Source organism: Suillus discolor, assembly GCF_016758755.1.
Source record: "Suillus discolor strain FC423 chromosome Unknown F5147scaffold_46, whole genome shotgun sequence".
Lineage (NCBI taxonomy): Eukaryota > Fungi > Basidiomycota > Agaricomycetes > Boletales > Suillaceae > Suillus > Suillus discolor.
The window spans coordinates 1-135,246 of record NW_024541293.1 but is presented as its reverse complement, the minus strand read 5'-3'; the positions used below and the strand labels follow the sequence as shown (position 1 = coordinate 135,246).

General features: G+C 46.7%; 35 protein-coding genes and 1 non-coding gene across 36 annotated transcripts in view; 18 read left to right on the top strand and 18 right to left on the bottom strand.

The window, feature by feature from the left end:
* The window catches only part of F5147DRAFT_615845 (uncharacterized protein), a 1,385-nt gene extending 139 nt beyond the window's left edge, over window positions 1-1,246 (bottom strand). Inside the window, exons 1-7 of the mRNA XM_041432530.1 lie at window positions 1,109-1,246; window positions 1,021-1,053; window positions 798-970; window positions 670-752; window positions 403-612; window positions 210-345; window positions 79-160 (exon numbers count right to left, since the gene is read on the bottom strand). Of these exons, the coding sequence (XP_041290294.1) occupies window positions 79-160; window positions 210-345; window positions 403-612; window positions 670-752; window positions 798-970; window positions 1,021-1,053; window positions 1,109-1,228 (837 nt within the window). The 5' untranslated portion in view covers window positions 1,229-1,246. The remainder of the gene's footprint in view (window positions 1-78; window positions 161-209; window positions 346-402; window positions 613-669; window positions 753-797; window positions 971-1,020; window positions 1,054-1,108) is intronic.
* A 1,263-nt stretch (window positions 1,247-2,509) lies between these two features.
* On the bottom strand, window positions 2,510-4,172 carry F5147DRAFT_762434 (uncharacterized protein; the record flags this gene model as incomplete). The annotated part of the gene is made up of 5 exons (XM_041440587.1): window positions 2,510-2,674; window positions 2,972-3,064; window positions 3,414-3,510; window positions 3,553-3,663; window positions 4,021-4,172. 5 exons carry the CDS (start codon window positions 4,170-4,172, stop codon window positions 2,510-2,512), a joined length of 618 nt encoding a protein of 205 aa, XP_041290293.1.
* Window positions 4,173-4,266: 94 nt separating this feature from the next.
* On the top strand, window positions 4,267-5,105 carry F5147DRAFT_286566 (uncharacterized protein; the record flags this gene model as incomplete). Its single annotated transcript, XM_041429040.1, has 2 exons — window positions 4,267-4,762; window positions 4,820-5,105. Coding segments are annotated over exons 1-2 (689 nt in total), but the record flags the coding sequence as incomplete, so codon positions are not given.
* Window positions 5,106-7,692: 2,587 nt separating this feature from the next.
* Window positions 7,693-10,980, top strand: F5147DRAFT_654907 (uncharacterized protein; the record flags this gene model as incomplete). Its single annotated transcript, XM_041433917.1, has 14 exons — window positions 7,693-7,728; window positions 7,987-8,059; window positions 8,495-8,657; window positions 8,708-8,899; window positions 9,192-9,267; window positions 9,348-9,514; window positions 9,624-9,669; window positions 9,720-9,784; window positions 9,851-9,936; window positions 9,987-10,074; window positions 10,265-10,330; window positions 10,614-10,650; window positions 10,697-10,897; window positions 10,951-10,980. The coding sequence occupies 14 exons, from the start codon at window positions 7,693-7,695 to the stop codon at window positions 10,978-10,980; spliced, it is 1,326 nt and encodes a 441-aa protein (XP_041290291.1).
* A 1,238-nt stretch (window positions 10,981-12,218) lies between these two features.
* Window positions 12,219-13,799, bottom strand: F5147DRAFT_776178 (uncharacterized protein; the record flags this gene model as incomplete). The annotated part of the gene is made up of 7 exons (XM_041441822.1): window positions 12,219-12,284; window positions 12,340-12,752; window positions 13,059-13,148; window positions 13,204-13,292; window positions 13,349-13,373; window positions 13,425-13,683; window positions 13,734-13,799. 7 exons carry the CDS (start codon window positions 13,797-13,799, stop codon window positions 12,219-12,221), a joined length of 1,008 nt encoding a protein of 335 aa, XP_041290290.1.
* Window positions 13,800-18,097: 4,298 nt separating this feature from the next.
* On the bottom strand, window positions 18,098-20,325 carry F5147DRAFT_776177 (uncharacterized protein; the record flags this gene model as incomplete). The annotated part of the gene is made up of 10 exons (XM_041441821.1): window positions 18,098-18,184; window positions 18,235-18,669; window positions 18,716-18,976; window positions 19,028-19,255; window positions 19,316-19,387; window positions 19,439-19,633; window positions 19,703-19,755; window positions 19,804-19,861; window positions 19,909-20,025; window positions 20,080-20,325. The coding sequence occupies 10 exons, from the start codon at window positions 20,323-20,325 to the stop codon at window positions 18,098-18,100; spliced, it is 1,752 nt and encodes a 583-aa protein (XP_041290289.1).
* Window positions 20,326-21,106: 781 nt separating this feature from the next.
* F5147DRAFT_776176 (uncharacterized protein) lies at window positions 21,107-22,065 on the top strand (the record flags this gene model as incomplete). The annotated part of the gene is made up of 5 exons (XM_041441820.1): window positions 21,107-21,142; window positions 21,223-21,327; window positions 21,381-21,473; window positions 21,523-21,591; window positions 21,640-22,065. 5 exons carry the CDS (start codon window positions 21,107-21,109, stop codon window positions 22,063-22,065), a joined length of 729 nt encoding a protein of 242 aa, XP_041290288.1.
* Window positions 22,066-30,473: 8,408 nt separating this feature from the next.
* On the top strand, window positions 30,474-31,356 carry F5147DRAFT_706878 (Pex19 protein; the record flags this gene model as incomplete). The annotated part of the gene is made up of 2 exons (XM_041438031.1): window positions 30,474-30,908; window positions 30,971-31,356. 2 exons carry the CDS (start codon window positions 30,474-30,476, stop codon window positions 31,145-31,147), a joined length of 612 nt encoding a protein of 203 aa, XP_041290287.1. The 3' UTR covers window positions 31,148-31,356.
* A 938-nt stretch (window positions 31,357-32,294) lies between these two features.
* F5147DRAFT_654902 (uncharacterized protein) lies at window positions 32,295-33,506 on the top strand (the record flags this gene model as incomplete). The annotated part of the gene is made up of 5 exons (XM_041433916.1): window positions 32,295-32,423; window positions 32,474-32,599; window positions 32,650-32,961; window positions 33,012-33,138; window positions 33,274-33,506. The coding sequence occupies 5 exons, from the start codon at window positions 32,295-32,297 to the stop codon at window positions 33,504-33,506; spliced, it is 927 nt and encodes a 308-aa protein (XP_041290286.1).
* Window positions 33,507-34,470: 964 nt separating this feature from the next.
* On the bottom strand, window positions 34,471-35,353 carry F5147DRAFT_706877 (Pex19 protein; the record flags this gene model as incomplete). The annotated part of the gene is made up of 2 exons (XM_041438030.1): window positions 34,471-34,856; window positions 34,919-35,353. The coding sequence occupies 2 exons, from the start codon at window positions 35,351-35,353 to the stop codon at window positions 34,680-34,682; spliced, it is 612 nt and encodes a 203-aa protein (XP_041290285.1). The 3' UTR covers window positions 34,471-34,679.
* Window positions 35,354-43,049: 7,696 nt separating this feature from the next.
* Window positions 43,050-44,261, bottom strand: F5147DRAFT_809867 (uncharacterized protein; the record flags this gene model as incomplete). Its single annotated transcript, XM_041443431.1, has 1 exon — window positions 43,050-44,261. The coding sequence occupies one exon, from the start codon at window positions 44,259-44,261 to the stop codon at window positions 43,170-43,172; it is 1,092 nt and encodes a 363-aa protein (XP_041290284.1). The 3' UTR covers window positions 43,050-43,169.
* Window positions 44,262-46,027: 1,766 nt separating this feature from the next.
* F5147DRAFT_286471 (uncharacterized protein) lies at window positions 46,028-47,360 on the top strand. The gene is made up of 2 exons (XM_041429039.1): window positions 46,028-46,511; window positions 46,569-47,360. The coding sequence occupies exons 1-2, from the start codon at window positions 46,181-46,183 to the stop codon at window positions 47,258-47,260; spliced, it is 1,023 nt and encodes a 340-aa protein (XP_041290283.1). The 5' UTR covers window positions 46,028-46,180; the 3' UTR covers window positions 47,261-47,360.
* A 1,450-nt stretch (window positions 47,361-48,810) lies between these two features.
* F5147DRAFT_776167 (uncharacterized protein) lies at window positions 48,811-49,820 on the bottom strand (the record flags this gene model as incomplete). Its single annotated transcript, XM_041441819.1, has 4 exons — window positions 48,811-48,968; window positions 49,134-49,255; window positions 49,312-49,350; window positions 49,399-49,820. The coding sequence occupies 4 exons, from the start codon at window positions 49,818-49,820 to the stop codon at window positions 48,811-48,813; spliced, it is 741 nt and encodes a 246-aa protein (XP_041290282.1).
* Window positions 49,821-50,693: 873 nt separating this feature from the next.
* Window positions 50,694-51,913, top strand: F5147DRAFT_286391 (uncharacterized protein). The gene is made up of 2 exons (XM_041429038.1): window positions 50,694-50,774; window positions 50,831-51,913. Exon 2 carries the CDS (start codon window positions 50,886-50,888, stop codon window positions 51,672-51,674), a length of 789 nt encoding a protein of 262 aa, XP_041290281.1. The 5' UTR covers window positions 50,694-50,774; window positions 50,831-50,885; the 3' UTR covers window positions 51,675-51,913.
* Window positions 51,914-56,295: 4,382 nt separating this feature from the next.
* On the top strand, window positions 56,296-56,854 carry F5147DRAFT_639062 (uncharacterized protein; the record flags this gene model as incomplete). The annotated part of the gene is made up of 2 exons (XM_041432993.1): window positions 56,296-56,389; window positions 56,442-56,854. The coding sequence occupies 2 exons, from the start codon at window positions 56,296-56,298 to the stop codon at window positions 56,594-56,596; spliced, it is 249 nt and encodes an 82-aa protein (XP_041290280.1). The 3' UTR covers window positions 56,597-56,854.
* Window positions 56,855-58,703: 1,849 nt separating this feature from the next.
* F5147DRAFT_654896 (uncharacterized protein) lies at window positions 58,704-59,835 on the top strand (the record flags this gene model as incomplete). Its single annotated transcript, XM_041433915.1, has 6 exons — window positions 58,704-58,797; window positions 58,851-58,961; window positions 59,246-59,286; window positions 59,390-59,483; window positions 59,629-59,664; window positions 59,720-59,835. The coding sequence occupies 6 exons, from the start codon at window positions 58,704-58,706 to the stop codon at window positions 59,833-59,835; spliced, it is 492 nt and encodes a 163-aa protein (XP_041290279.1).
* Window positions 59,836-60,861: 1,026 nt separating this feature from the next.
* F5147DRAFT_706829 (uncharacterized protein) lies at window positions 60,862-61,340 on the top strand. The gene is made up of 2 exons (XM_041438029.1): window positions 60,862-60,971; window positions 61,024-61,340. The coding sequence occupies exons 1-2, from the start codon at window positions 60,878-60,880 to the stop codon at window positions 61,176-61,178; spliced, it is 249 nt and encodes an 82-aa protein (XP_041290278.1). The 5' UTR covers window positions 60,862-60,877; the 3' UTR covers window positions 61,179-61,340.
* A 1,317-nt stretch (window positions 61,341-62,657) lies between these two features.
* F5147DRAFT_776163 (uncharacterized protein) lies at window positions 62,658-62,960 on the top strand (the record flags this gene model as incomplete). The annotated part of the gene is made up of 2 exons (XM_041441818.1): window positions 62,658-62,751; window positions 62,806-62,960. The coding sequence occupies 2 exons, from the start codon at window positions 62,658-62,660 to the stop codon at window positions 62,958-62,960; spliced, it is 249 nt and encodes an 82-aa protein (XP_041290277.1).
* Window positions 62,961-64,400: 1,440 nt separating this feature from the next.
* F5147DRAFT_706820 (Neutral/alkaline nonlysosomal ceramidase) lies at window positions 64,401-68,344 on the bottom strand. The gene is made up of 20 exons (XM_041438028.1): window positions 68,244-68,344; window positions 67,969-68,184; window positions 67,897-67,915; window positions 67,816-67,840; window positions 67,650-67,764; window positions 67,142-67,593; window positions 67,034-67,088; window positions 66,928-66,987; window positions 66,848-66,875; window positions 66,560-66,661; window positions 66,133-66,276; window positions 66,018-66,079; window positions 65,940-65,964; window positions 65,615-65,890; window positions 65,403-65,560; window positions 65,215-65,339; window positions 65,031-65,156; window positions 64,846-64,965; window positions 64,759-64,790; window positions 64,401-64,702 (listed from the first exon to the last, which is right to left on the bottom strand). The coding sequence occupies exons 2-20, from the start codon at window positions 68,138-68,140 to the stop codon at window positions 64,582-64,584; spliced, it is 2,217 nt and encodes a 738-aa protein (XP_041290276.1). The 5' UTR covers window positions 68,141-68,184; window positions 68,244-68,344; the 3' UTR covers window positions 64,401-64,581.
* Window positions 68,345-68,520: 176 nt separating this feature from the next.
* On the bottom strand, window positions 68,521-70,562 carry F5147DRAFT_706816 (DUF1479-domain-containing protein). The gene is made up of 8 exons (XM_041438027.1): window positions 70,092-70,562; window positions 69,932-70,042; window positions 69,826-69,883; window positions 69,410-69,776; window positions 69,056-69,357; window positions 68,906-69,002; window positions 68,798-68,851; window positions 68,521-68,744 (listed from the first exon to the last, which is right to left on the bottom strand). The coding sequence occupies exons 1-8, from the start codon at window positions 70,404-70,406 to the stop codon at window positions 68,579-68,581; spliced, it is 1,470 nt and encodes a 489-aa protein (XP_041290275.1). The 5' UTR covers window positions 70,407-70,562; the 3' UTR covers window positions 68,521-68,578.
* Window positions 70,563-71,473: 911 nt separating this feature from the next.
* Window positions 71,474-72,719, top strand: F5147DRAFT_654894 (uncharacterized protein; the record flags this gene model as incomplete). The annotated part of the gene is made up of 7 exons (XM_041433914.1): window positions 71,474-71,540; window positions 71,596-71,656; window positions 71,691-71,765; window positions 71,974-72,012; window positions 72,055-72,082; window positions 72,208-72,370; window positions 72,517-72,719. 7 exons carry the CDS (start codon window positions 71,474-71,476, stop codon window positions 72,717-72,719), a joined length of 636 nt encoding a protein of 211 aa, XP_041290274.1.
* A 1,573-nt stretch (window positions 72,720-74,292) lies between these two features.
* On the bottom strand, window positions 74,293-74,940 carry F5147DRAFT_534213 (uncharacterized protein; the record flags this gene model as incomplete). The annotated part of the gene is made up of 1 exon (XM_041430131.1): window positions 74,293-74,940. A coding segment is annotated over one exon (648 nt), but the record flags the coding sequence as incomplete, so codon positions are not given.
* Window positions 74,941-76,470: 1,530 nt separating this feature from the next.
* On the bottom strand, window positions 76,471-77,298 carry F5147DRAFT_706797 (uncharacterized protein). Its single transcript, XM_041438026.1, has 3 exons — window positions 76,915-77,298; window positions 76,717-76,854; window positions 76,471-76,650 (listed from the first exon to the last, which is right to left on the bottom strand). The coding sequence occupies exons 1-2, from the start codon at window positions 77,230-77,232 to the stop codon at window positions 76,837-76,839; spliced, it is 336 nt and encodes a 111-aa protein (XP_041290272.1). The 5' UTR covers window positions 77,233-77,298; the 3' UTR covers window positions 76,471-76,650; window positions 76,717-76,836.
* Window positions 77,299-78,396: 1,098 nt separating this feature from the next.
* Window positions 78,397-79,547, bottom strand: F5147DRAFT_809836 (uncharacterized protein; the record flags this gene model as incomplete). The annotated part of the gene is made up of 1 exon (XM_041443430.1): window positions 78,397-79,547. The coding sequence occupies one exon, from the start codon at window positions 79,545-79,547 to the stop codon at window positions 78,468-78,470; it is 1,080 nt and encodes a 359-aa protein (XP_041290271.1). The 3' UTR covers window positions 78,397-78,467.
* A 2,512-nt stretch (window positions 79,548-82,059) lies between these two features.
* Window positions 82,060-84,767, top strand: F5147DRAFT_580859 (P-loop containing nucleoside triphosphate hydrolase protein; the record flags this gene model as incomplete). The annotated part of the gene is made up of 9 exons (XM_041431572.1): window positions 82,060-82,191; window positions 82,250-82,365; window positions 82,417-82,862; window positions 82,916-82,984; window positions 83,041-83,329; window positions 83,379-83,789; window positions 83,839-84,036; window positions 84,092-84,471; window positions 84,523-84,767. 9 exons carry the CDS (start codon window positions 82,060-82,062, stop codon window positions 84,765-84,767), a joined length of 2,286 nt encoding a protein of 761 aa, XP_041290270.1.
* Window positions 84,768-84,913: 146 nt separating this feature from the next.
* F5147DRAFT_639044 (uncharacterized protein) lies at window positions 84,914-88,440 on the top strand. The gene is made up of 4 exons (XM_041432992.1): window positions 84,914-85,166; window positions 85,229-85,392; window positions 85,445-87,423; window positions 87,476-88,440. The coding sequence occupies exons 1-4, from the start codon at window positions 84,994-84,996 to the stop codon at window positions 88,268-88,270; spliced, it is 3,111 nt and encodes a 1,036-aa protein (XP_041290269.1). The 5' UTR covers window positions 84,914-84,993; the 3' UTR covers window positions 88,271-88,440.
* Window positions 88,441-88,448: 8 nt separating this feature from the next.
* F5147DRAFT_t98 lies at window positions 88,449-88,520 on the bottom strand. Its single transcript has one exon. It is a non-coding gene; the product is annotated as a tRNA-Thr (tRNA).
* Window positions 88,521-88,626: 106 nt separating this feature from the next.
* Window positions 88,627-89,730, top strand: F5147DRAFT_706780 (RBP11-like subunits of RNA polymerase). The gene is made up of 5 exons (XM_041438025.1): window positions 88,627-88,649; window positions 88,706-88,803; window positions 88,857-88,883; window positions 89,073-89,122; window positions 89,186-89,730. The coding sequence occupies exons 2-5, from the start codon at window positions 88,706-88,708 to the stop codon at window positions 89,314-89,316; spliced, it is 306 nt and encodes a 101-aa protein (XP_041290268.1). The 5' UTR covers window positions 88,627-88,649; the 3' UTR covers window positions 89,317-89,730.
* A 45-nt stretch (window positions 89,731-89,775) lies between these two features.
* On the top strand, window positions 89,776-91,685 carry F5147DRAFT_776155 (uncharacterized protein; the record flags this gene model as incomplete). Its single annotated transcript, XM_041441817.1, has 3 exons — window positions 89,776-90,649; window positions 90,698-90,850; window positions 90,952-91,685. 3 exons carry the CDS (start codon window positions 89,776-89,778, stop codon window positions 91,683-91,685), a joined length of 1,761 nt encoding a protein of 586 aa, XP_041290267.1.
* A 5,180-nt stretch (window positions 91,686-96,865) lies between these two features.
* On the bottom strand, window positions 96,866-100,065 carry F5147DRAFT_776153 (uncharacterized protein; the record flags this gene model as incomplete). The annotated part of the gene is made up of 11 exons (XM_041441816.1): window positions 96,866-97,219; window positions 97,273-97,421; window positions 97,469-97,762; window positions 97,809-98,144; window positions 98,196-98,323; window positions 98,371-98,552; window positions 98,602-98,771; window positions 98,825-99,517; window positions 99,578-99,667; window positions 99,725-99,890; window positions 99,952-100,065. The coding sequence occupies 11 exons, from the start codon at window positions 100,063-100,065 to the stop codon at window positions 96,866-96,868; spliced, it is 2,676 nt and encodes an 891-aa protein (XP_041290266.1).
* Window positions 100,066-100,919: 854 nt separating this feature from the next.
* Window positions 100,920-101,120, bottom strand: F5147DRAFT_809804 (uncharacterized protein; the record flags this gene model as incomplete). The annotated part of the gene is made up of 1 exon (XM_041443429.1): window positions 100,920-101,120. A coding segment is annotated over one exon (201 nt), but the record flags the coding sequence as incomplete, so codon positions are not given.
* An 8,050-nt stretch (window positions 101,121-109,170) lies between these two features.
* On the top strand, window positions 109,171-111,007 carry F5147DRAFT_776147 (uncharacterized protein; the record flags this gene model as incomplete). Its single annotated transcript, XM_041441815.1, has 3 exons — window positions 109,171-109,467; window positions 109,534-109,996; window positions 110,049-111,007. 3 exons carry the CDS (start codon window positions 109,171-109,173, stop codon window positions 111,005-111,007), a joined length of 1,719 nt encoding a protein of 572 aa, XP_041290264.1.
* Window positions 111,008-111,742: 735 nt separating this feature from the next.
* On the top strand, window positions 111,743-114,612 carry F5147DRAFT_746779 (uncharacterized protein; the record flags this gene model as incomplete). The annotated part of the gene is made up of 8 exons (XM_041439881.1): window positions 111,743-111,755; window positions 111,788-112,086; window positions 112,137-112,354; window positions 112,401-113,106; window positions 113,153-113,366; window positions 113,416-113,787; window positions 113,840-114,238; window positions 114,287-114,612. The coding sequence occupies 8 exons, from the start codon at window positions 111,743-111,745 to the stop codon at window positions 114,610-114,612; spliced, it is 2,547 nt and encodes an 848-aa protein (XP_041290263.1).
* Window positions 114,613-118,392: 3,780 nt separating this feature from the next.
* F5147DRAFT_580831 (uncharacterized protein) lies at window positions 118,393-118,581 on the bottom strand (the record flags this gene model as incomplete). Its single annotated transcript, XM_041431569.1, has 1 exon — window positions 118,393-118,581. A coding segment is annotated over one exon (189 nt), but the record flags the coding sequence as incomplete, so codon positions are not given.
* Window positions 118,582-125,949: 7,368 nt separating this feature from the next.
* Window positions 125,950-126,667, bottom strand: F5147DRAFT_654886 (uncharacterized protein; the record flags this gene model as incomplete). The annotated part of the gene is made up of 2 exons (XM_041433913.1): window positions 125,950-125,993; window positions 126,043-126,667. The coding sequence occupies 2 exons, from the start codon at window positions 126,665-126,667 to the stop codon at window positions 125,950-125,952; spliced, it is 669 nt and encodes a 222-aa protein (XP_041290261.1).
* A 4,605-nt stretch (window positions 126,668-131,272) lies between these two features.
* On the bottom strand, window positions 131,273-132,226 carry F5147DRAFT_776143 (uncharacterized protein; the record flags this gene model as incomplete). The annotated part of the gene is made up of 2 exons (XM_041441814.1): window positions 131,273-131,877; window positions 131,929-132,226. 2 exons carry the CDS (start codon window positions 132,224-132,226, stop codon window positions 131,273-131,275), a joined length of 903 nt encoding a protein of 300 aa, XP_041290260.1.
* Between the last annotated feature and the right edge of the window lie 3,020 nt (window positions 132,227-135,246).

Below are 135,246 nucleotides of genomic sequence, written 5' to 3'. Positions count from 1 at the left end.
CAGTTTCACTGTTTCGATATTTACCATCGTGAGCACCATTACCAGGGAATATTCAGATTGAATCAATCTTTGTCTCACTTTGAGATGTGGAAACCACTTAGCAATGCTATACTGATAGCCTTCATAATCAATTTGCTTATGTGCACTATAAACGAGTGTTCTAGGTGATGTTGAAATAAAAATACATGACTTGCAAATATGAGACTCACACGATAGCGCACTTGATGCAAAGCTCCAGGTTTGATTTTTGTGTCGACACCAAGCACAACCGTAATTCTTCGTTGTCCAGTGCGAGAGTGGTGCTTTCCAGTAGAGTGTCGCAGTTTGTACTCTGTTTGTTCATATCTAGGACAATTGCTAATGTCAACTTTGACATGGGACAAATCGATTTGAACCACTTACTTTGCAAGCGTACATAGGACTTGGGACGCGCACGGTTTTCGGGGTTATACAACCGATCCAAGACACCTGTGCTACTGAACAGTTCCTCGACGCGCTCAGCAATCCTCTTTGAGCGCTCTTCGCCCGATGCCCCTTGTAGTTGCTTCTTGATTTCACCATACGCGACTGGACGCAGAGCTTCGAACTTGGTGAACACTGCGACCACAGGAGCTGAAGATCGATCATTCAGTCCCAGCATGGCAACTGACGATGAAGTTGCAAGCTCACCATGCCCGGTGTCACACTCCTGGAAAAACTTCTCTTCTGACCGCTGAAATGTTCGACAATGTTCGTCCATCGGAATACAATACCTAAAGGCAATCAAAAGTGCAGAACGTCGAAAGGGGGCTACTTACCAGATAGCATGAATTCGGTCCTCTAATTCTGTCGCATGTGCACGTTCTGAGATAAATTTCTTCATGTCTTCGAATTCTTCTTCAGACCCCGCTTCGAAACCACACGAGTCATGAAAGACAAAAGTGGGATTACTTTTGAACACCATTTCGTTCATGATGTTGTGATTTCCACGCTGAGCATGCGTCAGCAGATGGATGCCCACAGGGCAAATGATACACCCACCTTGATCGACGATTCCACGATGGCAGCATCGATCTACCCGCGATTGATCAGCGATGGACGCGTGTATGGCATAGATCATCACCCGCACCTCGTTTCCTTCTGTATCGTAAATTTCTGGTTGATCCGTGGTGTTGCAGACCTTTTGAAGGATGGTCGTTTTGCCTGCGTTTGCTCTCCCCATGATCAGAACTCGAAAGCGGCTTATCATCCTTCTGAGGTCCTGGGCTTCGATGGTTGCCATTGGGAGATCTTGATATGCGTTCTGAAGTAGAGGTGATTTGGTTTATCGTGAAAGCTGTACTGTGCTACATAACGAGGTCGTGGCGGCGAGATATGGCTTGTGGCACAACAGCTACACACGGCGTCTATCTCTTATCTATCTCCCTGCATCAGATCACTGATTATATCCTCAATAGACACGAAGTTGCAGCTGTTAAATCGTTCGTACGATAAGTTGAAAGCACGAGGATTACACAACAAATGACGCCAAATAATGAGAACATTGATAGGGATATGAACTATGATGAATGATCAGAATACGACGGACATGACAGAATTTCGCTCTTCCCTATACCCATCTCGCTGAGAGCATTGATATCAGAAATCTTAGTAGGTGAGCTCGATCTTCTACATGGTTGATCCCTGAAATGTCTGAGAGCAAACGAGAGCATGTCGGTATGTGAGACGGCCCCTGGAATGTGTGACATCCCGGGCTGCTCGACAGGGTCTGCAGATACGGAGTTTTCCCAGAAGATGGTGGTTCTGGGTATGAACTGAGGGACAATTAGGTGCCGTGTGTTGGCTAAACTCGAATGTCGATCACGCTCGTTGGTACTGAAGGAAAGGCAGACGTAGCGGGTCACAGGAGCTTGGGGCAGGTTTGATACACGTTCGCGAATGAGTTCGACTGTTTATCATACTTTATAAATTGGCGCATATATTGTCAGGTATCAAAGCAGACGTACCGGTCAACATACGCAAATATTCTCAGGGCTGGCGTACGTCTCACTGGATTACGATGAAATCCGCCCCAAAAACCCTTGGATATCCGCTCATGAGCACAATATTAATGGACAAACTTCTTGCAGCCTCAAGAGTCGCAGTATGTGCCACCGTTTGACCCAGCCCTCCTTCGACTCTTCCCCCCATTGCTGGTTCCTACGGTGATGAGTGATATCGTTTAGGCTGGCTCCTTATCGGTTCATAGTGAACTCCCTGGTGTTTTTTAATGGTATCGAGATCGCATTGAGATCATATAGCTTCAACCGTCGAGATGTAAGTGATGAAGTACATGACCCTGCGCCTCGAACATACAAAACAGCATGCTTTGGCAAGAACACGATCAGTATAAGGACTCGCGGTGCAAGCCAAGACTCACTAGTTTGAAAGATGTGTGACTGTATGCCTTGGATCCAGCTATTTCGAAAGGCGTCGACAACATTGCGAGACATAGCGTTGAATGCCAGCACATGGCCGTAAAGCTCTATGATTATATTGCGCATCCTTTTCTAGAGCTGGACGTGAAAGGTAGAGCTCGACAGCGGGGAATGTGGATACCCTGAAGCGAAGGTGTAAACTGCAGTGGGAATCTGGGTTGTGTGACTGCTTCTGTGCTGAGCCCGGTGTCTTCGTCATCTAGACCGGCTGTTTGCATCTACAAGACAAACGTAAGGGAGTGACGAAGATCATTACGCTTCACGTGCGTAAACAATCCTCCGTAAGGGCACGCTCATCCACATGTAGGGATGCGAGAACACCGCTGTCATTAGGGTGTGGTAGCGGTGGATTTGGGGACGGAAATCATTGTAGAATCACATGTTGAGGAAGTGAGATGAGATGGCGGACCATCTATCGCTGTGCAGGGAATGTCTCCAGAGGCATCGTAATCTGTAAAATGGTTCTCCTGTACGGATAAATTGAAATCATAAGCACAAGAAACAGCAAAACGAACCTCTATACCAGGATCATGATCCGGGGTACTTAGTGCAGCTGGCTCTTGCACAATCTCTCGCAGTCGCAGGGATTTTTTTTGGTGTTGCTGAATCTGTAAAAGAGTGTGGAGTCATGGTGTGTCGACGAAGGTATGTCTTGCCGACACGAGACGCTGACACAACGCAGGTCACAGATAACTGAGATAAGTTCTATGCAACATGTGCTCTACCTGCGTTTCGTGTGTTGGAGTAATCGGATAGAGACGAACGATAAACGCAAAGGCAAAATTCAAACATTGAGTCACATGACCTGCAGGTATTCGTTCGTGGTATCGTCGAAAGATACAGGTTCGGATCAGCACCACTACGTTGCATATATAGAGCCAATCTCAGATCTTATCATCAGTTTCCCAAACAATTATTAGACCCGTTCATCCCGACACACCTCGACCAGTAACAAACGAGCACAGCCACAGCAACCCCATCGAAGCAGGCCGCATCATTCAATGGCACCATGCGGCTGATGTTTTGATCGTACAAGTACTCTGGTTTGCCAGGCCTGGAAGACGGGTTACACATCCGATCGACCCCAAAACCACACCTGACAGGCTGCATATCATGATAGCGGTGCTTGTGTTCTAGCTGCACATTCGCTTCGAGCATATAGCCAGAGCATGGACACATGGAATCCGGTGCAGTAGCATACAGCAAGCTGATGGTAATTGGATGATAGGAGAGTCAATTTCGTACCCAATTCTTATTTCATAAAGTTACTGACATGACCTAGAGATTATGTCAGCTGCAAAATGGTTCCCTTTTGTGATGTGGGTGACGTCGGAGCATGAACTCCTCCTAGAGGTATCAACTTCACAATACTGTCTTTGCATCTAGCATCCCTATCGTCAACGTGATCGCATCATCTATTATTCACACACAATATTCTTCGCTTACGATCAAGTGTAAGTCTCTCTGAAACGCGTGAATGCAGCCGAACGCCTACAAATCAGACACAATGCAGACTCGATGTGGCGCGAGATCCGTGTCAATGTGTCGGTCGTTTGTTACTGACCTCTCGCAAAGCTCATTGGTACTCATGTCCATGGGGAAGTGCTGAGCCCTGGTAGAATCTTCTGCTGAATCTCGAAAGGCTGGGCGGGTTGTAGCATGACGGAACTTGAAAGAGTCCGTATGCGCGTCATCAAGTCTGGTCGGAAGGTACATTCTACGGTTCGTGCCACATTCGCATCATGACTATGATGGTCTTTGAGGATTCCAAATAGGATTCTCCGCAGGACAAGAGTACGTTGAATTTCTGCGACCTACTAGTAGAAGGAATAATAAGTAGCTGTGATATGGGCCATCGGTCACAACTTGTAGTCCCACACAATTATCTCTTGTTGTGGGTGCAATGTCACAATTGATGAGGCAAGTATTAAAGACAGGACTCGTTCTAACCAGGTTAGCATCTTGCACTCCCATCATGGAACCTGCTATCCGTTTTACAATTAGCGACCTTCCCATTGAGATTGCCCTCATCGTCTTGACATATGCGGCCAAGCCGACATTTTCCCAAGAAGAGAAATATGATGATAAAAATCCCTATTCCACTGCCGTCTCCCTATGTCTCGTCTCTCGACTTGTGAGACGCACCATCCTCCCCGAATTCCTGCACACGATCTTGCTTCGCCGACCCAACAGCGTGAATATGTTTGAAAATGCTCTGCGTGTGCAGAAGGCGTATGCTGAGAAAGAAAGCGATCTCGTCTTTGACTATATCTCCGCTATAAAGAGGCTTTGGATTGATGACTCGTGTAACTATCCCGTTGATGTACAGTCACAGACGATGTAGACTAACGACTTCTATATAGCGTATCTTCGAAATTTTCCGTTTGATCAGGACATGGGCGTGCTGGTTCCAGTGATACTTGCTACGCTGGCACTTGCAATTAACTCCTACCAATTATTGTGTGTTATGGATAGGGTGCAAAATGCATGGGATTTCCATACAGGTCCCAATGCCAGCGGACACTCCCCCTTTCCTGGGAAACCCAAAAGTCTGACATTAACGCGTCTCAATGTCAACGCCAAGGTCTTCCACAACATTTTGAGAGGATTAATTTTCCCTACATGGGTCACCCATATAACTTGCCTCGCCAATTTGCAGGGGGCTTCAAACAGTTTTTGTAACACCCGCAGGGGCCTACTATCTCCAGAACATCCGCTACGTATTTGGATACGCGCCATTCCGTGGGCTTGGATGAAAGACCTTGAAACCTTTTCAATAGTTTACCCGCATCTGACTGCCCACTACGATAACGACTCATATATCGATCGCACAAGGGAAGTAGATGTGCATGTGGAGCGATTCACAGTGCCTGCTGCCCCGTACAAGCAGGACCCCCCTAACTCTTGCTCGTGGATGGCAGTGCTGGATTCTGTGATGGATAAGAAGAAAGTATTAGATGGTCTTTCCTTCAAGGTTACGCCTGATCAGACGCACTTGACACAGGTTTTACCCTCGTGGGATAAAGCTTGGGCCTCCGGGTTAATCGACGGATGAGGGGTTTCCATCTTACGGTACTCTTACTATAGTTTTCTCATACCAAATACATAGGATGCAGGCTGTACTACATATGATCCATGAGCGCAACATGATCTAGGCTCAAGATCGTAGAGAGCGACAGGAAACCAACGACAGCAGGTGCACGATGAACGTTAACGATCACATGCCTTGTCGAGTGAAACTGCACGAGACTCCCTCTACAAGGAGGCGAAATTTTTTAGAGGTTGTGTTCACGATGCACGCAAGTTGAGTAGCCTGAGGGCAGTCCAGCTTGGTCGCTTCGCAGGTTAGTGGGTGCACTTGCAGGACATTTTGATAATTGTGAAGGGGTTGTTTGCCACGCACGAGTCGAGTGCATGAACTGACGAAGAGCGACTCATTTCATCACAACGATCGAGTTTTGCAGCCTGAACATTCTGTTGTGTTTGCGAAATGCGTCAATTACCAAGTAGCTTTGCGTATATTATAAGAACCCGACAAGATATGCCAACTCCAAATCTGAAGCTTGAAGCTTGATTGTGTGCAATCGCGATCTCGTACTCGTAGATTCAGGTCACTTGGATTAGTGTACACACGATAATGATTCCGAGCCGAAACGGCTGTAGCATACGCAAACAGCAGCTGGACCCTGCATGTAGCTTGACATCGCTTTACAATTGAAGCTTTGAAAATAAATGTTGAGTATATTCAAAATAATGGATCAATGATGACGCGTTCGGAGCTGTGCAGTTCTCAGTCTGGTCAGACTCCAACTAGTAACTCCTTCCAAGATTCGGGGGAAGACCCCACCAGGGCTCGGCACTTCCCGTATCGATATGAACCAGCTGCCGAGACCGACGCGTTGACACGGATTTCGCACCGCATCTGTATCGCGTCTGATTAGTAGGCACTCGACCGCATCTTATAATCTCTGTGAGACTTCCAGCTGGTCTTAAGAATCTCGTGCGTGAATAATAGATGATAGGATCATGTTGACGGCAGGGATGGTAGATGCACCGCTGATTTGTGAAGTTGCATACCCAGGAACGTTCATGCACATGAAGACCTCGCGCAAATATAGCATGCTGGTATCGTGTTGCAGCTAACAAAATCAAATTGAAGTAGCACAATCTAGAAGATGCTATCAGTAACTTTAGTATGAAGTACGAAATTGAACTCACTGTCTTATCGACCAATTATAACCATCTGCCAGAATTGTGCTGTACGTCCCAGCACCGCTATGTGCTTGAAGCGAACGCAAGAACCAGCATCATGTTACACTGGCTCTGGGGTAACGTTCTCGTAAACTACCCCATCGGAAGGCCACCGTGATCTAGACTTGGCATAAGCTGATCAGATGGGACGCGGGCCATTGCCTTCCCAGTAGATATGATAGACACTGAGAGTCTTAAACAGTATTGAAAAGGTCCATAAGATGTTCGTCTTCCCAGCGGTGTTTAGACCGCTGCAGGCCTAGCAAATTTCAGAACACTAAAAGGAGACTGTTGACTTCAGCTGCAGGGCACCAATGATACGGGCTACCCCAGCGGCTTGGACGAAGCTCGTTTGCTGTTCACAACCAGTGCCAGTGACTACTGGGAGTCGAAGTATCATGATATGGTGGTGAACTTACCGAGGACAAAAACTTGGGGTAAGTAGTAAGCGCGGGACCAAGACTGTGCCATGCTCTGTGTGCTCTTTCTCTCATAATCAACATCAACAAAAGTGTCACTCGCGTGTACGGCTGGTTACTACCTTATTTACTGCCTCAACGCACTCGAGAAATCTCGAAAAACCCAAAATACTTGCGTAGAACGCAGGATGACACCACAGACGTCCCGTCGTCGCGGAGTTTTTGATCCGAGACAACAAGAGAAGCTGGAGGAAGCCACGATGAAGATGACGATGTTAATGAACTAGATGCCATGAAGTCAAAAAAATGTGGATGGAGACGAAAAAGTAGAAGGATGAGTACGGATGACTAAGACATCCGGAGCCGGGATTAAAACCGGCCGGGCCTGTGTGATCGGCACATTGGGGTTATCAATATTTAGGAGAGGTTTATATGTAGTATTAAATGCAAAGAGAATATTTAAAAATTAAGATAACATAAAGATAGATGCGTAACTTCAAAATTTGGCGGTGTTTCGTACGGAATCCAAAACATCAAATATCCGCAACCATATTCCCATCAACAACATGTCAACGACAATAAGAAATATAATCATATCCTATGTGTGTGCTTAAATTTGAAGTTTCATTCTCACATAAAATGTGAGACAAATTTTGAAAATTAGGATATGATCACATGTTTGCTAATATTCTAAGTTGTGTTTAACAATTAGACGCCCTGCAAAATTTGAAGATTCCACCAGCAACAAAATGTGATGCTGAAACTAGAAGTTTCGTGAATAAACAAAATACATCGCCCGCCCATCGCCCACCCATCGCCCGCTTATTTAAACGACCCTCACAACCTCACAACTGTTACAGGGATCTGTAACACCTACTAGAGCCCCAGCTCTCCCTACACCTGCCCCCGCTCTGCTAGACTCCCCGCGCGGCGGTGCGCCGCCTACGCCTAGAAAGACAGCGGTCTGGACCGCTATGACCCCGCCTCATGGCACTATGACCCCGCCTGATGCTATGACCCCGCCCCTGGCCTAGACGGCCTTGTACCTGATCCATGGAGGCTGTACGCCTCATGGACACCCTAGATCAGCGCATGTATACAGCATGTCGCTTCATGAAGATCCGGAGCGCCCTTGGCGCCTCATGTAGGAAACCTGGAGCGCTTCCACGCGCCTCCTGTTGATTGCGCAGTCGCACTTGGCGCTGCATGTATGATCAGAGGCTAAGCCTCATGTACTCTATCTAACCTCATGTCTAGCTATCTTAGATTAGCGATATACTATAGATTATAGACTGAGCTTGAACACCTACATACCTTATGTATAAGTAGGCACATTGTTGTAGATTGAACTTCACTTTAATCTACTAGGTTCTACCAAGAACTTGCTCATCTTAGCTCTAAACAAGCTTCCTTGTGTGAGACCGCACTTCAGAGTCGTCCCCATACAACTCTGCACGTATCCGCTAGCCCTGCATCTCGACGAGCGCCGTCTTACCGAGATCGCCGGAGGAACCTTTGACGTTCCGTCAAAGTCAGACCACGCTCAGCTTCAGTAGAGTCACTCGACTCGTCGCTGAGAAGACCTATCCTAGTTCGCACACGCCGACCTACAGTCGACGTAACACACAACAAGAAGCTAGAACTCGGCCTTAGCATTGATCTCCTTCTCTGCAAAACTTGTAAAGATTTCGACGAGGGCGATGCATGGTACCTGCTAATGAACCACCTTGGTTTGGGGGTTGGAAGTGATGGTGGCCATGCGTGTCATCTTTGGTGAGTGATTGCATGAACCGAGTGGCGGAAGATGAGGAGGATAAGGAAGCGGTATGTTGGAGAAGTTCTCTTGTATGACAAAATACTCATCACCTTTTTTATTTCCAGACTTACTAGATGCTCTCGACAATAAGGTGATCTCACATTCACTGGCCGACTTCTCATTTGCCAAAGACAGTAACCCTCTCTTTACTGTGATGACCCCGGCGAGAGAAGAAGGAATTTAAGATTGGCTTCCTGACGCCCGCTGAAAAAAACATCAAGACAATTTTAAATGAAATATTTGCGAAAGTCACCCGGGGGGTGATATCACTTTGCCCAACTACGGAGGCTCACTGCAGGACGTGCTGCGGCTGAAAATGATGAAGGTAAGAATACCGTGTACTCATGCTTTAAATTCATTGCTCCGCAAGCTGGCGATGGACTAAATATACCCTTCAGTGACCAGTTCTTCGACTATGACTACGACTATGACAATGACCCGGGCTTTGATAACGATTTTGATGGCGACGATGCAGCGCTGCAGGATGCTAGAGAGCATAATCTCTTAGCTGCCACGCAAAGACGTGGCGGGTTCGACCAGAATTTGTCAATTGTGCCAAGCATGTCAGATGGGTAGATGCAAGGAAGCTGAAAGAACATATTTGGAAAGGCTTGTACAGAAGACGACAATATGGTTTGTCTCTTCCGAATCGCCCCTTCTTTTCTGCTCGCCCACTTATAGGATGTTGCAGATGCGTCTTTTACTAAACAAGAAGTTCCCTTGGGAAGTGAGTATGTTATCTTTCTCTTTCTCTATCAGTACTAAGTGTTTCTCTAGGGCATGGACGAACATGGTGTTTATTATATTGTTGGTATTATATTGTTGGAGCAAAGCGCCAAGGGGTGGATTATCTCCTTGCAGTCCAATCATCGTGCCTACTGACGAAACATCTAGATCATCTATCACAGGCTTGCGGAAACAGAAATCATCGACCTCCTCGAGTGGATGTTCCCTCATGATCCTAATGATCGCCCAACCATGTCTGAAGTCGTCAGTGCGTCGTCCCACTCTTGATCGAATATGGACCTGAAACTTTCGATGTAGTTCTGCGGAGACTTTTACACTTCGCGCGGAACTGCACCATGAATTGCATCGAGCAGGATGGTCTTCTTTATCAATTTTCAACATGCATGTCGTTCATCACACTCACTTCAACGCTTTTCAGTGTTTTTCTCGCTGCGATCAGCTAATCTCCCTATCTGAACATTGAATCTCACAATGCCTGTTGAGATTTTTCTCTACCCCGACCAGGCAAGTTTTCCTTTTACGCCCATTTCTGATCTTGAATAGATCGCACATAATTTGGCATCCTCAACTCTCAGACAATCTTCCCTGCGCAAGTTTGAACATTTTTCTTGCGCGCCGAATCTCGCGACGACCTTCTCTGTGTAAGTCTCAACACTTTCAAACATTACACGCTGAATCTCGCAGCGCTCATTCAGCTGTTCTCCCCGCTGTAATCATGCAACCATCTTGACATTTTCAAGACCCATTCAGAGGCAAGTCGTTCTTGCGCAAGTCTGGATGTTCTTACCCACAACAATGCTTTTCTAGCTTTTCCCCCACTGTCATCAAGCAAATTTTGTGTCAGTCTGGATATTCTTCTTATGCGCTAAAATGTTACAATCCTTCTGATTTTAAATAGATGGCACATAGTCTTTTTTCATACAGCATCGGTACGCAAAAGAGACAAGGAGATCGACTTATGGTAAGTTTGCGTCATATGCTCAGTATGTACACTGCTTTTTGACAAGCCAAAGCACCAGCGCGATGGCTTTGAGGGCATCGAAAACACTCAACTTCCGTCAGCTGTCAAGACAAACCTTCCACCCGATACACTATCATCTACGAGTCGTGGACCTGACCACCTGAGAAGCTGTGCTCGGTCGTCTTGGCACAAAATACGAGGCGGATGCATGCATGTCGCCAGGAGTGCAAGGTTGACAAGCTGTTGGGTGAGTCTGTTTTGATTTAATGATGTTTGACATTTTTCAATATTTATTTGCAGCCAAAAACGCGTGCGCTTTACAGTACATAAATTTCATCATTGACTCTAGCTCTGTCTACCTGTACAACCACACCGGGGCTTGTGCCTTGTGTTTAGTTTTACCATTGTACTATATAATTAGGACACCACCCCCCACTTCTTGTCTGTTGCATCTCAATTGTGTCGATCGTTGGTAGAAACGATGATGACTTGCTCTCCCTGATTCCTATCATGTCTCTGTGGAAAAGATACACGAGACATTCATGACCAACTTCATGATTCATTGTTTTTAACACTGTGCCTAAATCGCATGACAATAATAAGTGGGTCTCTGTGGTCAAACCTAGCAGATTGCATTGCGAGAGTGATACTGGAGCAAATGTTTCAAATGAATGGCAGCTGAACAAGGAGAAGGTGCTGCTGGTGCTTGTGGCAAATGTGACGATTTCTACTGCAACTTAGCATTATGACCTCAAATGATTAGCCTACTCATGTATCGTACATTTGTAGTTTATGAAGCTGTCGTCCGCCATGAGATTGAAGTGAAGTCACAGCTTACAACCAAGATAGCAATGTTCGTCGATTATATTGACCTTACTGGTTTTTGCGAGCTCGTCCATATTACAGATGCCCAATCCATTTCCGCTACGCATTTGTATAACGTTCTGCGCAAAAGGATAAGTTGGTCAGAGAAGGTACCTGACCATGACCAGAGAAAATGATTTCAAGTTTGACGTTTTATATCACATAGCTAGCGGTCTGCAATACTGAACGAATGATAACCCCCCCTTTGTTTTATGTGTAATAGTAAGTCTTCGCCGCAGCGCGGATGTTGAAGCGATTTTTCAATGAGAGCGGGGGAGGACTTGGGCTCACTAATCATATCCTCTTAGCTTCAATCACAACTGACGGTCATTAATATTATCGCCAAGGTCTGTCTAAATCAACCAGCAGCACATTTGCAAGAGGTGCAAGAGGTCTGCAGTAAGTATACAGACATTTGCGACATCATCGTCCTGATCATAATCGTGTTCTCCTACAAGTGATGTGGCATATTGGTATTTAGTATATCTCGTCCTCATCTCGGATGCTGATAGAATATGATGGCTGACGACCAGAACAGGAAACCTCCTAGGATGGCGACGGCTATCGTGCATAAAACTATTGTCGTTAAAGAATGGCCTGGGATTGTGAATATTCCTGCGAGAAAGCCTAAAGTAGAGAAAGCCACACTGTCGGCTTATGATTAGCGCATCTTGTGCCTTATAATATGTTAATTACCTGGTGGTTCATAATAGAGCAGGAGCGCTGTAGATGACCGCAACCCTGGTACGATTGTCATTGAGATGCTGAGACTACATGAATGCAGTATCAGATCAGATAGAGACAATCGTAGTAGATAACACATACAGCAAAATCCAGAGACTTCATCTTTTCACTGAAGTGTCGAGCAACGATACCTGCGAATATGCAATGGACACTGAAAATAAGGGAAAGAGAACATAGGGTCCTTGCTATCGCTTGAGATCCAATATCTGGAATAGCGAGTATGCTAGCATCTACCGCCATGATAACACCCACCTCGATAATGGAAGACATAAATTTGGACATCTTTCCGATTTCAATATGGGAAAATGCACATACCAAAGTGCTGTATTTCACATTATCGTTGTTGAAATGGTCAATGAACTGCCTGATATCGAGCAAGTTGATGATACCGTCTACATGGATATTTTCTATATGGTCCAACACAAGTGCTGGCATTCCAAACATTGCAGCAGTTGCCAATAAAAGGGGAAGTGTTCGCTTTTGCTTGATGCCCTCTACAGAATGAGACCACATCAACCGAGCTTCCGGTAAACTGTAGTAGTTTAAAAATTGATGGTGGCCTTATTTTATAAGTTAATGCAAAAACTTAGCTGTGTCAGCCACAAAAAACCTACGTAAGATGCTCCATATCCTTCCTATCAATTTTGAGGTGGGTTTCCGCTTATTTCATCGTATAACTGGACAAAGCAGACGTACCACAAAATGCTACTCCTTGCTCTGTCATGAAATCATTGGATGAAAGATGACTCTCTGCACAATTCCGTCCGAAAATAAAGTGCTATCATAATTGAGTGACGTACCGAATCGAACAATATGAGATATTATCTTCTCCGTTTGCTCGTTATTGCGAAACAACGAAGCTGCAGTCGATTGTTCCAAGGTCAGTCCTTCTATAATGCGCGTTTAATTCAGTTATATCTGCATGAGGATGTCTTAGACTCTTACCTGCTAAAAACCATTCTAAGTGAGCTTGTAGCTCCTTCGCATCAGAAGGCCTCATTTCGTAATGATGTGGAAAGAAATCGACATGCTTCCTAATATATATGCATATCAGTATCCAAGTGTTATTTCATCGACTAATATTTATCACCAAAATTGTGCCTCAAGCTCAAGACCTATGTATTTGAGTCAGACAGCACATCATGTTGGCAAGAGTTGAAACTTACGTTTATGGTTCCACTCCCGTGCGAACGTGCACTCCTGAAAAAGTAGACTTGCGTCAAACGCATTAAACCAAGCAATAACGTGCTGCTTTGTGTCTGCACAGTAGTATTCATAGTAATCGCCGTCCTGCTTTGAAACGGGCTCGACCACCAGGAGCCAGGTATCTTCCTGCAGTCTTCTGCATGCTGCATCTATCCAGTTATCTAGGCTACGTAGTCGATCGTGCGGGTATCTCTTTATATCGGTTCCCGTATATGTCTTCTGTGCGATTGTAAGACACACTGAGTTAAACACAATTATGATTTCCTCACCGTTTTGTCGGAAAAATAGTACATGACACCGGATGGGTGCACGATCCCCTCCCAATCGCCGTACATTTCATCCCTATTCAAGTTGATACTCAGTTTCAGTCAGTCTCAATCGAGTAACTAATCCCAGACTGGGATGCATTGACTTGTTTGGACTGAACGGTATAATCGGCGCCCAATGAGGGATTGCTAGGAAGGTGGGTTAGCGAACGTGTTTCAGAAGTCGGTAGAAAGAGCTGACTGCATTATGGCTTTTGAATACCATTGCCACTCCGATGGCCACGAAGGTATGCTGCAACTTAGTTTATACTGATCAGTGTTTGTCTGAAGGTTTTGGACCATTTCTCTATCTCACTGACAGCAATTGCAACATATCACAACCGTGACAATGGTAATAATTTGATCTCCAGATATATTCTCCGCATCACCAGAGTTTCTATGCCACTGACCATTTTTCTCAATACTCTACTGCTTGACTTTAGCTCAATCATAGTTTCATCTCATATTTGAGCAATGCTGGAATGCTCGGTGTTGATTGAAGGTGTGTCAAGAGCACCAGCCTAACCTAATAACTTCACTTATCTCTCTATATGATGTCAAATGTAATGCATTCACTGTTCACTGGTGGCGAACTTCTTTGCGATGGACTAACGTGAACGGTTGGCTGAGTCCTTCTGTCATTTTCCCCATCCAACGAGTGCTAAATTAGCTTGATGCACAACACTCATGAAGATACTGCCAGAGTTCCTTAGGATGCGTCAACATCTTCGCCATCGGTCTAGGTGCGTTCCTCCTCAGTGCTTCTCTGGGTGACTCTAACCAAGCCCTACTAGTCCTTTGAATCATGCCAAGTTCTCAGTACCTTCAAACACTCAAATTCCCTGCCCCCCCTTATTCTTGCTCATGAGATAATAGAACACAAATGAACGCATGTACCTACTTAATTTAAATCTGTCCCTCGTCGCTGGGGTCTTTCCTGGAGGAAGGAACATGTGCTGTCATGTAAGGTGATCTGTTAATCGATCCTGTAATTTCACTGAAACATTTCATTTCAGTGCATATTGACCATGAATTTATCGGGTGAGTTCGATCCATCTTTCTGTGCAATCAGTTGGTGCGGCAGGATGCCGTTGGAATCCCGTGAGTTCATCATTCTTCTCTAGGCTATTTGAACATGCTGTTACGCTGACCGTCGGTCGGCGTGTGCGAACTTGGATAGGTCTTTCTAGCGACGGCTCGAGTGAGCCTGACCAAAGCTAAGGGTAGTTCTCAGCTTGACGGAACGTCAAGGGTTCCTCCGGTTATCTCGGTAAGACGGCGCTCGTCGAGATACAGGGCTAGCAGATACGGCTAAGGCGCGGGGAGCGACTTAGAAGTGCGGTCTAGACAACTAAGCTGGAAGACTTAGTTGAACAGGTTTCTGGGTTGGACCAAGTAGATTAAAGTAAAGATCACAGTACAATAATCTGTCTACTTATATGTGCTACATGTAAGTGTTCAAGCTCAGTCTGTATCTATAGTATATCTGTGGATCTATGTCTATCAAAGATGAGAGTACATGAGGGCGGTCATGAGTACAGATAAGATACATGAGGCTTAACCTCTGATCAAGCATGCAGCGCCAAGTGCGACTGCGCAGATACATGAGGCGCCGAGAGGCGCTCCAGATCTTCATGAAGCGACATGTGGTATGCATGCGCTGATCTAGGGTGACCATGAGGCGTACAGCCTCCATGGATCAGGCACAAGGCCGTCTAGGCCAGGGGCGGTGTCACAGCGGTCCAGACCGCTGTCTTTCTAAGTGCGGGCGGCACGCCACCGCGTAGGGAGTCTAGCAGAGCGGGGGCTGGTGTAGGTGTTACGGATGACTGTAACACATGCCGCTATACCAACACTTCAGATATATGAATCGACGTGGCGTCTGATGATGATCATTTGGATGGTCTTTACCGCACTGACGGTGTACCTTCGCGTGTTGCTGACTACATGTACATTGAGGATAAGATGAGGCTCTGTGAATGCCTAAGACCAACGTCTCTTACCGGCTGACACTATGACAGGATGTAAATCGCGGACATGAGATGATGAGAAAGAACTCATTTCCAGTGGCTGCAATGGATAACGAACCAACTAGCTCTGGTCACATTGTCAGGGTGATAATTCATTCCTTCGTACCTTAGCTTCTTCAGCCCGCTGACAAACTTTATATCAATAGCATTGCGAGTCTATGGTTTGTTAACCATGATTCTATATTATGCCAGTGCATGGTAACTACTGGGCCACCTGGCAACGGTGCAGTGCTGCAGGATGCTGGAGAGCAGAATCTCTTAGCTGACACGCAAGGTCAGATGCAGCGGGTTCGACCGGAAATTGTCAATTGTGCTAAGCGTGTTGTGTAGGGGATTTCTAAGAAACCTATCTCGAGCAGGTAGCATCAGTGCCTGTAGACTAACAAATGGTCAGTTTGGGGCGAATTGAAGGACAATGTAGCAGGGGGGTCTGGGGCTGTCGCAGGAGTCTTGGTAAGTCCAGAGAGAGGCAGATTGCAACTTAGACCAGGTGAGCATCCACTGATATGCAGGGCTGCTCGAAGTCCAACTAAAAATGCATCAGCACAGGGAGGTATTATCATAGAGACAGCACAGGGATAAACAAGTCTAAGGGAGAATGAAATTGATATGACAAGTATGATACTAGTGGTACTCACAGAATGAGTGGGCGACTGGCACATGGTTAGTTACTATCTTACTATCATTAGTAACTTGATCAACAGTTCCAAACTGTTATAGATATCTCGCATCCGTCCAAGTTGGCTCACACAACATTCCCAAATTCCAGGCAAAAGTATATTCTGCTCTCCTCACTATCGCATTCGCAGTTCATCTCACTCTTTCTACCTATTCTAATTATCATGGTCCTCGTCTCCTCGCTTTCCCGCTGTAGGGATTCATTTCTGGCTGGGCTTGCAGAGACTGTTTTTACCTTAGTGTTATGTTTGCACTTTTGTAGCTTACATAATCAAGTTACCTTTTCACCAGTTACCAGTATGAGTCTGAGTTTTTAGCAAGTTTTTATGACATTTCCTCTCCTCTGAGCCTTGAGCCTGGTCCAGAAACCCTTTAGGGTCGAATAGCAGCTAGGTTCTGCAAGACCCAACATTGTTCAGACTCACTATCTGAATTGTTGTACCTTCACCGCGTCCTTTCTACAGCCTCAGGCGTATACTGTTCCTCTTTGATGGTTCACACTATACTGGCTCGTCCTTGCAGGCACAGCATTCCATCTGACTGTGTACATATTTTATGCCACTACTACTTTCATCCATTTAAATGTTTCATTCGTCATTTCCAGCCTCTCAACCTCACGCTCAGTAAGACCAGCAAGCCATTTGCTGTCATAGAGGATCTCAGGTAATCCTACGGTCGGTTTTCGTGTTGTCCTCGGATTACCGGGTGCGTGAATTCTTTTCAGTGGTTTTGAACCCTGAGGTGCGAAAATATTATTGTCCAATAACCTTTGATGATCCACGATATTGAGCTCTTGTTCTATCCCGCGATGCCACTCCATGTTCTTGACGCAGAGCACACATTCGAACTTGTTCTCCACATCGCTCTCTTCTGAGCTCATTCCACCGTCTCCAAGAGTCTTCACTAGTCTTTGAAGCCACTGCCAGGCCTGGTGTTACAGGCATCCGTAACACCTACAGGAGCCCCAGCTCTGCCTACGCCAGCCCCCGCTCTGCTAGACTCCCCATGCGGCGCTGCGCCGCCTGCACTTAGAAAGACAGTGGTCTGGACTGCTGTGACCCTGCCCCTGGCCTAGACGGCCTTGTACCTGATCCATGGAGGCTGTATGCCTCATGGTCACCCTAGATCAAGTGCATGTATACAGCATGTCGCTTCATGAAGATCCGGAGCGCTCTTGGCGCTTCCTGTACCTACGCGCAGTCGCACTTGGCGCTGCATGCTTGATCAGAGGTTAAGCCTCATGTATCTTATCTGACCTCATGTCTTGTTATCATAGATCCTAGATATACTATAGATTACAGACTGAGCTTGAACACTTATAGTTAGACCCTATAAGTAGACAGATTATTGTACTTAGACTTTACTTTTATCTACTAGGTTCATCCCAGAACTTGTTCAACTAAGCCTACCAGCTTCCTTGCGCAAGACCGCACTTCTAAGTCGCCCCCTAACGACTTAGCATGTATCCGCTAGCCCTGCATCTCGACGAGCGCCGTCTTACCGAGATCGCCAGAGGAACCCTTGATGTTCCGTCAAGCCGAGAACCACCCTCAGCTTCAGTAGACTCACTTGAGTCGTCGCTGAGAAGACCTATCCTAGTTCGCACACGCCAACCGACGGTCAGCGTAACACCTGGAGGTCCTCATCCTTTTGGTCGTTCTTCAGGTCGATGAGATGTTTGAGAACTGTCGTTCTTCGGATATATTTCTAGTAAGGAGGTGTTGGGTATCTGAGCGTACTTGAGACTGTGGGCTTACATTTCGCCTACGAGTTGATTGACGAACTGTCTTAAGAGTTTCGTCTTTCTTTGTATTCAACCTATCCTCCACCTCCACAGCAGTCTCCAGTACCCCCCTTTCTGTTACCTTTGGTTGCACTGCTTTCCACACAGTCCGCAACTGCTTGTAGCGTTCCTCTATGATCGCTTTGTAGTACCTATCCGATCTCTGGAAAGGCCACCCCTCTTGTACACACCTTTCTTGCAATTCCCTAAGCAGGAGATCAAGAACTTTAGCATTCCAGAGGGTTTTCGATCTGTTTGCAAGATCAAATGCAAGTTTTTTTGGGTCGGGGCCCAGTCCATCTTCATGTTCGTACGAGTACACATCTTCACGAATAGCTGGTTGGTGGACTATAAAATCACTGTCTTGAGAGATTTCGAAATGGTCCTTGAAGACACGCCGGACTTCAGCCTGCTTCTTCTCAGTTAGAAAACTTCAATGTGGAGTTTTGGCTTACGAGGAGGAAGTCTCTTTCGTGGTTCAGTTCTGCAGCCTGTTCCGTCTGGAGTTCTTGATCCTCCAACTTTTTCCTTCGGGGACTACGCTTCATGGCCAATGGGAATTCTCTATCGATGAATATTCGTCTCAATGCTGCTTCTACGCATTTGGAGACTGAACTCTCCATAATGGACATAGGGAAAGCATCATCCAGTTGTGACTGCAGTATCTCTCGTTCAATGGTAGGTGTCTCTTCTGTACGTCCTTCCATAGGGTCATCCTATGTGTTCCATGTTAAAAACCAGTTCGAGTCGCTGTATATGTTACTTACGTCTGCTACCAGTGACACTAGGCACGTCCTGTGCGATGTTCCACGTGTCTTCTTGATCCTTTTGATTGAGTCGAGGCATGGTGTTCTAGGCAAGAATTTTTGCGGCATCTTGGGTTGCTGTTGAGCGCTCCTAGGGGCGGGATCCGCGTTCATTTCCGCGTCTCCTTGTTGTCGACCACGTCTTGCAAATCGTCTCTCCATGTTGGCAAGTTTGCTCTCTTTTTCTGCCTAAAGTGTTTTTCAGCATTTATGTTATGACTCACGAGGTTCATGTGATCAAATTCTCACCTTGAATTTTCTTAATTCCAATTGTAGCCTTTGTTCCATGTGGTCAATCATGCATTTCTCGCGTTCTTCAAACTATTTGATGTTATCAGCAATTTCCTGTGGCAGTCATTCTCCCTTCATCACCTCTTTGTCTTTCCTTGCGTTTAGCTCTGCTTCGCGTCGCGCCAACTCCAAGGTGACTTCTGCTTCCCACTGCTCGAGTTGCTGTGCATATCTTTGGTGAGTATCCTGCAGCATCGTCTGTATGTCAACTTCCGTCTGCTTATGATTGTTTAGGCCGAGTGCTTCACTACTTTGTTTGATTTGATTATTGTGCTCCTGTTGTCATGCACGGGATTCCTGTTGCTTTGGTTAGCCCACATCTGGCTAAACTGGTCTACAAGTTACCTCGAGTTCTTTATAAACTTTGCTCAGTCGCGTGTCTCGCTCTGTCAGGGCCGCTTTTCATTGTTGAATCGTCTTGTTGACATCATGGGTGAGGCGTGCACGATCTTCTTCAGCAAGACATTGTTGTTCCTGGATCTCGAGCTGAACTTGCTCGTACAACTGTCACTAATCAGCAGCAATACTCCTGTCGAGCCTTTAGTACGTACTACTTTGTTGTCACACAATTTACGCTTCATTTTGTTGACCCGTTCTTCTTGTTCATACACTGTTTTACGCAGCATCTTTGAATAATCGACTTCTTGATACCGACGCTTCCCGGAGGGCTGTGTGAACTCTATGAGCCTGTCAACAAACTTGATTTGTACGATAAAACATACCACTTGCTCTTCCTGTGCATCGTTTATTTCCCTCTTGTTGACTCGTATCACGCTATCTGAGGGTCGAACAACACTGTTCTCCTGTACATGGTCAAAATTTTCTGCATCATTGACTTGTATTGGATTGGCTGAGGGTTGATTGAGACCAGCATCCATAAAATTCTCGGTACTGCTCATATTGCTGTCTGTTTCTTCTTGGTCAAACAAATCTCCCTCACAGGCGGTTTGTATGTCTTCTGGCTCCATATGTGGTCCGTGGTGGCAGGTGGTAAGGGTTTTATCTTGACGCTATCCAAGCTGTCGGATTCAGGAAATAGTTTGGACGAACGAGGATGCTGATACCAGGTAGGTTTCAATCGTTGTGAACATTGGATTTTTGATCATCTTAAATTACACAGCTACGTCATCTTGAGTATGAACACAAGAAGTTTGGTCGGCACAATTGTTGCCCTACCTATCCGGTCAAACAAATACTAGGTAGACCCATCTGACTTGCTGAATTGCTCACTTTGTTCTTTGCCTGGAAACCACCCAAGAGCACTCAACAATTGTTTTCATGAAACACAATACAATATGAAGGACGGCGAACTGTGACGGGCAATGAGTACTAGTGAGTCACTCTATAAAGATGATACAATACGGTGTCATTAGTAGGCTTAGCTACCGAGGTCCGAATTCGCTTCTTGTGGAGATTAGACTCAATGGCGTGGCCAAACGAGGAATGCCTGGCAATTATTCCGCGAATTCGCAACTGTTGGCTTGTCTTCTATTGTTCCGATCTAGGCTCATATTCGAAATTTCATTTTCCCTGATTCATTCAGACAAACTTTAGTGTTCAATTGCCCCGCCCCGGGATCAGACGTTAGGCTTTATTGTTCGTTCTTCGCTGATGAAAACAATTACTCAGAGCGAGTTAAAGCGAATGCTTTTGCGGTTTGTTGAGTCCAAACTTTCAAGCCTTTCTATTACCGTAACGTGATGGGAAACATGATAAGCTATATTTCTAGTCAACAAAGTTTCTGCTCAGATGTTCATCGGCGCGTATGCTTATTTCCTCTCATTCGTTTGTTATTACTCAACTATTTTTTGATTCAATCGTGTTTACACGAAAACCAACCTCTTTTCTCAACTTCTGCTCTGCAGGATATTAGCCCCTCAGCTCGATTTCAAGAGGATACTGCCACTCGAGACAGCAAGGCACTTGCATCACTCGTTCTGCCGCCTGGGCGCAATGAGCACCCTGTCAAGGTAACTGCGTGTGCTTTATATTTGACTCAGACGTGTACTAAATCTCAATCAAGCGCAAAATTGAATTTTCTGACCCGGAAACCCCTCGGAAGCAACAAATACTTGAATCATTTTCCACAGACGGTGTGCGTCTGGTTGTTGCCACGGTAAATGCTTATTTCAAGTATTGACTTATCAGCACTAACGAAGTTGTAGCCCACAAAAACGATTCGTCACAACACGGATCTTACTAGCCCTACTGTAAAGTGCTTGTATAGGGAGGCAGTAAGCCAAAACAAAAACATTGATTATCTCCACTAATCCACAGGATAGTCAGACATTTTTTTGAAGCGTAAAGCAGATGCTCAACTAGACCCCTTTACGATCAAATGCGCAAAATTTTGTGAGCTGCCGCCTAATGCAAGAACTTTCATCTGGTCACTACCCGTGGAAATCCTCAGCTCTATCGCCAGTCTACTAGGAGTGCGAGATCTACACACTCTTACCCAAGTTTCTTCTCTGCTGAGGGAGGTCTCCGGCCCTCCATTCTTCGCCAACAGAAACTTTTCAACCTCCCCACAGGACACATGTTACTTGCGTGTCGACTCGCCTAATTTTGATGTGTTGATGACTTGGAGGCGAATGTATAATTTTCGTTCACCATGTATGCTCTTGTGCTGGATTGAGGCTGATGTGCAACCTGCACAACTTTCTACATTTTTGCACTTCCTGCAATCCGTCCCTCGGAAATCCATATGATTTATCACGCTTTTCTGGAGTTTCGACATTCTCGCCTCCCCCATTTTTCCCCAGATAACCAATTTTTTTGAGAATGTTCGTGCTTCAGGCTGCAAAGAGCTCACCTGCATGGCATTCTGCCTTGAAACGGGCTCATCATCCATTAGTGGGTTCACTAAAATTGCTGCGCACCCATGTTCAAATGGCCTGAAATGTTTTGATGCATCATCGTGAGCATTCTTTTCCCCTCAGCTCCTTCCTTTCACGATGCAGACAATTCATTCATCCTCATTGGAGAAGCTAGCATTACGTCGCGTGGGTCTCAGCCCTGCGCACTGGGACAAACTCCTGTGGTATTTATCTATGCCGATGCTCATCGAATTACAAGTCGATGCTGATTGTGCACCGGTGTAGAGACTCATGCTTCTCATTGTGCAATATGGCAGTTTTCACTGGGGAGTACATGGCACGAACTTGTAGCATCACTCTGTGTGCTACCTGCAGCTATCTCTATATGAGGCGCAGCTTTCCCGCGCAACGCGCGCCATGCGCGCGTACCTTTCCCGCGCTTCACGATGTATATGCGCGCGCGCTTTCCCGCGCTGTAGCGCCCTATAGCGCCAGCCATCCGGAAGCATCCATCCACTGTCCACCAAGTTCCCTAGTGCGTATATTTCCATTTCTCACATTTGCTGATCATTCCATCTTTATTTTTATCATGGACCCTTACTTACATATATCTTTACATACCTTACTCGGTAGCGCTTCGGCTCCGCATGACAGCGCTTAGGCGCCATACTTAAGCGCCAGCAGTACATACTTACTTACTCACTTACTCTCCCACCAGAACGACAGAGGACTTACTGGTTACTACCCACTATTTACCTAGCAGAACATAGTAGAAATCTATTTGTTTACACCTTGCATCTCCCTTCTCTTGTCTTACATCATATCATCACCTAAGCAAACTCACTCTTACTCTCTCTTGTTTCCGCATACACGCGCGCGCATTCCCGCGCTTCGCGCATTCTCGCGCTTCGCATTGGCCAACCAGTAGCGCTTTCAGCGCATACCTCTAGATCCTTGCTGCACTCGCTTCCCCTTTAGGGTCGAATGCACTTGTCGTCTCAAGTATAGCAGACTAGGCAACACACGACCTTACAACAATTATAGATACAGTCAGGAGCATTGTTCGTGCCTCGCTGTATCGTTGAACCTTCACCGGGCACATTGATTCGTTTTCTGGCCAGCCATCCTAGCGTAAAAACTCTGCGTATTATTCCACAACCTGCCGTGTCTTGGAGGATGCCTCGGGTCACCGCTCCTATCATCCCTACTATGTCTGTGTTGGGTGGACCTCTGACTCACGTCCTTCCTATCCTTCGACAGCATCGTAAATCACTGTCCCTCGAGTGCCTCGATATCTCGTTGCAGTCTGACGACGCGTCGCCCGATTATATGACTACCATTTTGCGATGCCTTGAGCATTGCAACAGTGTCGGATATCTCGCAATTCAATTACCCGTGCAGGGTCATTATCAGTCGACAATGATATGTCATCCAGGAACTCATTGTGCGGTCCCAATCGGACAATTAGAAATATTGTACCACTCACCAGGAGCTTCAGCCTGGTCGGGTGCTAGTTCGGAAGGGGATCCGCTGGTGATTAATATTTGTTTAAAGTGACCTTCCATACTCATCGTAGCTCCAGGAATTATCTGCGTCCTGGATTGGGGCCTTTTCTGAAATCAAGCGCGTCAGTATGCAAGGCGAATCAAGCAGGACTACAAAAAATCTTGTTCACTCTATATGCAGTTTTGTTGCAGATGATGTTCAAGTGTGTGTGCACCTGCAGAACTACCCTGGGTGAGCAACGGAGCTCGCAAACTAGCAGGAGAAACAAATAGAGTGTAAATCGAAACATATACACTACGATGGCTGCGGTCCATCAGCACCAGTAAATATTGTACTTAGCGAAACAGCAATTATGGATTACACCTCAAGTAGGGTTGGCTTGAGCCTCTAAATATCATAACAAAGTATAGGGCTGCTGCATGCTGGAGAACTACAGCATGCATAACTTCGTGAATATAATACAGAGACAGCTTCATACAAGTAGGGGAGGAATTATACATGATGTTGGGTACATAAACCACATTAATTAGTAGGGTGGGGTGAATGCCAATGTTTAACAGAACTGATCAGCACGTCACATTCTATGCAAATCACTGCTCAAAATTGAATATTGAAGCTAAGCTTTGAACCACGGCTGCAAATGAATATTGAAAAGCGTCAACCATCACTCAATCAAAACAGACTCACCCAACAGCCCGTCAACCTTGCACTCCTGGCGACATGCATGCATCTGCCTCGTATTTTGTACCAAGACGACTGAGCACAACTTCTCAGGTGGTTAGGTCCACGACTCGTAGACGATGGCATATCGTCGGAAAAGTTTAACTTGACAGCGGACGGAAGTTGAGTGTTTTTGATGCCCTCAAAGCCATCACGCCGGTGCTTTGGCTTGTTGGAAAGCAATGTACATGCTGAGCATATGACGCAAACTTACCATAAGTCGATCTCCTTGTCTCTTTTGCGTACCGATGCTGTATGAAAAAAAGACTATGTGCCATCTATTTAGAATCAGAAGGATCGTAACATTTCAGCGTGTAAGAAGAATGTCCAGACTGACATAAAATTTGCTTGATGACAATGGGGGAAAGGCTAGAAAAGCTAGAAAAGCATCGTTGTGGGTAAGAATGTCCAGATTTGCGCAAGAACGACTTGCCTCTGAATGAGTCTCGAAAATGTCGAGATGGTTGCACGATTACAGCGGGGAGAACAGCTGAACGAGCACTGCGAGATTCAGCGTGTAAGGCTTGAAAGTGTTGAGACTTACACAGAGAAGGGTCGTTGCGCAAGAAAAACGTTCAGACTCGCACAGGGAAGATTGTCTGAGAGTTGAGGATGCTGAATTATGTGCGATCTATTCAATATCAGAAATGGGCATAAAAGGAAAACTTGCCTGGTCGGGGTAGAGAAAAATCTCAACAGGCGTTGTGAGGTTCAATGTTCAGATTTCCACGAGAAAGATTAGCTGATCACAAAAATGCTGAAAAGCATCTTACGCGATTGAATTCAGTGTGATTAACGACACGCATGTTGAACAGCGATTAAATTAGAATCTCCTTTTGCTCTGAATGTAAGAGATAAATGGAAATGAATTGCATCGTTCCAATGAAACAAGCGTACAGACTGCCAAATAATTATTCCTTGATGAGTAGGCTGATGCAGGGAAGTACATTAACATCCTGCTCGATAGATGATCTAGATGTCTCGTCAGTAGGTGCGGTGATCAGACTGCAAGGAGATAATTCACCCCTTGGCGTTTTGCTCCAACAATGTAACAAATACCATGTTCGTCCATGCCCTCGAGAAATACTTAGTACTGATAAAGGAAGAGAATGATAACATACTCACTTCCAAAGCGAACTTCTTGTTTTGTAGGTGCCATCAAGACATTTCCCAATTCACTGTGACGAAAAGACATCATCCTGGAGGAGTGTTGCTTGGCTGCAGCTGTTGGTCTGGATAATCGAAGAGTCTCATGAATCCGAATGAATACTAGGCGTCATTGGACAAGAGCGAGTTCGAGCGACCCTCTTTGGTATGAAGAGGGAGAGCAATTAGAAGGCTTGTGCGACCGCTTTGCTATTTTGAACTCTGGGTAAGTGGTGCGGGTAGTGGCCTTACGACAGAAATAATAATTTCTTTGGCAATAATGGGCGATGGATCAGGCTGCCGAGCGCTCGAGTTGGTCTGTAAGTATTAGGGGGAGCAGTAGTGAAGCACCAGACTGCTCTTGGTCACAGAAAGGGGGAACAGTTGTGAAAGTGTTACATATGATACACGATGTAAACGGAAAATGATTTATGGTATTGAACCCTGAACTGCTGCCTCAGCTGCAGCCATATTGGGTGAAAACAATTATCACTTATTATTTACGTACTACACGCAATACAAAATGTATTTTAGAGAAAAACCGGATCTTGAATTGGAAGTGGTTATCGAGGCTCTTTGTGTCGAGTTAGGTGATCGAAGGATGATTGTGTTTGAATGCAACCAACCAGAATGGTAGATATAATGCTTATCATGCCGTCATTAGGGTGCCCACATGACCATGAGCAGTTCGGGACATAAGTCGGAAAAAAACGACAAGCTCACATTCACTTTGAATCAATGCAGACAAGGTTTTATTCGCTTCACCAACAAATACCGTCCCGGATCCGATCGTTTAATAATGAGTTCGCCGTGTCGCATTTGAGACCGTCGAACAATGAATACAATTACCAAGAGTATGGATAAAAAAGACAATGAACAACCATACTGCGATCGTGCATATTAAAAGACAAAGAATAAGAAGAAGCCAATAAAGACACTGTAAGTGGGCGACGACAGTGTCTCACATTACACTCAACATGTCTTCCTTTACTAAATGGATCAGGGCAAAATCAAATCAGTGCTATACGCTTCTTACTCGTCTGACTGCCTTCAGCGGGTCTGTCCACACGCTCGCAATTTCTAATGATGGGCAAGTGCTGGCATGTGGCGGTAAGTAACATCATGAATCACTCCGGAGGGGAGGGGCAGCACTGACAAATAACCAGGCACTGAGGGCGTCAAACTTTAAAATATCAATGCTCAGAAAGAACTCACCTGTTCGTCTCATCACCACGAGTCACGAGGGACCGTAAGCTGTGCGACTTGGACCTTAACTAGGCCAGCCGCCATGGAGACTCTTTGTTACGGAACTGGGCTAGGCTATGTCATGTTTTTGCGTCAAAGTGTCATGGATGTAAGTTTAGTCGGGCTTGGTTGAACCTTCCATTGACAGCTCAACAGAAACTCATTTGGCGTGTCCAAAAGTGTGGAACGAGGTCAATATCAGGAGGAACACATCTCGTCCATTTATGTGATCATATCGATAATATTGAGAAGTTGACCGCAGACCAAGAACTGCATGGGTCTGCAGCCAAGCAGCGGGGACAGCATCTGGGTACCTGAATATCTATGGGCGCAAAGGGTCAGTGACGATCGATGAAAAAAGCAGTGGGCGCACTTTTAAACTCCATATATCCCCCAAATTGTCTCTGTCTTCAGCTCCTCCTGGTCTAGCTGGCTGTCGAAGAAAGTTTGTACTTCGGTCCCTGCTCGTTAGCAAGGTGTAGTAGTATATGAAGCAGAAGCTCGTGCTGATATCGTCCATTTTGTCCTTCAGATAAGATTTCTGTAATCTGGAAATTACCGAGCTAAAAACCCATTGATGAGCTTCTCGAAGCCAGTGCGACCCAAAGAAGTATATCGCCTTTAAAAAAAGTAGTTAGTCTTGCTCTTCTAGAGCTTCTCAACATGCACTCGCTTCACACAGACCTCGTGCTCAGTGATTTTCCTGCCTGCACCATAAGTATGGCTTAGCTGCGTGGACCGCGTGAGCCACAGCTCGTCTTCCTTTGCAATGATACTGTGCTCTGCATAATGCTAATGCATGGTTGTCTGGGGTGTCTCACGTACATGGAGATGGAAAACATTGTTATAGGTATATGCACAGCCTTCATCTATTTGAAACCAGAAGGGTTGTGAGATTTCAGCGCATACGAATGATGTTCAGACTTGCAGATGACTTACCCGATTACGCTAAACAAGTCTTGAGAGTACTGAGATTTGTAATAATAAATTCGCCCGTTTACAGCGATGAAGGCAGCTGGACTGGATAGGTGATCAAAGTAACTTTCCTTTCACTTTCAATTTTGTGTGCCAGAGATAAATGGAAAAGGAAGACCCACCCCGTACCAATAGAACAACTGCCAGTGGAATTCCGTGTCTAGTGCGCAGATCTCAGTAGAGCCTTGTAAAGTTTTATGTCGATACGAAGACTCGGTTCGATGGTCATTTTGACTCTGTGTAGGAAGTAGAAAGGCGGGGCACGAAGGAAAGTAGGTCGTGACCGGGTATTCACATGCAGGACTACTCAGGGTTCAGCTAAAGTTGCACCGACACTGAGAGCTACAGAGCCAGTGTATATTGCACGTGGGCGTGGTAAAGGGCACTGAAGTCTAAAGATCCAGTCTGTTGAAGAAATTAGGTGCAAGTCCGAATGAGAATGGGATAGGATCAGTTTTGGTCATTTCAGCCATCACTGTTGAACTCACCGCAGGCTGGTCTTCTGGTTTTGATACACCCGTGGGCGATCCGAGCGACCGTAGTGCTCACAGTCGATTATGAGTGGGCGACGATGAACATGGTTTGGTTGATGGTTGGAAAAGTCTTGGCGACCAAAACATCGGGTAACATTATTGATAACCCACAATGAGTCAATAGTACAATAGCTTACATGAATAAAAATAATCACAAACAATTTTGGGATCGGACTTTACTAGTACACGAGGTTGATCTGATCAGGTTAAAACCTTTAGTCGCACCACGCACCCAAATAGACTACTGCTACCGTATGTGTTGATTTGCTGCATGTTCGTTGCGCTCACTGGTCTTCGTGGCCAATGCTGCCATCCTGAAAGGCTGACCCTAGCTCGATTCCGGAATCCAGATTCGACCTTTGCGTTCTTCTCTAGGTAAAACAATGTTATCGTCTTTGCCCTTGGCAACTAATATTGTTGCAGTTGCAGTTGCTCCTTGCAAACCTTTATGTTTGGAAGTTTGGGCTACTCGCTGTACGTTGCAACGGTGCACACCATTAAAGAACGCCGCTGGCGTGTGGACTATAGCCTTGCCCAAAAATGAACAATGCTAGCTGTTCCATTTCGCACAAAAGACATGCCTTTGTTGCGGGCAGAGTTTGGCCATCTGGACATTGCTGTCACCCTCACATGCCTATTTGAGGCAGGTTATTCTTAGATTTATACTAAAACCTGGCTTCTCTACTCAAGTGCTGTCGGAATGAATAGTGGGACTAGCGAGAAAATATCCTCGCAAAATAAGACTATCGTCGCAGAGGAGCTCAAGGACATTGAGCAGGACATTGAGCTCTGAAAAGAAGGGATTCTGAAGTGCGTTCGTCTTTCACAGAGCTGCGTAGAACCAACTGAGATTCTACGTGACAAGGCTGCAGGCAGCTGCAGAAGATCACCGACATGTACTTTCCAAAAAGAAGGAATCAACCGTTATACAAGAGACAGATAAACTCATGCCACTGGATGCATTGGGAATCATAATGGTATCACATGGGGAAGAATTTGGAGATGAATCTGCTTTCGGTACGCCAACACTCATTTGTCGATTTAGTTTCCTTTAGTTGATATATTCAGGGACATCACTGGTGAAGTTGGATAAAGCCCATTGCAAGGTTGCCACTCTGCAGGAGGTGTTCTCCCTTACTTTTCAGGATACCTTCATCACCTCCTGCCAGAACTTCGTTCAAGACATAAAGGACTATGAACACCAGCGGAAGAAGCTGGAGAGTAGGAGGTAAGATAAGCTAGTGTTCCTGCCGTCTTGAAGGTGCTTGCTCTGTGTTCAACAGGCTGAGCTATGACGCCGCTATGGCGTGCTAATTTGTAGAAGTTTTTCGGGAACATGAGTTGAGTTCTTCAGCTCATTTAGATATGCTATGTTAGTGACGTTAGAAGCGTGATGGACATGCTCTTCCTGATGACATGCACTTCTCAAGCAGGCAACTTGTTACCCTTTTCTTAAAACTGAAACTCTCAGTATGTGCGATCATTTTCGTGAGGACATGAATTGACATATGTAATACCCCCAGTTGAAGATGCATGGACAACCTGTCAGGTTGAATGAGAACGGTGACAGAGAGGTCGACGAGCGATTTTGGGCACAGGCTGCGGCAAACCAAGCTGCAGGACGTGCTGCTGCTGAAAATGATGAAAGTAAGAATACTGTGCACTCACGCTTTGCTCCGCAAGCTGGTGATGGACTAAATATACCCTTCAGTGACCGGTTCTTCAACTATGACGACGACCCGGGCTCTGATAATGATTTTGATGGCGACGGTGCAGCGCTACAGGATGTTGGAGAGCAGAATCTCTTAGCTGGCATGCAAGGTCGGACGCGGCGGGTTCGACCAGAATTTGTCAATTGTGCCAAGCGTGTCAGACGAGGAAGCTGAAAGAACATATTTGAAAAGGCTTGGACACCAAGGTCAGGAAGCCGGAGGAAGACGAAGAAGAGAAGACGATGATATGGTTTGTCTCTTTCAAATTGCCCCTCCTTTTCTGCTCACCTGCTTATAGGATGTTGGCGACACATCTCTTACTAACCCCAAAGAACTTACGTTTAGTTCATCTCAACCATCGACGTCATCACCTGCTGTGAATGAACCAACCTCGTCCAAACAAAATACATCTTCATCAAATGCTGACTTTGAAGCTGACTTTGCGAAATCTCTCGCTGAAGACATGGAGGCTCTTTGGCGCAGTTTTGCGCAACAAGGAGTGAATGAAGGTTTAACCAATGAAGACAAGACTGCAGAACAACGAGAAGAGCGGGAGCGCACGCTCGCAGCAGCTTGGGAAGCCATGCTGATAGAAGGGATGGATGGCGCGACCGACCCAGCGCTCACACAGGGAGCACCTATTGCCCCGAAAACTGGTGAAAAGGACAACTTCCAATCACGCATCTGGAACACTATGAACAAGCTCAAGGAGAGCGAGTCAGGCTTGAAGTCATCGGATCCAAGCAGTTCTGCTACTAGTGCTGATTCACTCGAGGCACTTCTATCTCAATTCAGAGACGATGATGAAGAAGAGATGCAGGGTGTCCTAGAATCCATGATAGGCCAGCTTATGGGCAAGGACGTCCTGTACGAACCCTTGAAAGAACTCTTGGATAAGGTAGGCCTGTTCTTGACATAACGAAATCTCTGATTTTTTTTTTCCCTTCGTCATATATGCAGTTCCTGGTCTACCTCAAGGCCAACGCAACTACATCAACGTCCGATGATAAGTCACGCTACGATGCGCAGATCATCTGCATGAAGCAACTCCTCAAAATTTTTGAATCGAAAGATTATGCTGATGACAATGACAAGACAAGAATGAAAATCGTCGACCTCATGGGCGAGGTGCGTTAGCTCCAAATCTACTAAACTTGACATAGCATTGACATCGCCGGTACAATCACAGCTTTAAAAACACGGGTCTCCCCCAGAGGAAATCATGGGCCCTTTACCCCCTGCATTGAACATGGGCATTGATGGTATGCCAAATATGCCAGATAACTGTGTTATCAGTTGAATGCATATCAGCCGAGGGAATGATAACTTTAAGGGAATACCTGAGCTTGTAGGCTACATCAACATCGTATACTTATGAAAGCAATGTTCTGATTTTGGTTCATGTCAGTTCGATCTCTGGGGACCGGTGGACCCTTCGCCCTGTGATGCTACTACATTGATGGCTTAGCGACTTGGGGTTTGAATCGTGCTCTAGAGTTCTTCCGGACGACTGGGAACTCATTTATCACGCACATGATGAAGTCGGTGCCGAAGGACAAGATGGAAGATATCAACACGAGCTTCTGTTTCATATGCCTACTACACCTTGCTGATGAGCAGGGACTGAAGCTACAAACTTCTCTCGACAACCAGCTAGACCAGAAGGAGAATGAAGTTATGAACTCTGAAGACAGAGACAAAGTGGGGGATATAAGTGTGCCCGCTGCTTTTTTCATTGATCATCACTGACCCTTTGCGCCCTATGATAGGTATTCCACTGCTCGGTTTGGACTGCGGTCGACTTTTTCTATTTCCATATGCTACTGTGTCGTTATTGCTTTTTCTTATTCCACTACCGCCAAATTGAAAAGATATCTTAAAGTTCTATCAATGATTTGTCTTTTACTGTTTGCGATCACCACAGTACACTTGTTCATTGTCTTTTCACACGTGCTCTTGGTATCATAATTATTGTTGCCCTCGAAACGCGGCGAGCATATACAGACAAAGTTCAATATTAATCATTGGTTATGATCGGGGAAGAACAAATGATTCAATCTGGAGCTTCAAGTCATCTAAGCATAGTTTTTGGATTAGCACGTATCGGTCGTCAACTGCGATGATGCGCCTGCGACGAACAATTGAAGGCGACATTTAGAGCAAAACAGCACTGACTCAAGCTGCGATTTATAAAAATGACAAGTCAGTTCGGTGGCTCGATTGTATTGTTGATCGATCCATGGAGTCGAAAACACTTTCTCCGAGTCGCCGGAAGACTAGCGCAATGCATACGAAACGCTTCGAGCCATACCATCGACCTTCAAAACATATCAGGGCATCGGAAAACTCATCCACAGCACCTCTAGCGAAGACAATGGCTGTATATTTTGACGAGTCTGAGGCCCCACATCTTGTGAGTGAAGGCTGTTCATTCACGACTCTGACTTAACGCTACACTCACAGTCGATTGTGGGAAATGATGTCTGGATGGGATCCGCAATGTGTATTGATTCGCCTAACAATCATTCAACTGCCGGGATGTCAGAATGCCAGTGTGCGCTAAACATGAACGTTGGCACTGCAGATGAGGTGAGTTGTCAATGTTAAACCGTGCCTACATTATCTTATGCTTCTGTGAGGTTCCAACCCTCGCTGTCATGCTACCAGCAGACATCTCGATGATCGGTGTCACCGATGACGTCACCAAAAATCGGGCCACAAAGGACCAGTCATCAAGTAAAAGAAAAGTTACTCAGCACTTGCACAAGACAGTACAGAACTGTATCAAGTGTCACTGTAAGATAGGGCATCCCACTACTGATTACTTGCGCATGTGCATTGATACGGCGCTCCAAGCTGCGTTGGAGAGTGTAGATATCGAAGATATTATGCTCGGTTGTGATTTGAAAGCTGCTAATCTCATGAAAAAAAATGCCGAAGGGAAACAAGATGTAAGTCGGAGAATTGTCTTCAGGGAAATATCTGGGTGACAGTCAATTAGAGCCTTATAACCACGGATCATGCACCTGCTGTAACGCACATCTTCAATAGTGTGAAATGCAGATTGCTGTGCCTCGGAACAGCATCAAACCCGACATCTGAGGCTTCAGGGATGATGTACCGGGCAGGTGCGTTGAAGACATGTTTAAGAAAGAAGCGACTGCTGATAAACATGAGCTAGGATTCCCTCTAGGAATGCCAGGGGCATATCCAACTGTATCGGAGACGGTGAACAAAAGTCATTACTGATACAAATGAACTAGGACCTCCTGGCAGCATGCGGGTCTCGATAATACAAAATGTTGAGCCGCACAAACATGGAATTTTCAAACAGATAGTCTATTCCAAATGCAAAGAAGAACAAGCTAAGTCTGTCCCTCATCCCTGGGCTATCCTGGAGGAAGGGACGTGTGTTGTCAATCTCCATACTTCACCGCTGCCAATTATGAACCATGGAACAGTTGCCATCGCTGTTGTGCAACACTGCTCAGAATAAGTTTCTTAGAAGTCCCTTATATGCATTGCGCTAGTCTTCCGGCGACTCGGAGAAAGTGTTTTCGACTCCATGGATCGATCAACAATACAATCGAGCCACCGAACTGACTTGTCATTTTTATAAATCGCAGCTTGAGTCAGTGCTGTTTTGCTCTAAATGTCGCCTTCAATTGTTCGTCGCAGGCGCATCATCGCAGTTGACGACCGATACGTGCTAATCCAAAAACTATGCTTAGATGACTTGAAGCTCCAGATTGAATCATTTGTTCTTCCCCGATCATAACCAATGATTAATATTGAACTTTGTCTGTATATGCTCGCCGCGTTTCGAGGGCAACAATAATTATGATACCAAGAGCACGTGTGAAAAGACAATGAACAAGTGTACTGTGGTGATCGCAAACAGTAAAAGACAAATCATTGATAGAACTTTAAGATATCTTTTCAATTTGGCGGTAGTGGAATAAGAAAAAGCAATAACGACACAGTAGCATATGGAAATAGAAAAAGTCGACCGCAGTCCAAACCGAGCAGTGGAATACCTATCATAGGGCGCAAAGGGTCAGTGATGATCAATGAAAAAAGCAGCGGGCACACTTATATCCCCCACTTTGTCTCTGTCTTCAGAGTTCATAACTTCATTCTCCTTCTGGTCTAGCTGGTTGTCGAGAGAAGTTTGTAGCTTCAGTCCCTGCTCATCAGCAAGGTGTAGTAGGCATATGAAACAGAAGCTCGTGTTGATATCTTCCATCTTGTCCTTCGGCACCGACTTCATCATGTGCGTGATAAATGAGTTCCCAGTCGTCCGGAAGAACTCTAGAGCACGATTCAAACCCCAAGTCGCTAAGCCATCAATGTAGTAGCATCACAGGGCGAAGGGTCCACCGGTCCCCAGAGATCGAACTGACATGAACCAAAATCAGAACATTGCTTTCATAAGTATACGATGTTGATGTAGCCTACAAGCTCAGGTATTCCCTTAAAGTTATCATTCCCTCGGCTGATATGCATTCAACTGATAACACAGTTATCTGGCATATTTGGCATACCATCAATGCCCATGTTCAATGCAGGGGGTAAAGGGCCCATGATTTCCTCTGGGGGAGACCCGTGTTTTTAAAGCTGTGATTGTACCGGCGATGTCAATGCTATGTCAAGTTTAGTAGATTTGGAGCTAACGCACCTCGCCCATGAGGTCGACGATTTTCATTCTTGTCTTGTCATTGTCATCAGCATAATCTTTCGATTCAAAAATTTTGAGGAGTTGCTTCATGCAGATGATCTGCGCATCGTAGCGTGACTTATCATCGGACGTTGATGTAGTTGCGTTGGCCTTGAGGTAGACCAGGAACTGCATATATGACGAAGGGAAAAAAAAAATCAGAGATTTCGTTATGTCAAGAACAGGCCTACCTTATCCAAGAGTTCTTTCAAGGGTTCGTACAGGACGTCCTTGCCCATAAGCTGGCCTATCATGGATTCTAGGACACCCTGCATCTCTTCTTCATCATCGTCTCTGAATTGAGATAGAAGTGCCTCGAGTGAATCAGCACTAGTAGCAGAACTGCTTGGATCCGATGACTTCAAGCCTGACTCGCTCTCCTTGAGCTTGTTCATAGTGTTCCAGATGCGTGATTGGAAGTTGTCCTTTTCACCAGTTTTCGGGGCAATAGGTGCTCCCTGTGTGAGCGCTGGGTCGGTCGCGCCATCCATCCCTTCTATCAGCATGGCTTCCCAAGCTGCTGCGAGCGTGCGCTCCCGCTCTTCTCGTTGTTCTGCAGTCTTGTCTTCATTGGTTAAACCTTCATTCACTCCTTGTTGCGCAAAACTGCGCCAAAGAGCCTCCATGTCTTCAGCGAGAGATTTCGCAAAGTCAGCTTCAAAGTCAGCATTTGATGAAGATGTATTTTGTTTGGACGAGGTTGGTTCATTCACAGCAGGTGATGACGTCGATGGTTGAGATGAACTAAACGTAAGTTCTTTGGGGTTAGTAAGAGATGTGTCGCCAACATCCTATAAGCAGGTGAGCAGAAAAGGAGGGGCAATTTGAAAGAGACAAACCATATCATCGTCTTCTCTTCTTCGTCTTCCTCCGGCTTCCTGACCTTGGTGTCCAAGCCTTTTCAAATATGTTCTTTCAGCTTCCTCGTCTGACACGCTTGGCACAATTGACAAATTCTGGTCGAACCCGCCGCGTCCGACCTTGCATGCCAGCTAAGAGATTCTGCTCTCCAACATCCTGTAGCGCTGCACCGTCGCCATCAAAATCATTATCAGAGCCCGGGTCGTCGTCATAGTTGAAGAACCGGTCACTGAAGGGTATATTTAGTCCATCACCAGCTTGCGGAGCAAAGCGTGAGTGCACAGTATTCTTACTTTCATCATTTTCAGCAGCAGCACGTCCTGCAGCTTGGTTTGCCGCAGCCTGTGCCCAAAATCGCTCGTCGACCTCTCTGTCACCGTTCTCATTCAACCTGACAGGTTGTCCATGCATCTTCAACTGGGGGTATTACATATGTCAATTCATGTCCTCACGAAAATGATCGCACATACTGAGAGTTTCAGTTTTAAGAAAAGGGTAACAAGTTGCCTGCTTGAGAAGTGCATGTCATCAGGAAGAGCATGTCCATCACGCTTCTAACGTCACTAACATAGCATATCTAAATGAGCTGAAGAACTCAACTCATGTTCCCGAAAAACTTCTACAAATTAGCACGCCATAGCGGCGTCATAGCTCAGCCTGTTGAACACAGAGCAAGCACCTTCAAGACGGCAGGAACACTAGCTTATCTTACCTCCTACTCTCCAGCTTCTTCCGCTGGTGTTCATAGTCCTTTATGTCTTGAACGAAGTTCTGGCAGGAGGTGATGAAGGTATCCTGAAAAGTAAGGGAGAACACCTCCTGCAGAGTGGCAACCTTGCAATGGGCTTTATCCAACTTCACCAGTGATGTCCCTGAATATATCAACTAAAGGAAACTAAATCGACAAATGAGTGTTGGCGTACCGAAAGCAGATTCATCTCCAAATTCTTCCCCATGTGATACCATTATGATTCCCAATGCATCCAGTGGCATGAGTTTATCTGTCTCTTGTATAACGGTTGATTCCTTCTTTTTGGAAAGTACATGTCGGTGATCTTCTGCAGCTGCCTGCAGCCTTGTCACGTAGAATCTCAGTTGGTTCTACGCAGCTCTGTGAAAGACGAACGCACTTCAGAATCCCTTCTTTTCAGAGCTCAATGTCCTGCTCAATGTCCTTGAGCTCCTCTGCGACGATAGTCTTATTTTGCGAGGATATTTTCTCGCTAGTCCCACTATTCATTCCGACAGCACTTGAGTAGAGAAGCCAGGTTTTAGTATAAATCTAAGAATAACCTGCCTCAAATAGGCATGTGAGGGTGACAGCAATGTCCAGATGGCCAAACTCTGCCCGCAACAAAGGCATGTCTTTTGTGCGAAATGGAACAGCTAGCATTGTTCATTTTTGGGCAAGGCTATAGTCCACACGCCAGCGGCGTTCTTTAATGGTGTGCACCGTTGCAACGTACAGCGAGTAGCCCAAACTTCCAAACATAAAGGTTTGCAAGGAGCAACTGCAACTGCAACAATATTAGTTGCCAAGGGCAAAGACGATAACATTGTTTTACCTAGAGAAGAACGCAAAGGTCGAATCTGGATTCCGGAATCGAGCTAGGGTCAGCCTTTCAGGATGGCAGCATTGGCCACGAAGACCAGTGAGCGCAACGAACATGCAGCAAATCAACACATACGGTAGCAGTAGTCTATTTGGGTGCGTGGTGCGACTAAAGGTTTTAACCTGATCAGATCAACCTCGTGTACTAGTAAAGTCCGATCCCAAAATTGTTTGTGATTATTTTTATTCATGTAAGCTATTGTACTATTGACTCATTGTGGGTTATCAATAATGTTACCCGATGTTTTGGTCGCCAAGACTTTTCCAACCATCAACCAAACCATGTTCATCGTCGCCCACTCATAATCGACTGTGAGCACTACGGTCGCTCGGATCGCCCACGGGTGTATCAAAACCAGAAGACCAGCCTGCGGTGAGTTCAACAGTGATGGCTGAAATGACCAAAACTGATCCTATCCCATTCTCATTCGGACTTGCACCTAATTTCTTCAACAGACTGGATCTTTAGACTTCAGTGCCCTTTACCACGCCCACGTGCAATATACACTGGCTCTGTAGCTCTCAGTGTCGGTGCAACTTTAGCTGAACCCTGAGTAGTCCTGCATGTGAATACCCGGTCACGACCTACTTTCCTTCGTGCCCCGCCTTTCTACTTCCTACACAGAGTCAAAATGACCATCGAACCGAGTCTTCGTATCGACATAAAACTTTACAAGGCTCTACTGAGATCTGCGCACTAGACACGGAATTCCACTGGCAGTTGTTCTATTGGTACGGGGTGGGTCTTCCTTTTCCATTTATCTCTGGCACACAAAATTGAAAGTGAAAGGAAAGTTACTTTGATCACCTATCCAGTCCAGCTGCCTTCATCGCTGTAAACGGGCGAATTTATTATTACAAATCTCAGTACTCTCAAGACTTGTTTAGCGTAATCGGGTAAGTCATCTGCAAGTCTGAACATCATTCGTATGCGCTGAAATCTCACAACCCTTCTGGTTTCAAATAGATGAAGGCTGTGCATATACCTATAACAATGTTTTCCATCTCCATGTACGTGAGACACCCCAGACAACCATGCATTAGCATTATGCAGAGCACAGTATCATTGCAAAGGAAGACGAGCTGTGGCTCACGCGGTCCACGCAGCTAAGCCATACTTATGGTGCAGGCAGGAAAATCACTGAGCACGAGGTCTGTGTGAAGCGAGTGCATGTTGAGAAGCTCTAGAAGAGCAAGACTAACTACTTTTTTTAAAGGCGATATACTTCTTTGGGTCGCACTGGCTTCGAGAAGCTCATCAATGGGTTTTTAGCTCGGTAATTTCCAGATTACAGAAATCTTATCTGAAGGACAAAATGGACGATATCAGCACGAGCTTCTGCTTCATATACTACTACACCTTGCTAACGAGCAGGGACCGAAGTACAAACTTTCTTCGACAGCCAGCTAGACCAGGAGGAGCTGAAGACAGAGACAATTTGGGGGATATATGGAGTTTAAAAGTGCGCCCACTGCTTTTTTCATCGATCGTCACTGACCCTTTGCGCCCATAGATATTCAGGTACCCAGATGCTGTCCCCGCTGCTTGGCTGCAGACCCATGCAGTTCTTGGTCTGCGGTCAACTTCTCAATATTATCGATATGATCACATAAATGGACGAGATGTGTTCCTCCTGATATTGACTCTCGTTGGCGTATTCGCCCAAGGTGATTCGTACGGATAGGACTCACATGAATGAAGTCCACCACCCATCGTGGAAGACAAATATAAGTCTGCGCAAAATCAAAATGCAAACAGTACGGTCGATGTCTATGTTTATTTAGGCTACAGCTATGACATCAGTGAGTGTACAAGGTATGGTGTAGAGTCTTCCTGCAGAAGTATCAGCCGTGATCCTATTAACATGAATCACAAACTCACCTTAGACTTTTGCTGTTACCCTCAGTCATATCCACTAGTTTCTGCCTGGCACGACTTGATGTCTTGTGGGTGAAGACAGCGTTGAATATATGTATTAGGTGTGGGATCAGTGTGGTCGCACAACGTTTGAACACGATGTTACAGATGCCGTCCGGGCCGGGGGCCTTGTATCCGCTAAGATTGGTGATGGTGTGAGAGAGTTGGTCTGTGGTGAAGGGAGTGTGTGGGGCGACTGGGTCAGGGTATCTATAATCTGGTGGTACATGGTCAGTAATAGGCGGGGGAGGGAAGAACGCTTCTGTGATTAGGATGCTTTTCTCATAGTTAGTAGATGCTTCAGTAGAGGTGCCATCTGGATGTTTGACGGTTAGTGTTGGGATTCGTGTCTTACCTCCGTCCTTTGGATCGGACGTTACATATCGATTAGCGGTCCAGATATCATTGCCTTCGATGTCTTCAAGCCATTCTGTCCAATGTTGTTGCTTCGTTGAGGCGATGGAGTCCACATATTGAGTTTTGAGGTTCTTCAGTTCTTTGTGGCATTCGTGGAGGGGAAGTGCGCGCATTTGATAGGATAAGCGACTAAGGCGATTGACTTTCTTCCGCATTACGGTAAGCTCTCGAGTCCACCACCGCTTGGAGTGGGGACAGGGTTTGATAGCGGGACGTGAGTGCTGATGGTGGAGGTGATAGCGTCTGTTAGACGGTGAGTCACAATCTGAAATTCTTCATTAGTGGCTAATGGCTGAGGAGGATGGGGAGATAGAAGGTTTTGAAGGTGCTCATCGAATTGCTCCCAGTTCACTTCTCTCCAGTTCCTCTGTGGCATTATGTCTGCGCGTGGGGTCTCAAGTTCGAGGACAAGGTGTATGGGGACATGGTCGGTTTTTGGACCTCTGAGTTCTGGTGCTGTGGTGCAGGTGATGACTGCGTCGAGGAGCTGTTCTGTTCCAAAGACATTGTCGGGTCTTGTCCAGTTGCCTGTACTTGAGGATTGGAGTGTCGGGAGATTGCCGGGTAGTAACTGTATCATACCGAAGTCGGCTATTAAGTCTATGAGAGGGTTAGCAGTAGTATAGTTAAATAGGTGCCGGTTGCGCATTTCTTCCCAAAGTGGGTGGTGGCGATTGAAATCCCCCATCCAGAGCATGTGGTCGTCTATGGTGGGCCGGAGGGTCGTGATGTTGCTTTCGATGAAGGTGTCGAGAGATTCGAGCGTTGATTGGGACTGGCAATCATTATAAATATTAAAAATGGTGCATTTGCCGTAGGGGCCGGATATTTGAAGGAGTGTGACGTCCGACGAAGGAAAAGGGATTTGTTTCCATAAGTTAGTATCGAGAGATGCGCTGATGAGCATGATGGCGCGGGTTTGCTGACGGGGATGGGTAAAGTGTTGCGTGGGGTAGATTACATGCCAATGGTGGTTAGCGGAGGTGTTGCGTAAGAAGTTGATGTGCGGTTCTTGGATGAGTAAGATGTCCCATTTGGAAATGCCTGGGTTGTTGAGAAGGGAGGCCTGAGCGGCCATTGACTTGTTGAGGTTTTGCTGCCAGATGCGTAGTCGGACGGTGGGTTCGTTTCGGTGTTCAGACATTCGGCATGGATTGGGAAGGGCTATCTGAGGGAGAAGAAGGGTTAGTAATGTTAGTAGAGTTAGTAGAGTCAGGAGGAGTCAAAGAGGGATTCGAGGGAGGGGTGGCTGCAAGACGGTTGATGAGTTCGGTGAGAGCGGGGGATTGTGGGTTTTGAGGGGTGTGTGGGTGAGATGTGATTCTTGGTTGGAAAGGGATAGTAGTTTGCTTGGAGATTCTTTGCCGGGGGGGTTGGGTTTGGCGAAGTGCGGGGTAGTTGATTGGGATTGAGCGTGGCGGCTGGTTGACAGTGTGTCCAGGACATCTCCGTTGGGAAGTAGGGCATGGTGTTTTCCGGGTATTTCTCATTGATTAGTTCGCATCGTCGGATGAAGTCAGGACAGGTCCTGGTTCCAGCTGGTGTGATGGTGGCTGCGGCAGTTGACGCAGACCGTGGAGCGTGGGGATGAACATTCGGAGGTACGGTGTTGATTGCTGCATGTGCCGCATACGTCAGCTTCCGCGGAGCAGTTCCTTGCTATGTGTCCGTATTTCTGACATTTCGCACAGCGAATGGGTTCGCGTCTGTCTTTGCGAACTGCAATGCGCTCATTGTTAATACATATACCTTCCTTAAGGATGAGATTCGCCGTGTGTGGGTCCGTAATGTGGGCCAGGGCGAAGGCCTTGCACTGGTTTGTAGATCGTCTTTGGGGGGGTTTAATCCAGCGGATGGATGCAATCGAGTTTTCTGGGAGGTTATTGTCTTGCTCTATTGATCTGAGGAATGTGTCGTCTTGAATTTGGAGCTGGATGGGGAGGTATTCAGCAACGATAGGGTATGTACGAATACGAAACGATACAGCGCTGTTGAGTTGTTCTGTCAGTGCTACCTTGCTTGTGGGTTTGCGGAGCCAGTCAGCTAGTGTTTCTGACTCCAACTCGATTACGAATCCTCCGTTGTGTAGTGCAGTGATGGATTTGATGTCGCCTGTTGGAGTGTCAGGCTTACGAATGTCGGCGAGAGCAGATTTCAGTTTCTTTACTATGTCAGCGTGCGGAGTGTCCAGTGGGAAGAGGTTGTTGCCTGGTGTGGGATCCAGTAAGATTTCACGTGCCCAAATGGCTGCTCGTCCGATAGCTTTGTCGATTGATGGGGTTAGGTTGGTCGTTACAATTGAGCTGTACGTTTGACGTTGAGGTTGGGATTGGCTGATGTCGGTCTCTATGGTATCCCCTTCATAGTGGGTAGGCGCATGTTGGGTTAGTTGGGTGGACAGGGTATTGAGGCACTCTTGAGTGGTGTCGAGAGATGGAGAGAGGAGTTTCAATGCATTCTGACAGTCTTCGACTGATGTGTGAAGTTCATCGGCTGCTGTTTCAATGCGTGTTGCTGAAATTTGCAGACCGTCGTCCATTTCATCCCGGTCGTTTGCCATAGCTTTACGTACTGCTTCAGTTCGTTCCACGGTGTCCAAGAGTAGGTCAGATGCGGATAGTAGCTTCGCCATTTGTGGTGCCATGGCCCCCACGACGTGCTCAATAATGCGGGGGGTCAGTGTTTCCGAGAGGTGTCGCGCTACCTCAGTGGCCGTCTCGCATGCTGCATGCTGTTTGAGGATGAAGGCGACCGTACGTATAGCTGTGGAGACCGGGAGTGGAATGGTGTCTCGCATTTGTGTAATCTGAAATAGAATGGAGATCACGTGCGTTAGAGTGAATGGTTCATCGGGGAGACTTAGAAGATTTTTATTGAGATACTTCTCTGCTGAGGTGTATCCAGTTACTGGGTTAGGGATTGCTTCGATTTCATTCTGCGTTAATGGGGACTTGTTGGACTGTCTGGTAGCTGGGCCTGCAGGAAGAGGTGTAATGGTTGAGCCGGTGGGCACACCCTTTGCTCCCTTCGGTGCGGGCATATGGATCTGTTTTTGATATCAATTTAAATGTTTTTGTGAGTTTTATGAAGTTTTCAGAGAGATACTTAGACGCCTGTGGGCGTCGTTTGCGCTGTTGGGCGCAGTGTTGAAATTTGGTTTTCGGGGTCCTAGTCGGGGTGCCACTTGGTGTAGGTCCAAGAAGCCGCTTCTCCTAAATATTGATAACCCCGATGTGCGGTACGACAGACATTTAAATTTGCTAAATCAGTAGGTCCTGGGAGTGTACTGCAACCTTTGAAAAATTCTCACTGTAAAGCGAGTCTCGCCGTGCGTGGTTCATGGGTCCAGCGTAAAATATTCACAACCTTCTTCAATTGTTTGCTTTGTTCGCTGACGGTCTATCGCATGCGATCATTCATCGTGCACCTGCTGTTGCTGGTTTCCTTTTACTCTCTGGGATATGAAACCGAGATCATGCTGCGGCTAATGGCTCATCAATCATGCAGTCTCCCATTGAGCTTGAGAAGTCTATAATGAAAGTATAGTAAGACAGAAAACCGATGGCAAGCAGGCACATATCCAAGATAGTTATATCAAAGCCTTTATCATCATCTGCCTAACATCCAGTACCACTCATCCGTCGGTTAACCCACAGGCCCAAGCTTTATCCCAAGAGTAAAAATACTGTGAAAAGTGGGTCTTATCATGCGTAACCTCGAAGGAAAGACCATCCGAATGTATCCTCTTATTTCCAGGATCCGTCACGGGAAACCACGGTGGCCCCCACCGGAAGGAGTCAGGATCCTGGTTGTAAAGGGCAGCAGACATCGTGAATCGCTCCACATGCAAGTCTATTCCCCTTGTGGCATATGCGGCATATGAAATTGACTTGAAATCGTGGAGGGGAGGCAGATGCGGGTAGACCACTGAAAAGGTTTCAAGGCTCTCCATAAAATCCCACGTATTGTCTATCATCCAAAAACACACCGGCACTTTTGGCGAATTTACACCACAGCTGATGCCGCGAAAAGTGTCTGAGTGCTCAGCCAAATCGATTAGGTGAGTGAGATGTAGGATTGATGCAAAGAAAACATGTGTTTTGACTTCGTCGTAACTCCTGTCCTCCTCCCGTGGTTGACGTATTATTGTTAGATTTTTGGTTTTCCAGGGAAAAGAAGAGTGTCCGCCGACATTAAGATCTGTGCGAGAAGACCATGCATCTTGCACGCTCTCCACGATATATCTTACATTGCGATGGTCAGCCGCAAGTTCTGGCGCAGCAAGGATCACTGGAAGCAACACGCTTATGTTGCGCGCTCGCTCCTCATCTTTTCTTGGGTGAAAATATCTGATGCGCAAAAGAAAGGGAGAGTCTTGGTCCTCCGACCGGGCCTTTGCATAGACGAAATAGTCAAATGCGTCACTAATCCATATCCTCTGTGCAGCGGAGGTATAGTCAAAGAAAAGATCGCTCTTTTCTTCAGCGTACGCTTTCTGCATAAGCAAAGCATCTGCGAACTTCTTTAAGCTGTGACGTCGGCGGAGCAAGATCGTGTGCAGGAAATCGGGGAGAATGATGCGTCTGACAAGTCGAGAGACGAGACATAAGGAGAGGGCGGTTGAGTAAGGATTTTTAATGTCATATTTCTCCCTTTGAGAAAACGTCGGCTGGGCTGCGTTTTTGCAGATGGTCAAGATAGTCTCGATGGGAAGCTTAGGCACCATGATGTAAGGGTTAGATACGTACCTCGTTAGAAATGGCCCTGCCTTTAATACCCTCAGCATCAATTGTGGCGTCAGATCCGCAGCAAGATATGTACATCAATATTCAAGTTGTGTGTGGGACCGCACGTTGTGACAACGAGGATAAAAAAAAATTGTGACCGATGGTCCATAACACAGTTATTGTTTCTTCTAGGTCACACGTACTCTTGTCCTGCGGAAATTCCTATTTGTAATCCCCAAAGAGCAATGATGCGAATGTGGCACGAACCATAGAATATACCTTCCGACCCGAGTCGATGACACACATATGGACTCATTCATGGCACAACTCTTATAATGCATGGCTGACCACTGGGTTAAGTTGGTCTCGGGCCGATTTCACTGCAACGATGTTCTCAGTGCGCCTCTATCTTGAGGTTGGACTAATAATATGGATGCTTACTAGTTGAGTTTGAGTAGAGGATTCGGTGACTTGGTGAAAAGTACCGGCCGAAGTATTGACAGCCCAAGTCACCAATCATACGATGCTACAGAAGTTCGATTGTGAACTGAGTACTTGAAATGATCGTCACTAAGGCTCAGAACAGTACGGCAGGTTTTCCCGTCCTACGGCGGCAAACAGGCCAGTATAGGCGGAGTTAGAAATTACCTGAGTGTCAATATCAATATTATTATTAGTTTTATTGACGCTCACGAGTGACGCACCTGTCTTTGACGGACTCGGATCACTTTCGACGGCAGCATGACAGGTATTCGTATCGAAAGATACAGGTTCGGATCAGCACCACTACGTCAATGAGCCAATCTCAGATCTTATCATCAGTTTCCCAAACAATTATTAGACCCGTTCATCCAGAGATCGACATACCTCGACCAGTAGCAAATGAGCACAGCCGCCACAGCCACCCCGTCAAAGTCGCTGAGGCAGGCCGCATCATTGGCGCCATGCGGCTGATATTTTTATCGTACAAATGCTCTGTGGTTTTCTATGCCTGGAAGATGGGTTACACACCGCTGGGAAGATAAACATCTGATCGACCCTAAAACCATACCTGACTGCATATCATGATAGCGGTGCTTGGAAATTCGCTTCGAACATATACTAGTAGCCAGAGCTGGCATGAGCACATGGAATCCGGTACAGTAGCATACAGCACAATTCAGGCTGATGGTAATTGGATGATAGGAGAAATTTCGTGAATCTCATTTCATAAACAGCCGCCTTGACCTGGAGATTATGTCAGCTGCAAAACGGTTACCTTTGTGATGTGCGTGATGTCGGAGCATGAACTAGAGGTATGCGAATCACAATACTGTTTTTGCATCTAGCATCCCTACCGTCAGCGTGATTGCATCATTTATTATTCACACACAATATTCTTCGCTTACGACCAAGTGTAAGTCTCATAGAGTCTCTGAAACGCATGAATACAGCCGAACGCCCACTAATCAGATGTAATGCAAACTCGATGTGGCGCGAGATCCGTGTCAACGCGTTGTTTGTTTGTTACTGACCTCTCGCACAGCTCGTTGGTCCTCATGTCTATGGGGAAGTGCTGAGCCCTGGTAGAATCTTCTGCCGAATCTCAAAAGGCTGGGCGGGTTGTACCATGACGGAACTTGAAAGAGTCCATATGCGCGTCGTCGAGTCTAGTCGGAAGGTACATTCTACGGTTCGTGCCACATTCGCATCATGACTACGATGGTCTTTGAGGATTATAAATAGGAATTTCCGCAGGACAAGAGTACATTGGATTTCTGCGACCTAGAAGGAACAATAAGTAACTGTGGTATGGGCCATTGGCCACAAGTTGTAGTCCCACACAATCATCTCTTGCTCTGGATGTAATGCTACAATTGATGAGGAAGTATTAAAGGCAGGACTCGTTCTAACCAGGTTAGCATCTTGCACTCCCATCATGGAACCTGCTATCCGTTTTACAATTAGCGACCTTCCCATTGAGATTGCCCTCATCGTCTTGACATATGCGGCCAAGCCGACATTTTCCCAAGAAGAGAAATATGATGATAAAAATCCCTATTCCACTGCCGTCTCCCTATGTCTCGTCTCTCGACTGGTGAGACGCACCATCCTCCCCGAATTCCTGCACACGATCTTGCTTCGCCGACCCAACAGCTTGAACATGTTTGCAAATGCTCTGCGCATGCAGAAAGCGTACGCTGAGAAAGAAAGCGATCTCGTCTTTGACTATATCTCCGCTATAAAGAGGATGTGGATCGATGACTCGTGTAACTATCCCGTCGATGTACAGACGCAGACGATGTAGACTAACGATTTCTGTATAGCATGTCGCCCATCAGATTCTCAGTTCGATCCGGACATGAACGTGCTAGTTCCGGTGTTACTTGCTACGCCAGCACTTGCGATTGACTCCCACCTATTATTGTTTGTCATGGAGAGCGTGCAAAATGCATATACAGATCGCAATGTCAGCGGACACTCCCCCTTTCCTGGGAAACCCAAAAGTCTGACGTTAACGGGTCTCAATGTCGACTGCAAGATCTTCCACGACATTTGGACAGGATTTATTTTCCTTACATGCATCACCCGTATCGCTTGCCTCACCGATTTGGAGGCGGATTCAAGCAGTTTTTACGACAGGTCCAGCAGGGGCTTACAATCTCCAGCACACCCGCTACGTAATTGGATATGCGTCACTCCGTGGGATTGCATGAAGGACCTTGAAGCCTTTTCAATAGTTTACCCGCATCTGACGGCACCCTGCGATAACGATTCATGTATTGATCGCACAAAGAGAGCAGATGTGCATGTGGAGCGACTTACAGTGTCTACTTCCCTGTACAGGCAGGACCCCTTCTCGTGGCAGACAGCGCTGCTTTCTGTGATGGATCCTAGTAGAAAGAAGAAGAGAATATTGGATGGTCTTTCCTTCAAGGTTACGCGTGATCAGATGCACTTGACACAGGTTTTGTGCTCGTGGCATAAAGCTTGGGCCTCCGGGTTAATCGACGGATGAGGGGTTTCCGTCTTGCTGTACTCTTACTATAGATTTCTCATACTAAATGCACAGGATGCAGACTGTATGATCCATGATGCATGAGACATCAGCCGCAGCATGATCCGGGTTCCAGATCGTAGAGAGCGACAGGAAACCAACAACAGGTACGCGGTGAACGTTAACGATCGCATGCCTTTTCGAGTGAAACTGCACGGGACTCACTCTACAAGGAAGCGAGTTGTGTTCACGATGCACACTAAGAATGCAATTCGGATAGGGCAGCCTAGCTTGTCAATTGTTGCTTCACAGGCCAGTGGGTACATTTGCAGGACATCTTTATAATTGTAAACCTCGGGGTTGTTCGCCATGCACTCGACTCGTTGAACCACAACAAGTCTTGGCCGTTGACAATACGGACGCCTCTTATGTGTTAGATGGAACGATCTAGTTGGGGATCGTTCTGCAGACTTCTCGAGCAGCATAAGGTCCTTGCGCGTCTCAATGAGTCAAATAGCAGACGTGTACGCCTATTTATAGTTTTATACTCGTGGTTACCAATGATTGCATATTCTGATCATCAAGAACAAGAACCGGGTGTTTGGTTATGAGTGAGCTGTCTGGTGTTTGCGCTGTGTCTGTAGCTGACGCCAGGTCACAGAATAAAGAAATTTGAATTTCCCGTTGCGAAGAGAACTAACACAATTCTGCCAAATTAAAAATCGTGCCCATGAGTATATAAAAGCTGGTTGTCGTCCTTCAGTGTTCCCTTCAGAAGATTCCATATCACCTCACACACAAAATGCGTCTCTCCCTCCTTGCTGTTGTTGTTGCTTTGACAGCATCTATGTTTGTCAGCGCATGCAATAACCAGTTTGGACCTTGCAAAACAGATCTAGATTGCTGCGAGCCCTGGATATGTTGGTATCGTGGGGTGAGTATGAGCAGGTTGCTGTGCAACCAGAATTCAACCACATGACACACCTGCTCACCTTAGCCTCAGGATGATTTTTCCAATAAGCTATGTGTGGCAGGACTGGCAGAGTGAACGGAAGCCCGAGCGGCATATCGCGTCGGTGGGTCATACTTCTGCTTTCGCTTTGGTATCATGCTTGATGATGCAATACCCAGGTCGCAGTGACACAGTCAATCAGTACAGTTATTTTTGAACGAATTTTCGTGCTGCTCGAGCGATATTGATGTAGACAATTCAGATGAATTTTACGAACAGAAAATCACAGAAGTAAGACAGACAGACAGGCGAGACAGCGAAGGGAAAGATAGATAGATATACTTACATAAATAATCTGACCACAAGGTAGAGCCTGCGAGGGAGAAGAAATTGAAGATGCCCGAATGATGGTGGCATCATGCGTCTGGGCTTAGCTTCTCGAACCCTCGCCTGGAACTCAACAGCGCATTGCTCCGACACTCTGGTTGGTGATTTTGATGCAACGATCGTGCCAGATGAAATTGCAGATGTTTTCTTAGCAAGAGCGAGCGCTGTATAGAGATATCGACATAAGACATTATCATACAAGAAAAATATACTGCGAATAAGACGGCAGAACTTACGGTCCACGACAAAGGCTCAATGGGGTTCCAGCGTCTTTGGTAGTGTCAGAAGCTTGCAGAAAACTTCCACTGCACCCACTACCGAAACGCTCTGCGAGTCCTTTGGCATTCCGAAGCATCTTCTGCCTCTGTTGATCGTCCATAGGCCGTCCACCTAGAGAAATATCATTTCTAGGAAACAGAGGGTTCACTCTGCTTGTGCTTGTCTTCCTCCTTTTCTCGCTCTAGAATCTAGATAAGGGCTGAACCACGAGCCTTGCACTAGCAAATAACGCGTCAAGTTCCATTTAAAATTAACGAACAGTCAAAAGACACATACTGCAAATATCTTCATCCCGTCGCCGTCGCTTTGCTGTGTCACCCGAGTCCTCTTCTGATGGTGTATTTGCTGCACGTCGTTTGCGTCCAGCAACTTCGTAGCAAGACGTTGCTGTCTTTTCGCTAGCATCTCGGTCCAAAGGAAAGTGTCACACGATGGCGGAGCGCTACGTACGAACTGACGAGGCCTGGCTTTCGTCGGATCAAGTGCTGTATGACTTTGATAAGTACACAAGTTAGAGGACCGCGTGTTGAATGAAACGTACATGCCAATAAGTCGCCACTTTTTGGAGGTACAAGCATCTACTCTTCCCGCTGAAGCTTTTTCAGCTTGGTCGCCTCTTCCTGAACTTTCCTCCCTCTCCAATAACTCCTCCACCCCTGACTTTCCTTCTATTTGTGAAGCACAAGCTGCAGGAAGTGGTCGAGGCCTAACATCTAAATCTGAATCATCATTGTAAGGAGCTTGCGAGAGAGGTAATGACGGTCCTACGTAGTGTCGTTTTGGAGGCGGTGTACAGGTATTCGATTCGCTTTTGAGGGCAACGAAGCTTGAAGGCCCAGCTGCGTGGGAAGCAGTAAGGTCGGATGGCAGAGCCGGTGTGTAATCGTCGTCTCCGTCAGAATCTCCGGCTGATACAACAGTTGGAAGGACGTGTGCTGGAATTTGTAGGCCTATGGAAAACATTTGAGAGTAACGCTGTGAATTCCAAGAAACCGGAATTCTCGAAAGTCCGCCGGGTCCGCCTGTCCGGCAGGGGGGTCCGTCTGTCCGTCGGGTCTTGCATTTTGACAACGCAACTTGCAAACAACACAGCTAGAGGCAGCAGTGAGCACCAGGTCGCTGCTTTCTTTGTCTCATGGAGTTCATATGTGCACTTATTACCGCTCTCTGCTGAATTCATTTCTTGGTCTTTGCAACAGTACCTTGGTCAGAGGGTCCGAAGATACTTCGAACCCTGAGCCAACCCCAGTGCAAATGCAAACCTGGCCAGGGCGTCCGAAGTTGCTTCGAACCCTGTGCTGGTGAAGCAATTTGACCCGCAAATATCTTTCAATGAACACCTGTTCCACTTTTCCACGTCTCTACCTTTATATAGCTTTCAACCATGTCAGTAACCGTTCAAGAGCCTCAAGCTTGTCACTAACAAGGTCCGTTTGGTATATATATTTGCAAGGGTCTGATTAGGGAGAGAATATTCTGCGCGAGGTCCGTCGTCAGATCATCAAATTCCTCACGACGGACCGCTAAGCCTTTAGCAGGAATATATTGCGAAGATGGTCTTCAAGCTGGCAGAGGACTTGGAGAACGCCGAGAATATTCATGCACTGTGCAGTCTCATGCAAACCATATGTGCGTTTATCTGCCGCCCCGTGACGAATTTTTGTTGACGATATTTTGTAGTAGTAATGATTCATGATCATAGACTATACGAGCATATCCTCGATGACAGTATGTTCTTTGGTGCCGTACAGGCAGTGTTATTTGCGGGGGTCAACGTGTGCTTGGCGCGTCAGGATGCTTTATAAGCATCCTGCAAAGGCTGATGCCCTCGCACTTGCCCTAAGTGGAGCTTCGGGCGACTGGAGAAACGCCAACGTTATGCCATCGTCTATATCAATACTCGCAGCTTGTAGATCGGTGAGCATCCTTAGAACGTGTTCAATTCAAACCTGACTAACATTGTTTTCCGCAAGCCTTCCTGCCATTCCTGTTCCGCCTGCATCCTCCGCTGTCTCTCAACGGCAAACTATGCATCCCCCTGCGCAGACTGCACCTTTTTCATCAGTCGCTCCCGTGTTTAACTCGCAAGGCAGAGTAACATACAAGGCTTCGCGCACTTCCTCATTTGATTTGCCACGGTCTGCTTATGAAGGGGGTCCTGGACAATATAGCAGTCAGCCAGCTACTTCTAATCAATACCAGCATCCATCTTCATCTCACCAACAATACCCTTCATCATCACAGCCTCAGTCGCAGTATGGAACACCACCGTCCAACACATACCCTACACCCATGCCATATTCACAATCACAGTCTAGGTATGAACACCCACCCCAGCAGTCGCAGCAACATGCTAGCCCAAATGGTGATTCGTACTATGAGTTATCTCCAGCTGCCTCGTTTGGACCCTCTGACAACCATGGACAACCATCCTGCTATCCCTCCAGTCAGTCCTCCGCTCATCCTCCATCATGGAACACCCCTACCCCTACCCCTCCCGCTAATCCACAACTCATCATCCGCACCATCTCATGCCCAATCATACGAGTTCGACCATCAACAGCCCTACCCGAACTCCAGCGCAAGCGACTACTACCAACCATCCAATTCAATTCACTCCCAGGCCCACCCCCCTCGCGTCACCTCTCCAGCTCCCTCTCGATACGTGGAACAACTCAGCTAGCGAGCACGGGCTCATTCAACTCGCACCGCTCCGCCAGCACGCAACTTCTTCCTCCTTGTCCTCATCTGACGCCTCGTCGCCAGTGGCTGGGAACACGAACACACCAGGCAGGGGCGGAGGGGCGTATCCGCTGATCCAGCTGTTGTATTTGTTAGATGGAACGATCTAGTTGGGGATCGTCCCGCAGACTTCTCGAACAGCATATAGGGTCCTTGCACGTCTCAAATAGCAGACGTGTACGCCTATTTATAATTTTATACTCGTGGTTACCAATTGCATATCTGATCATCAAGCCAAGTCACAGAATAAAATAGTCCGGTGGAAATTTGAATTTCCGAATTCGAAGAGATTTAGAGAGAACCTTTAAACACAATTCTGCCAAATCGAAAATCGTGCGCATGAGTATATAAACGCTGGTCGTCATCCTGCAGTGCTCCCCCATCCTCAAAGATCTCTTTCAGAAGATTCCATATCACCTCACACAGAAAATGCGTCTCTCCCTCCTTGCTGTTGTTGCTGCTTTGACAGCATCTATGTTTGTCAGCGCATGCAAGGATCTGTATGAACCTTGCAAAACAGATCTAGATTGCTGCGAGCCCTGGATATGTTGGGGATATTGGCTCCTCCAATTGGTGTGAGTATGAGCAGGTTGCTGTGCAGCCAGGATTCAACCACATGACACACCTGCTCACCTTGGCCTCAGGGTGCTAAGCTCTGTCACATTGCGGCAGGACTGGCAGAGTGAAAATTGAGCTGGAAGCCCGAGCGGCATATCGCGCCGGTGGGTCATATTTCTGCTTTCGCTTTGGTATCATGCTTGATACCTAATTAGCAGTGGCATAGTCGACCAGTACAGTTTTTGGACAAATTTTCTGCTGCTCGAGTGATGTAGACGTCTGACTTGTCTAAAAATTATTGACCCTGCCTAGTCTTGCTCGTCGCCCACTAAGCCTAAGTTCGAGAGGCTATCGAAACTAGCGATCCGAGTCATTGGTCAATATTGGGAGGCTGTAAGAAGATGAAAGCACCATGAAGCCCAAGGTCATATGGGAACGCACGTTGTGATGAAAGTGAAAAAAGGGGGTGACAAAGATAAAGATAAAGAGGATTCGTATTACTGCCTGCACGGTACTTTCAATCAAAGAGTAGCGTGGGGACCTCAGGAGTGATTCTCTTCATCGAGCGAATGTTGGCGAACTGAAGGTTTAAATCATAGCAGTGAAAACCCAGTGTACGCCTATTTATAATTGTATACTCGTGGTGACCGATTGCATATCATCAAGAAGAACCGGGTGTTTGGCTATGAGTACTGGTGAGCTGTCTCGTGTTACGCAGGAATAATGAAGGCTGTATGCGCTGTACCTGTAGCGGATGCCAGGTCACAAAATGCAATTGTCTGGCAGCAAATATAATTTCCGAATTGCAAAGAGTGGAGCATTACGAAGAGATTTAGAGCGAACTAACACAATTCTGTCAAATCGAAAATCGTGCCCATGAGTATATAAAAGCTGGTTGTCATCCTGCAGTGTTCTCACATCCTCAGAGATATAATTCGAGATCTCTTTCAAAAGATTCCATATCACCTCACACACAAAATGCGTCTCTCCCTCCTTGCTGTTGTTGTTGCTGTGACAGCATCTATGTCTGTCGGTGCATGCAGTAATGAGTATCAACCTTGCGAAACAGATAAAGATTGCTGCGTGCTCTATTATTGTGAGGTGAGTATGAGCAGGTTGCTGTGCAACCAGGATTCAACCACATGACACACCTTTGCCTCAGGGTAATGAACCTTCGAGCAAGTTCTGTATAGCAGGATAGGCAGAATGAAAATTGAGCTGGAAGCCCGAGCGGCATATCGCGTCGGTGGGTCATACTTCTGCTTTCGCTTTGGTATCGTGCTTGATGGTGCAATACCTAATTCGCAGTGGCATAGTCGATCAGTACAGTTTTTGGACAAAATTTCCGCTGCTCGAGTAATGTAGACCTCTGAACTTATCTGAAAATGATTGACCCTGCCTAGTCTTGCTCGTCGCCCACTAAGCCTAAGTTCAAGAGGCTATGGAAACTAGCGATTCGAAGCATTGCTGTTGATGATCAATATTGGGAGGCTGTAAGAAGATCGAACGCACCGTGAAGCACAAGGTCGTATGGGAACGCGCGTTGTGATTAAAGTAAAAAAGGGGGTGACAAAGATAAAGATAGAGAGGATTCATGTTCCTGCCTGCACGGTACTTTCAATCAAAGAGTGGCATGGGGAACTCGGGAGTGATCGTCTTTATCAAGCGAATGTTGGATGAGGTGCAAGGGACACGGACACGGTGGAAGAGGAACTTTGAAGAACGTTGGCACGTTATAGCAGCTTCGTCAACAAGTACTGTTCCTGGTCTCCGAGAGGCGAGGGAGTACAGTGTCGTCTGAGTATGCCACAGATGAACTCGATCGATATCGTCGTGAATTGTCAGATGGAGAGCGAAACTTTAAAGAAAGCTGTGGTGGCGAATGACCACGACAAGTACTAGGGATTTTGACCACGTACTACTACACAAGAATGAGTATCATTTCTGTTGTCCCTGCGCAGCAGTTGCAGGGTCATGGCGAACTGAAGTTTTAAATCGTGGAGAGAGATCGGAGTGAAAAACCAGGAGGTTCAAGCGAGCGTTCGAGTTGGAGGTTGTTGAGTCACAGCATGAAACAGTTGTTCTTCATCAGGATCGGAAATATCGACGAGATTCACGAGAATGAGCAGCAACTTCTCCACTTGGTCGCTGCGCAGGGCCACTGCAGGTTCAAATGATGAAGCGATGGGTGAAAGATTGGGTTGTGATACAATAGTCGTAATCAAGCGAACACATTCTTGTACGTTCTGCCTAAATTTCTGTCATCTGATAGCAATAACAATTCTGCCAAATCGATCAGAATTGTGCTCATAAGTATATGCAGGGTATAAAAGCTGGTCATTGGCCTACAGTGTTCCCCTATCCTCAAAGACATCATCCCCCCTCAAAAGATTCCTTATCACCTCGCACAGAAAATGCGTTTCTCCTTCTCCCTCCTCCTCGTCGTCGCTTTGACATCATCTATGTCTGTCAGTGCATGTGTAACCCAGGGTCAACCTTGCACCCCCGGGTCAGATGACGAATGCTGCTTTATATTGGTTTGTGTGGCTAATGGCGTGAGTACTAGCAGGTTGCTGTGCAACATAACTCACCTGCGCACCTTAGTTGAATGGCACTTCAGTCTGCACATCATAGCCGGTTTGAAAATTGAGCCGGTAGCCTGGGCGGCACAGTGAGTCGTGTTTCTGGTTTTGCTTGGGTAGTGACCATGCTTGATGGTGCAATACATTACTTTTGCAAACTGGTGTAAACGTCGACCGGTCGGTGTTCATAAACTTGTTCCTTGTTCTTTAGGCATTCCGATTCCCAGCCGTTGGAGGGTTGTGATATTGATGTTGGAGGAAGCGGGAGAGTTCAGGCACAACTATATTTACCTCTATTTCGGTAGATTTCCAAGTCCGACTAAAGTTTTCGGACACGAGCTGGCAGAATTCTCTTCAAGTCAACAGCGAAGCATCGTTTCCTAAACTTGCGCTTTGAAGTCGTCTTAGTAGAGGCCTCTTGATATGACCAGTGTACATGGGAGATAACAATTCATGTTGCCGATCATACCAAGAGTTTCAAGTTTGCAGGTGCATAATAACCTACCGATGAAACACTCTCTCATTTCGACGATTTTTGTATATCAAGACCGGCCGGTGACATGAACTCACTATCAGCCGAACGTCTCCGACAGCCAAGGAACGACCGCAAGGACTCGCCGGAGTACTCGCAACTTCTCTACTGCTCGACTTCTCGTTTCGTTGCATCCCCTTTGAAAAGGTCATATTTTCCTATGATCATCGATTCATTGTTAATAAATCCGCAAGATCGATAACTTCGCAACTTGATTGTATTCTTTGCTCGACGGACTCGGATCACTTTCGACGGCGGAATGTCATGGAAATTCTGGGCCGCGGAGCGCACAGGCGCACCCGCCCTCAGATATCGGACTTTCATGCATATTTCCTGAAGGTGCATAATCATCTTCCCGTACCGGTGCGGACTGGTATGGATATCATATTCCGCAATTACAGGTGATTGATCTCTCTTGATACATGTGGCTAGGGTGACTATTAATCCCTGTACATCAGGCACCCTAGGACGCGCGTGTAATCTCAACCTACGCGCGAGAGATCTCAACGTTCTCAACAATCACTCGATCCGTTCTACATACGGGCACGACAACATCTGATGTGAGGAACATTCGGAGTTTAAAATATAGGGCAGTCATGAGCAAGGACTTCGCTTGAGAATGTGAAGGTTGATCAAAGGTTGACATCCTCTCCATCACCGTGAGGAAGGAGCCTGATTTTTAGATTTTAATTAGTACCCTTGCGGTTGTGATTCGAACTTCCAGTGAAGTCGCGAGCGCGGACAACGCGGCAGATATATTAGATGATGGACCTACATTTCGTGAGTCGCGCCTTGTTGTCACATTCTAGAGGCTATGCCTATGGTGCTCACCTTATCACCTCCTTTGCACACATCACAGTTGCATGTAAATCGTGAGGTGAGATGTTTGAAGCGGAGCTACGACCTCCATGTCCCCCATCTATATGAACTTGGGGTAAACACATCAACGGGTTCTACTAAGACTCACCTGATACCAACCACCAACTTACTCAGTCGAACTTTGAACTCACCGCTATCTGTCGAGATGAACTTCAAATCCCTCGCCCTACTCCTCACTGCTACCGCAATCCCTCAGGTCGTAGTCGCAGGTCCGCTTGCCTACGCTATTTGTCAGACAGGTGAGGTCCAACCACATCATTAATGTGCACCGCTGACTCGACTTCTTGACAGGATGCAATGGCCTGGCTGTCGCTTGCTACGCCGGTGCCGGGTTCACATTTGGGGTCGCACTCCCTGCAGCACCTCCTGTGCTGCTTGCATGCAATGCGGCCCTTGGGGGGTGTATGGCGGCTTGTGCCGTGGTTGCGCTTACACCCACTCCCTGAGTGGGTGCAATCGTGAATGCGGCGACGAGAACCCACAGGCCCCTTCCTGTGTGATGAGAACGGCATCCTTGTTGTAGTATGACAACACGATGCAGGTTTAGCGGTGTACAGCACCAGTAATATAACTATGGTCCCTTATGTCCCTTGTTCCCGTTTGTCTTTCCTTTCCTTACAGCCGGTTGCATGCATTTTCGGAGAGTCTATGTTTCTATTTCGCGCTAGCTACGGACTCCCTGTGTCTAGACTATGATTCTTTTTCTTTTCGTGGCAATGGTGAGTATGTTGTAATTTTGCAGGACATTTTGATAATTCTGAGCCTCAGGGCTGTTCGCCGTGGACTCGACTCATGCATGAACTGATAAAGAGCGACTCGTTGAACTACAACAACAAGTAGCTTTGCGTATACCGGTGCGGACTGGCACAGATATCATGTCATCTCCTTTCTATAATAATTACAGGTAAATGATGTTTCTCGATCTATGACGATACTCGTCACTGTGGAAAGGAAAGCCCATGAATTTAAGTAGGAGAAAACGTTGAAAATCAATAGAGAGAGCCACTGAAATTAATGAGGTAGCGCAATGAATCGACGGCCATTGAATCCCCCGAAAAGACGATGGACATCAGTGGTTGAATCACTGATTGTTGTCGACATGGCCACTGAATTCAATGCGGCAAATCACTGACTTTCGATGGTGCGGCCACTGATTATTGACGACATAACCATTGAATTTGATAGGTTATTTGTATTTAGCAAAAGAATATGGCACCAAGTTATGGGTGCCCACAGGTATACTCCATGTGCATGTACCATTTAACCCAGGATAATTTGCCATTGGCAGGGATTGAACCCAAGACCTCCGACAATGATAGCTGCATCACTGTTACCGCTGGGCCACAGGACCGTTTCCATATATCAACAATAATACAAATATATCCAACGGTCACATGACAAAAAAATGCCAACATGTCTACCTTATCCGAGGAAGAGCGACAATTCCACTAAGTCCGTTTCACTAATGAAATTCATATCTCACACCACTGAGATTCATTGGCTAATCTTTCACATTTTGTTGTTTTCTCCGCATCATTTCATAGGTCGCGCCCACTTTTTTTGGTGGTCCATTGAAATTCATGTGTCATGCCATTAAAATTCATTGGCCTAACCGCTAGATTTTATTGTTTTATCTATCATATTTCATAGTCACATATCATTGTTTACACCACTGAGTGCTCACACTGGCAATGAAATCTATGGTATTAGCCGAAACAATGAATACTCTTGCTGGTGGATTCAGTGTTACACACATTGAGGCTCATTGGTTCAGTGCTCGAACCACTGAAATTCATTGTTTCTACTTCCCACAGTGTCGTGGCTATATACGGATGGCTGTCAATATCTGTAATAAGACAGCCTAGGACGCCCATGTAACTTCCAGCACGTTCTAGGATGGGGCGATAGACGGATCCTTCCTTTTGGTGGCATGTGGGAAATAAGAATTTCAAAAAATTGATAGTGGGACAATCGTATAAGCTACACAGCGAGAACTCCGCATTAGAATCTGGAACCGAGAAGGCCTGATGGAAGCTTCGTTGACAACTTCGAGGAAGGAAAGATTTCAATTAGCACCCTTGGGAGTTGTCGACTAGGCGCGAGCGTGGAGCGCCTAGTAGATCGAGGGTCAAAGTCAGAGATCAATGGTGCTTACCTTATCACCTTCGCACTGAACAATTTGGACCTTCAAAACGGATTTCGGTAAGAAACTGGACAGCTCGAAGACTCCTTGCGCGCAGCGTTATACTCAACGTGCCGCAGCTTAGCAATGTCATTCAAAGTCAGAAATGAAGCAACGCTGTGTGGCAGTATTGCAAATTAGGTATGATGGACCTGTCGCTTGTGCATGTGACCCCGCTAACGCCAAGCGGGGTCCACTGTGTTTAGTCCCACGCCGCATGTTACATGCGAGGCGACTTGGAAGTTGGAACGGAGCTACGATATCTTATCACAAACCCATATAACAGTTGAGTAAACACACTCAAAACGTCCACCAGGCTCTTCTGTTACTAACCACCAAGCCACTACTATTCACCACTCTCTGGGGAAAAAATGAACTTGAAATCCCTTACCTTACTCCTCACTGCCGCTGCAGTCTCTCAGGTCGTAGTCGCGGGTCCGCTTGCTTGTGCCATTTGTCAGACAGGTAAGGTCCAATCACATCATTGACGTGCACCGCTGGCTCAACTTCTTGAACAGGATGCAATAGCTTGGTTGTCGCTTGCTATGCCGGCGCCGGGTTCACGCTCGTAGTCGTACCCCCTTTAGCACCTCCTGCGGTGATAGCATGCAGTGCGGCCTTTGGGAGTTGTACGTTGGCTTGTGCTGCGGTTATGTTTGCACCCACTTTCTGAGTGAGTGCAATCATGAATGTGGCGACGAGAATCCACAGGCCTTTTCTTGCGCAATGAGGACGGCGTCCTTGTTCTAACGTGATAGCACGATGCAGGTTCAATGGTGACAGCACCAAAAATTCGACCATGGACTCTTATGTATCTTGTTCTCATTGGTCTCACAGCTGGTTGCGCGCAATTTCGGAGAGTCTTTGTCCCGTCGTTTCCGTTTCGCGCTAGCTACAGACTCACTGTGTCTAGACTCTACGATTCTTTTTCTTCCACGGCATCAGTGTCTTGTGGTTCGTATTCAGAGAATTACAAATGAACATGCGTTTGTCTGGCAAAGGCTTTGGATAGCTCATGATAAGCGGTTTTAACGAATGTAACATTCACTTTGTCTAGTTTCAACGCCGCATGTTACACGCGAGGCGATATTTTGGAACGGAGCTACGATGTCTTGCCACCCACCCATATAACAATCGAGTAAACGTACTCGGTAAGTCCACCAGTTACAATTACCATCTCATTTGGTTAAGTCACTACTATGGACCACTCTCACTTGGAAAGTGCCCTCGCTGCCGCAGTGGAATCCAATCTCCCACTCCTTGCTGCCGCTGCAGGTGTAATAATTTCCGTTGTAGTTGTAGGTGGGCTTGTCTATGTTATCTATAAGACAGGTAAGGTCTACTATCACATCATGAATGTGCACCACTGACTCGACTTCTTGAACAGGATGCTCTTTCTACGCCAGATGCAGGGCATCCAGTTTCAAACTCGGGCCCATCCTCATGTTAGACCCTGACATAGAACTTTACCTTGCATGTCATAAAACGGTATCCTTGTTGTAGCATGACAGCACGACGCATGTCTGGGGGTGTACAACACTGGAAATACAACCTTATGTATCTTGTTCTCCGAGTCGTTTGTCTTTCCTCTTCTCACAGTAGTCGAGAGTCTATGTACTGCTGTTCCTGTTTCGCGCTAGCTACGGATTCACTGTATAAAACTTCAAAGCGAACTTCAATGATTGTGCGATACACAACAACGACCCCAGTGCACGATACAACATATTAAAACGTGCAACACAGCCCACGATAGTCGTGTTCTAGAACTTGATGGCAGTAGGGCACAAGATATTGTACAGCAAGATTCACGTCACCGATAAAATTATCCTGAGATAGAGGATTGATATGATGAGGGACAGATGGACTATTAGGGTCGCGGATACCGCACAAAAATCATATTGGATAGTTGGGGCTCTATGAAGTCAAGCGGCATGGCGATATGAAGAAGAACACGGAATCAACTCAGCGCTAGTGATGGATGGGTCTGTTCAGGCTCTCCAAACAAGCAGAATCGTGGGCCGAACCAGCAGTTCAGTCTGATAATGGTCCTGCTCCCATCCGACAAGGGCCTGAACCAGGAACTGGACAAAAAAAGACAAAGAAATTGATTGACGCAACTAGACGTAGGCGACCTTCCAGTTGAGAACATAGTAGACAGGAGGGTAGACTCGACGATGGCGCAGTCAAGCTTTTGAGATATCACGCCATATGTTACGCGGGAGACGATATTTTAAGTATAATACTACTGGTAGTGTGTACTATTGAATACGGTATGATGGACCTACATTTCGTGAGTCACATCACCATGAGTATCACCTCGTTTGTGACCCCGCTAACACAAAGCGGGGTTAACGTTCACTTTGCTTAGTTTCACGCCGCATGTTACATGCGAGGCGACTTATCATATCTTGGAAGTTGGAACGGAGCTACGATATCTTATCGCCAACCCATATAACAGTTAAGTAAATACACTCGAAAGTCCACTCAGGTTACTAACTGCCAAGCCACTACGTACATACTATTGACCACTCTCTTGAGCAAAAAAATGAACTTCAAGTCTCTTGCCTTACTCCTCACTGCCGCTGCAGTCCCTCAGGTCGCAGTCGCGGGTCCACTTGCCTACGGCATTTGTCAGACAGGTAAGGTCCAATCACATCATTAACGTGCACCACTGACTCAACTTTTTGACAGGATGCAATGGCCTAGCTGTCGCTTGCTATGCCGGCGCTGGGTTCACGTTTGGAGTTGCACTCCCTTTAGCACCTCCTGTGCTGATTGCATGCAATGTGGCCCTTGGGAGTTGTATGGTGGCTTGTGCTACGGTTGTGTTTGCACCCACTCTCTGAGTAAGTGCAATCATGGATGTGGCGACGAGAATCCACAGGCCGTAATGAGAACGGCGTCCTTGTTCTAGCGTGATAGCACGATGCAGGTTCAGTGGTGCACAGCACCAGAAATATAACCATGGACTTTTACGTACCTTGTTCTCCGAGTCATTTGTCTATCTTCTTCTCGGTCGTTGCATGCAGTCGAAAGTCTATGTCCTGTTGTTGCTCTTTCACGCTAGCTACAAATTCACTGTATGATAAATGTTAATGATTATGCGATACACAACACCAGCCCTAGTGCACGACACGACATATCAAAATGAGCAACACAGCCCACAAGTGCCGTGTTAGGGCACGAGAGATAAGATGGCCACATTCGCGTCACCAATAAGATAATCCTGAGATGAGGGACAGATGCGGAAGGTTGGGGCTCTACGAAGTCAGGCAGCATGGTGACATGATCAAAAATACTTGGAAAACGGAATCAACTCGGCGGTGGTGATGTATGGGTCTGGGCAGGTTCTCCTGATAAGCAGAACCGTGAACCGAACAAGCAGTTCAGTCTAATAATGGACCTGCACCCATTCAACAAAGGCCTGAACGAGGAACCGAGCAAAAAAAGACAAAGAAATCGATCGACGCAACTAGACACAGGCGACCTTCCAGAACATAGTAGATAGCTAGAGGGTAGACTCAACGATGGCAGTCACAGCTTTTGAAAGTGGAATGGATAATTTCTGTGGTGAGTGAAGCTTTGAAGGGTGATAAACTTCTGAGCTAGTACTCGTTAGAAATGAATCAATTCATCGCACTGTAGACGACGTACGTAGGAGCTCTCATGGTATCGAGTGTGTGGCTATTATCTTATCGATCACTTGATCCGTTCCACGATGGGCACAACAATGTGAAGAGTGTTCAGAGTTTGATAGTCGTGAGTAAGAACTCCGAGACACGGGAAGGTTGATCCCAGTGAGGAAGGAAGACTTTAATTAGGTACTTCCTGTGGAGTTCTGGACTTCGCGAGCGCGGAGCGCCGACATCATTATCATCGCGGCTCACGTTTTTTAAAGTCAGAAATAAAATTGGTCAATATTTGGTGCTTACCTTATCACCACCGGTAGGAAAACTGAACAGCTCCACGACTGCTTGCACGGAGCGCCGTTACACACTACAATCGACATACAGCAGCTTGACAGTGCCATTGAAAGTTAGAAATGAAATACTAGTAGTGAACCTTATTTTGTGAGTCACATGCACCACCATGTGTATCACCTTGCTTGGCGACCCCCACAAACGCAAAATAGGTTCACTTTGCTTAGCCGCGTGTTTATTACACGGGAGGCGACATAGTTATATTTTGGAACGGAGCTACAATCTCTTGTCATCCACCCATATAACAGTTGAGTAAACACACTCGTAAAGTCCACCAGCTCTTCTGTTGCCAACCCGCATCTCATTCAGTCAAGCCACTACTATTGACCACTCCCTGCGCTTACAATGAACTTGAAATCTCTTGCCTTACTCCTCACTGCCGCTGCAGCCCCTCAGGTCGTAGTTGCGGGTCCGCTTGCCTACGCCATTTGTCAGACAGGTAAGGTCCAATCACATCATTGACGTGCACCGCTGACTCAACTTCTTGAAACAGGATGCAATGGCCTAGCTGTCGCTTGCTATGCCGGCGCCGGGTTCACGTTCGGAGTCGCAGTCCCTTTAGCACCTCCTGCGTTGATAGCATGCAATGTGGGCCTTGGGGGGTGTATGGCGGCTTGTGCCGCGGTTGCGCTTGCACCCACTCTCTGAGTGAGTGCAATCGCGAATCTGGCGGCGAGAACCCATAGGCCCCCTCTTGCGTGACGAGAACAGCATCCTTGCTGTAGCATGCTAATGCGACGCAGGTTTAGCGGTGTACAGCACCAGATATATAACCATGGACTCTTACGTATCTTGTCCTCGTTTCAAGTCGTCTTTTCTTTTCTCACAGTCGGTTGCACGCAATTGAGAGCCTATGTCCCGTCGTTTCCATTTCGCGCTAGCTACGGACTCACTGTGGCTAGACTATTTTTTTCTTCTCATGGTTACTGGTTCCTTTTTGATTCGTGTTCAAACTTTGGCAGAAAATTGCAGATGTCATGCGGTTGTTTGGCAATGGCTTTGGATCTAGACAAACGCTCATAATCGACGGCTTTCTTCATTTCCAATGGCATCAATTCTCACATCAAGCGGCAGTTCCAACAGGCCACTAGTAACCCGTGGCTCATCGAACCACGCGCTGAGCAATTCACAATTGTTTGACCTTCGAAATGGATTTCGGTGGGAAACTGGGCTGCTCGAAGGAGTGCCGTCACATCGACATGCTGTGGATTAGCAATGTCATTCAAAGTCAGAAATGAAGCAACGCTGTGCACCAGTCACATCACCATGTGTATCATCTCGCTTCCCCGCTAACGTGAAGCGGGGTCATCTTGCTTAGTTTCACGCCCCATGGGAGGCGACATAATTATATTTTCGAACGGAGCTACGTTCTCATGTCACTCACCCATATGATACTTCTACCAGGCTCTTCTGTCACCAACCATCTCATTCAGTCGCTGCTATTGACCACTCTGGGCAAAAATGAACTTGCCCTACTCTTCACTGCCGCTGCAGTCCCTCGAGCTGTAGTCGCGAGTCCACTCGCCTATGGCACTTGCTAGACAGGTAACTTAGTTCCAATCAAATAATTGCGCACCACCGACTCGACTGCTTGAACAGGATGCAATGGCGTAGCTGTTGCTTGCTACGCCGGTGCAGGGTTCACATTCGGAGTCGCACTCCCTGCGGTGCCCCCTGGCTGCATGTAATTTGGCGCTGGGTGGATGTGTGGCGGCTTGTGCCGCGGTCGCGCTTACACCCACTCTCTGAGTGGGTCCTATCGCGAATGCGCTCACAGGCCCTCTCTTCTTGCGATGAGAACGGCTTCTTTTTTGGTACTACTTTTCAAATCTCGGGCATCGGTGTTGTGTCAGTCATATGCTTTGGTTCGTACCTAGCTTGTGACTGCATTTCATCGATTTCATCAACCGTCTGTATTATTAGTATACAATCATCACGCTTTCCCCCTTTGTACTCGTCGTAGTTATTGTTTTTTGTTTTTTGTCACAAGTGTGCTGCTTGGCAGGGTTTATTCACAGCATTTCATTTTGTTTGTTCCTGGTAATAATTCTTTATGCACGATGTTATATTCAGTAAGACTGATATTATCCGCCTTGAGTCTTAGTGAATCGAAACTATTCGGTAATCATGATACACGAGGTACCCCGCCGTCGAGACATGCTAATAACGCTATTATAATCCAATATGACGACATAGTAGTAGCAGTAAAACAAAAATTGTCCTAGAACAAAAACAAGTCAAAATCACCGCCTCGATCTGATATGGAGATTCATCCCACAGTAAAAGTCGAAGATTCGCCCGTGAACGCCGATATACTACCCAAGAGCGATTTTGAATCGCCGTAGTATGTTATTCGGTACGTCCCCGCTGGCGTTCCATCCTCAATGGTCCTGTGCAAGTGATCAACAGATCTGCAGTAGCGCCCACTAGTTTGGAGAATGCTCACCATCGTATATCGACCGTACTCGTGCCAAGTACCTAAAATGACGTCAGTCGATGAATATGCATGTCTTGTATTTGAAAACGAACGTACCTTGCTCGTCCGATTCCATTGGTACGTTGTCGAAGGATGTGAGTCTGTCCTCACTACCACCCACTCATTGTTCGTCTGTCTGTCGACTGTGAGGAATGTCCCCTCTAGTCTTAGATTATTCTGGTGGTATTTATAGTCGGGTTAGAACGAAAATAGAAGGAAGGAAGGGATTTGCGATGACCTACCCTTGGGTTAGCCCCGACGAATTGCGCACCTACAGTGTCTCCCGCGTGATACGGGCTGCTCTCGACATCAATAAGGACATCTCCAAAGTGCTTGAAGATGGGAGGATTGTCAACGACCACCGAGGTCTGAGTCACGGGTTACTAATTAAACGATACATCATGCCGTGTGCGATCGTAGACTCACCTGTAACGAGATCGCCTTACTCGTCTGCTCCGGAGGAGCTGCATTCGACGACGGCATCCCAGTAGCACTATCCCCGAGATACGGAACGAGCTCGCTGTACTGGTGGATATACGCGTCGAGCGTAGCTGGCAACACAACCAACCCGTCAGAATACAATGTCCTACCAGAACCTCGAAAACCAGACTCACCAGGTCCAAATATCGTACTAGCACCTTCGTATCTCTGCACGCCATACTCCTCGCGCGTCGTGATGTAGTGTCCATAAGTGTTTGCAGGACCCGCGATCACCACATACGCCCTATCGTCCAGGACACCCTCCGCAATTAGCTTCGCCCTCAGTGCGTTCCTACACATCTATCAATGACCGAAACTCAGAAACCCAGGCCCAGAGTGTACCTACCTCATTCTCCTCCCCGCCATAGTGGTCAGCTCCCCTGGCATCACAAGAATCACGAATTGCCCCACCCTCAGCATCTGCACATCCACCGTCCCGGGCGACCAGTCGTACGGCTGATGATTATATCCCGAATTCAGTAATATGGGCTTGGGGTAGTGACAGGCGATCTGTTCTTCTGACGGGGACGGGGTGATGAATCTTTTGACGACTTCCCAGAAGGGGTTTTGAGATTGAGAGGAGTTGTCTCCTTGGATGAAGTCGAATGCGCCGGGACCATCACTGGAGGACGCATTATGGGATGGGAAGTGGTCAAGCGACATGGGCTTACGTGGTTCCGCCCGCGAAAGAGTAACCTAAGGAGAGCGAGTTCAGGAGGGATTGATAGCGGAGGAAGAAAAACACTCACCAAGAGCAGCGGGGCATGTTCTCGCAAGCGTCCCATTTGGCAATGTAAACGAATAATTCGTCCTTCAACCGTATCATCTCACGATTCAACGAAAGATGCATGGAAAACAGCTTACATATCAAGGTACATGTGCACGCTCTTCACACTCCCGCTCACAGCAGTCATATTGCTGCCTTCCATCACAGTTCGTGTTGCTTCAAATTGTGCCTGCCCGATTATCCTATTGGACTCAAAATCCGATATGTTGAAGCCGGGACCCCTTAAAATGCGAAGAGAAGTTATCAGTGTAGGTCTGGTAACGACAAAAGAAATGATGTAATGAACAGCGAATGAACAGCGCAGTGCATTGCAACGATAACGGTAAGAGATCGGAGTAATGATGGAAGAGCAGAAAGTACGTTGTCTCTTACTGTAACTGGGTAAGAAAGATACATCGTACTCGCTGGTTCGACCACGACAGTTGGGATGTTTATTGACATCGAACGTGAGGAAGGAAAATAACGAACAAGCAAGTGAAGAGAAAGGATAGAAGACAAACTCACCGTCCGTGACAGTCTTCGGTTCGATTACCACATGTCGAATGCTCAAACTCGCAAGGTTGGCCATCCCATGGTTTTCCGGGTGATTCGCAGTAGGCGCCCAGGCTATTAGAAGCGAGTACGGGCGAAGATATTATGTGTTTTGTAGAGGATATGCATGATGAAGACCGGGACGTGGGTTATGAGTATTGTTGAAGGAGAACGTTGTATATATAGCGCATTGTTGAGGTGGGAAATATGATGCAAATGAAGTCAATACATCAAACATTATCACTACAACAAAAGGCTCACGTATTCGGGGTGGTGTCACCCACATTGGCTTCAAGTGCGTTGTTTCAACATGAAGGAAGGAAGAGGGGATTGTGACTCACATTGTACAAACCCTGCAACAAAGGAGTTGTTGCCAGGCATTGAGGAAGGCTCGATGTATGCTACTGAAGTATTAGGTTTGCCAAATGTGAGTTGAGGGAAACTCACATTCGTACATCCACGCTGCCATGCCTTTGTTATCACCACTCACCAGGGTATTGTTCTACATACCGCCTTGAGATTTTTAAAACCAAGCACCTAGAGACACTCACACACCTCATATAAACTTGTCCCATGCACCGGAAAAAAGCTCAGCAACCCCGTCGCATCTCCATCCGCATTCTCAAAGCCCAAAACCGTGACCGTCGTGTCCTGATTTCCTTCATATATCGCTCTTTCCCACTCCGGATTCGCCAAATACGCACTTGGACTCCGATTCCGATTCGCATTGAGCAATGTCGTATTTCCGACCTTCAGATTACCCGGAACAAGTGAGTTGTGCGCGTCTGCGATGGCTTTGAGGGTGCCGGAGACTATGGCGGCTGCGGTCGCGTTCACGTATCCGAGGGAAGTGACTTGTGGGAGGAGGTTCTCGAGATAACCACCGACGCCGCTGTGGGCATGAGTTCCGACGAGGGCAGTGTTAGCGGCCGTGTAGAGGTCCCCGTAGGATGATTGAAGAGAGGAAAGAATGGTTCGTCGGATTCCGGTGTCGCCCATACAGATATCTATTTGTCATGGCAGTGTTGAATTAGATTATATGAATTGGATATAAATGACGTACCAGAGTTAATGAAAAGAACACGTTCAGACGGGTTTGAGGCGTCGGCAACTATAAATGCGCGGCTGCGTTGGCGCATGTGGAGGCCAGTGTCAGTTTGTGGTAAGTATGCATAACCCTGATGCACTACTTAGACGGTAAATGTGATTAGGAATGAAGTGTGACGTACCATCATGTTTGTCTCGACGACTGGGCTGTAGGAGGCATCATGAGAGGTAGCCGAAAAATAGCAAGAAGGCGACAAACATACCCAGTAACATCTCCGATGCCTGTAGCGCATATTCTCAGTATCGCACTGGCTCTCTAGTAGGACTGTGCTCACCAAGCCCGATCAGATATTCCCCACTGCTATTACTACCCTGGGCCTCGATAGACTGGGGACTAGTGGTAAAGAACGCAGCTAGATAGATGACGAATAAACGCATGGCGTCGTGAATCCAGTTGAATGGAAAGGCCGAGTCTGCGAGTGCTGTGGAGAATGATGGGAGATACATCTTTGCTTTGACTCATGCGAGATGTTTATGACTGAATTTTGCACCTAGTCGAACGGGGTGGTGAACATTTGCTTAGTTGATACGACGAAGGCGATTGACATACTGTACTTGATACCAGAACGGAACTTGGGATGTTTAGTAGATGAAAAGGATTTAGAGGGATGATTGGGAACGGAGAGGATGACGTTGGGGACGATGGAAACGTGTGGGAGTGACCGTGGAAGACTCGTTCATTGACGCGTATTGACGCATTGACCCCTGTCTTGTGCCCTAGACTACTAGCTAGTACCCGTTCAGATGGCTCTGCCACATTTTCACGTAAGTCTCTCCTGTTCCGTTGATGTATTTGGACTGCTCAGCCTTTCGAGGACTAACTATTATGTACTCAGTAACCAAGAACGTTCTTATTGCAGCGAGATACATGAAACTCGTTAACCCTCAACCGAACAACACACGATTCGCTGCATCAACAAGCTCATCATTCTCTACCCCTCCTGATACGAATGGCTCGAAACCCAACGCCCGACGTCCTTGGCTGGTGGTAATATCCTGCGCCGTAGCTCGTCCCGTGAAAGTAGATTCGCCGGAGCCTCCAGGAAAGTCCCTGCCAGCATCGAGCAGTCAGCATTGTAGAATCACTCAAGATGAAATACATACGGAGCAGGAAGACCGCGCACAAAATTAGCTCGCTGGTCACGAATGTATGATGCGCTGAGCAAGGCAAATTTCAAGTTGAGCTTAGACTACCAGCCACGAGAGAATCACTTTTTCACAGAAAGTGGGACTGCAGGAATATAGAAAACCGATGAATCCCTTTGACCACCATGCAGTTTCTCAACGGAATGTACGGTATCACAGTGCCCTGTCCACACGAACATAGTCAAGGAAGTCAAGAGAATATAAGAGACCACATACAGTAAACCTGATCACCAGGTTGAATCTCTGGGATGCTCGTCATGGTCTCGCCGAGTCTCAAATGCGGATGCGTTTCTTCATTAAGCTCCTGCCCCTTGCCTGGTATACTTCCTGGAAATGAACTGCTTTCCAAGTCTAGCACCCACTCGCCACCAGCAGCGCCAGGACGGAAGAAAGGACGAAGCATGATGTACGCCGTCGCTAGGGAGAGCATTGGAAGTACGCGAAGTGTACCTTCGCCGACGCCAGTCGTGGAGAGTGAGGTCCAGCCTTGCCAACAACGAAGGACAGAACATTGACCCCTTCGAATTTGGTGAGCGTATACTTATATAAAGGAAAAGATGGAACACATACGGTGCATTGTATAGATCCTGCTTTGCATCCACGCGCCAGGACACATCGAATGGGTTGTGTGACCTCCAACCCGCTCCCCCAGCTAAGATTTGGCTGAAGACCCTACGAAATGTAGGATCCTCCCAGCGCTCGACACTTCCCCCATCGATATGAGGGCCAACTGTGAATGAGCTGTCGCCAGGAGTACGGATACGCAAGCGGTCGAAGTAACTGATAGGAGTACTAAAGCCGACGTGCTTGTTTGATGGGTCATGCCAAAACTGGAGGAGCTCTTGTTGAGTACGAAGAATGGCTGGATGAGTGCGCGCTGCGATTTGAGCTTTACTGTTATAGAGCTCGTACACCTGAATATCGTTCGCTGGGAAGCCTGCGACGCGATGTCATGTCACGGAAAAAGAGTGAGGGAATGTGCGGACCTTTGACGGGATTTGCAGTGATATACTCCTTTATTGACGCTTTCCATCGTAGTGCTTCCTATATATATCATGAGTCAAAAAACCTGACTGGTATCACAATACAAACCTCCTTTGGAACTGCACCCGTCACTACAACAACACCAGATTTCCTGATACGATCCTTCTGAGTGTTGGACAAGCCGCGTTCAATGTCGGTAAACGACACACGAGGGATCACCTATTTTCCTGTCGGTCATGTAAAGAGGTACTTGAAGAGGTGCGTATACTTCTCCCCCCAAACTAACAATCTCCTTCGTTCGTCCTTCCAAAGCAGCTAGAACCTGCTTCCAGGCCTCCACAATGCTCGCATGTGTCGCGCCCATATCGGTGAGCACATCCTTCTTCAACTGAGCGAAACGAGCTGGAAGTGCAGCGACCTTGGTACCAGGATCTAGTGACGTGAACACGTCCGCGATCGTGCCTTCCTGTTTAGCTGCGCGTTTCGTTTGTGCAGCTGTTGTCATCATTGTCCGGGGACACGTCTGAGAAAGTAACCGAGTGCTGAGGGCATATCGTGCGTGGATAATGGTGGAAACTATCATGTTGACGGCAAGGATGCTGGATGCAATGACTGGCACCGTGCAGTTGATTGTGAAGACGCATACTTGTAGATTCTAGGAGCGTTCAAGCTCCGATTTTCGAATTACGGGACCCGAAGGTTCGGCGGCCTCTCCGAGGTGGTTAATTGATTACTCATGGGGGCTATATATACGTTCGAACAAATCCTCGTGCAAATATCATAACATCCCATGGTAGCAACGTTACATTAATGGGTCCTGAGCTTGAGTTTGTAGACGAGTCGAATGCAAATCAAATCAACATAGCATCAGATATATGTAGGCTGACCTCATCATGTAAGAATTGGGTATGTAATTGACTCACCTCGATCTTGCAGTTATATCTACAGCTGTGTGCGACCGCACCGAATTCGATGCATCAGAAGCTATATTTTAACTTGCCTCCGTGCAGTGAGTTCAGGCAACAATTTCTGTGGCATAGCAGAGTATTTGATATCATCGACGAGTGTTCGGACCAAGTCGTTCAGAGGCCGGTATTCTGTAACCTGTTATCCAAGCGATGAGATTGGGTACGTCTAGGATCGCTCATCCTTGAGAAACGCGTTGTTGGCAGAACTCGGGAGTTTTCCCGACCGGTCTGGCAAAACTACTTATGCTTGGTCCACGGCAAAACTCACAAAGGGAGGGTGGCAGAACCAGGCAGAACTCCAGGGCGCAAGACTCGCGGAAATGCACCGGGAATAACACGGTTTGAATTCAAATGAACATGAGAACCGACATCCTTGAATATGGTGCATGCCGTAGGATGGAGACAATTTTGAGCACCTGGAACGAGTTGAGAACAGTTCGAATGAATACTATCATGAGTATGGAATTTTACTCACTTGCTCTTTTTCTCCACTCGATGTGTCGTACACTTGCTGTTATGCAGGTGATAAATCCAGCGTCCGGAGATGCAAGCACATGAGAGCGCTTGGCTGTACCTGACACTGATGATGTATAAAAGCCATCCTACGCGGCCCAGAAAACACCATCAACATTCGACTATGAAATTTATTTCACTCCCCTCTATTAATATATCTGCCGCAGCCATGGTTGGCCTAGCTATCGCGTCTGAGTCGGATATAACACCCATGGGTCTTAAATGCTCCCCTCCTGGTGAGCACTTTTGAGGCCTACCACGCGCAGACTGCGTACTGACGGTTATCCACAGAATCAGTGCAGTGCTCAACAGACCTGAAAGGTTATAATAACGAGAACGATTACGGGTTTTTGTGTGGAATGAATTCTTCAATTATACTATACCAGCCGTGTGCCTGCAAAGATTGCTGTAAGGTGGTTTATGATGGCCCAACACGGCGGACCTTCCAGTGTGGAAACTGAGTGAGCCACCTTATCTTTCCCTGCTGCCTTTGGAGTCCGAGTGTTAATATTGCTCACTTAGCGTGTTGTACTATGCAAGAGGGCATGTGCATGAAGGAGCGCTGTCACGGTGACGTAGCAATGTGGACACTATTGGTATGGCATGCATTGAAGTTCAAGTTGCAGTTCCAAATTACGTATTATGTAATATGAAATTATTTTCTCTCAGAGTCCAAGTCGGCCCAGAGCCTTTCCTCGCAGACAACTGGTATGATCTTCATTGGTTTCCAATGGTCAAATTTCACTGAAGGGTCAAGCTTATGGCCGCAACGAAATATGTGAGAGATATTTATCTCTTTGTTCTCGCAATCTAGGCAGCGAAATCGGATGCGAGGGCACTGGTCGGATGCAACGAGACTCATCATGATGGAGCTAATTCACACATTAATTGATGTGTATCCAGACCGATCGAGGAGAGCCATTCAAACCCCATCGTCGTAAGGAATACCAATCGTTCTGGGTAGCAAATAGGACCCACCGCGGGGTATCTTTCCGTGGGTTCAGCCTAAGACTCTTAGCTGCGGATGGCAAAGATATAGCCGTCGTGACTGGTGACTTTCGATACGGTCTGTTTTGCGAGTTCAACTTGAATGCCAACTAGGACGACAGTGGCCGCAATAGCCAGCGCATCTTCCAGCGCATCTTCGTCTTCATCTTCTAGCAATCTGCGGGATTCCACAATCGTGAATCGGTTTGTATTCGATTTTCACAGGCGATAAATCATCATCATTGATTGAAGTTCACCCAGCCCTACCTACCCCATGGTTCGAAGAAAATTATACCACAGGGCATGAGTTGGCATCTGCTGGTATCATGATTCATGATTGGCAGAACTCGAGAGTTTTGCCAGCCGGTCTGGCGAAACTGGTTCCGCCTGTTCCACGGCGACACTCACACAAAACCTGGCAGAACTAGTATCCGAGACTCGTGAAGATTTAATTTAGATCTGATGACAACTGGCAGAATTGACTCCAAATAGTCCTGCCCCCTATGATAGTATCCGGCGATGTAAGCACATGAAAGCGTTTGGCCGTACCTGACACTGGTCAGGTATAAAAGCCAATCTACGTGGCCCAGAGAACACCATCAACATTCGACTATGAAATTCACCTCATTCACTACTATTGCCTTATCTGCCGCAGCGATGGTCGGCACAGTTATCGCATCTGATTTAGATTCAACACCCATGGGTCATAAATGCTCCCCCAATGGTGAGTACTTTTGCGGCCTACTACCTGCAGACCGCGTACTTACGGTTATCCACAGATTCTGTGCAGTGCTCAACAACAGGCATGAATGGTTATAACAACGGGAATGATTACGGTTTTTTCTGCGGACCGGATTTCAAAATCATACAAGTCACGCCGTGTTCCTGCTCAAACTGCTGTAAGGTGGTTGCTAATGGGGCTGATTTCCAGTGTGGAAACTGAGTGAGCTTGTCTTTCCTTACTGCCTTTCGAGTTCGAGCGTTAATGTTGCTCGCTGAACAGGTTGTGCACAAGAGGGCGTGAAGGAGTGCTGTGACGTAGCTTGAGTGTCAATGTGAATATGGAATGCGTTAAAATTCTGTAGCCAATGATTAATCATTATGTCAGTTCATACGCCTCACTCGTGCTTGGGGAGCAACCCCCTCGCAACTGGTTATCGAAATGTCCTGGAAGTGTACCCACTGACCTGCGAAGAAACTATGCTAGGCTGTCCCACTCGAGTCGCATTCTTGGCGTACTGTAACCTTTAAAACATTCTCGCTGTAGAGCGAGTCTCGTGCGTGGTTAATGGGTCTAGCGTGAAATTTTTACAACCTTCTTCAATTGTTTGCTTTGTCCATCGGTCTATCGCATGCGATCGTTCATCGTGCACCTGCTGTTGTTGGTTTCCTTTCACTTTAGGATCTGGAACCGAGATCACGCTGCGGCTAATGGCTCATCAATCATGCAGTCTCCCATTGAGCTCGAGAAGTCTATAATAAAAGTACAGTAAGACAGAAAACCGACGGCAAGCGGCGGGCATATATCCAAGATAGTCATATCAAAGCCTTTATCGTCATCTGCCTGACATCCAGTACCCCTCATCCGTCGGTTAACCCACAGGCCCAAGCTTTATCCCAAGAGCAAAAATACCGTGAAAAGTAGGTCTTATCACGCGTAACCTCGAAGGAAAGACCATCCGATTGTATCCTCTTATTTCCAGGATCCGTCACAGGAAACCACGGTGGCCCCCACGGGAAGGAGTCAGGATCCTGCTTGTAAAGGGCAGCAGACACCGTGAATCGCTCCACATGTAAGTCCATTCCCCTCGTGGCATATGCGTCATATGAAATTGACTTTAAATCGCGGAGGGGAGGCAGATGCGGGTAGACCACTGAAAAGGTTTCAAGGCTCTCCATAGAATTCCACGTATTGTCCCTCATCCAAAGATACACCGGCATTTTTGGCGGGCTTGAACCACAGCTGATGCCGCGAAAAATGTGTGAGTGCCAAGCCAAATCGATTAGGTGAGTGAGATGTGGGATTGATACAAGGAAAAGAAATCTTTCGCCAGTGTTGTGAAACAACTCCACCTGCTGGTCTTGACGTATTATTGTTAGATTTTTGGTTTTCCCAGGAAAAGAAGAGTGTCCGCCGAGATTGAGATCTGTGCGAGGCCATGTATCTTCCACGCTCCAAATGATATGTTTTAAATGGCGATAGTCAACCGCAAGTTCTGGCGCAGCAAGGATCACTGGAAGCGACACGCTTATGTTGCGCGCTCGCTCCTCATCTTGTTTTGAGAGAAAATTTCCGGTCGCCCAAAAAAAGGGATCGTCCCGGGCCTCTGCATAGACGAAACAGTCAAATGCGTCACTAATCCACATCCTCTGTACAGCGGAGGTATAGTCAAAGAAAAGATCGCTCTTTTCTTCAGCGTACGCTTTCTGCATAAGCAAAGCATTTGCGAACTTCTTTAAGCTGTGACGTCGGCGAAGCAAGATCGTGTGCAGGAAATCGGGGAGGATGATGCGTCTGACAAGTCGAGAGACGAGACATAAGGAGAGGGCGGTCGAGTAAGGATTTTTAATGTCATATTTCTCCCTTTGAGAAAACGTCGGCTGGGCTGCGTTTTTGCAGATGGTCAAGATAGTCTCGATGGGAAGCTTAGGCACCATGATGGAAGGGTTAGATACGTACCTCGTTAGATATGGCCCTGCCTTTTATACCCTCAGCATCAATTGTGGCGTCAGATCCGCAGCAAGAGATGTACATTCAAGTTGTGTGTGGGACCGCACGTTGTGACAACGAGGATAAAAAAAAGTTGTGACCGAGGGTCCATAACATAGTTATTGTTTCTTCTAGGTCACACGACGTACTCTTGTCCTGCGGAAATTCCTATTTGTAATCCCCAAAGAGCAATGATGCGAATGTGGCACGAACCATAGAATATACCTTCCGACCCGAGTCGATGACACACATATGGACTCATTCAAGTTCCGTCACGGCACAACTCTTATAGTGCATGGCTGGCCACTGGGTTAAGTCGGTCTCGGGCCAATGTCACTGCAAGGATGCTCTGTAAAGTAGCATTGCCTTGTTTCCTTATAGCACCCTGCGGCCGTCTGTGCGAGTTACCTTTGTTACCGAGCAAATGCAAGCACTGACAGATGCACTCAAAACGTTGATGAAACGTAAACTTTGATGGGTGAGCATCCGGGTCAGTGTATGAACTGCGCCTCTATCTTGAGGTTGGACTAATAATATTATAATATGGATGCTTACTAGTTGAGTTTGAGTAGAGGATTCGATGACTTGGTGAAAAGTACCGGCCGAAGTATTGACAGCCCGAGTCACCCATCATATGATGCTACAGGATTTCGATTGTGATCTGAGTACTTGAAATGATCGTCACTAACGTAGGAAACAACATGAGAGAGAGGTAAATGCAAAAACAAAATGACTACACCGCGAGAGTATCATGGTAATTGATACAACGACTTGTTGCTGGACAGCGCTAGCGTACCATAAAGCTCATGCGTTGTAAAAACGAAGTCAATCTTGAAGCTTGATTGTGTGCAATCGCGATCTCCTCGCAGATTCAGGTCACTTGGATTAGTGTACACGAGATGATGATTCCGAGTCGAAACGGCTGTAGCATATGCAAACAGCAACTGGATCCTGCATGTAGCTAGACATCGCTTCACGATTGAAGCTTTGAAAATGTCGAGACATATAATGCAGATCATGACGCGTTCGGTTTCTCAGTCTGGTCAGACTCCTGTCTAACAGAACTAGTAACTCCGACCCCCTCCTTCTAAGATTCGGGGGACAGGGCTCGGCACCTCCCGTATCGATATGATCCAGCTGCCGAGGTCAACCGACGCGTTGACACGGATCTCGCACCTCATCTGTATCGCGTCTGATTAGTAGGCACTTGACCGCATCTTAGAATCTCTATGAGACTTCCAGCTGGTCTTACATAAGAATCTCATGCGTGAATAATGGATGATGGAATCATGTTGAGGGCAGGGATGGTACTAGATGCACCGCTGATTGATACCCAGGAACGTTCATCAAGACCTCGCGCAAATATAGCATGCTGGTATCGTGTTGCAGCTAACAAAATCAAATTGAAAGAGTACAATCTACAAGATGCTATCAGTAACTTTAGTATGAAGCACGAAATTGAACACACTGTCTTATCAACCAATTATAACCATCTGCCAGAATTGTGCTGTACGCCACATCACCGCTATGTGCTTGAAGCGAACGGCATCATATGTTACACTGGCTCTGGGGTAGGGCTGTACACCGTACCGTATATGGTAGACGGCCGTACACATATGGTAGAGGTATGGTAGACGTTATCACCCGCCCTGTAGGTTCGTTACGACTGTATAAGTGGAAGAGTTGCTGGCCATTGCATGTGTGACAGCATTCACCGGTGTCCGAGTGTGCAAGCTGAGGGAGGCGTATTTCCCAGCGTGTGCTTGAGCATGTTGGTACAACTTCGTGACGAGTTTCAGCAGCCAGACATTGTGGCCTGATTCGCGTAATCCTGGCTAAGGGACTCCGTATTCCTGATTACGAGCCCGTTCGAATCAGACAGTCCAAAAAGGTGAATTAGCGAGAATAATCACTGCCTCGACTTTCTCCTGTGGAAGCCATTCTACACCATCTAGATTGAACCGCGCTTGGCGGGCTAAGTCATAGCCCTTGTGCGCGTCCCTTTCTTCCTCATCTGTAAACAGGATATTTATGTGTCCACCTTCTATGAGGTCGATGTCGCTCGCCCAGCCTTTCTCCTCTATGATTTTAACGAGCAAAGACGCAGTGTGTTGTTCGAGTTCATAGGACTTGATTGCTTCGACAGTATCGAATAAGGCCTGAAGTTGAGCAAACTTGAGGAAAGTGGCTGGCGTAAGATGTCCATCATTCCTTCCTACAAACAATATCATCCACACGATGAAGTAAGGAAACAAGTAATGCTCGACGCACCGGTCGCTCCTGAGCCTGAAATGCGTCAGTTGCACGAAAGACACCATGATCAGCATGAGACCGACTGACAGAAATCTCTTGCTTCGAGCGACGAGTATCACGATCCTGAGCGGGTGTTCGAGGGAAAGCGAGGCGTTATTCAAGAGTTCAACAAGGTGGTTCAGTGGGCTCCAATCTGTAAGGTGGCTACTTGAGTTCGAAGGGGAATGTGAGCAAAGGTGGGTTTTGCGGCGAGGTGAATGCTAAATGATAAGACGAATGATGAGATGTTCAAAATGGACACATTCTAGGAGGCTTCTCTGAGGTTCTTCGCGCGGGAACTAGGTATATTTCGCTGTATGTATCAGGGTACATGAGCCGTATATAAACACGAAACAGTAAGGGTCCTGGGGTATGGCTTGACCGAACGATTAGGTGAAATGGAGACAAAGAGTAAGTGGCGTTGAACCTGACAGGTTGGACTAGTGCGAGCGAAAGAGAAAGTACGAGAGACCGAATGAGTGGCGGTATGAAAGAGTTCGGTTTGGATAGAATGACGAGAATTTTGTAGCGGTTTTGACAGATTTCAGTATGGCGAAGTGAGAATGGAGGAACTGTGAAGAAAGGAAAGGGTCTGAGGGTCAAATATAGCAAGGGTTTGGTCTACGTAGCAAGTAAAACGGTTATGCAAGTCGAAACGACGATGAAAGAGTGAAAAGAAGAGGAATGTATCTGCGTGACTTGGATGCGAAGATCAATGAGTCACGTGGACGGTTGCGAACGCTGGTTGAAGAACGTTGAAGCTGAAGTCGCGGTCTGGGTGTAGATGCGATCCTTACACATTCTTGGCGTACTGCAACCTTTGAAAAATTCTCACTGTAAAGCGAGTCTCGCCGTGCGTGGTTCATGGGTCCAGCGTAAAATATTCACAACCTTCTTCAATTGTTTGCTTTGTTCGCCGACGGTCTATCGCAATGCGCATGCGATCGTTCATCGTGCACCTGCTGTTATTGGTTTCCTTTCACTCTCTAGGATCTGGAACCGAGATCACGCTGCGGCTAATGGCTCATCAATTATACAGTCTCCATCCTATCCATTGAGCTTGAGAAGTTTATAATGAAAGTATAGTAAAACAGAAAACCGATGGCAAGCAGGCACATATCCAAGATATTCATATCAAAGCCTTTATCATCATCTGCCCAACATCCAGTACCACTCATCCGTTGGTTAACCCACAGGCCCAAGCTTTATCCCAAGAGTAAAAATACTGTGAAAAGTGGGTCTTATCACGCGTAACCTCGAAGGAAAGACCATCCGATTGTATCCTCTTATTTCCAGGATCCGTCACAGGAAACCACGCTGGCCCCCACGAGAAGGAGCCAGGATCCTGGTTGAAAAGGGTAGCAGACACTGTGAGTCGTTCCACATGCAAGTCTATTCCCCTTGTGGCATATGCGTCATATGAAATTGACTTGAAATCGTGGAGGGGAGGCAGATGCGGGTAGACCACTGAAAATGTTTCAAGGCTCTTTATAGCATTCCACGCATTGTCGTTTATCCAAGGAGACACCATGTGTGGCGAGTTTACACCACAGCTGATGCCGCGAAAAATGTCTGAGTGCTCAGCCAAATCGATTAGGTAAGTGAGATGCGGGATTGATGCAAGGAAAAGTGGTCTGGACCCGAAGTAGTACGAGTGCTCGACTTTACATAGTATTGTTAGATTTTTGGTTTTCCCAGGAAAAGAAAGGTGTCCGCCGACATTGAGATCTGTGCGAGAAGACCATGCATCTTGCACGATGTCCGTGATATGCTCTAAATGGGGAGCGTCAACCGCAAGTTCTGCCGCAGCAAGGATCACTGGAAGCAACACGCTTATGTTGCGCGCGCGCTCCTCATCTTTGTTTTGGACCCAATATCTGGTTTGCCAAAAAAAGGGAGAGTCTTGGTCCTCCGACCGGGCCTCTGCATAGACGACATAGTCAAATACGTCACTAATCCACATCCTCTGTACAGCGGAGGTATAGTCAAAGAAAAGATCGCTCTTTTCTTCAGCGTACGCTTTCTGCATAAGCAAAGCATTTGCGAACTTCTTTGCGCTGTGACGTCGGCGGAGCAAGATCGTGTGCAGGAAATCGGGGAGGATGATGCGTCTGACAAGTCGAGAGACGAGACATAAGGAGAGGGCGGTCGAGTAAGGATTTTTAATGTCATATTTCTCCCTTTGAGAAAACGTCGGCTGGGCTGCGTTTTTGCAGATGGTCAAGATAATCTCGATGGGAAGCTGAAGCTCCATGATGGAAGGGTTAGATACGTACCTCGTTGGAAATGGTCCTGCCTTTAATACCCTCGGCATCAATTGTGGCGTCAGATCCGCAGCAAGAGATGTACATTCAAGTTGTGTGTGGGACCGCACGTTGTGACAACGAGGATCAAAACAAGTTGTGACCGAGGGTCCATAACACAGTTATTGTTTCTTCTAGGTCACACGACGTACTCTTGTCCTGCGGAAATTCCTATTTGTAATCCCCAAAGAGCAATGATGCGAATGTGGCACGAACCATAGAATATACCTTCCGACCCGAGTCGATGACACACATAAAACCTATCTTCAAGTCGATTTAGCATTACCTTATTTCCCGAACTGACCTATAATATAACACCTTGCGGCCGTCTGTGCGAGTTACATTTGTCACCGAGCAAATGCAAGCACTGACAAATGCACTCAAAACGTTGATGAAACGTAAACTTTGATGGGTGAGCATCCGGGTCAGTGTATGAACTTCGCCTCTATCTTGAGGTTGGACTAATAATATGGATGCTTACTAGTTGAGTTTGAGTAGAGGATTCGATGACTTGGTGAAAAGTACCGGCCGAAGTATTGACAGCCCGAGTCACCCATCATATTATGCTACAGTATTTCGATTGTGATCTGAGTACTTGAAATGATCGTCACTAAAGTAGGGAACAACATGAGAGAGAGGCAAATGCAAAAACAAAATGACTACACCGCGAGAGTATCATGGTAATTGATCCAACGACTTGTTGTTGGACAGTGCTAGCGTACTATAAAGTTCATGCGTTGTAAAAACGAAGTCAATCTTGAAGCTTGATTGTGTGCAATCGCGATCTCGTACTCGTAGACCCAGGTTACTTGGATTAGTGTACACAAGATAATGATTCAGAATCGAAACGGCTGTAGCATACGCAAACAGCAACTGGACCCTAAGCATATAGTTAGACATCGCTTGACAATTGAAGCCTTGAAAATGTTGAGACGTAAGTATATTCAAAAGAATGGATCATGACACGTTCGGAGTTGGGCAGTTTCTCAGTCTGGTCAGACTCCTGTCTAACAGAACTAGTAACTCCGACCTCCTTCTCCTACCAGGGCTCGGCACTTCCCGTATCGATATGAACCAGCTGCCGAGCGGTCAACTGACGCGTTGACACGGATCTCGCACCGCATCTGTATCGCGCGGCGTCTGATTAGTAGGCACTCGACCGCATCTTAGAATCTCCGTGAGACTTCCAGCTGGTCTCAAGAATCTCGTGCGTGAATAATAGATGATAGGATCATGTTGACGGCAGGGATGGTAGATGCACCGCTGATTGTTAAGTTGCATACCCAGGAACATTCATCAAAACCTCGCGCAAATAGAGCATGCCGGTATCGTGTTGCAGCTAACAAATTCAAATTGTAAGAGCACAATCTAGAAGATACTATCAGTAACTTTAGTATGAAGTACAAAATTGAACGCACTGTCTTATCAACCAATTATAACCATCTGCCAGAATTGTGCTGTACGCCACAGCACCGCTATGTGCTTGAAGCGAACGCAAGAACCGGCATCATGTTACACTGGCTCTGGGGTAACTACCCACAACGTTCTCGTAAACTACCCCATCGAAAAGCCACCGTGATCTAGAGTTGGCATGAGCTGATCAGATGGGACACGGGCCATTGCCTTCCCTGTAGATATAATAGGCAGAGTCCTAAACAGTATTGGAAAGGTCGATAAGATGTTCGTCTTCCCGGCGGTGTTTAGACCGCCGCAGGCCTAGCAAATTTCAGAACACTAAAAGGAGACGGTTGACTTCAGCTGCAGGGCACAAATGATACGGCCTACCTCAACGGTTGGACGGAGCTCGTTTGCTGTTGACAACCACTACTGGTCGAAGTATGTGATGAACTTACCGAGGACAAAAAACTCGGGGTAAGTAGTAAGCGTGGGACTAAGACTGTGCTCTGTGTGCTCTTTCTCTCATCATCAATATTCTTTGACCGTAAGCCTGTGTGAGGTACGTTGTTGAGCTGTGCAGGCGAGTGCTTTTAGAATATCGTGATCCTGATTCAAGTACTTATTGTAAAGGGTAAGCGGTGATTGTCGATAGGCTGTCGATAAGTTCACCCTCGTTACAAAGGATATCATTCACTAAGCACTTGTCTATTCAGTTCAAGTGTTGTAATCATGATCCTTTGTGCAATCCCTTGTCCTCGTTTCTAACCCCATGACATCTATACGGCAGTTTTCCGATTCAGGCCAGTGCTGCTCTTTCTTATCATCAGAAGTTTCCTGCATTGCAAGTAGGTCCACAGCTTCGTGCCAATGGTTCCTTCCGGCATTCGACTCGGTAGAACTTTCCTTTTTTTGTTTCTTCATCTTATTAGTCCCTAATTCCGACTGTCTTGCTGACGCCGAAAATTTGTATAAAAGGCCCATCGTTGCTAGTGTGTACCTGACACATAACACCCTCCTACGCGGACTCGAATTTTTAAACGTGATCATCGTGCCTTTTGAAACATTATGTTGCCCTCAACTCCTGGCGCTGACCTTACCCCGTCTGAAGACAATGGTGTTGGGCTCTCCGACTCCACTTTGTCACAGCATCGCCGAAAGATGCTGGATCTCATCAACCGTCTCCACACCACAGGGCTAGTTTTCTTTCCCTCTTCGTCATGTTCTTGGACTCATCGAATCAATATCTAGTGTACAGACGGACATGGACCTGCCCATGATCGCAGTCATTGGCTCGCAGAGTGCTGGAAAATCGTCTCTTATTGAGTCTATTTCTGGTATCACTCTCCCTCGCTCAGCTGGAACGTGCACAAGGTCAGTGTGCCCGTTTTGTTTTTGGAAACGCCACGTCTAACCCTATTGAAGGTGCCCAACTGAATGTAAACTTTCACGCTCCGAAGACTCCTGGAAGTGTCTCGTCAAACTTCACATTACTACCGGCCCGTCAGGCCAACCCTGTGATGTGCGCACCATTCCTTTTGGATCACCCATCACCGATAAGGACGACGTAGAAGATCGAATCAGGCGTGCTCAAAGGGCAATCCTCAACCCAAGCACTGAGCCACAGAAGTTTTTATACGAGCTGGAAGATCAGACCGCTGAGCAAGCTGAGTTATCTTTCTCCAAGAATTGCGTCTCTCTCTCGATAAGTGGGAAGGATGTGGCGGATCTTTCATTCGTGGATCTTCCTGGACTCATCGCGAGCGTCGGGAGTGCAGGAAAGACCGGGGATATTGATCTCGTCAAGGGTTTGGTGACGTCTTACATCGAGAAGCCTAGTTGTGTCATCCTTCTGACGGTTACTTGTGAAAGTAAGTGGATTTCGCGTCTCAGTCACTTTTTCTTACATCTCGTATTTTCCCAGCCGACTTTGAGAATCAAGGGGCACATCACTTGACGAAAAAACACGATCCTGAAGGCAAGCGCACTGTTGGTGCGTTTGTGCATTCATGAAGTCTTTGGAAGCGATGATTAAGTTCTGTGTTACAGGCGTGCTCACGAAGCCGGACCGCATTCCTCCTGGTGAGGAGAGCATGTGGCTAAACTTCATCCGAAACGAGAAGGAGCCGCTCGTGAACCACTGGTACTGCGTTAAGCAACCTGGGTCTCAGACGCTCCAAAGTGGGATCTCCTGGGCCGAAGCAAGGAATGAAGAAAATACCTTCTTTGCTTTGACACAGCCCTGGTCGAGCCTGGAGCCACAGTACCAGAAGTTCTTACGAACGAGCAACCTGACGGAGCGGTTGAGCACGATTCTGTCCGAACTGATCGCGAAAAGGTCGGAGTTCTTATCTTGGCGCCTTGCGATGCTAATATACATGTAATAGGCTTCCCGAGATCCACAAGGAATTATATAATATCCTGCGTAAGACTCAAGATGAGATGAGAAAGCTTCCGAAGGCGCCGTCTACCGATCCCGTGGGTGAGGTTTGGGGTATAATCGGTCAATTTTCGAAGCAGCTGTTTCAACGACTCGAGGGGACGCCTGATCAAGACGGTATATTGCAGACAATTCGACCACACCAGCAGGAATTCAAACGAGCTGTACGAGAAACGGCTCCCCGGTTTATTCCATGGGCAAAAGGCGAGATCCGTGAACTGCCGGCAATCGATTTTCTAGCGAATGAGGAGGATGAACCACAGAAGTCCCGAGAAGGAGTCCATCCTATGCTCACTCCGAGGTCGCCCACGCCACAGTCGGGGATTTACATCGAGGATGTTCTTAGTCACGCCCAGAGGTCCTTGAGATTCATTCTTGTGCTGTAACTAAAACTGACTAGATCCCAGGGCTCGTACTCGCGAACTTCCCGACAATTATCCCTTCATTGTACAGGAGACGTACATCAAGGAGTTTACTGAAAAATGGGAGACGCCATCGCAAATACTTTTCGACGAAGTATATGACATCCTGAAGAACGACCTGAGCGTTCTAGTTCATGAACATTTTGGGAAAATGGGAAGGGGCGGCGCACTTCACAGCGTGCTGTATGTGCATCCTGCACTATTCGATACCTCTATGCTGACACCCTTGTTCCTGCAGCATGATAGTGAATGAACATCTTGACAAAGCCGCAAAGCAAGCCAGGGAAAAGATAAATTGGCTCTTGGAACTCGAGAAGGCACCGACAACTTTGAACGTGCACTATTACTCTGACTACAAGATCAAATTCCTCGGATATTACAAGGGTTGCCGAGATCGCGAAGAGTTGACCACAAAGTTGCAGAATTACCGTGCGCCAACGACGATGCACACAAGTCCAAACCATGGACAAGCATTCCACCAAGGCATCCAAAAGGCTCTCACTGGACTGACAGAAATTGGTCTTTCCGTGCAAGCCAGTGATCTTCCCAAGCTTCTGCCTGTGGATCCCATGGAGCCTGCCCTTCTAATCATGGCGGGAGTAAGGGCGTACTTCCAGGGTATGTGTTTTCCCGGAGACGTGGATTTAAAACTGAAAGAGCCTTTTGTAGTTGCGTACAAGCGCTTTGCTGATATGGTTCCGTTGGCCATTGACTATGAGATAGTCCGCGGTCTGCATAAGGACATGGAGCAAGCTCTTCTTGATGGATTGAGCTTGACGGGTCCCGATGCGTACGTGCGGTGTCAGTTAATGGTCCAGGAGCATAGCAGTGTCGCCTCGAAGCGTACGGAGCTGCAGAAGAAATTGGACAGACTTAACGCCGCCAGTTTAGAATTACGCAAACTCTTTGTATAGGATTCCACATGTCGGCATGTAAATATTTAGCGTATCGATATCTAGATCTGAATGTAACAAACGTACGACGCGGTGGTCTGTGCGTGGGAAATGTGCCAACCAAAGGAAGTGTGTGACTTTTCAGCATGAGAGTGAGTGACGGTGACCCGAAATCGAATCTGTAGTCCGGCTGTCTACCATACGCTAATCAAGGCCTAGGTCCCACTTCGCACAGGATATCCAGATAATGGCACCCTCACCGTCAACAGCGTCGGTACCCCTTTCAACGTCATCCACAACATCCACAATGGCCTTATCAACCTCGCCTGCTACGACTGCGAGCTACTCAACCGGTGATCATATCTACAAGGGTAAACATACAAACAGATCATGGCAACAGCTCCCCCCAGAGCTCATCAGGTACTTCTACGCCACTGCATGGCATTTTCAGCTATTTCTAATTAAACACGCTTGCATGACAGACATATTGCGTCTTTGTACCTTAAGGATGTCGCTACGCACTTATACTGTCCAGTCACTTGGGAGGTTAGAGAGGTTTGGCCCTCCAGAATGGTCTACGCGGCTTTATGTCAGGCTATAGAACTCGAGAAGTTAATGAATGTCACCCCTTCTTGGTGTACTGCTCGTGTGTTACCTACTTTATCTTATCATCGTAACGCGCTAATTCATTGTGCTAGTCAAATCCCATCTATTTTGGAATCATGCATGCGCACTCCTGGATCCTCACGACATACTCCACCAATATGCAATCGTACGCCCTCAGGCCCCCGCAGATGGGGCTGCAGGGGCTGCAACTATCGCGCCACAGCCTTACCGTTTACCTCCTCACACCCATTTTCGCACTATGACCTACCATTCCTGCATCATCTGTCGCATCAATTCACCTTGTTCGTCCGTTGGCCTCGGAGCCGCAAAACGAACACATGTTATCCCAAGGTTGGGCGTGATATCCGTGTGTCGCGAGCATCGCAAAACCGCATTTTGCGGTGTATGCCTCCGTGAGGCTCCCGCTGCCGAGTGTGATCCCCAGTTTGATGTCCAGAGCAACATGCGTCTCAGCGGTTACAGTCAACTGTACAGCCATGGAAATTTTAATCTGGCCTTGGGCGGCTATAACCCGTATGCAACCACCCTCAATCCTGCCTTGATGGTATTATGTTCTGAAAACGAAGATGATGAAACCTGGCCTGGCGTTGATGCAACGTGTCGGTCATGTCGTTTAGAAGGGCTCTGGAACCGTATCAAATCGAGTGCTCGCGACCGCGAGGCGATTGGTGGTCCACGTTTCGTTCAATCCTCGTCTTCATCACGCTCTTCACCCGCAAGCCCGCGACAACTCGCATTAGCACGTGTTCCACCCTGGAAGTATGCATCAGCAGATTGGGAAACGCGTCAAACAGTCGATGCTTTCATCGAACTGGGCGAAGGCTCAATCACAGAGGTCCTGAACGTTGCCCGCGAGAAGCTGTGGCTGCGGTCATACACGAAAATGCCGGAGTTGATGGAGCAAGCTGTCGCTGCTACCCGCTGGGCCAGCGAAGGCATGGGGACTGACTTTTCGCAAAATTCTTACCATCATCGTGAACCAGAGAGTGTGGCGGCGCCACGGCAAGAACATACACGTACTACAGAAGGAGGGGACTCGTACAGCCCCGTCAACAGTTTATCTCCTTCCCGTCGTTCGCGCTCGCCGTCTCCGCGGTCAGCGTACTCCTCAGACTATGAGGGCTCGGAGGATGAAGATGATCCTGATTTGCTTTCTATGACTGAAGATGCTGGTGGTGTGCGTGATCTGGCTATTGCTGACTGGGCGCGGACACGAATTCTTGATGGACACTGGTGTAGTCCTGCCGACCAGTGGTATGGTTACGCTCGACCAATTGGTGGAGGTGTCAGAGATCCTGGCGAGGAACCTGACTATGAGTCGGAAACTGACGACGATGAACCTCTTGAGAATGGACAGTCTCGCCGCCGCATCAGAGTTCCCGCTACACATCCTTGTCCGTGGACGCTCTCGAGGCCATCGTCCCCGTCATCTCTTCCCTCACCCACGGACGACTCGCATCCACGTCTTTCGACCGTTCGTTCTCAGGCACCACCGTCGTTCGGACTTTGTGAGCAGGCTTTCCGTGCCTTTTCAAAACAGTTGCGCCAGATCCTCTTGCCTGGGATGAACAATATCGTCCGGCGGCTCGTCATTGAGTCTGCGAATGGGATAGGAGGTGCTTGGGTAGACCCTGCTGTGCGCGCATCGAAGATGAACCTTGAAGATGTGCTTGCTGAACTGCGCACGCCCGGAGTATGGTTTGATGGCGTTGATTGGGCGGCTGGCGGCTTGGACATTGGCGGTAAGCGCGAGGACGATGCCTTGAGTAGCACCAGTGCGTCGACGAGAAGCGATGGATCACACACGACGAGCCCTGTTCTTTCTACGACAACGCTACATACCACACCATCGCCTCCACCATCACATCCTGAGGAGAAGGAGCATGAGCCTGCAACGACAACAGCAATAACGAGGCCGAAACCGCCACAAGTCATCATCCCCATTCCTGTGTCACCGGTGTTAGACTCACCCAAGCTTTTACATCCTATCCCTTATGTACCGGTTACGCTGGCCCATATGGCGCAGTACAGTCTCGAAGCATTCAAACAGGTGAGTTCCATTCTGTAACACGATGCTACCTCGTCCGAACCAACTACATTAGGTATGGCGCGAAGCATGTGCACCACTGTATCACTGCCGATGTTCCGTCTGCGAACGTGCTATGATCAAGGCAAATGTTGCCGCTGGTAACCCTGTCACTCCTCAGGTGCGGTCTGCGCCCCAAAATGAATCCCAAACCCGAGTACCACAGCCTCAACCACAGCCACCGCCAGAATATGAGAACCTAAGTGAAATAGTTCTAGAAGAGGTACGTGTTCCCAGAAGCAAGTTGGTGAAGGAGGAAGAGGAAGAAGAGCTAGAAGAGGAAGAGATGTATGAGGACGAGGAAGAAGAGAGTGAAGAGGAGCAGTATGAACTCGCGAACCCATGTTCCGAGACACATACCATCACACCCCGGAAACGCTCTTCTGGAGACCTCGAGGCAGAGAACGCTGCTGCTGGTGATCCAATCGAGGTCCCTCGTACCTCGACTCCGCCGAAACGTCCTCGGAGAGACTCAGATCGTCCTGTTGACGACCGAGCGCGGCGCGGAGAGTCTGTGGCGCCGATCCCTACACCTCGCCAACGAAAGCGCTCCTCAGAAGAGCTGGATGTTGGCAACGACTCTCTGTCCCGGGGTGATTCCCTACAAAAGCGACTGCGCGTTGAAGAGTCCTCGCCGGGCTCCCACTCAGCGCCTCGCGCACTCAGCGTCTCACCTCCTGAGGTGGATCGTGCAGATGGGTATAGCAGGAAGGGCTTTGTTGACGCTGGGGACGGGGATTTTAGCTGTCTGCGAACAGGCCTAGTGAATGGTGGCGAGCTGGATGGGTTGTACGTGTTCGAAGAACCGTAGGTTAATTTAAAAGTGGAATTGTGTTCAGCATTAGCATGCTTTCAACTCTTGTATTTTGCATTCTGTACAACTATACCATATCTCCTTGGTTTTTTCTACGGTGATGACGACGACTACGTCTGTTTAGCTAAATTGGGGTGGACTTGGTGACAAACAACTGAAAAAAAAACGACCTTCGTGCCCGCTGGCTGGATTGAACAACCGACCTCATCATTACGAGTGACGCGCTCTACCACTGAGCTAAGCGGGCAACGAAGAAAATAGACCGTCAATCCCACAAAATACCCATGAAGCCTGAGACCTCATACTCAATCAATTCCTTCATCAACACCATCATTCTGCACCAACCATGGCAGAGACGAGCCCAAAAATCAAGATTGTGCGTGCACGAGCTATAACTCGGGGCCTCCCACGATAACCCTGAAACTCTCCCAGATGGCGGGTGCCGCGCCAGACCTATCTGCGGCTACATTCCAAATTTTCGACGAGTCGCATACGATTGGAAATGCTCTGCGGTGGATGATCATGAAAAAGTACGTTGTGTTTTTTTGTTTGATGAACGTTGAGTTGATGATGGTGTTGGAAGCCCGAAGGTGGAGTTCTGTGGATACAGGTGAGTAAATGGTGTCGGCTTGTTGTCTGCAGTCTGCGATTTTATTTTATTCTCCGGATGTTACTTAGTCCAGCTGGTCAATGCCCTCCGTATCTGGTCATCGCGAAGAGACACAGATGCGGTAGCATGGCATCACTTTCTTCATGTATGATAATGTGTTTCGATTTGCTGATCCGTTGACGCTTACAGCGTGCCCCATCCTTCCGAAAACCTCATTCAACTGCGAATACAGATGTATGGTATGCAAAATTCAGTTATCCGCAATTTCCCCCTGAGGTGCCTGATCCGACTTTTTTTTTCAGATGGGCTTTCGTCCTTGAATGCGCTCCTTGAAGCACTGACGAATCTTGATGCCGTATGTGAGACCGTCGAACACAAGTATCACGCAAGTCTTGCTACGAATGACTATGAGCGGTGGGAGGAGAGGAGCTAGGCAGTGCTGGTGTGTGCAACAATTGACTTGCCACTTTCACGACGGGCGCACTGTCGTTTATTCGTTGTGCACGCGATCATGTCACGGTGGACCACTCACTTCTGGAGTTTGGTGCAATATCAGATGCATTTTCGGATGTCTAACAGAATGAGTATCCTGCATGTAACGATTTGTCTTGCGAACTTGTTTATCAAGTGAGTATCATTGATCAGCTGGGATGTTGACCTTGGCGATACTTTCTGTGAGTAGGTTCCACAGGTAATGATGGCAGTGTCGAGTTCATGTGGGCTATTTAAAGCTGACTGCAGGGTTGAACTCAGTACACAACCGAACAATGGTGCATGACCAAGTAACGTTAACCCTATGATTTAATTAGCATGCTTTGTAAATCCAAATGACGGTGGTTTTTTGTATACGTATTCAGTGCTTCCCTTATCGCCAGTCGATGCATTGTTGATAATGACTCTGATCCTGGCAGACAAGCTTTCTGCCTCTGCAGAGCCTGAGATTGATCATCTACCTCCCGCTTATGACACCGTGGCATTGTCAACCCGTGGCAGAGACGTTCCATCGATACCCGCCATCGTCACTGCTCTCACTCACCATGATAAGGCAGCTCCCATTACTAGTACTGTTGTAACGGACGTGCATGAATTCGAGCCTCCTCGGAATCGGCTGTGGGCAAACACGTTGCCCAGGAGCAGGAGCAACATTGACTTTATCACACCAGTTACACAACTTCCAAACGATGCAGCGATTCCACCAGTAGACGTGGACAAACCGCTCGAAGAGCGCTCACAACTTTATTTTCGTAAAACCGTTCCCGCAGAGTTTGCATCCTTCTCCCACCAGACTGGGAAGCGCAAGCTCACCAAGGCGCGTAGAGCAAAATCTGGCTCAAGCTCATGGCTTTCTTTTCTCCCATTTTCATCCTCCAAAACTACGAAACACAACCATGAGTTCATGCTTACGCTTATTCACGACCTCATCGTTCCTCCACCAACCAACTCTGGTAACTTGAGCCCCAAATCCCTGCAATTGGCTCTCGCAGATCCACATGAAATCCTGGCTTCCTACGCCCAAACATGCTCTGCGAAGAACCTGTCGCTGTCTACACTTCTTCAAGAGCCGGATATAGCAGGTCACACTGCCATCTATTGGGCTATCGTCAACTATCGCTCCTCCCTCCTCGATGCTCTGCTCAAATATGCCTCCCCCTTAACCCCTGTGACACTCAGTGAAATGAGGAAGGCATGTTTGGTGGCGAGTAATCAGCCATTATTTCACAACCTCAGACTTAGTGTCGGGTTGTGCGCAAGTGGGCTACGGAGTGGTAAGTCTGAGTTGAGAAGCTAGATTGGGGCTGATGTTTTATTGCCAGCTACTGGTGGACTGCTTCTTGGTCAGCGCCCACCAGATGACGTGCGTGTTGAAGAGGGCCCCGATGGTGCTTTTGCTGCAACACTGGATATTGCGATGTGGCAGAAACGTATACGTGCAGTTGGGAGTGTGAGCGTGGAATTTATTGTTTCTGGTGAGTATCCTGCGCTCCTTCTCCGACACTCATTCCTGCTTTCATTCTTCCTCAATTCTTTCACAAATGAGAAGAACCGGTTAACATTTCTTGCATTTCAGGTCGTATATTTGCACTAACCTTCTTTACCACCGATCGTCCCCGACCCCACTCTAAGTCCACCAAAACCAAAATAGTGGTAGGGCCCTTGCACGTCTCACTCTCCCTCCTTGATCACAGTCTACCGACCTACGTGGATGCAACAGTAGTCATCAATGAACCTCCTCCTCTTCCTTCTCTAGGGCCTTGTCCACGTTCACCAAGAAATTCCTATTCGCCAAGAGAACGCATCCACAGCGCCAATTTCTCAGGCAGAGAGACAATGTATGGCTTTGAGAACGAAGTGGGATTTGGGGGTTGTGAAACGGACTTCAACTATGATGGACAAGCGCAATTACCTTCTCCTTCCTCGCTCTGCCCTCCTGGCTCTTCTCATCCTGCATCGTTCTCAGGTGCACATACACAGAAACAGATGCCACCACCTCGCTTGCTCAAAAAATTGTCCTCGTCGCGTTCCTCGCACACATTAGCATCTGTATTGGATACAAGTAAGGCCGCAGCTCTCACACCCGAGAAGCAGCTCGTGAAGCTGAAGAATGCCTCGTTGGGATCCAGTGGGCGTGCTCCGGTGGTGCTCCATTTTAGTGCAGGAGAGTCTATGCTTGCTTGTCGTACGAGGAATGGAGGTGAGGTTCTTTCCACTGTTTCAGTCGTGAAGTGGAAAGCTTGTTTGTTGAACAAATCTTCATGGATTTTGGCTGTCTATTCATCATACATAGAACAACCTGAGTCCTGACCAGTCTCTCCCAGCAGATTCATACACTATACCTCACGCTACCACCAAACCTGATACCTGGTCCGAACATGGTACATGGTATGTCTCTGCGATCGTAGTGCCACTTGGAGAACAAGATGGAGCCGGATTGATGTTTGAGTGAGTTTTTCCACATACCCTCTCCCGATATGCAACGACGAATCAGGAAATTGAAATAATAGACGCTGACGTCCATTCATAGCACATCTCCGCATATCACGCCTGATGGCAGTTTACGAGCACGACTAGAGGCGAGGTTGGTGAAAACCGAGGAAGGAGGGAAGAAGTGCATTATTTGTTAGTTTGATGTAGGGATTCCGCCAGTAGACGTGGACAAACCGCTTGAAGAGTGCCCATAACTTCATTCTCGTAAAACCGTTCCTGCAGAGTCTGTATCCTTCTCCTACCAGACAAGCTCACCAAGGCGCGTAGAGCGAAATCTGGCCCAAGCTCATGGCTTTCTTTTCTCCCATTTTCATCCAAAACTACGAAACACGACCATGAGTTCATGCTTACGCTTATTCGCAACTTCGTCGTTCCTCCACATCAGTAAATTCACACATTCCTTACCTTCCTTTTTCATCACTTATTTTCTCACATAAGAGCGCACAAGAACGATATCATCTCCTTGTCACAAGCTTCAACAAGTTCAAAAGCAGATCCCTTCCTCTTGTATTTAGCTTTTGTTCGCTTTTTTTGCACTTTTTGTGCACTTATTTGAGAATGTATTGCATTGCAATCATGATAGGTTTAATTTATATCCCCTTTTTCGCTCTTATTTTCAACTTATTTGTGCTTGATCACTCTTGTTACGAGGAAAAAACATCTGCATTTCAACCGACCATAACTGTATTTCAGACGAAGCAAATAATATAACAAAGTAGTATTAATAGTACTAGTGCTATGTACTAGTAGGACTCAGATGCCAGTGAACAAGCACACGAGAGGACGAGACCCTGAGAGGAGGACGAGCCACCGAAAGGAGGACAAGACGCTGAAAGGAGGATAAGACGCGGGAGGAGGACGAGATGCTGAGAGGAGGATGAGCTGCCGAGAGGAGGATGAGCCGCCGAAAGGAGGATGAGACGTGGAGAGGAGGATGAGACGCGGAGAGGAGGATGAGATGCGGAGAGGAGAATGAGACGCTGAGAGGAGGATGAGATGTTGAAAGGAGGATGAGACGCCAAAAGGAGGATGAGACGCTGAGAGCAGTAAGCGAGAGAATGGAAGACGAGAAAAGTAGAAGACTTACTGAGTGTAATTTTGGGGTGAGGCTGTAAGGTTAACTGTGAGCGGGTAGGCTGCACTAGGGCAAACACATTAGTACAATACAATAAAAAATAAAAGACTTACCTGGAGGCATGTGAGATGATGCATGGCATCATGAAGTTGGTGGAAGGTTGAGAACAAAGTCATTGTCCAAGAATGACGCACGTTTGTTGAACCGTGGGAATAAACAAACATACACAAATGTTTGACTTGGATGTTTCGACATCGCCTGTAAGCCATCCTTGTTCGAGCTCAGGCCGATTCAAGTCGTTACCCACCGTCCACAGTATGTGAGTGTGTCGATCCTTGTTCGAGTTCGAGCCACGCTGATCCAAGTCCATATGACCCGTATCTCCTTGGACTTGGATGGTGGTCACTTGTCAGGTAGGATTTCGATTTACTGACCTTGGAGTGCCCAAATAACCATTGACATCAGATCGGTGATATTCTTCAAACCGTTGCATCCACGACCTCACCATCCCAGCAAACAGTCTCATCACTGCTGACCTCACCAGACATTCTGGTCAAACTTGCGTTTTTGTTGTTTCTCTCACTAGCACCCATCCTCGGACGCGAGCGGCTGCGTTCTTTGATTCTCTTCATCCAGGCACCCACAAAGTGCCCTCATCGCCCTCCAAATCCCAACGCCCACACTCCTGATCACTCCCGGGCCTCTCCCTTCAACTCCTGGTCCCCTCGCTTTGTTGCGCCTTCCTCGCGTATAGTAGAGATTAGTGTCTACTATAACGTGTTGTAGGGATTCATTTCTGGCTGGGCTTGCAGAGACTGTTTTTACCTTAGTGTTATGTTTGCACTTTTGTAGCTTACATAATCAAGTTACCTTTTCACCAGTTACCAGTATGAGTCTGAGTCTTCAGCAGTTTCTATCATATTTCCTCTTCTCTGAGCCTTGAGCCTGGTCCAGAAACCTTTTAGGGTCGAATAGCAGCTAGGTTCTGCAAGACCCAACATTGTTCAGACTCACCATCTGAATTGTTGTACCTTCAACTGGAGCCCACCACGAGGGTTTCTTGTGTTTCTAGGCTCTTCCAGCTCTCCAATCATCCCCTGAATTCACCTATTATCCTACCACAGTCATTCCTTATCAGCTTCTCCCATATTCCCAAGTTTTCAGCATCTTGTCCTCCTCCCCAGCGCATTGATAAGCGTTTTTCTCACGCGTTTTTCGAGCGGATCTCTCGCAAACTTAGGGTCGTATTCCCCACGTCCGTCCGGTCATTTTGAGCCCTGGCTCATCGAATTTGGAGCAGTAGTTGTGGAGTTATCGAGTTTTTGGTGTTTTGAGAAGTTGAGGGGAGATAAGGGTTTTCTGGGTGCTCAAAGGCCTGTCTCTTTTAGCTCTTTTGGCCATTTACCATCCTTCAGTGGCTCTGTCCATTGCCCCAATCTGCTTCTTGATAGGACCAGCCCTTGTTGCCCTGCACCATACCCCTTCCTCCTCACTTCAGTCACCCCTGTTAAAGTACCTCTTAGGTACATATATTCTGGCTTACAATCTCACCTAAGAGGCATGATCTTAGGTGGTATTCCCAGGCAATGCAGGTTATATCCCGGGCCAATTCAACACTTTCCCCACGAAGCCTGGGCCTGCTGGGCCAATGTATTTGATCTGTCCCATGACCCATCTGGGTCATCCTAGATACTTTATTATATGAATACACAGGGGGTGTCAGGGGTCATTTCTCATGAAAAATTACCCACACATTTAGACACTTAGAGTATAATGTTTGTCTTCATAAGGTCCTTGACCTACGAATGGAGGAAGTGAAAAGAAATATGTGGTGAGGGGGGGGGGGGGGGCGGCTTGTCTTTGAAGATGTGGAAGAATGTAAGTTGGGTAAGGTTCTTGACCTACAAAATCCAAAGCAGCTGGAGGAGGCGGGAAGAAATTTGTGGTAGGAGGGGGGGTTGTCTTTGAAGATGAGGGAAGAATGTAAGTTGGGTAAGGTTCTTGACCTACAAAATTCAAAGCAGCTGGAGGAGGCAGGAATAAATTTGTGGTAGACAGGGGGGTTGTCTTTGAAGATGAGGGAAGAATGTACGTCAGGTAAGGTGCTATTTGTGGTAGACGGGGGGGTTGTCTTTGAAGATAAGGGAAGAATGTAAGTCGGGTGAGGTCCTTGACCTAGAAATCCTTCTTGACTGTGCCCTCACTCCAGATACTGACATATTTTACACTCCATCTGGTTAATTTGCACAATTGGAACATACCCTGCACCACAATACTCCAGGTTTTATTGGAGTAAGTGTCATCACATATTACTTTGGATGTAAGCATAAAAGTGGAAAGAAAAAGACAGTGACTGGTCAATGCGGGATAGCCCACCGCTGTTTTATATGGTGACTGGGCTGACCCGGCTCTCTCCTATGCATGATGCGGGCTAGCCCACCGCTGGTTTATATGGTGACTGGGCTGACCTGGCTCTCTCATATACATGATGTGGGCTAGCCCACCGCTGGTTTATATGGTGACTGGGCCGACCCGGCACTCTCCTATGCATGATGCGGGCTAGCCCACCACTGGTTTATATGGTGACTGGGCTGGCCCGGCACTCTCCTACGCATGATGCGGGCTAGCCCACCGCTGGTTTATATAGTGACTGGGCTGACCCGGCTCTCTCATATGCATGATGCGGGCTAGCCCAGTCCAAATGTTATTACTTGTTTGTCACTATTTTTCCACATTCTATAAAAGTTCTGTACAGTTTTTCTTCTCTCTTTCTTCTACATTCTATTTTGCAACATCCTCATCCAGTATTAGGCCTTCAATTGTTCTCTCTCCTTTCTTTACTATTTCACTAGGTTGCTCATCTGGGTCAGTACTTACTCCTAAGCCTCTCTACTTTAACTAACTCATTTTTTATTGTAATATTCCCAGTGGTGACTTGCTCTTGCAAATCTGACACTAGTTTAGCAGCACATTCCATGGTTCACCAACGATCTCTCGATTTCCTGACCTATGATTTCATCAATCGCTGGTTATTAGTTGTCCTCATCCTCCTCATCATCATGGCCATTCTCTATGGAAACTACATTCTTTATCTTGAACGCACAACTACCAATACATTAAATGCCCTTGGGCTTCAACCCATCACCACTCCTGTTCCAAAGACCAGATCACCAAGCCCTCCTGTTCTTGTTGCCTAACCTCATACAATATCCAAGTGCAGGACTTTTATGTTAGTACTCCACTATCCCTTCTTACCCAACTGCCTGATAGGTGTGATATGGGTTAGCTTCTTACTTGTTCAATATTCAAGGGACAGTCTATTATACACAGTGGGATAGCCCATCACTAATTTCATATGCACGGGTCAGCCCAATACAAGCCCTTATACACAGCGGGGTAGCCCATCGGTATTCATATGTAGTACGGGTCAGCCCAATACGAGCCCTGGGCTGGCCCACCGCATATTACATAGACACTGGGCTGGCCCACTGCATATATATATATCTTCAACATTCCACTAGGGATAGCCCATCACTCCTTACATACGTATGGGCCAGCCCAATACAAGCCCTGGGATGGCCCACCGCATATTACATAGACACTGGGCTGGCCCACTGCATATATATATAGCTTCAACATACCACCAGGGATAGCCCACTCACCATCAATTGATCCTTGGGATGACCCAGCAACCCAATATATATATAAGTGGGATAGTTCATTATTCTTAATTTATTGAGTGGGATAGCCATGATGGCCTAGATTTACACATATGAAAACTCCTCGATGCTGACATTATCTTTCGAGTGCCCATTGTGCACCACAGTTTGGGACCACAAAACACATAGTCATTCAAGCTATCATACACAAGTACATACACAATAGTTCGAGTGATACACAATAGTTCGAGTGATATGAAACATTAGTCACGGTAAATGAAATCACGATCATATGAATCATACCCAGGAGCCGGAGTGTTCCTGTCATAATCGGATCTCTCACGTGCCCTTGCAACCACTCTCGAAGGGCCTGCAGCCGGAAAATCATGGCAATGATGATGGGCAACATTATGCCCATAGGAATGAAGATGATGCGGAGACACCTGCTGTACCTCATCATCCCAGTGTTGACGCGGTTCGTAGTCAGGTGTAGGTGCACAAAGGCGAGGGCGAGGGCGAGGGCGAGGTCGAGATTGAAGTCGAGGTCGAGGATGAGCAGGGACAAAGTGCGGAGGTGGCAATTCAACATGCAGCGCACCATCACGATGACGTACGACCTGAAAATTAACTTGAATGAGATAATGATAGAAGATATCAGTCTTCAGCTTACCTTCGACTTCTTCGTGATGCGAGAGTCTGATGCATTCAAGCTATCAGCCTCAGATTCAAGTTGTTCATCTGCTGGACACTCGATTAGAAGAGAATCTGCAAGTAATTCATGGACTTGCCATAATCCTCTGCATGTGGTTGCTTGCGAGACTTCTGTTGCTGAAACGCCGATGGGCGGCGTTCTGGACGGGGCAGACCATCATCAGTGTAGTGGTTCTCATGAACAATCAAATATTCACGAGCAGCGGAGGTCTGTTGTTGAGACTGGTGATCCTGAGTAGTATCTCCAAGCTGCCTTCCTCCCGAAGGAACACCGACATTCGAACCACGTACTGATGTTGCTTCCTTGTATTTTTGAAGCAACCCTTGGGGGATGGAGTGCTTGAATTTCTCAGAGTCCGCGAGTTTCCGGAGCACGATATTGGAAGCGCTGGTGACCAAAGGAATATCAAACATTTTAGGGTCGTCTTTTTCACATTGCTCGATGTGATCTGAAGCAACAATGTTAGACATAAAAATGAACAGGGCAATAAGTACCTTTGGGCCAAGGAACAATATCAATCTCAGACATAGCGACGTCCAACTCGTCAATGATATCATCAAGAGTTTTTTCGCTCCGTCCTTGCTTGCGCCAAAGTTCGAGTAAGTTCTCAGCTTCAGTCTTCAGTTTGGCGTCATAATATTGCAAAGCCCTGCGCTTGATGTAAGGGACAACGAGTAACTTCAGATGTTGTGCGCTGAGGGTGTGGTAGTTGAAGTCTGGGCCAACCAGGGGAACTTCGTCAGGCCAGAGTTCAAATTGAAACTTGTTCTGGTATGCAACGTCGAGTAACTTCCGCCACTGGACAGACTTCGTTTTGTAGCCGAATTGTTCTGTTGAATTGAATTAAAATCAAGTCATGGATGGGAATAAGTCGAGCTTACCTAGTTTCTCCAGCACCATGACCGGCCAGATACGTCGGTAATGGTCCTGTGGGGCTTCACCAGGCTTCGAAAACAAAATATCATATGCCCCCCCAAACCGCGGCATTGCGAGCTGGTAGTTTTTTGCCCTGGACACATTGTAAGATTAAACTTAGAGTAGTTCCAAGCCACGTACTTTGCTGCAGTAATAATCCAATCTAACGCAAGTTGGGCGTCCACTTGGCGTTCATTGATGACATCCATGAAGGTGGATGAGCCTGCGACAAAACCCGAGGCCTGTCGGGCCGCCTCATCAGGAGTCGAATCAAAGACACAGCCAATGACCTCAATGCCTTCTAGGCGAGAATAAGCTGCAAACTTTGTGACAGTAAGCCATAATACAAACAAGTACTGTCAAAATACTTACACGCTTAGCGAGTGCGTCCCTTGTAGACATAACAATACTGGCACACGATCGATTGTTACTAGCACCGCCCAAGTGACCATCATAGTGCGCTTGTATGTCATCCCACAGCGGGTCACTGTCTTCAAGGCTGTAGTAGTGGTTGCGCTGTCTCTTTCTCCAATCACTAAGTTCTACCAGAGGATATTGGTCAGTATGGGCACCACAACATGAAATAAATATTCACCTTCATCGGTTTCTCGAGGATATTTTCCTTTGTACCATCCTTGGTGCATATTCCATGGGGTCTCGGCCCTGGAGTGTTTCACAGACAACCCGGCCTCGATGAGTATTGTGCGTGCAGATTTTCCATATTTGTCACCAATTAACTTGGCAGCGTGAAGTGTCTTGCGCCCGAGCTCCTGCGCGTCGTCTATGCCTTCCTGGCACAGCCGCCCAGGTCTAGAAGTGACGGGAAGGTCATTGTCGTCATCATCAGTCTCCATTGCCATGGAGCTTTTTGGCAGAGCACTGGAGACGGGACTCTTCTCGACCGACTTTGTCATCACATGCGCGGCAGCCTGGAGTACCTGGGTGGACGGGGGAGTCCCTGTTACTGTGGATTTTGGGGGGAGAGCTTTTGGAGGTGCGCGCTTCTGGGGCAATTTCGTCTTTGATGGAGGCGCAGGTAAGTTGTTGTTGTTGTTGTTGTTGTCGCCTTCTTCTTTTTCTTCGTCGGCTTCTTGATCTTCTTTGTATTCATCATCATCTTTGTCAGACTCCTCCTCCGAAGAGGAAGGATCACGCTGAGCAAGCATTGCACGGTGTTCAGCCCGTCTCCTCGCTTCTCGATTTTGGTACGGGTAGTTTTTCTCCGAGGAAGGGGCGCCATCCAAGGAAGAATTTTCATCCTCTGGAGTATCAGAGGGGGGTAAGGATTCTGGGAGACGAAACAAGGACTGTTAGTGAAAAATGATTGATAGGAGACGGTGGTACATACCATGAATTTTGGGATCGCCCTTGTGAGCATCCGCTTGTCCTTCACTGTTGTCCTCATTGTCCGTGACAAGGTCATCAGTCTTCGGGTGGTCTTTGTAATAGTCGTGTCAGTGGGTGGTTACTCGATTTGTAGAATGGCCGCCCATACCTTGGGTATCAGACTCAGCGTCAGTGCGCGGCTCTGTGGTAGCAACGGAGGATTTCGCGCGCCGGGCAAGGATGGCGCTGTAGTTGTCGAAGCTCATGAACGAGTTCCCCCTCGGCAAGGGGGTAGGTTTGATTTTTTTGGCGGGTGGTAGTGTCTTAGTCTGAAGCTTTTAAAGACAAATATCAATGTCTTGTGATAAAATAAAATAAAAATAAAAATAAACGTACCATGCGTTGGTTGATAGGCGCACCACTGCGGGTACGCATCACGAAGTCGATGACAGGAGTTTCCATCCGCGGGTTAGCGCACTTTTTGGTGGAAGATGATTTTTTGGGAGGCATGGCAGAGGGAGCTTGACAAATTGACTAAAGAGATCTATGAACACGAATACAACAGAAAGCAGCTTGAAGAACACGAAGTCCTCAAATATCGACAGCAAGGAGCTTGAAGAACACGAAGTCCTTTTCAGCAGCCAAGACACGAAGTCTCGCAAACAGCGAATTCAAGTAAAAGCTGATGTAGGAGTAAGTTAGAACAACAGACAACGTGATGGAGAAATTCGGACCTACCTCGGTTTTCACGCAAATTCTCAAGACGAGAAGGAAAATACTGTAGTGAGAATGACTGAGTGACAGAGAGTTGATGGCGAAAAATTGGAGCATACCCGGTTTTTAAAGGTAGGAACAGGGCGCCTACGGTGTACTATATGCATAAGATCGTCGGCTGGACGACGAACAAACTTCGACAGAAGACTCCAATACTCTAGATATGACACATAGACCGCATTTGGAACGGGCGAGGCCATCCTGAAGTAGCGCGCAGAGTACCCAAAGCAATTACGGAATAGTGAGTTAAGTACAGGAAGATGAAAAGTAAACTATGACTTAGCTACCAGACAGCGTCAACACTAGCACCCAATGACATCTGCTATCGCAAAGGTAGGAGCTTAAGAGACTGATGAGGGTGTCACAGCAAATCGAGATGGTAAGCCGGACATCGAAGGACGGTGGAAGATTGAGTGGTCGTAACAGTACTAACACGAAGTCAGACTGTGTGTAGTGTATCTGAAGTGACACGAAGTCACTTCAGATAGTGTTAGCTACCGCGAAGGCAGCTCACGAGGAGTTGAGGGGTAGATGAGTGCAGGAATAGAGAGGAGGAAGGCGGCGTAGTTGGCTGAGGTTGGCGCAGCCGTGCCATGCAGCCAAACAATTTGACTCTTCTCTTGCTTGTCCAATAATCCGTGGATGAATTGGAGAAGGTCCACTCGGGTTCCTTCCAAACATTTCGGATGAGGCTGGCGTTCAGGAGAGTCGTATTCAGCACCCAGGACAGCGACACGGGACAGCTTTTCCCAAGGTCCGGCAGATGATTGAGAAACTGTTGATGAGGTCAAAGAACGCAAGAAGGGATTATAGAAGGAGGCACTAACACTGATCCCAGCTACTCATCAGCGGATATTGATGTGGATTGGACGGAATGGAAAGAAAAGTACTAGTTGTGTTCAGCATTGCGGTTAGAAATCGTCATGGTGCTCGCTATCTCAGAGGGGACGACGTATGCCGATCAGGTTGAGTGGATAATCAAGTTCAAGCCGCAAAGACGATCCTTGGGTCCGGAAGACGTTGTGAAACGCTTTGAGTCGTAAAGCGATACTAGGAATAGAGAGGAGGAAGGCGGCGTAGTTGGCCGAGATTGGTGAATGTTCCAACAAGTTGACGCAAAGTCAGACTGTGTGTAGTGTATCTGAAGTGACACGAAGTCACTTCAGATAGTGTTAGCTACCGCGAAGGCAGCTCACGAGGAGTTGAGGGGTAGATGAGTGCAGGAATAGAGAGGAGGAAGGCGGCGTAGTTGGCTGAGGTTGGCGAATGTTCCAACAAGTTCTGAGTCACTTCACAATTCTCATTTGTCACAAGCCCATTTGGGTTATCCCAGGGCGTAATCACAACTTTGCGCCTTTACTAACTTTACTCTTTACCCTTTACCTTTTCCTTTGCTCTTTCCAACTCTTCCTTCTCCCATCGCCGGTGTCGATTATTCTGCCTTTGCAGTAGACAACACTATTCCAGTGACTTCGTGTTACTGTGCAATAGCACTCGCTACTCTAACTTCGGTTACAGTACCCTTCATCATGTTCAGATTCCTCTTAGCTTGCACTTACCGTGCCTTTATTGGTTTGTCGCTTGATTACTCACTCTCATCGGATAGTCACCTTTTCGTTATTCGCAGTCCCTCTGACGATGCCTCTGACAATACATCGTGAATTTAAACCATTCTTACGCGACGGTGACAGTAAGTGCCCTTGGTGATTGTCCTGTGATCCTCCTCTAATTTTGATATAGATGCTATCACAGCTACAGACGCACGCTCTCTCGCCTATGACGGTCAACTCGTTTTCACTTCGCCTAATATGACTTTCGTTCCCCAACTATACGACAATCCCTCCGATATTGTGCAAGCGAGGGTGTTACGGTATATTCATTCTCTTCGCTTCTCATTCGATACTGGACAATGGTACATGCATACGGCCCTTAACGAGCGACCAATCACCTTCCAGACCCTCACACATATCATCGCCAAGCTAACATTCCGTACCAGTAACCATCACTATGTTTAGCTCTTATCTCTTATCGAAGCGGGCTGTCCGCACCATGGTTACTATCTCCCTATCGCTTATCTGTTATCACTCACCAAGCGGGCTGTCCGCCTTCTATCTTGATACGTACTTACAAGCTCCGCTTGAACTATCGCTATATAGTTACATAGCGTACCACATGTATTGCCTCACTTTAATCTACTGGGTTTTACCTGGACAAGTCCTTTAGCAAGGTCTCCAACCTTGCTATCTAAGAACCACCATTCTAAGGAAGTCGCCGATACTTGCCTTAGCCAGAAACCTCTGACCTCTCACTCGAGAGAAGAACCACGTCTGTCTCGCCGATACTCAGTCCACTCGGACTAAGACAGCTCGACATACCCCAGTCGTAACAAAAGATTAAAGTCCTTTTTTTAGACGCCGCCATCCGCGACGTCAGCAAGACACCACGACTTCGTTAACTCCTTTGATCGGAGCTTTGAACCTAGGCGCGCTACCGCCAATACCACCATTGAACACGATGGCGACCACCACCAAAGAATTTGAAATCAAGATCGGTACTCCCCCTGAATTCGATGGAGACCGCGACGAATCGCACAGGTTCATGCTGAACTGCAATGCGTATTTAGATATCAACGAGAAGATCTACGACAACGATAAGAAGAAAGTAATCTTCGCACTCTCGTTCATGACCAAGGGCAACGCTGCCGCTTGGAAAGAAGACTTCATGGAGACCGCTCAAAACGCCAAGTTGAAGAATACTGCCGGAAACCTCATCGGTTACGGTAGCTGGGATGAGTTCAAGGTCTCGTTCAAAGAAGCCTTTGGAGCTATTGATCCCAAAGGAACAGCCATGGCTAAAGTACGAGCCCTTGAGATGAAAGGAGACCTCCACACGTACATCTCCAACTACCGCCTCCTAGCCCACAAAGCAGGAATAACCGAGAACGTCACCAAAGTAGAGTTCTTCCGCGAAGGTCTTGACGTAGGACTTCGCAACAACCTCTACCATACTGGAGAAAGTTTAGATGACTTTGAAACTGTCATTGCGACATGTATCAACTTGGATAACGCCTTCCAGAGGTTGAGAGCCATCCAGAAACGAGAGAATCCCACGCACTACCAGCCTAGGAAGAAGAAGTACGGAGATCGTCACTTCACCCCCCGCAGAAGCGATGCCATGGAGATAGACCAACTCTCCGAATCCGAAGTAAAGAGGCACCTCAAAGAAGGACGATGCTTCAAGTGTCATCAGACGGGCCACCGTGCCAATGACGCTACATTCCACCCCAGGGAGGACAGAAAACAGAAGATGCCTGTCCGAAGAAAGGTTGAGAAAGAAGAGAGTAGTGATGACGACGAAGAGGTAAACCGACGGTTCGTGGAGATGGATTTTTAGAGAGGGAGACTGCATCGATGTCAGTACCCCCTGTCCCAATACGACTTGTACAATCACTTGGAAATAAAAAGGAGCTTCGTGTCCCAGCCACTATTATTTCCACCAAGCGTAACAAAACCATCGAAACCTCTATGGTCATTGACTCCGGAGCCAGTGGAACCTTCATTAGCGAAGAATTCTGCAAACTCCATGGAATCAAGACCCACAAACTCTCGAAACCATTCCCCGTTATAACTGCAGACGGATCTGATGCTAGAGGAGGACTCATCTCTCGCTATTGCGTCCTTATTGTCAAAATTGACGGAAGAACCATGATAGGGAAATTCAATATAACCAAACTATCAAAGAAGGATAAGATCCTGCTCGGATTCCCATGGTTAAAAGCTCTGAACCCGTCAATCAACTGGACAAACAAAGAACTATCTCTCGCTCCAAACGAACGATCGCTCGAGATCGAAAAGAAAATCGACCATCTTAGGAAACAGCGCAATCTACCGCTACTGTTTCCTCGTCCCGTTCTCGCAGAAAAAGAACCGTCCCGCGAGTGGAAGAATTCCAAGCTAAAGAAAAACCCCGTTTACCCACGAGCTTCTGTAGAAGAAATCACCGACGAAGAACTTCCTCATCTCGCACCAGATCAAGATGAGCCGGATTACGACACTAAGGAAGACGTATGGTCAGAAAACTATGCCCCTCCAGTGGTCGATCCCTCCCTCTATCCTCTGAACGACGAAGACGTCTTGATCGAATACTCCCCTGACGGATTCTCAAGTTCGAGTAATCTCCGACGTCTCTTTTGACACTCCTCTCACCAGAGACGGTACGTCAGAACAGGAGCAAAGTTATTCGAAAACCAGCAATAAAGCACAAGAGTTCGCTGTCGCCGGGGAGAAAGAAAAAATGAAGAAGAGTTTCGAAGAACTCGTTCCTTCCTACCTGCATACTTACGCTGATATTTTTGCGAAAGACGGCCTTAATAAGTTACCACCAGAACGCCCTGGGATTGATCATCGGATCGATCTAAAACCTGGATTCATGCCAAGAACATCCAAAATCTACCCGTTATCAGGAAAGGAAAGAGAAGCGGTAAAAACGTTTATCGCAGAAAACACCGCAAAAGGATTCATCGTACCCTCGAAATCCCCGCAAGCCAGTGGATTTTTCTTTGTAGGAAAGAAGAGCGGAGAGTTGCGCCCTTGTCAGGACTATCGATACCTCAACGACTGGACCGTACGCAACCAATATCCGCTCCCACTCCCTAAGACTCTTATAGAACGACTCTACAAAGCCAAACATTTTACAAAAATCGACATACGTTCTGGCTATAATAATATCAGAATCCACCCCGACGACAGATGGAAGGCGGCCTTTACTACCGAAGAAGGCCTGTTCGAGCCCACTGTAATGTTTTTTGGCTTAACCAACTCCCCCGCCACTTTCCAATCCTACATGAATAATCGCTTCCAGAGCGAGATCAACGAGGGATGGATCGTTATATATATGGACGACCTACTCATTTCTCCTCCGACCCCGAAGAACATCGTGAACGGACGAAAAGAATACTAGAGATACTCCGTTGCGAACAATTGTTCGTCAAACCAGAGAAATGTACTTTTGATGCAACGGAAGTGGAATACCTAGGAATGATTATTCGTCCTGGAGAAGTTGCTATGGAACACGCCAAAGTTGACGGAATAAAGGACTGGCCTACCCCGGCATCTGTAAGGGACGTCCGCTCTTTTCTCGGATTTTGCAACTTTTACAGGGCGTTTGTATCCCACTACTCTGATATCGCCCGTCCGCTCATCAATCTCACTCGGAAAGACCAAGTGTTTGCCTGGACGCCTGACGCTCAGACCTCGTTCGATAAACTCAAGCAGTGTTTTACGACGAAACCAGTATTACGGAACCCTGATCCTACCCGCCAGTTTGCCCTTGCTACAGACGCCTCCCTGGTAGCAACAGGGGCTGTACTCCTCCAGACGGATGAAAATGGCGTCTATCATCCCTGTGAATACATCTCCCAATCCTTCAACCCCGCCGAACGAAACTATGAAATCTTCGATCGGGAACTGCTCGCTATTATCCGCGCCCTCAATGAATGGCGTCATTATCTGGAAGGAAATCCCCACCCCATTCTCGTCTTCACCGACCACTTGAACCTCCTCTACTTCTCGAAAGCACAAAAACTCTCGCGCAGACAAGCACGATGGCAGCTTGTTCTGTCTAATTATGATCTTGAACTGCACCATGTCCCTGGTACGAAACTTGCAGCACCTGATGCACTCTCCCGACGCCCAGATCACGGCCTTGGTGAACACGACAATGAGGATCGTGTACTCCTTCCAGACTCCATGTTCATACGGTTGCTCGATGACGAACTCTCTACCGCCCTCGCCCAGAATTCTTTAGATGACCCCATTTTCACCACCGCCAACGACGCTCTAGACGGGCTTTGTCTGCCCCCCATGAAGTCGGCCCTCTCGGACTGGAAGATCTTGAACGGGGTGCTCTATTATAAGTCTCGCGCTTATGTCCCGCCCTCACACCGGCTGGCCGTCCTATCCCGTCATCATGATCACCCCACGGCCGGCCATCCCGGACGGTTTAAAACCGAAGAACTCGTTAAGCGCGACTACTGGTGGCCTGCCATGGGCACTTTTATTCGCTCTTATGTCACAGGCTGCGCTATCTGTCAGCAGATGAAGACGGATACCCACCCCGTTTCGCCACCCCTTGTCCCCATTCCCTCCTCGGCTACCCGCCCCTTCTCTCAGGTCTCTGTTGACCTTGTCACCGACCTCCCTGTATCCAACGGTTTTGACTCTCTCATGGTCGTGGTAGACCATGGCCTTACGAAGGGGGTGATTATTTCTCCCTGTAACAAAAACATCTCTTCTGAAGGAGTGGCTAAACTATTCTTTAAAAACGTATTCAGACGCTTTGGACTCCATGAAAAAGTGATCTCTGACCGAGGTCCTCAGTTCGTCTCGAAGTTCTCTAAAGAATTAGCACGCCTCCTTGGATATCAGATCGCTGCCTCTACTGCCTATCACCCTCAGACCGACGGTCAGACCGAACGACTCAATCAAGAGATAGAGACATACCTCCGGATATACTGCAGAAGTAACCCCTATGAATGGTCGAACCACCTACCCCTCGCCGAATTTGTACATAACCATCGAAGACACGAGGCAAGGAACGCATCCCCGTTCTTCCTCATGATGGGATACGAACCTCGCGGTATTCCCCACGTGCTACCATTATCGGATACCCCTGCCGCAGAAGAAAGGGTTCGCACCCTTCAAAAGATCAGAGAAGAAGCTATCTCTTGCCACAATATCGCCATGCAACGAATGGCAGAAAGGGCGCATGGAAAGAAGTACCAACCATGGAAGATAGGAGATAAGGTCTGGCTATCCGCGACCAATCTCATGACCACACTCCCATCTAAGAAGCTTGCACCCAAACGACACGGACCGTTCCCCATAACCGCAATCTTATCACCAATCACGTTCACTCTGAGACTTCCCGAACAATGGAAGGTTCACCCCACGTTCCATGCTTCCGAACTATCTTCCTATCAGGAGACAGAGATACACGGACCGAACTATGAAGAACCACCTCCAGATATAGTCAACCAATCGGAAGAATACGAAGTCGAAGCGGTCCTGAGTCACAAGGGAACGGGTAAACGAAGACGCTATCTCGTATCCTGGAAAGGGTACTCTTCTGGAAGCAACGAATGGATCCCTGCGGAGAACATGGAAAACGCCGAAGACCTACTTTCCGCCTATAAGAAGAGGCACAAGTTGGACTGAATCGACCAGTCCCCACTACCACACCAACAAGAACATGTCTTACCCAACCACGTCTCCTACTGAGTCCAATGCCTCCTCCATCAGTCTCTGCGAATCCCCCTTCGCTGACAACGTTGTCAGTATCGAAGACGACGTTATCGTCGAAACCACTATCCTCTCTATCGCCCACGCCCTCGAAATCGAAAATTATCTCAACAACCAGCCAGCAGTGCCAGCGGGAGTCGCTGCCACATATATCCATATCATTAGAGCCACCCAACGTCTTGAAGAAGAATTTGCCCAGATTGAGAACGACGCCCTCCGACTCTCCTGCAACCACGTCCAGCGACGCATACGCTCGCTTACGCTTCAGCTATTTCCTCTTGGTTTCAGCACTATCTGCAGGGAAATTATACAGACTGTTGCTGATAGAAACTCCTTCCAAGTCGGCCGCCCGTTGCCTCCTATTACTCACAATCCCCCCGCTGTTCTACCTGATCCAACTTCGATTGGAGGGAACTTTGCACTGGTACCTGTACCTGTCCCAGCGCCCAGCGAGGTCCAAAGAAGGAACCTCCGTGGCGGAGCCGCCATTCACGGCGTAACTAAGAAAAGATCATCCAAAGGAAAGAAGCGCGAGGTCATCGACCTCACCGTAGAACCCCCTGCTATTCCATCCTCCAGCATCGTTATCAGAACCCCCTCGTTAAAACAAGTCGTCGGCACTATCGCCGACGTCAACTTCATCTGTCGACTCTGCAAGAAGCTTGGTCACAAGCACAGGAACTGCCCCTTGTACTATTGCCGCGTCTGCGGCGACACAAAGCCTGGGCACTTCTCCATCTACTGCCCCTTCGCCACCACCAAAATACTATTCCCGTTGGTCTATACCGACGACGGCTTCTACGACGCGTTAGCCGCGTGGGAAGCGGAGAAAGATAAGAAAGAGGAAGAAGATCTCGCGCGTGCTGAAAGAGAGTATTTGGCACAGCCAGAGGAACTAGAGTTCCAGAATGCCGACGCCGACCCCATCTACTACGCCAACCAGGACGACTAGTGATGTCGATGCCGGTGCCATCGACCATAACACGGGGGTAATGTTACGGTATATTCATTCTCTTCGCTTCTCATTCGATACTGGACAATGGTACATGCATACGGCCCTTAACGAGCGACCAATCACCTTCCAGACCCTCACACATATCATCGCCAAGCTAACATTCCGTACCAGTAACCATCACTATGTTTAGCTCTTATCTCTTATCGAAGCGGGCTGTCCGCACCATGGTTACTATCTCCCTATCGCTTATCTGTTATCACTCACCAAGCGGGCTGTCCGCCTTCTATCTTGATACGTACTTACAAGCTCCGCTTGAACTATCGCTATATAGTTACATAGCGTACCACATGTATTGCCTCACTTTAATCTACTGGGTTTTACCTGGACAAGTCCTTTAGCAAGGTCTCCAACCTTGCTATCTAAGAACCACCATTCTAAGGAAGTCGCCGATACTTGCCTTAGCCAGAAACCTCTGACCTCTCACTCGAGAGAAGAACCACGTCTGTCTCGCCGATACTCAGTCCACTCGGACTAAGACAGCTCGACATACCCCAGTCGTAACAGAGGGCAGATGGGAAGTTTTGGGCGATGGATCCTTTCCAGTGGCCTCAAATGTACGCAGACGCTTACACCTGGAGTTTTACCATTCCACGACGCGAATTCCATGATCCTAGCACTGACCTGTGGTATGCTTGGTGGTCGCCAGCTTTTTCTGACGATTTTGAGCCACTATCTCCTGGTCATGTCTTTGGCAAGCTGAAGTCCACCCACCGTGATCACCTATTTCGACTGTACGAGCGGGCTAACAAGCGCGTCGGCTCCTACAAGCTATTCCGAGAAAACAAGCAAGATGCGGTTGTTGGATGGGTCACCGGGTTGCACTCTGTTTTTGAACGCTTCAAAGAGACGTGAGCTTGGCGAGATATTGTGATGATCTTGGCCGAGTTTCAGAGGCAATTTCTGGAGATATGGAGCATGATGGATTACCTTGAGATCTTTGAGCCATGGTTGAAATTTGAGGACAAAGCGCACGGGGTCAACAAGACTTGGATGGGGTGCTTCACCAAAGACTCCGCTATCATGTTGAGGCTCCACAAGGCTGGTGTACCTGTGTGGTTGATACGAGATGTCAGGCTCGTCAATGATAAGATTAACATCTGCCAAGTCATTCCCTTCACTCCTGCTGACCTTGTGTTTGGGATGTACCTCCATCCCATTAAGAACTTCGCTCAACCTTTCGATATCCGTTACAAGGGTCCAAGTGATCATCAACGCCAGGCTGTGGTTCGTCAACCGTACCTTACTTTTGAAGAGATCCCTATGGATCAAACCGAAGTCAATCACTTTGCAGCTTCCAGAGAGCCGTCATCGGGTAAAGCGCCCACCAAGACCACGAAAAATAAGTCCGCAGTATGTGAGTGCAGTGTCTAATTTCGGTTCACCATTCTTATCTAACAATTATCTAGATGAACCGACCGCTCTGCGCCAGAACCAGTCTCAAGTTGGACGTGACAAATGGTGCGATGTGGCTCACCCGTTCATGCCCAACATCAACACCTTCTTCGCATCGGCTATGACTCACGCGGACAAAGATTTGAGTCATGTCAAGCCAACCCACGCAAGAATGGATGAGGGATACAGGCTCCCCGATCCTGGATTATTTGTCAACATCCTTTCCTCGCAGTCTCTGAAGAAATATCTCGCTAACTGGTTGGCATGCCGTGAGTCGTGGCTGAGGCATGTTTATATGTCGCCTCCATCTCCGCTCCCTCGGTCCCAAAGCTGGCGTGATCTATTGATCACGCAGCCAACAACACCACAGCCCTCATCGTCAAGTGGTCAGATGCCATCAGGCAAGACTGGCAAGTCCAAAGCCAAACTCGACCTGTTCTTTGGAGATGAATTATCGCTCCTATGCCAGTTTTGGACTGGATCCCAGATGTTGCAATGGAGGGGTCAGAAAATCGAAGCAGCAACGCTCGAGAATCCGCCGCATCGTCTCATTCAACAGATCATATACGAGATTTGCGAGCAAAGCTTCCGATACGACCTTCTGGAACTCGATGAACATCTTGCTGGTCATATGCGGCTGGATCGGGAGGCGAAGAAGTGTCGCATGGAGTTGCTCCATGGAATTTTTCCTCAGCATGCCCTCAGCATGTGGGATAAGGATTTTTCGACTCGGAATGATGGACTTAATGCTGAGTCTTTCCAGGATGCTCTTCCATATTTCGAGAATTTTCGTCAAGTGTTGATCGCATGGGACGGTGCTCCTCAAGATCTCAAACAGCCTTTCACCGAGTCGATGCCCGAGGGAGAGAAGTGGCAACGCATGAAGCAATGTGCCCTGTTTTATGTACAATCATTTTATGACAACACAGGTCGCCCCCCCGTGGTCCCTCATATACTTTACGTGGGTCCATAGACGATTTACACTCGCTTCTGTTTGCTTCTGTATTTGTTCGTTGATGTGAGTTGCTATGCAGCGTGGTTCTTTCATGTACAATTTCTGTTGGTGAATTCTATTGACTTGTTGCTCTGGTGCTATTCACTGTTTGTTGATCACTGGTGTTCATGACCATTATCCTCCTCCCAGGCTAGTATCTACTAATTTTTGCTACATAGGTCATACGAACTGGGACTTCGTGTTCCTCTGTGCTTGTTGACTGACTTCGAGTCAGTCACAATATTCTTGCAAGCTTTGTGCCTATCAGAAACATCTACCATGGATGGAGGACCACATCCACGGAATATCGCCTCGACGTCTACTCCTGCAACTCCTGTCCGTCGTCATTCGCAGCAAATATTAATCACACCATCCATGGTCAAGAAGCGCCGGAAACCACGAGGAAGCAACGCATTTCATCTTCCAGGTCCTCCTCCAGTTCTAGTACTTCTGGGTAGGCAGTATTTCGCCCAACAAACTGCTTCCAATTCCAATCCTCGGCTTGATGTCCCACCTCCTGATCCGATTGACCAGGACAGGCCTTTGTTTTATGACGATGTCCACTTCTTCTCCGATCCCTCCGCTCCAATGGGCGGCAGAAAAAATTCAATCAGTGGCAACGCTGGTCAAACGAAGTGATTCCTTCGCTAATCGGTCCATACCTCACATATCAATACAAATCTTCTTCGCTCCGTCATCGGCCTGCACTTCAAAATGATCCTGTCGAGTGTACGGCTTCATGCCACAGGAGGACTTTAGAAGTGACTTGTGTTTTTTTCAATTGTACGAACTCACCATATTGTTATGTGGCTCGAATTGACTGTAGTCCAGATTTAGAGGTTTTGAACATTGACTGCTGCCCCTGCGCACCCGCACCCCTTCAACTTCTTAAGTTGGGGCTATTTGCATGTGCACCCATAGCTCCATCTCTTGCTGTTGACCTACGTGTACTAGAGCTCGTTAGGACTCTTTTTGTACGGATCACCCCCAATACAACAGCCTGGTGTGAAGCATTGGAAGTTTTTCTAACAGCTCGGGGTTACAAACTTTCTACCAAGGTCTGCCTGCACGATTCTTTTTTGAAGTAAGCTAACTCCGGCATCTTCAGGACAATCTTCGCCGCCGCTTCAGTAATGCGTATCATTGGTACTCAGTCCTTGTGATGAATGCTGGAGACCACGTATACAGCCTCATTTCACAACATCTTCCTTCGCGTTCTTTGGGGGACGAAGTCTTGCCCGCACAACCAAGCGATTATCTCCGTTCACGTTGTCCAGTTTGTTTTGGAATGCAGGATTGGCAAAAGGATCACGGTTCGCGTCTCAAGTATGTCTTTCCTACTGTGTTTTCCCCCGTGCTGATGTTTTTGCAGGCTAGATTGCCATGTATGCATCGATGCATGCTTCACACAGAAACGGTCAGCCAATTCACGTGGGGCCGATGGCCTAGATCCGCCAAACCCAACACGATCAGTTTTCATTTCGGACGAAGAGGTCGCACGGATGGAAGCTCACGTACTTGCCTGTCGAGGCTCCCTACCTGGTCGTGGAACAAAACGCAAGAAGCCGGAAGGCGACGAAGACGGGTATGAAGATGGTATGCGCATCCCTGTATCGACATTGGATGCCTGCAGGGAATCTTTTCTTGCTGCCGACGAAAAACGAGAGAAAGCTAGCACCCGTTTCTTCGCCGATACGGGAATCATGGCCTTACTTTGTCGTCATGATTGTGTCTTATGGTTGGTCAATATGACATCAGCAGGTGAAAAACAATATTATGCGCTTGCACTTATTAAAAAGCTCTTCGAACATCTTCCGCCAACCATGACCGTCGGTATCTTGTATGATATTGCATGTCAGCTCGAGCGTAGTTGTCTTAAATACCAACTTCTCGAGCAAGGTATTCTCTCACGTATCGTCTTTTCTATATCCGTATTTCACGTGTACGGACATCAGTGGCCTTGTCAGCTTATTTATCACCCTCGCAAATGTGAAGGGTTTGGACTTTCTGACGGAGAGGGCTGTGAGCGCCTGTGGAGCGCTCTCAAGATGTTGATCCCCCCCTTGCGGGTCTCTGGGGTAAGTATCTTAATTTGTATACCTTGACTGACTAACATTAAGATAGTACCACCAACGGCTTTTTGTGCTGAATGCGCAAGTTCGGCATCTTGACGGCAAAAATCTCGATACATTTGGCAAGTGGCTGAGTCGCAGATGGACTCGTTGCCAGACAAAGAAGAGCAGTGCAGAACATGCGCTTCAACAACTCTCTGTAGATGAAGCTAATATACGCCCGGAATGGAGGGCTCAGGTCGAGCACCAAACGAAACCATTATCCAGTGCGTGCTTTATTTTATATTTTCATATTTCCCTAACATTAATAGAAAGGGAGATCAAAAACCAACAATGACAAGCAAATATCGAAGATTTTGACCCTCGAGCGAACACTCAGTAACCTGGACGATTCCGTTCGTGCTCTTGAGATGCAGCTCTGTGCTGGCAACACTCTTAACAATGTTGACTTCAACCTTCGACTTGCAGACGAACGCACCCACCGGTCCAAAGTTGCTGATACTCTGCGACGATGGAAGGCATCCCTTGGCATCGGGCAACTTAACGATCTTCAACAACTCCGACGTAGTATATTCCTTCAAATTCGTCTTGATGCGCAAGCTGTCAAGGCACGCCTTCGTGAACGTCTGCGCCAGCGCAAATTTGAAATTGAGAGGTTTGAACGGTCGTACCGTCAGACAGTAAATGGTATGTAGCTCGTTTCAATATGTTGACATGTCCGTGATTATCTTTGATCTAGAGCACAAGCTTCATGTGCATGCAGAAGCTTCAATTCAACGGCGCAACCCTACCATACGAAAGCTTGTCACAACTTACAACAACCTCTGTGGTAAACTAATTGACTTAATTCGACGAGGCGAGGCTCCTGCCGGTGCGATAGCGCCTCATTCTATCTCTCCGACTGGTATCTTTCAGCTTGATGTAGATGATGACATCTGGCAAGATGTTGGACTTGACAGCAATGACATGGCTCCACCTGCCTGGCTAGCGGATGAAAATATGCGTGCAGCAATTAAGTTTCAACTCGAGGTAGACCGGTGCAATGAGGAAAGGGCTCGTATCATGCGAGAACGTTGTGTTCTCCAGGAGTGGATGATGGCTGAGTGGGATGCCTTGCAGGAGGCTCGCACTTGTGCAGGTAAGTTTGTACAACATTCTACTGCCGTGACACTGATAGTATATTTAGAAGAAAATGAAGATCTCTGCTTTCATTTCGACCTCCGTGCGCGCTTGTTGAGTGGTCTTGTTGTGCATTGGCAATCTCGAGTTTGTCCTATCCCTTGTGCTTGGCCATTGCCTGACTCATGGGGCCCCACCCCGAATGACCTTGCTGAGGCTGCTAATATGTATTATCAACCAAGCTGTCTTGATGGCACAGCTGCTGTGTATGATTCTGAGAATGACTGGGAGTCTGATGAGGAGAGGGAGAATGATGAATTGATAGATGAATTGGAGGAAGCTGCATTGGCTGGAGCATATATAGATCTTGACTCGGATTCATATGATATATAGTCTTTTGTAACAATATCCGAAATTCTCGAGTGATTGCTATTAGACAATACTTGGAAAGTGCAAATATATCATGGGCTATCCCATCTTAGAATTCAAAGATGGTGGGGCATCCCAGACATGGGCTATCTCATCATGGGTAGGAGAGTGCCGGGCCAGCCCAGTGACCATATGAACCAGCGGTGGGCTATCCCATATCATGCGTAGGAGAGTGCCGGGCCAGCACAGTGACCATATAAACCAGCGGTGGGCTATCCCGCATCATGCGTAGGAGAGTGCCAGGCCAGCCCAGTGACCATATAAACCAGTGGTGGGCTATCCCGCATCATGCGTAGGAGAGTGCCGGGCCAGCCCAGTGACCATATAAAACAGCGGTGGGCTAGCCCGCATCATGCATAGGAGAGAGCCGGGTCAGCCCAGTCACCATATAAAACAGCGGTGGGCTATCCCGCATCATGCGTAGGAGAGCGCTGGGCTGGCCCAGTGACCATATAAAACCAGCAGTGGGCTAGCCCGCATCATGGGTAGAAGAGGTGCTGGGCTGGCCCAGTCAACATATAAACCAGCGGTGGGCTATCCCACATCATGTGCAGCAGAGTGCTGGGCTGGCCCAGTAAGACAACCCTCCCTCCCTCCTACCACAAATAGGACCTTACCCGACTTACATTCTTCCCTCATCTTCAAAGACAATTCCTCCTCCTACCACAAATAGAACCTTATCCGACTTACATTCTTCCCTCATCTTCAAAGACAACCCCCCCCGTCTACCACAAATCTCTTCCTGCCTCCTCCAGCTGCTTTGAATTTCGTAGGTCAAGAACCTTACCCAACTTACATTCTTCCCTCATCTTCAAAGACAAGCCGCCCCCCCCCCCCCCCTCACCACATATTTCTTTTCACTTTCTCCATTTGTAGGTCAAGGACCTTATGAAGACAAACATTATACTCTAAGTGTCTAAATGTGTGGGTAATTTTTCATGAGAAATGACCCCTGACACCCCCTGTGTATTCATATAATAAAGTATCTAGGATGACCCAGATGGGTCATGGGACAGATCAAATACATTGGCCCAGCAGGCCCAGGCTTCGTGGGGAAAGTGTTCCGCATAAACTTAGATAAAGCTGTTTGAACTAGATCTTTTTTCGTGTAACTAATACAAATTAGATATATTAGATGGACTAGACATCCTAGCCAGACTTTATTGCTGATTTTCAATTAGCCATACCTTTGTGCTATTTAGAACAATTAGACATCCTAGTAGACAACTAGGAAGGCCTTTACACACCTTAGGAAACACAAATAGGAAGATTTTCACACTTGAAGCACATGGAAGAAATTGATGATATCATTAAAATCATGTATCAGGCTAATGTGGTAATGGATGACTTACTGTAGGCTAAATAATCCAGAATATCTCATTTTGGAGCCTAAAATACATTTGCAATCACATCAATAATTTAATGTATGCAACAATAATCCCCCATGTGCTCAGTCTTTAGATTTAGTCCAGTCCTTAATTCGGACAATCTTGCAATCCAGTACCTGCTTCTCAATGACGATGAGGCAGAACTTTTCAGAAAGTCTGGGAATCTGAATTTCCAGCAGTATCCATCCGGCTGCATGCGGTGTAGGTATACAACACAGAGTGGGGCTATACAAAGATGGCTCCAAACTGATATCTTTATGTTGTGGTCTTGCACTGCCTAGTCTGCTATACTTGCGGGACAAGTGCATTCGACCCAGGGGTCTGCGGTCTGGGAATAGTTTTGGGGGTCAGTGAGTGATGTGAGGTCAATAATCCGAGTGCGGGAAACAATGTCCGAAGGTATAATTACGATGTCCGATGTTTTTTGGGTTTTGGGTTATTGGGTTCGGGTTTGGGGTATTGGAAACTAATAGTAACGCGATAGTGAGCGTTGGGAAAGCGAGTGGTGTGTGCAATAATAACGATGATGGATACGGATGGTGAAGTAACGATGATATTTGCAATGTCAACTAAGAACTATGAATTATCAGGTTTGACCCCTAAGTGTCGGAGACGATTCTCCTCTACTTGGATGATGATGATGCTATGGGGAGTCCAATATTTATGTAGATACATAGAAATCCGGAACCCTACAGGCGAAAGTAGTAGCGCAATATTTCGGGTCCGATGTCCTATGTAATAAGACATGATGTACTGCGGACTATGGGAATACATGTAATAATGCAGTCGACAATGTTAGGGATGTGAAAACAAGTAACTACGCACCTAGTGGGGCTAGTGCAATGAGACTGGACATAGGTAGAATGAGTGGGCGCGATATCCGATTGGCCGATGTGAAACCCAATGCGAAAACCCAATGTCTGATGTCCGATGTTTTTGGGTTTGGTGTGTATTGAGTTGGATATGATAGGGAATGATTTGGCTAATGATTAGCATTCAACATGCATCAGAAAATAGACCTCTACGAGGCCACAAGGACTCCAAGTCCTACAGCAGGTCTGTCTGGATCTGTCTGTGCACAACTTGTCAGTTCTTAATGTCACATCATACAATGAGCTCATTTTCATGACTCGTTACCGTTTTGAATACATCAAATTAGTGATCTTCCAGCCTGGCCTGGCCTGACTCTTACAGCTTTGTGCAGCTGCAGATATAGTTTGAGCTTTCAGATGGGCTTTTTGCCTGTCCTTCTCATGCACCAGGCTGGCTGGCTTTCTTATCATCTACTACAGTTTTGTGCTAGTAGCTTGCCTACCAATCATTTGGCTCAACCAGCTTTCTCATCCTCTATCAAAGGTGTTACATTTCTGTGCTTACCTGCTAATGGACTCAACCATAGACCTTGCAGATTCTAAACTGTTACATATTTTCACTCATGACTCATGCAGGTATCTCTGAAATAAGTCCGGACTAAATCTGTGAGGGCTGTGGCTCTGATGTTCCTATATAGTCTTGTTAATGTACTTATGTAGTGTCATACTCTATTGCATACAAAATATCTTGAGCTGGACAGACCCAGCCAGACTCAGCTGGATGGACCCGGAAATTCGAATTCCCAGATGCCCTCAAACTTTTGGGATGAACTACTTACCTTGTGACTGAAAATGCGCTGAATCCATATAGTCCTTGAGTTTGTTGAGCTGTCCGAAGGAAGGGGTGGGTATTTTCATGGTAAAACTGCAAATTTCATATAGAGGACTTGGTATTAAAGTCTAAAAGGAAGAGGGAGAAAGAGGCATCAACAAACTTGGCAAGATGTTGATGACGCACCTTTGTATGACTGCGAGAGGTGTGGCAGTTGAGCAAGGCTCATTACATCAGTGAACATTATTTGCCTAAAATGGACGAAAGTTAGATAATCTAGTCTGCAGGGGGCAGGGGGGGGCAAAGAAAATATGTTTGCAAATTCAGCTCAAATGAACAGCAGCATCATGGCACACCTTCCTAATATAGTCAAATTTATGATATGATATTCTAATCAACATATTTCGAGCCTACAGAAAGTCATCCAATGTACAACTCATACGAGCAAAACAAACCACAAGAAAAACATAGCAAGCAGTCAGATATAATGAGTGAGTGAGAGATATCAGGGAATTAATGATTATCCAAACTGGCCCTTTGACTCTGCACAGAAAGCCGCCACAACTAACACATCAGAACTCAGTGGTTTTGGTTGCCTTGATCTTTGTCAGCATGTTGAGTTTGGGGATTATCACATAGTATCCACGTGTGGAAGGGGGTTTACCTTTCACTGTTCATAATTCATATTGGAGGTTCACTGTGCTCAAGTGTGTTAGTTCATTCGCACTAAAGTTTGAAAGCACTCACCATTAAACAATACAACTTTATCTCTATATACCCCACTGTCATGTCCGCCCACAATGAAGAGGCAGCTTCCAATTTGCGTAGAGGTATGTGAAAGCTGCTGATGAGAGAGAGGGAGATTAAGATGGGTCCAAACAAGAGTGTCTGTTGTGAAATAAGATTGACAGTCAGGACCATTTGAATATAAAGAATGTAATTAAAATTTTAAAAAATTGGTGCATACCTGTGCAGCATCAGCAGCCATTGAGCGAGAGAGGGCAATGAGTGAGCAAGTGAGAGAGACCATCAGCATCAGGTAAGAACTGTAAAAGATGAGATCATCCACATCCTAAGAGTAGGACATGGCAGAGGCACCATCAGTAGTAGGTAAGTAGGTCAAAAGACAAGACAGCATACACTTCATCTGTAGGACTTGGGCAGGACATGGCCATGGTGCTGTCAGCTCCAATATTGCCCAAGAAGCTTGAAAGACGACAAACTGACAGCAAGATATGGCTGTGGGACCTTCAGCACATCCTAAGAAGCTTGAAAGATGAAATCACACACAATCTGAGAATAGGACATGGCTGTGGCACCATCAAAGGTTGAAGTTTGGGATGGATGATGTGAGTAGTTGTAGTAAGAGTGCACTTTGTTTGCACTTTGTTGGTTTTCTGTTGAAATCAACTGTGGGAGCTTTGTAAAATATTAGTCATATTGATTGTTCAATTTTTGTTACACAAACAACTTCAAATTATTAAATGCTATGTAGGCCTGTGCAACATAACATTCTCTTACTTCAGTCAGTGCCATGTCAATGCCTTTTCAAACCTATGCCTCATCCTAGGTCTAGTGCTGTGTCAAACCTAGGCCTCACCCTGTGCATCAGCACTTTTTAACTGTCAATGTAACTTAACTTAGGTATATTTTCAGCCTGTTATATTCGTTGATTTTCTAATAACAGTGTCTTCTTTCAGCCTAACAGAACTGGATGTTCTGCCTTCATATGGCTACCGCTGTCCTCTGCCAAAGTCCACCTTCTCTCTACTCATCCCACATTACGCTGCAAACAATGCTGACATAGTTAGTCAGCATTAATATTTCCGGCATTGTCTACCATAGTGCTTGCTAATGTTCTTAACGAGTGTTCATCATTTTATGTAAATACATACTTAGATTGATGTAGTTTTGTAACACTATGCTAGTTGACAATGGTTATCATTAGCTTGCACTATACTATTGTTCTTAGAACTAGCTACTATAAAATTTCACAGCTGTTAAAAATTTGTCTAAGAACATCTAATTTATCTAAGTCTATATGGGAGGGTTTTCCTGATGAACTATGACTTGGAAACTAACATTGGTTGATGTGAGACGTAGCTTGGATATGAAAAAGTGATCAAAAGACAAACTTACCTCTTGCTATCTCCTATTGCTGATGCAGGTTATCTTTCTACTCTTGTATATGGTTGTCCCTCTCTTTCTCCTATATAAATAATGCAGATCAGTGTGAGTAAACAGATGTGACAAAGTGTTGAAACAAACAATTGCAGTACAGGTGCTGCATTTCCCATCGCCTGGTAACCCCCAAAACAGGCTGTGGGAAGCTTTCAGATGGGCAGTAAACTAAATCAAAGCTTGCTTACAGAGTAAGATGTCTTTGAAGGAGAATCTTATACAACCCTCTATAATAGCCTCATGTCACAAGTTCCAAATATGAACCATTATACTTTTCTGAATTTGAAGTCTTTTAAGTGTCCAGTCATAGTGCCTATACCTAAGAACATATTTATAGTTGAAGAAGTGCCTACAATGTCTATTGTAGAATTACCAAACATACCTGTATCTGAATTACGTGACTCATCAGAAGAACCTGAACTCAATGACATCATGCCACACAACACTCTTGGAATGTTCCAGAGTCTTACTGCAGCTGCGGCACATGTTATGACATCATAGTTATATATAGAATTGTGCAATACCTTTAATTATTTTGATTGGTTAGTTAGTTCATACTCAATTTCAATCTTCAGTTTAAACCTCTTGTTTCTGAGCTTACTGCTTTGCAATCTAAGATGTCCTTGCTCCTTTCTCTTTGTGATTATCTGATAGTTTGAGTCCTAGTCTCTGCCCAGTGTTAATTTGTTATTGTGTTGTGACATCTCAATACAATCAGGAGTATGGAATATAATATTAGGGGCCTCAGTGAGGGCAGAGGAAACTGACTCCCTTGATATCATAACTGAAGATTTTGTGTCTCTGGAACATAGTCAGGGTCATTCATCATGGTCTTCTCCTAGTATTTCATCTTATTGGAATGTGGCTGTTTAGCATTATAATAGGCCTAATCCAGTCTGCAAGCAAGAATCACTCTAAGTGACTCAAGGTTCTGATCTTCAGCAAATGCATGGATTGTCTGCTTTGTCACTTATTGGTTTAGGATTTCATTGAACATGTTGGATTTGGTTCCTGGCTTGACCTCAATGATGAGGATGCCATATTTTTTATTAAAACATGGCAGACTTGGGGATTCCTCTGGTTGAGTTGGACTAGTGTGATAGAGAACTTGTGCAAAATCAGGTATTTTAATGGATCTTTGTGAAATATGATTTGGAGGTGAGGGAGATATTTGCATGCTGCCTAAGTCACTAGTATATTGTGATGATTAGTTGAATAGTGGTATCATATCATCATCAACATCATATGTCCAGGTGAGCAAATATTGTGGATTGGTGAGGCAGGCTATTATTTTGGTCATGATATCTGAGTCTGAGTATAGAAATAGGTATTGGTTCAAGCACATGTTCTAGACTTTGTACCAAAGTCATTCCCTCTGATGTAGGTCATTGGCAGCAGCACTGATGGTGAGTAGGGATTAGCAGGGGTATGGGAAACTCTCGAGGGTCAGGGGTAAGGGTACTTGAAGGTAGGGGTAGAAGTTTGGATCTGGAGACTCTTGTACCTCTGGACAATTGGTAGATATCCCTAGGAATATACCCTAAACTAATTACCATAGCAGTAATAGATAAGTATAAAATTTTGAAGTTGTACATTTGCTTTCAAATAGTAATATATGTGATTGGAAAAAATGTTATCCTAGAGTATACCCACCATGGGTATGAGTATGAGTATTTATCTCTGGTACCCTTTAAAAAACCTACACCCACACTGTGGGTGGGGGTATTTTGGTGGGTAAGTGTAAGGGTATTACTCCAGATACTCTAGGGTATACCTATGCTAATCCCTAACATTAGTGAGACATGGATAAATATCAATGTCAATACTAGCCATTGTGGGATAGATACTGATAATGAAAGTAGATAACAAATAATTGAGTATGTGTTGATATAGATTGAAAACAACAGAACCTGTATTGTGAGGTCTTTTGGAAAAAAACTACCAGCAAGGCTTCTTGAGATAGTAGAGGTTGAGAGAAACTTTTGAAAGGAAAGCTCAAAGACACATTAAACACTGAGACAGAGTAAAAACAAGACATGACTATTTATAGATGTCAGAGTTCTGACTGGTCTGAGTATATATAAGTCTGCACAGACTCTAGGTTTGTGTCAGTTGGTCAGTTTTAGCCTCAAACCTTAAACCTTGAAGCTTAATCTCTAATTTGGTTTACACCCTACTATGAGTTGTTGAGTACCCACTGCCTCTGGTATACTGTGAAAGTGGCAACTAGGGATCTGCACAGATGTACCTATGGGTCTGCAAGCACCAACAACACCACTAGCACCATCCAGATTACCATTTACTGCTACCACCTGATCTCAACAGCTACCAGTGCTTAGCATATACACCCAGTGTTATGCATGATATGGATATCATACATGGACATTTTTCATACAAAAGCCTATAGCAATCTAGCTTATTAGCATTGTCTATGAGAAGCTTGCTTAGAGGCAATAAATAAAAAGTTGAAGAAAGAAGCAGAAAGACTTAAGTACTTTGTATTAGGATCCAGTTCGATTGTGGTTTGCTGAATGTCTGAAAACTGTGTTTCTTACATAATCTTTTCATTGGTCTATGATTGCATTTGTTTATCTATGTTTCATATTTATGAGTTGTTTACTTTCATGATGTTAGCTTTCTCTTCTAGGGGAAAGCTTACATAATGAGTTCACATATGATTATTCAGAACTTGGCAAGATCAAGCTTAGTCAAATATGATGACTCATGAACTCGTTTTCACTGCTCAATTTGTTATCTAGCACCACTATTTGCATATTGGTAATCTGATTGATCAGACTAAGTTAGTTCTATTTTTATTTAATAGTATATATGTAATATTTTATTACAAATAAGTGGAGCAGGATATTCCAGATATTCATTTGGTACCTAGGTATCTTTCCTACGTCAAATGTATAAAAGGAGAACCTCTTCTCTACTAAAAAAAGAGATTTTCCACTTTATCTGTCTCTTACAGAGGAGAATTCCCACTTCACCTGTCTGTCATAGGAAGTGTAGGGACCAGTATTTCCCTTAGTTAGTCTACACTGAGATTAGGTAATCTTAGTCTTGTATTTACTTACTATTGTTGGACTCCAGCTAGTCTATCACTTATATTTAGTTATCTAGTCCTTAGGTGGTCTAGATTTGTTGTATTCTTGTTGTAATTATATCAGCAAGGATTTGTCTGGGAAAAGCTTAGTCAGCATTCCCATCTTTTGTTTGCAAGACCTTTCAGCCACAGCCTGAGGTCCAGCTTAGTCATAGGTTCTCACACCCTTCTAGCTTGAAGTATGTTTAGCCTACTTATTTAGGATAGTTTCTTGTATTACTGTCTATCACTCTGTTCATAACATTTCAATAACTCTCTTAGGAATTTTACCTATATCAGACATTGTCTATTTCATTTCAACAGTCCATTGCTTTAACTAAACGACTGACTATATAGTCTTGCCTCCAACGAACAGCACATTATCAACCAAGAAGTAGAAAATCCATTGATCATGTACTTGAGGAGTTGGCAGCTTTTGTCTTATCAAAATGTAGTTATAGTGTCACTGCATTTTATATGAAAACATATAAGACCCTCAAGTAATAAGACACTGGTGCATGTCAGTGAATGCTGATGTGGCTTGAACATGTGTAGTGGACACCAGAAAGCACCAGAAGAGTGGAAGGAGGGACAAGAGGGGAGAAACAAAGGAAAGAGATCAGAAGGACAAAGTAGTTAGTAGTATAAAAACACACAATACACACACCTTAGAGAAAGGCACCCACAATCCCTCTGCTGTGTGAGGAGAGTTAAGCCATGAGGTTGTTTAATGACATAGACTGATGTGTGTGACTGACCAGAAGCAAAGCCAGCACTAGTGCTGCCGAAGTCCGGTGTAGGACTTGGAGTCCTTGTGGCCTCATAGAGGTCTATTTTCCGATGCATGTTGAATGCTAATCATTATCCAAATCATTCCCTATCATATCCGACTCAATACGCACCAAACCCGAAAACATCGGATATCAGACATCAGGTTTCACATTGGCCAATTGGATATCGTGTGCTGTCTTACTAGGATGTGAAAACAGGAAAATCACCAATTTTCAGTATCCTACCACAGTCAATGGTTCAGACAAATACCAACAGTTGATAACATAGTTGTTCATGAGAAAAGTGTGTTGAGTTCTCAGAAGTACACAGTGACTAAAGGGGAAACAGAATCAACAACTGGATTGTTGCAGTGCTATGATCCTAAAGAAAGTCAATAACTGGCGCAATGCAGTGCTATGACTTCAACGAATACAGATGTATGACTATGTGATGATTCTTAGAGCTATAACGATACTCCTTATCTTCACAAACCAATTGGAGATCAAACTAAGCCTCTATACGGATCAGCCTGAACTAATATGTAACTTCAAAACCTACTCTCTGCTGCTCAAGCACTATACGATGAGTGTGACACAGGACAGACTGAAGTGGGCCAAGTTCTTAATATTAGTGACTGACTGTTAGTCTTATTTGTCTTCCTTTGCTGATGAAAATATGTATATTCTCCTCACAGAATATGTTTCCTGTGTCTAAAAGAGAACTGGAATATATCTGCACTAGATGACTAATAACCATGTACCAGCTAGTGTACAAAGTATGGCTCAATGTTGGCCTCAAATATGCTTCTGTATGTCATGGGAAATAGTGTCAAAAAGTGGAATGAAATAACTTAATATTTCACTCAGTATGTCACTTAGTATCTTAGAGGTGAGAGTTTAAAAAGAGCTCTCTGAACACTCTTCTTATTCTCCACTCACTTATTCACACTCAAGCTTAGATAATATGGAAATGGGCTCTCTGTACTTGGCTTGGAGCTCTCTTTATTAGAGGGGAAAATGGACCCCTTATATACTACTCTACTAGTGGCTATGCTACTGATTACTAATCTACCATTAAAGTTTCAAAGAATGTCATAGAATTTTCCAGACTATTCCACCAAACTCCAGTGTTGTCTAATAGAATATTCCAAAATCTTTCAAATCAACATTAGTGGCTATGCTCTGTGGCTATGCTAACCTGTGCTACAAAGCTATGTACACTGCCTCTGCACTGCCTGAATGCTGTACTCTCAAGCTGTGTTCAAACTTTGTTGAGATTCTCACAGTCTGATGTTAACTTGTTAAATACCATAGTGTTGGTCTTGCATATTTGTTTTTTTTTTTTTGGGTGGAACAATATTATCTGCTAGCAACTGACAAGGTCAGTCCTAGTAGATACATTGGAGGTACAGGAGTTGCACCTGTAGTTGTAAAGATAATCACCCAGAGGAAATACTTTATGTACGCAATTTTGCAGTGTGGGACTTGGCGCCTTTTCGGATTTACCTATTCCGTACTGCAGGACGGTGGGGCGCCATACCCACTAAAACCCCTGATTTGTGGACCCAATTGTCCAGGAGATATTCCTCATTCAGTAATACTCCGCTCCAGGTTTTTAGTACCATCTCCGATTTGAGAGCTTTGTTCCCGTATCTCGACGAGTCAGTAAATAATTGGTCGAATTTCAGTCTTGTATTCATGGTATGTACCCATCTGTTATATACCTCAGTTTCTGAGTGGAATTTCTCATGTTTGCCTTCGTATTTGATGACTCATTCGCACCTCAGTTTCCAAATGAGGTGGGCTGATTCCAGCACTATTATTTTGAAGAGTCTACTCTTTCCTATCATTTTCTTTCCGTTGTTGTCGCAGAATGTGGCTAAATTACATCCTAAAATTGTGCCGAAACAGATTTCCGGCCAGGTGGCTTCTCTCTTACACCAGAGGTCTTGTGCTGCCTTCCATATCGTTCTCGGTGGTGTCAACTCGCATTTGAGGAGGATGTGTTCCATCGTTTCAGGTACGCTGCATATATCGCATATCCCTCTTCACTCGAGGTGTGGGATTTTACCCCAAAACTCACCTATCTTATATGCTCCGTGTAAGCATTTCCATAGGAAACCTCTTATGTTTTTTAGGGTATCACAATCCCTTATCGACGACCAGACTTGTTCACTGGTCGGTGTTTGACTGGAGATGTCTCTTGTGGCATGTATTGCCATAGCCATGTTCATGTTGGTACATCTGCGTTGCTTGGCTGGTTGTCTTGCTCGTCTGATATTTTGGTAGAACAGTTTTTGTGATCCTACACTTAGTTTCATACCGGTGAGCTCCAGTGGTGCGTCTATTTCGGTTGGTATGTTGTCGTGGTTATCTTTTAGTAGGCATTCTTTTGTTTGGAGCTGAAGTTTATCGGTGACGTATTTCGGTGTGTTTTTGTCCCAGTCCAAGAGAGTTATTAAAGTTGATCTCACCCTCAGTTTTGCTATCAATGCTTTCATTATGTTGCTGTTTGGGTGAGTGATCCAGTTTGTGTCCTCAAGTCTTGGTAGATTGACGGTTAAGTCCTTTCGTAGTTTCAACGTCTTGGTGGTTATATGTATGGGAGTGTCGGTTTGGAGAGTGGAGATAGCCATGAGGAGTGCACCAATTTCCCCAGCTCTGGGGCCAGCTAATTCCTCTGATAGTTTGACAGATACATTACATGGGTCATTGTTATCGAACCAGGCTATGCCCGCGGATACATGGTTGCCATCGATGTTGATTTGGTGGGCATCGACTGTTGTTATCCTGGCTATTTCAGGGGTGTGCCTTTGTGGGGTGGGCATTTGGCTCGCCAGGGAGGTGCATGGAGGCCTCTGGGTTACAAATGCTTGGAAACCTTCGTCTAGGGTCTTTGGGGATGGGAATATGGGGCTGAACATTGCGGGTGTTTTGTCGCTATCCATTGTTTTGTTGTTGGGTATCTGTTCGGGGGCGATGCGGAGAGTATATGATGGCGCACTCGTCTCTGGGTTCCACTTAGGCAGGATGCAGGTGAGGAGTTCCTTAGCTAGGATTGCGCATTTAAATGGTTTTTTACATTGCAGTGACCTATCGTTTGTGCAGTGTGGGCAAGGGCAGTCTTTGTGCTTATGGTGTGTGGGATCCTGTCATTGTGTTAGGATTTCAATATCGTTGACTGAACATATTTTATGGTTGTCTCTTAAGCAGTGGGCATACAGGTGATTGTTTAGTTTATTGATACTGTCAGAGGCACCTATGTGGAACCAGATGGGTAGTTGGCAGGCTACTGCTGGTTCTATGGTTATGGCTTCCCATCTGACATTGTGTCTCTTAGCAACTTTAAGGATACATTTCAGGTGAGCGGGCAGCTTTTTCAGGGATGGATCCCATGTCTGAAGGAAATTGCTAATCTTTGCATTTTGTCTTACAACAGGAGAGTTCTGCACAGCTTTGTCGATGATCGCGTTGGCAAAAAAGGCCCATGGAGGCCTTTCTAATGTCGGGGCAAGGAGGCCTTTGAGCCATTTGAGTTATATTGCTTCATTGCGGTCTCGTAAGTTCAATATATTCTTACCTCCTTTGCTAATTGGTGAGAACAGTATATCCATACTAACAGCATTGTGGCCTCCGCTATCCCATGCAAACTCGCGGGTTTGTTTCATCAGCAAGTCTTCAATGTCTTTTGGCATTCCTTGGGCGGTCATTAGGTATTGCGACATACTTCCCACTGTGCGTTGGATGATGATCTTGCGGCCTTCAATGGTCGGGTGCCATTTCTCCCATCTCTGTAGGGTGTTCTCAATTTTGTCGAGTATTGGTGACCAAATTGCATGCTCGTCAGTGTTGTTTCCAACCCACGCTCCTAGAATCCTCGTGGCTTTGCCATCTTTGGCTATCTCTATGTTGTCTGGTAAGCACTCTTGTGAATCATTTATTTTATGAGTTACTAAGACGTTCTCTCGGTATTCTTTCGATCCTACAGGAATGATTTCTGTTTTTTCGGTGTTGAATTTCGCACCCGAGGCCTTACACCAGCATTGTAGGATGTCTGTCAGGTCGCTGAACTTGTCATTCTCTGTCAGGTAGACAGTTGTGTCATCAGCAAACATCGTGACTACCATACGGTACACCATTTCTTTGGCTTTGAATCCTGTTAGGCCAGATTTTCTTAACATTTCTGCTAGGGGTTCAATTGCTATATCAAATAGCAGGCATGATAGGGGATTGCCTTGTCTGACTCTGCGGGTAACTTGGAACTTAGAGCTAATTTCACTGTTTATCATTACAGATGTCTCCGCCTCCTCGTATAGGGATTTGACGGTCTTAATAAAGTTTTCCGGTACGTCGAATTTCCTAAGTATTTTCCATAGATACTCATGTGATATTTTGTCGTACACTTTTTCCTGGTCTAGGGCTACTATAACTCCATTGATCTCTTCGACCTCGGCGTACTCCATGATCATTTGGGTAAGTCTTATTTGGTCAGTGATGCTATGACCTGGCACGAAACCGGCTTGGTTTTCGTGGATGATGGATGGTACTGTATGCACTAGTTTGAGAGCTAACACTTTGGTGAAAGCCTTATAATCGCAGTTCAGCAAGGTAATGGGTCTATAGTTGGCTATTTCCCTTCGATCTTTCTTCTTGTGCAGCGGGTTAAGTAAACCTTCGGTGAAGCATGAGCCTTTTGCTATTCTGTTATGTTCAATGTCGTTGTATACTGCTGTCAGGCATTTGATAAAGTTAAAGTGTGTTTCATTTTCATTTGAGTCTTTGGGTGTTGACTTTGACTTTTCGTTCACCCATTTCCAGAATTCGTACGGGACTCCGTCTATCCCTGGGGCTTTTCCGTTGGGTAGTAGCTTAAGTACTTCCTCGACGTTGGCTTCAGTGAGTGTGTTTTCTAGTTCTATCTTTTCGGTTGGTCCAAGTCTGATTGTTACCGAGTTCAGGACTGTCTCAAAGGCTTGATCCCATTCGTCATTGGGAGCCAGGCCTTCCGTCTGTAGGCCGTTATAGTAATCTCTTGCCAGCTCGGCCATCTTGTCAGATCTGTGTTCGTATGTTGGGTTTCTCGCGTCAGAGTCTAGTTTTCTGAGCTCGATGATAGTATCCCTAGGTTTCTGTTCTTTACCTGACTTGGCCCAGAATTTACTGGCGGCTGATTTGCTTTCTAGCCATACTTTAGTAGCTAAGTGGTCTCTGGCATTGTCGTGTCGCAGTATTTCCATCTGATTGAGTTTCTCTTGGATATGCAGGCCTATGATGCGCTTATCTTCGTCCAAGAGGCTCACGTCTTCCATCGTGGTCTTTAGTTGGGACTTAAGATGGTTTACTTTCTTCGGGATCGTCTTCTTCGCTGCGGTTCTGCAAATGTGAATTGCTTTTTCTTTGAAGCAGCTGAACACGATCTGAGGGTTCAAGTTATCGGTGTGCTGATTTGAAGATGTCTCAATTTCAGCTTGTAATGTTTTGCCTAGTTCAATCACTTTTTCACCAAGATCCTTATCCTTGAGGACGTAGAGCGGTAGAGACCAACGCCCCTTGCCTACGTAGGGCATTCGCTTACTGGAGATTCTCGCCGAAACTATCTGGTGATCGGTGTGTATGCCGGGAGGGGTGATGTCCCATTCGTTGCTGAAAGGTAGGAGTTCGGTGCTCACGTATATTCAGTCAATTCAGGACTGACTGCCGCCTTGATATGCGGATTGTGAGAAGGTGTAGGACAGCGCACTCGGGTTTTCGTGTCGCCAAACATCTTTCATCTGGAGATGGGATTTAAGCTGGTGTAAGGAGTGAGATGCGTTAGCTGAGTCTGTGTTGGGGGCAGACGATCAAGTGAGTCCTCTACTACATTAAAATCGCCCAGCATCAGGTCTGGCTTTGGCAGGTTTCTCAGTTTCAACTTGGTTAGTTCCCAGAATTGTTGGTTTGCTTGCATGTCGTTTGGGGTGTAGATCGCAAGGATTCTGATGGGGGTGTCTTTATGCCATGGTATTATTGTAAGTAATGCTCTACCTGGTACCAGTTCATGTGTCTTGATTCCTGAAGTCCCCAGCAGCCTTTTATTAATTACTATGGCTATGCCTTTAGCGTTCGTGCACACGGGGTCGATCAAGGATATGATATGAATTCTGAAGCCTGGTGTTGCGTTTAGTATGTCCTTGTCTTCTTTAGTGAGATGCGTCTCTTGGAGGGCTAACACTCCAATTTTCTTTTCTTTGATTAGCTGGTTAATATGTGGCCATTTGTCGGTGCCATTGTGCCATCTGCTGCACATATTCAGGGATGCGACTTTAACATTCGCGCGGGTCTTACGGCCCTTGTGTTGGGTGTTTTGGCGCTGGTTCTGCGCTGTTCGGTTTGGGTCTTGGGTATGACCTTGGGGGCTATGGTGGGTAGCCGAGAGGTAGTTCTGACGGGAAGCGGGATGGGGAGTCTCATGGATGGGGTGGTCATCATGAAGCCCATTACGGCTGGAGGTGTGGTGTGGGATATCTGTGGGGGGAGGAAGGTCAGTAGATGTGTTGTGGTGCCCATCACCATAACCCGCTGGTCCTTCCTCGAGGGCATTGCTGGCGGGCAAAGCACAGCCCCCTCCGGACCTGCGAGCGCCGTCACCATTGCCATTTTTGTGTACCGTAGTTGAGTTGTTGGGGTTTTGTGTTGTAGAAGTAGCAGTTAATATTACAGCACCGTGCCTTAACCACAGCATTGGGCCACGCTAGCTTATCCCAGCCAAATGAAGGGGGAACTATGTCGTAGGCGAGTCAACTAGTTCGATAAGGCGATAAGAGTGACTTATCCATGACTTCAGTGTGTCCACACGGCACATCCCAGACCTCAAAAGGTCGCCATTTATATTTGAGAATGTCCGGAGCTTTCCTGTTCAAAGCAGTAAATGTGGGCTCCCATAGACTCAATGCTTTTGTCGTCGTGTACCTGTGTAGTATTTACAAGACAGGCTTCCCTCAATCCTTACATCGGGGGATGGCACAACGAGCTGCTTTTATTGCGTGGTCTGATAATTCTAAGACGATACATTGTACAGTTAAAGTTTGGATTTATGTGAGACGGCCGTTGAGGCTTGTACTTATTTGAGGCAGGAATGAGAGCGGCATGGTTTAGAAGGCTCTTTCTTTACCTTTCCATCCTCTACTGCGCGGTACACCGCGTGGGTGGCCTCTAGTGAAGCCTCTTCCTCGGCTGTTGTTGCTGTTAGATGCCCCATGACCATGGGCAGACATAGAGCGGTTATCAAGGGTGGCATTTGTGTCCTCGGTGGCAGAGGGACCAAACCAGCCCAGGATTTTGGGGAAGGGGCATAGCCCAGTTGGGTGGTCGAATGATTTGCAGCCGACGCACATGAATTGTGTGTCGTGGCGGGCAGTGCCGTAGCTGTAGTCTTCCGATATGTAGAAGAAGCTATGGAGGAGGGATGTCCAATCGAAATATTGCTTTGAGGTGAAGTTTGGGGGGGATTCAAAGTAAACATTCCAGACAGTTTCTTTCATTGATTTGGAATGAGCTAGGGTGAGGCTATCGACTCAAATGGATTCGATGGTGCAAATTGCCGCTTTGGCATCTGCGACGGGGATGTTATCGTGGATGTACTGAAGTACTTCGGGGTTGGCGCGGATGGTGTCTTTGACTATTTCCATGATCTCCTTATTGGTGGCTTCAGAGTCGGGGAAGGAGAAATTCTCCAAGGTGAATGCATAAGTGGGGAGTGACTGTTCGAAGGGGATGAAGAAGCACGAGATCTCTGGCGATGAGCACACCTGGAGACGAACAAGGTGTTTGATCGCCTCGGGGGGGATCCTGGATATTAAGAAGTGCCATGGGGGGGGGAGTCTTTCGACGAGTTTGACAGCAGCGGTGGGGGTGCTTACGACTAGAGTTGCTGCGTCTGAATCGCCTATAATCTTGGTGATGGCATCTTTAAGTTTGGCTACCGTATTCTGGGCGTTGCTTTCGTGCTTGGCCTGGTAGGTGCGTACCCATGCCTTGGCACCCTCCTTCTGGGGCCACTTTTCCTTCAGTACTTGGGAGATGTTGCGCCATGTTGATTGGCCGAGTTGGGGGGTTGGGAAGCCACCCGGCAGGGTTGCGGTGATTCTGAAACCGCTATTCAGGGTTCTAACGCCATTTACTAGTGATTGTATATTAGTATACGAAAAGTTTATAGGTGGTTGAGGCCTACCCGAAGTTTCAGGTGTGACTGTGTTGCCCGACCTGAGAAAGTCCCATTGGTTCTGGGCCGCAGGTGGTTGGGGGGGTCTTTCAATGTTCGGGTGTTTGTTTGTGAGAGCGGAGGGGGCAGAAGTAGGATTCTGTACTAGTCCAGTGGACTGGTTGGAGGTAGGGTTGGTGTCTGCGACTGGGGAGGCCGGGCGGTTCCTCTTGCCAGCGCAAGAGTCCGTATTCATATGGTGGGTTGGGGGGGTGGTTGCAGTGGTGGATATGGTGGTGGATGTGATGGTGGTAGTTGGTTGGCTCATGGTGGATGGACGATGTCTTTGACTTATATCTTGGTTCGTTGAGTATAACGATGAGGTGTGGGAGGTGACAGTTCAGGCTTGTTGAGATTTATCAAGGTCTTGCAGCTTTTAAGTGTTTGCTCAGCTGAGATCCTTTATTGAATGTGGGAAGGAGTGTTCTAAGGTCCTTTGTGAGCGTGGAGTGGCTCATGAGTGGCGGTGTATTATGTGAGGGCGAACAAAGATCTTTGTTGTTCTTATCGGGGCATTGTGCCACGCGGTCCATTGGAACATTGGTGGCGAGTGTGCTCGTCGTTGGTCTTCGTGGTGATGCAAGTGTTCCTCTTAGCGGTCTGGTGGTGCATTAGAGTGCTTTATTGCCAGGGGTGGAAGAGGATTCCATTGCAGTTGGTTCTTACTGTCTGGTGGTTTGGGATTTGTGTGTTGTAGGTGACGGGCACGCGTTTCTTGCATGTGGGGCTCTCAGTAACAACTCTGCTTGGGGAACTAAGTTATAGATTCATGTAGTGAATAATGCTATGTTCTATGTGAACACTGGCAGCATCGGGTGACACCCTGTGTGGGTGCCACCCTACCTGAAGGTGGTGGTTCAGGTCCAAGAAGCCTCCACCATCAGAAAGTTGGGGTGTTCTGTCTTGCATATTTGTTATGATGAAGCTTTGCATGGGTGTCATAACGTGCCACCAAGTCACATGAGACTGATTATGTAATGAAGTTTGAAGTCTTTCAAACTTTCCTCTCAGTACCGTAAAAATGAAAAACCCGCATATGTGAATATGTCAGAACATGACACAAAACATACCCTAGAATATGTGAAAATGCATGGGAAAATTCTAGGAGGTGTGAGAAACTGCTGACTAATTGACAAATCACAAGTTTGAAGGCAATCTTTCAGAAGGATAAGTATTATTTTAAACCATTAAGTAGTACTGAGCAAATTTGAGCCCAAAAATACTCAAATAAAATATGGACGATGCATAGAAATTTCTGGGTAGACCCATAGGCTATTATGAAAGGTATTATAAGCCAGATATTTGCCATGTTCATGTACAAAACAGGTTTCGTGCATGTCAGCACACTCATCCTACCTATGTCCAGTCTCATCGCGCTAGCCCCACTAGGTGCGTAGTTACTTGTTTTCACATCCCTAACATTGTCGACTGCGTTATTACATGTATTCCCATAGTCCACAGTACATCATGTCTTATTACATAGGACATCGGACCCGAAATATTGCGCTACTACTTTCACCTGTAGGGTTCCAGATTTCTATGTATCTACATAAATATTGGACTCCCCATAGCATCATCATCATCCGAGTAGAGGAGAATCGTCTCTGACACTTGGGGGTCAAACCCGATAATTTGTAGTTCTTAGTTGACATTGCAAATATCATTGTTCCTTCACTGTCCATATCCATCATGGTTATTATTGCGCACACCACTCGCTTTCCCAACGCTCGCTATCATGTTACTATTAGTTTCCGATACCCCAAACCCGAACCCAATAACCCAAAACCCAAAAAACATCGGACCTAATGCTTTTGCATCGGATATCATAATTATACCTTCAGACATTGTTTCCTGTGCTCGGATTATTGACCTCACATCACCCACTGACCCCCAAAACTATTCCCAGACCGCAGACCCCTGGGTCGAACACACTTGTCACCAAGTATAGCAGACTAGGCAGTGCAAGACCACAACATAAAGATATCAGTTTGGAGCCATCTTTGTATAGCCCCACTCTGTGTTGTATACCTACACCAGTTCCGTCCAGTTCTTGGGCCAATTTTTCCAAACACCAAACCGAACCATAGGTTCGGTTTAGCCATTTGGTCGAACCCTGGACCGAATGTCACTGAACACGTTCGGGAGGTCCAGTTCGCATTCAAACTGGGTTCAATTAAGCTTTCAGACGATAGGCCGGAGCTCCACCATGCCATTCCCAACACCACAAACACCATACACAAACACCCAGTGCATGTCAGCAACTGCTGATGTGGCTTAGACAAATGTGGACGACAGACAAGAGTAGGAGGAGTAGTGTTGCTGCGAAGCAAACTGAAGTGACAGACACTGGTAGCAGAATCAAGACACATTGGGTAGAAACCAATTTGGTTGCACCTAGTAAGATCGTCAGATTAGATATCGATGCCAATAAAAATGCATACACCATTCAAAACCACGATCTGTTGGCATTATCCACAGTGATATTAGTCCAGTAGATGGCAGTCGGGTCAAACATCCCTAGACAGGTTCCGTCTTCACCGTCAGCAGTGCAAGCGACATCACATCCCAAGAGCACGTACTGTACATCTTGATCAGGACAACCTTCATCATCCAATCAATCAAAAATAAAATGGACCACATACTATAATTGTAGTATGTAGTATTCCAATAGTTGCCCCAAGAGCGAATAGCATGATCAAGTCCCCATCCTTCAGGTCCAGCATTGACACTGTCCTTGACCTCGAGTGCATACATAGATGTCCGTTCTATGTATGCATTTAAGATTGAATGAAATGCAAGGACGACTCACGTGCAGTGGCGAAATTGGCAACATGTGTTACAACCGCTATCTCATTCTTCTTGTACTCATACGATATGCCTTCCTTTCTTGGAACTGTACTTACTATCTCACGATGACTTGGTCTGTGCGCACATATGGACCTATTTAAGCACATGTATTACACTTGTATTCTTCACTTGAATCTTACTAGGTTTTACCTGGAACTTCCTTCGCTTAAGACCTCCAATCTTAAGTCATCTTGAAACCCGATTCTTAGTCAAAGCACTCCTTTGACTAAGTCCACAGAACTCTCTCTTGTCTGAGAGACTGAGAATCTCAACAACCATAAACTCTGTCGAGTTGTCGTTGTTAGAACTATCCTAGTTCGTAACAAAAGATTCAAGTTGAAAGACACCACACATCTGTGTGTGTCCAATACCAAAGAACAAAAAAGACCAACCGAAAACAAGAAGAACGGCTGAGCAAGACAGCCAGCACAGACAGCAGAC

Bases quoted from the DNA above. Each gene is read 5' to 3' on its own strand.
- F5147DRAFT_706797 (XM_041438026.1), bottom strand. From the start codon at position 77,232: ATGATATTGTTTGTAGGAAGGAATGATGGACATCTTACGCCAGCCACT.
- F5147DRAFT_706780 (XM_041438025.1), top strand. From the start codon at position 88,706: ATGGCGGGTGCCGCGCCAGACCTATCTGCGGCTACATTCCAAATTTTC. The intron at 88,884-89,072 runs GTGAGTAAATGG...TGACGCTTACAG, and splicing joins GTGGAGTTCTGTGGATACAG to CGTGCCCCATCCTTCCGAAA. The intron at 89,123-89,185 runs GTATGCAAAATT...TTTTTTTTTCAG, and splicing joins ACTGCGAATACAGATGTATG to ATGGGCTTTCGTCCTTGAAT.
- F5147DRAFT_286391 (XM_041429038.1), top strand. From the start codon at position 50,886: ATGCATCCCCCTGCGCAGACTGCACCTTTTTCATCAGTCGCTCCCGTG.
- F5147DRAFT_706829 (XM_041438029.1), top strand. From the start codon at position 60,878: ATGAACTTCAAGTCTCTTGCCTTACTCCTCACTGCCGCTGCAGTCCCT. The intron at 60,972-61,023 runs GTAAGGTCCAAT...ACTTTTTGACAG, and splicing joins CTACGGCATTTGTCAGACAG to GATGCAATGGCCTAGCTGTC.
- F5147DRAFT_639044 (XM_041432992.1), top strand. From the start codon at position 84,994: ATGGCACCCTCACCGTCAACAGCGTCGGTACCCCTTTCAACGTCATCC. The intron at 85,167-85,228 runs GTACTTCTACGC...CTTGCATGACAG, and splicing joins CTCCCCCCAGAGCTCATCAG to ACATATTGCGTCTTTGTACC. The intron at 87,424-87,475 runs GTGAGTTCCATT...CAACTACATTAG, and splicing joins GTCTCGAAGCATTCAAACAG to GTATGGCGCGAAGCATGTGC.
- F5147DRAFT_286471 (XM_041429039.1), top strand. From the start codon at position 46,181: ATGGAACCTGCTATCCGTTTTACAATTAGCGACCTTCCCATTGAGATT. The intron at 46,512-46,568 runs GTAACTATCCCG...ATTTCTGTATAG, and splicing joins GATGTGGATCGATGACTCGT to CATGTCGCCCATCAGATTCT.
- F5147DRAFT_706820 (XM_041438028.1), bottom strand. From the start codon at position 68,140: ATGTATCTCCCATCATTCTCCACAGCACTCGCAGACTCGGCCTTTCCA. The intron at 66,876-66,927 runs GTGAGTCACAAT...ACGCACTTGAAG, and splicing joins TGTTGCAGGGTTTGTACAAT to CCAATGTGGGTGACACCACC. The intron at 66,277-66,559 runs GTGAGTTTGTCT...TCGCATTTTAAG, and splicing joins ACCGAAGACTGTCACGGACG to GGGTCCCGGCTTCAACATAT.
- F5147DRAFT_706816 (XM_041438027.1), bottom strand. From the start codon at position 70,406: ATGATAGTTTCCACCATTATCCACGCACGATATGCCCTCAGCACTCGG. The intron at 69,358-69,409 runs GTATGTGTTCCA...CCAAATTCGAAG, and splicing joins CAGGATCTATACAATGCACC to GGGTCAATGTTCTGTCCTTC. The intron at 69,003-69,055 runs GTATGTGGTCTC...TCGTGTGGACAG, and splicing joins ACCTGGTGATCAGGTTTACT to GGCACTGTGATACCGTACAT.